The sequence below is a fragment of the Sinohyriopsis cumingii genome, unplaced genomic scaffold, assembly GCF_028554795.1.
Source record: "Sinohyriopsis cumingii isolate HCF-2022 unplaced genomic scaffold, ASM2855479v2 utg000160l, whole genome shotgun sequence".
Lineage (NCBI taxonomy): Eukaryota > Metazoa > Mollusca > Bivalvia > Unionida > Unionidae > Sinohyriopsis > Sinohyriopsis cumingii.
The window spans coordinates 12398670-12542848 of NW_028315873.1; the positions used below are offsets into that span (position 1 = coordinate 12398670).

At 35.8% G+C, this 144179-nt stretch overlaps 1 protein-coding gene across 5 annotated transcripts; it reads right to left on the minus strand.

Moving 5' to 3' along the window:
- Positions 1-459: 459 nt before the first annotated feature.
- On the minus strand, positions 460-119711 carry LOC149774801 (uncharacterized). 5 transcript variants are annotated; one of them, XM_089944907.1, is made up of 17 exons: positions 119375-119711; positions 115697-115838; positions 108556-108697; positions 97577-98356; positions 92234-92494; positions 84441-84974; positions 79753-79859; positions 72858-73118; positions 70755-70873; positions 68523-68689; positions 61662-61789; positions 52886-53461; positions 50169-50199; positions 47334-47396; positions 25486-25745; positions 24239-24515; positions 460-12564 (listed from the first exon to the last, which is right to left on the minus strand). In XM_089944907.1, the coding sequence occupies exons 3-17, from the start codon at positions 108626-108628 to the stop codon at positions 11051-11053; spliced, it is 5151 nt and encodes a 1716-aa protein (XP_089801033.1). In that variant the 5' UTR covers positions 108629-108697; positions 115697-115838; positions 119375-119711; the 3' UTR covers positions 460-11050. The 5 variants fall into 5 exon arrangements, with proteins under 5 accessions (XP_089801033.1, XP_089801030.1, XP_089801031.1 ...); XM_089944904.1 differs by having other exon boundaries at positions 460-12573; positions 119375-119708; XM_089944905.1 differs by lacking the exons at positions 115697-115838; positions 119375-119711 and adding an exon at positions 112281-112381 and having other exon boundaries at positions 460-12573.
- Positions 119712-144179: the final 24468 nt, after the last annotated feature.

The following is a 144179-nucleotide window of genomic DNA, read 5'->3' on the forward strand; positions in this document are numbered from 1 at the left end:
GATAGCCATATTGCACAATCTCTATCCATTAGAACAACAGCGCCATGCTGTGACTCAGTCTTTGTTCATTAAGGTTACAGGCAGAGCCATCTAGCATTTCTTTGTCCATTAGTATAACAGTGTATTACTGTGAACTGTACCTGAAGATCACAGCAGAGGCAGACATCACATGGCTCAGTAAATCTTTTCTCAGGTGACTTTGGTGCAAATTTAAATCATCTTAGAATGATTGAGAGATACAATGAATGGTATGTCACATGAAAGTTCTAGTACAGAACAGACTGAAAGAGTGATTGAAAGATAAATTGAATGGCAGGTCACATGAAAGGTCTAGTACAGAACAGACTGAAAGAGTGATTGAAAGATAAATTGAATGGCAGGTCACATGCGAGTTCAAGTACTGGATAATAAAAAGGATAATATGAATATCTACTTTAAAATGACACGGAACATTATAACTGGAAATAAAAAATTATTTATCCTGGTTCAACATCTTTTACATTTGAAAATCGCATGATCATTATTAATGTGAAGTGTTATAGATAATAAATATTAATAAAGGGTTACAAGAGACACTTAGATGTTGACAAATATGATGCAAAGTGGCATACAGCATATATAGTAATGGCATTAAATAAATACATATAGAATGTTCTATACTCACCATAAAAACTTATAATTATCAAAGTTATACACATATCAAAGCAGATCGTTAGAAATGCCTTCAAGTTGATATTGTTATTACTATATATGTATACAAGTTTGGTAAAAATGTACATAAGGACAATGAGGACGTGGTATCATTATTACTATATATGCATACAAGTCGCAATGTACATATAAACATTGAGAACTTGGTATCTATTATTGCTATATATGTATACAAGGCTGGTGAAAATGTACCGAAGGACAATTAGAACTTGGTATCAGTATTACTATAAGTGTATATTTATACAAGTTAGGTTAGAACGTATATAAGGATAATTAATACTCTGATGTTTCCTCTAAAAAGAATTCAATGAATCTGACCAACATACAATATAAATTTAAAGCATAAACTGTCAAGAACACAGATGCAAGAATATCACATTTTCACTGGTGTACAGTATAACAAGAGTCCATAGAAGGAACTGAGACTCTACTGGTTGACAATAATTTAGAGAAATAAAAAATAAAATCATTTCTTTTTTAAAACGATGAATATTAAATTATCTCTAATTCTAAGGTCAGTGGTCTGTAGGTGTTAAATTTACTGGCAGGTGCACATGATTGGCATAGGTTCCAGCCATTATGCAGGCCATGTGGTATATCAGATTCACATAATTTCCAGTCTTATTGGTGGAGGTTCCTGCCATTATAAAGGCCATCTGGTATATCAGATTGGCATAATTGCCAGTCTAATTGGCATAGGTTCCAGCCATTATGTAAGCCATATTATGTCAGATTGCAATAACTTAAAGCCATCATGCTGACGATACAGTACATCAGACTGGCATAATTTCCAGCCATCATTTAGGACATATTGTATGTCAGACTGGCATAATTTCCATTTAATATCAAGAATACATAGGGTATGTAGCTATGACAATCAATTTAAATTAAGTAGCAACAACAAAGATTTGGTTCCCAAGTTCTGATCAACACAACTTTCATTTATAGCTAACTAGATATAACAAGCTTTTTTAAAAAGTGAAAAGTCAATATAACCATCAATTCAGGAATTGTAGCAATGACATGATTTTTAAGATGGATGCCATGGTTGCCATATTGGGTGTCAGATAAATGCCATTTGAATCTAGATCGAACTAGACATCACATGAATATTAATGAAAATCACATGTTGATATGAACATCCATTCAGAAAAGGTAGTGATACCAATATTTGTAAGTTGGCCACCTTAGAGTCAAGATTAGTTGTAAGACAGACATCATTTTGAAATATTGTCCAGAAAATCTAATGTTGACATAATCACCCATTAAATAGGAATACAGATAACATTTTCATTATGGCCAATATTGCCATACTAGATGTCAGATGTAGAACCAATGTTTGCTTTGACCTACTATGTTTATTTTGATCTTATCCATTTTGTATTGGACCTACCAGTTTTATTTTGGGCCTAGCAGTCGTTTGGATGTGCCCAAACATTTTTATTGCAATCCTCCCTGTTTTTTAAGTTGGATCGGTTTCGATAATCCTTAAGAACACAAAAGATATAATTTAGTGCTGAAGCAATTTAGGTATGTTGCAATGTGAATTCAGTGTGCTAAACAATGAGCCACCACAGCTCACATCACCATCACAATATTTAACTTCTACATGACTTGTAAATAATGAATATTCAAGTTTAAATCCTCTTAAGTTTTGTCCAATGCTGCTTTCAGTCTGTGATAATGTCTACACTGATGAACCATTGGGTTGAGCTGTTATCATGGCGTTTGGAGCCAGTAATAAGGACTACATTGATTTAGAATTCTGGAGATCAGTTGTCTAATTAGTCCAATAATATTTCTGGCCAGAAATAATTTCTACATTCATTATAAAGTATGGAGGGTTCTTGTCCTGAACAGATTTTACAAGCAGAAATATAATCACTAGGTTGAACGAATATATGTAGAAACACTTAAAATTCATTTCACTAAAAAGTCCATTATTATGATTCAAATGTATACCATTGTATTTTAGATGGAAATTATTGGTTACAAGTTGATGGAACAGAAAATCGCTTTATACAGCCTTCATGATGTGTTTACAAGCATAGTAATTTATGTCTAATTGGAATCTCCCACACTGCCAATTTAACTTTTCCATTTGGAGGCTAGTTTTAAACTATCATCAACATGACTAAGATTAACTTCTATTCTTCTCACACCATGTTCTCTCTCTGCATCAACATGGTGATGTTTCCTCCACTGTAAAAAAAAAGTATGTTTTAATACTCTATTTGTCTACAAGCAATTCATCCAGTGTAAAACGTCGGTACAGACATCTGCATCGGTCCACAAGTAATTCAGTTCTAACAAGTCCTTTCAGAAATGTGTATTGGTCCACAAGTAATTTTCAGTTGTATTAAGTCTGTTCAGAAATCTGCACTGGAAAGCAAGTAATTCAACTGAAAAAATACTCTCTTTAGAAATTTGTTTGTCCGCATAATATTAAGCTGTTTAGTCTCTTCAGAATCTGTTAGTCCACAAGTAATTCAGTTTTAAGTGTGTTAGTCCAGAAGTAATTCAACTGTAAGAAATATGCTTAGAAATTTGTATTAGTCCACAAGCAATTCAACTGTGAGAAGTCTTTTCAAAAATCGGCATCAATCCACAAGTAATTCAATTGTAAGACGTCTTTTCAGAAATCAGCATCAATCCACAAGTAATTCAACTCTTGGAAATCTATTAAGAAATATGCATCAATCCACAAGTAATTCAACTGTAGGAAATCTATTCAGAAATCTACATCAATCCACAAGTAATTCAACTGCAGGATATCAATTCAGAAATATGTTGTTGTTGTTGTGGGCTTAATGCCATATTTAAGCACATAATATGCTATACATGGCAACCAGTTATCTGGTGGATGAAAAATGCATACAAATCTAAGGAAGAACCACTCAGCCACTGGAATCTACTGGCAGGCTTTCTCACATACCCTTGTTGGCCAAGCCTGAGACCTAAAAGCTATGCAGACAGTTGTTAAAAGCCAGTGATCTGTATAAGCGAGCACCTTTGACCAGTCAGCTACCTCGGGTGTGGATCCAGAAATTGGTTTAGTTCATAACTAATTCAACTTAAGCTTTCAGTGAAGCTGGAACAAATCTTGACTTTTGCTCAAATGGTTTTATATGCCTAAAACATGTGGTATATAATTTTTACAAATTACATTGGTATGCCCCCAATGTATTAGAAAATGGGAGCATATTATTTTGATGCAATCTGTTGAGAGGTCTGTCCTGAATTCATTTTACTACAGAAGTTCATATTTTTGTGTCTTCTAGACTTGATTCTTTCAACTTTCTTAACTGTGTTTTGTTCTAAAATATTTTCTATAGGTATATTGGAATTGATCTGTACATTTTCTGACATTATTTAGTGCATTTTAAATGTGCTGTCAATCACCCTTCTGAAGGTTTTTCCTGCACACTGCAATTCCAACCCCAAATCACAGATTTATATTAAAAGGTTGATTAGTCTGCTCATGTCCATGTTTTGCTGACCAATACAAGTGCAGACCAAGTGCTTTAAGTTGAAGCTACTGACCACTGTCCATACGGTTTATACACCTGCTCATTTTTATGATAAAAGTCAATGATATGGGCAAAGTACATGTTATTGTCAAGGGAGTTAATACATTATGAACAAACTAAAAACAATGGCAAGATTTTTCATGAAACTGTATTCTAATTACCATACCTACATGACATTATAGTATAATACTATAGTATTCAAATTACCATACCTACATCACATATTATAATACTATAGTATTCTAATTACCATACCTACATCACATAGTATAATACTATAGTATTCTAATTACCATACTTACATCACATTATAGTATAATACTATAGTATTCAAATTACCATACCTACATCACATATTATAATACTATAGTATTCTAATTACCATACCTACATCTCATTATAGTATAATACTATAGTATTCTAATTACCATACCTACATCACATAGTATAATACTATAGTATTCTAATTACCATACTTACATCACATTATAGTATAATACTATAGTATTCAAATTACCATACCTACATCACATATTATAATACTATAGTATTCTAATTACCATACCTACATCTCATTATAGTATAATACTATAGTATTCTAATTACCATACCTACATCACATATTATAATACTATAGTATTCTAATTACCATACCTACATCACATATTATAATAATATAGTATTCAAATTACCATACCTACATCACATATTATAATACTATAGTATTCTAATTACCATACTTACATCACATTATAGTATAATACTATAGTATTCAAATTACCATACCTACATCACATATTATAATACTATAGTATTCTAATTACCATACCTACATCTCATTATAGTATAATACTATAGTATTCTAATTACCATACCTACATCACATTATAGTATAATACTATAGTATTCTAATTACCATACCTACATCACATATTATAATACTATAGTATTCTAATTACCATACCTACATCACATTATAGTATAATACTATAGCATTCTAATTACCATACCTATATCACATTATAGTATAATACTATAGTCAGTATGCTGGTCACAAGATCACAAGCTCCAAGTTTTATGGTGAGTATGATACTGTAGTCATTAGACTCGTCAGTATTTTAGCACTATCACAAATCACATGCTCCATGTCTTACAGTGATATATATTGTAGAAACATATCCATAGCTTTACAACTTTTCACGTTGCTAATAAATGTTCAGAGAGCTGGGTCGTAGAGAGCAATCACAAACCCTAGGGTAAGAAACACATGTGCCTCTCCTGGTCTTGTTCAAGCAATTTCTCTTTTATAAAATTAAAAAGTGTTGTTCGGTCCGGTCCCTAGCATGAATTTCTATTGATATCATGCTTCATTTTTCCCATATAATAAATAATATCGAGTCCCTTAAAGGGACTGACACTCTATTGTCTGAATATTGTGGCAGACATGTTGGATGTAAGAATGTTACCATTTTTGTTTTGGACCAGCTAAATACAATATGTCTTTTGGTGAAAAACCCATGATGTTATGGCCATCAATTCATGAACAGTGATTACACAATTTTCAAGTTGGCTGTCACGGTGTTCTACTAGAGTGTAAGATGGGCATTGTTTTCATTTACAGCCAACCAAATGACATAAATCTTCTTAATAAAACTCCATGTAGATATAATCTTCCATTTCTATGCAGAAGTGAATACAAGAGTTTCAAGATGGCAGATTTAGTGGATGTCAGAGTGGACCATTTTCATTTAGAATAAACCGAAACATCTAGGCTATAAATCAACAGAGATAAAAGACAATACAATAATGTAATGGATAACCATACCATAAACTCTTCTGGCGATGAGCAACAGATATACAATACTATAGAACAACTGTAATGGACAATCATATCATAACCATAAGCAATAGAGGTAAAAGACTGTAAAACTACTGTAATGGACAACAATATCATATGCAATTGAGGTAAAAGACTATACAACAATTGTAATGGACAACAATATCATAAGCAATTGAGGTAAAAGACTATACAACAACTGTAATGGACAACTACATAATAAGCAATAGAGGTAAAAGACTATACAATAATTGTAATGGACAACTTATCATAAGCGATAGCGATAAGAGACTGTACAATAGTTATGATGGACAACTATCCCCTAAGCTATTTTGGCATATGAGCAGTAGAGACGAGATTGTACAGTAAACATTCTACAGCATTTGTCATTTTCTTAACTTCTGTAGATTAGTTTGTAATCAGCACATACATTTTTACAATAACTGTAATGGACAACTGTCTTTTAAGGTCTTCTGCCCTATGAGCAATATATATTAGTTTGCACAATAATTGTATATATTAAAGATCTACAGTCTTTCTCCTTTCCTTAACTTCTGTAGTTTAGTTTGTAATCAGCACATATATGCTGAGCTTGTAGAACTACTGCCATCAAACGAGTCTTGGCTTTAAAACACCATAGATAAAAAATAAATCTCTTGAACAAATTCACTTTCTATCAAAAAACTTCAAGGAAATAATTCAACCCATCCAACACCTAATAACAACTTTTACTCCATTTCTGTCAAAAAATGAAACAATCATTTTACATACAAAATACTTATAGAAGTAATGCAGTTCTCTGTCAGCTATTTTAAACATATCTCAGTCTAAATACTTTCCCTAACTTCAAATAAAACTGCCACTAAGCAATCTGCCATTTAATATTGAGAAGCGGGAGTCTGGTCCAGGATTTTTAATAAAAAAATAATGCTTCAAAATAGTTTAAATAAGAAAATCAGAAACATAACCCATTCTCCATATTAAATGGATGTTTCTTATATCAGTACAGCTGGTTAACAATGCAAACTGGAAAATTACTCAAACCTTACAATCTCACAAAATGTATATTTCCTACTGTAAAAGAACTACTATATGCAAATGAATTGGAAATAATTATCAAATCGTAACTATACTAAATGGGCAGAAACAAGAGTACCAAGGTAGCCTGACATCACTTACCTGGCCAACATAATGTAACCAAAGAGCAGGCATATGTAGTAGTGTAAGAACATAACAGTAACACTGTATATAAAACTAGGGCATACAGAGTACTAAAAAGCTCAATAAATAGGATGTAGACTGTCCCACTGGTTTATGCGGAACTTGCTCAATATCAAACCTGTGTGATAAAGACTTTTATCCCAAGTTGGAACAAATTCAAGCCAGAAAATTGTCCGAAAGCATGGTAACAAGTTCAGTCAATCAGATTCCAAATTACCTCAATTTTGCTCTTTATCAAACTCATTCATGATCTTAGTAATGTAAGTTTATATTCTAAGTTTTATCAAATTTCAATCAGGAATATGGCCTCAATTATGAGTGTATTTTGTTCTTTATCGAACTCATCCAAGATCTTAGTGAATAAGTTTATATTCTAAGTTTTATTTGAATTCAATCAGAAATATGGCTTCCAGAATGGAACAAGCAATTATGGTTTAATGAACTAAAAATGTATAAATGAGTTATTCTGCATTGAATAAAGCTCTGAACCATTCATGAACTGACACTCTTCTACACTCAATTAAAATTTCATTCCAAATTGAAAATGCCATCGTTTTTCCTATTGCTAACCATGTTAATATTAAAAAACCATATGCTTCTTATTGCTAAAATATTTAAAATATTTATGCATATCAACATCCAACAACACAAAAACAATCACTTACCAGTATATCAAAGCAAGTAAAAGAACAAATAACTGCAAGTATGGACCACTCCAGTGGCTTATTGGTTAGACTGCCCACCTTGGATGCAGAAGGTCTCGGGTTAAAACTCAAGCCGAGTCATACCAAAGACATAAAAATGGTACTAGCAGCTCCTTCGCTTGGTGCACAGCATTAAGAGATTAATATTCAATCAGGAATATGGCCTCAATTATGAGTGTATTTTGTTCTTTATCAAACTCCTCCAAGGTCTTGGTGAACAAGTTTATATTCTATGTTTTATTTAAATTCAATCAGAAATATGGCTTACAGAATGGAACAAGCAATTACTGATGGATTAATGACTGATTCAGGGACATGATACAATTTCAACTGGCCTTGCGGTTTAGTGAGCTAAAAATGTATAAATTTATGTTTATATTAAACAAACATATGTTTCTTATTGCTACAATATTTAAAATAGTGATGCATATCAACATCCAACAACATAAACAATCATTTACCAGTATATGAAAGCAAATAAAAGTACAAATAATTGCTAGTATCGACCGCTCCAGTGTCCTAGTGCCTGCCTTGGATGAGGAAGGTTGCGGGTTACAACCCCGGCCGAGTCATACCAAAATCTTGTAAAATAGGTACTAGCAGCTGCCTCGCATGGCGCTCAGCATTAAAAATTAGTATTAGGACTCGCTGGCCTAGTGTCAGGATAATGTGAGAGTGGGACAGATGATACATAACTGCGACATAATGCTCAAGTGCTAGACATGAATGTAGACTGACACATTGCAGACATCATAGCAATATGACCAAACTATTGTTAAAGCTATGTTAAAACTCCAAAAACACACACATTCACATAAACACACACACACACAGGTATCGTGAACAGGAGCAACATACAACACTTATAAATTCCCATTATGAGCAGTTATTCTGTCTTTCCTGCATGGCCAGATGACCACTAAATTTAATAAAATAAAAGATAAAATCAGAAAAGTACTTGACAGTTCATAGAGAACTCTAATTGTTTTCTCTCTGCATCACACGTGGATCATATCATAACAGATGATTTACTGGTATTACAAAGCAAATACAATATGAATGATATCACAGGGGCAGCACTGTAACCAGTAGTAACGCTCAATACAAACTAGTTTTTATCAAGTATCAATCTATAACTTTCTTATTTGCATGGCTACTCAGGTTAGTGAAATATTAAAGCTAAGAACAAAAATGTGAAAAATTTACTTGTTCTAATTGAATCCTAAATGCATCATGAAGGCAGCCATTTCATATTCTTGTAATATTTTTGATCAGCTGAGATGATCATGAGTGTTTCAAACCCGAATGGATGATTTGTCCCTAGAATGGAGTCATCTGATTGGTCAATTTAAGCAATCATATCTTTTGCATTAGGTTAGAAGATTAATGTTTATGTACTGCAGGTTCAAGTACATAACATATGTTGAGATTATAAGACTATGACTTTGATAATAGATAATTGTTTGATATCATGCATTTTGAATGTGATAAAATTCCTTCCTATTCAAACCTAGCAGAGTGAAATGACAAATTAATAGTTTATTCAAGAGGAAAACAAAACACCGCTGAACAGTTTGAATGGTAACCACATCAGCATAGTAAACAGCCATATGCCAGGTAACCACATCAGCATAGTAAACAGCCATATGCCAGGTAACCACATCAGCATAGTAAACAGCCATATACCAGGTAACCACATCAGCATAGTAAACAGCCATATACCAGGTAACCACATCAGCATAGTAAACAGCCATATGCCAGGTAACCACATCAGCATAGTAAACAGCCATATGCCAAGTAACCACATCAGCATAGTAAACAGCCATATGCCAGGTAACCACATCAGCATAGTAAACAGCCATATGCCAAATGTGATTATCATTAAATCTATCCAAGGATCCAGGGACTTAATTCTAGATTTAAGGTAATAGTCATGACATATCTGAACTCAGAATCCAGAGGTTTACAATCAAGTCTGTAGTCATCATCGTGATATATCTGAACTCAGAATCCAGAGGTTTACAATCACGTCTCTAGTCATCATCACGATATATCTGAACTCAGAATCCAGAGGTTTACAATCACGTCTCTAGTCATCATCATTATGACATATCTGAACTCAGAATCCAGAGGTTTACAATCACGTCTCTAGTCATCATCATTATGACATATCTGAACTCAGAATTCAGAGGTTTACAATCACGTCTCTAGTCATCATCATGATATATCTGAACTCAGAATCCAGAGGTTTACAATCACGTCTGTAGTCATCATCATGATATATCTGAACTCAGAATCCAGAGGTTTACAATCACGTATCTAGTCATCATCATCATGATATATCTGAACTCAGAATCCAGAGGTTTACAATCACGTTTGTATTCATCATCATGACATATATGAACTCAGAATCCAGAGGTTGAATATTAGGTTTAAAGTAAAAAATTATTGCACACCTGAACTAATGATCCTGGGGCTGATCATTAAAGTCTGAAATCACACTCATGTCATATGTGAACCCAGGATCCTGGAGCTGAAAATTAGGTCTTAACTTTAAAGTCATAATCACAGCATTGCATGATAGCTTATTGTAGCTATAAGAGTTGCCACTAAGAGATACTAATGCAGAATGCATACAGTTATATTTACAACTTATAATGATGTCTGTAATCAAGATTTGCAAAATCCTCTAGTTAAGAGGTTGACAATTAGGTCTGGAGATATATTTATTATTTATCTGGACTCAAGATCAAGGGGCTCAAGGTTAAATATGAACTCTTAATCGCATCATTGCATGATAACTTATTTATACTAATTACAACCAATAACAATGTCTGCAATCATGTATTGCAAAATCCTCAAATTAATCTAGTGGACTGGCTTACTATACGAATGCCACAGTGATGGAGCTTGATTTTGTGCAATCACATATCTGTACACTAACTCATGTTTGCATGACATAATCTGTTGGTTTTCCATACTGATTGGTTCTCCTGATTTCATGACATCAACTATAGCTTTTCCATACTGATTGCTTCTGACGAAGATTACGAATCACTGTCATCCGATTCTTTCTTGGATGCTTGAGATTGGCTTGAAATCAAAATCTGCACAAGTCTTTCAAGAGTTTCAATCCTTCTGGGGTGTGTCTGTAGTGTGTCAAGGAAAGATGTACCTTGAACTGTTGATAACTGGATGCATTGAATCTCTCGTAATATTTCATTTTCAAAATCTGGGTCTCCACACTGCTTACTCAGAGCCACCAGTGTTATGCATATGTCGTTCCAAAATGTCTGGTAATCATTTGAACCCACCGTAACTGATTTTGCATGAGCAAATATTTCATTTCTTTTGTCTCTCAAAACATGTATCATGTTCAATTGCTGCTGACTTACAGTAAGCACAATGTTTGTAAATAAGGCAGATAAAAGTGTAATATCATAATCACCCAGGTTGGTACTTCCGCCCTGTGGAAACAAGATGTTCATTTGTGATTTATTTAGTATTCTGCTCTTCCTTAGATCGTCAATATCTATTTTGTTGTTGGCAAGAAACTGGTCAAGAGTGCAGTTTGGAGTAACTGTATGATAAAGCAGGAGCCGTCTAAGGACCCTCGATCCAACATTTACCAAGAGACATGCAATGTGCATAAACCTGTCAGTATCATCAACTGATGGGGGTTGTGTGACATGAGTTGTTGTGGAACTGGATGTTGGGGTTTGCTTGACATTAGTTGTGGAACCAGATGCTGGGCACTGCATGACATCCGTTGTTGTTGATGCTGATGTTTGGGATTGCATGAGAATAGCTGTTGTGGGAGTGGATATTGGGCATGGTGTGGATCCAGTTGTTGTGGATGGTATGGAACCAGATGCTGGGGCTTGCATGACATCAGTTGTTGTTGATCCTGATGCTGGGGCTTGCATGATAAAAGCTGTTGTGGGAGTGGATGTTGGGCATGGTGAGGAACTTGTCTTTGTGGCTGGTATGGAAGCAGACATTGTGGCTGGCATTACATTAGTTGAAGTGGATCCAAATGCTGAGGCTTGCATGACATCAGTTGTGATGGAACTTGATGCTGCTGTTTGCATGACCTCAGCTGTTGTGGATGTTAGGGATGGTGCAGAACCAGTTGAGGCTTGCATGAAACCATTCATTGTGGATAGTGCGGAACCAGATGTTGGGACTGACATAACATCAGCTATTGTGGAAGCTGATGCTGGAATGTGTATGGCATCAGCAGTTGTGGATTCTGATGCTGGAATTTGCATGGTATTATCTGTTGTGGATTCTGATATTGGAGCTTGCATGACATCAATCATTGCAAAACTGGATATTGAAATTTGCATGATATCAGATGTTTTGGAACTGGATGTAATGGGTGAAGCAGATCCAGTTGTTGTGGATGGTGAGGCATTTGTTGTTGGGGCTTGAATAAGACCAACAGTCGTGGATGATGTGGAGCCAGATGCTGGGGCTTGCATGACATCTGCTGTTGGGGCTGGAGTGGGAACATCCATTTGGGCTGGTGTAAAACGGTTTGATATGTCTGGCAGAAGAACTACAGGGGCTGAAATAGAAAGAAAATGATTCTGATACTATATTTAAACTGCTTTCCAGGTAAGAAAATATTTTAATACAAGATGAGAGATGTAAACAACAAATCAAATTTTACAGTTCTACCATAATAAAAGAGATATCTATGAAATCTATCTATCTATCTATCTATCAGTTGTTATTTTAACCTATCCCATGAAATTTTAACTTTCGACATGCAGTGTGAAGATTGTGGAACCTCTCCTGGTCATTTGTGTCAGGGAGATTTATTCTTTTGCATGAAAAGTGAACTGAAAAGATTTCCTAGGGTGACGAGAAGCCCTGTAAATATGGTGGCAGATTACGAACGACTATGGTTCGTTGATAGCTCGTCAATAATGGTGAATGAACTTATTTTGTACAAAACAAAATGATCACATTGCCATACGATTTTATTGTGAAGCTGTGTGTGGACACATACTGTGACAGTGACACTGAGGCTGCAAAACGGACCTTGCTCTCAGTGGTACAAACAGTTGAGAGAATGATAAAGAGGAAGGGTACGGATAAATATATTAATAATATGAAAGATATATTGCATTTATTTCTGTCCACAGACCCAAATGACATACCATGTTTTTGTGCATTGGATCTTTCAAAGTTGCCACCTGTATCTTACAATTATGTGAGCATGTCAATTTTATTGAAGGACATGGAAAATGTGAAACATTCGGTGGACATACTTAAGTCAGTCCAGGTGGAGACGTTATGTGCAATGCAACGTTTATGTGAAAAACCCAGCCACGTTCGACAGTCAAAAGTACATTGCCTCCCCACGTTGACAATTAGAACACAGTTCAGTCTGACATTGTTCTCAATAAGACTTCATCTGCAATCGGAGGCTACAGTATAACAAATTATGAGCTGAAAAGTCAACCATGTAGGTCAACGTCGAATATCCCTGATCCCAGCCATTTAAAAGAAAGAACTGTTACTAGTAGCACACGCGAAGATGTGCAATGCATGGACTCAAACTGCAAAGAGACTCGGGTTAGTGCAAATAAGACCTGCTCTGCTTAATGGGATACAACAGCAGAAATTCATGATAATAATAAATCAGATGATGGCAAATTTAACCACAGCACAACCACATTAAAAATGGTCGCGTGTTCAGAAGACACCAACGCCCAAGAAAAGAATTTGGAAAACGATAAAACTTTTGCTAAAGTCACAAGCTCTCTGCAGAATAACGACCTCTGTCAGCATTTCCACATAAAACATTGCGCACAAATCTGCATCAAAGATGGCTTAATATGTTCATGAATGTCCAATCCACACACTAGTTTCTAAGAAGGTGTGGAAGTGTTATCATAGGAAAAGCAGCATCTTCAAATTTGTGTACAGTGCATCCAATGCGACAGCGATGCATATTCGTGACAAGACTTGCCCCTGAAACGAGGGAATATGACATTTCTTCGCATATTGAGCATTACTCTGGAGTTAAGCCCACCTAGGTGGAAAAACTACAACCGAAATTTATTACCTATGCCAGCTTCAAAATCACATGCAATAACCCTACGCGCAATGTGATGATGAACGTGGGTACATGGCCAAGAAACGCCTTAGTTAGAGACTAATATCAAAGTTGGAATTGAGCCATCATCTCCAAAAATTGGACTCAAATATACGTAATGGATACTTTACGTATTTCTTTTTATAACTGTCGTTCACAGATTGGGGGCCCCGAGTGGCCGAGTGGTCTAAAGGACTCGCCATTATGGATCACTGCCATCTCACCTCTGTCTGCGTGGGTTCGAGTCTAAGATTCGGCCAATGTGGGTATGTGAGAAAACTTGCCAGTAGCTTCTTGTGGGTCGGTGGTTCTTTCCGGGGTTTTCCCAGGTTCTTCCTCCACCATTTTTACTGGTCGCCATGCATAACCTATTGTGTGCTGAGAAATGGCATTAAACCCCACAATAACAATAACATTAACAAGAAATATACAAAATGTAAGAACTTTATGTGATATTTCCGATATTTGTTTTCTTACAAGAATTGTGGCTTCTCGACAGTGAGTTAGACTGTCTCTCATCTGTACACGATGAGTTCTATGGATCAGGGGAATCATCGATTAAATCTTCTAATGATATTCATCTCGATGATCCCAGACTAATAGGTATTACTATCCATATGGGGGATTCCTCCTTGCTTTTTGTCAATATCTATTTACCTTGTGATCTTGTGGAAAATTTTGGGGAATTTATAGATTATTTGGGCAAAATTAATTCTACCATAGAAAATGCTAATACTCTACATGCTTATGTAGTAGGAGATTGGAATGCAAATATGCTAGAATCAATACCCTTTGGAGATGAACTTCGCCTATTCTGTGACAAATATGGTTATATCATATCGGACTTAAAGCTAATAGTAGACCACACAACAAATTTTACTTACGTCAGTGATTCACACAATACAGTGTCTTGGCTGGATCACTGTGTCTCTACACAGTCTGCTCATTCCGTTATAAGTGATACGAGAATACATCACACCCTAGTAGGGTCCGACCATCATCCTACTTTATTTAATGACTATCAAGACTGATTTGCTTCCCAAATTTTTACCTTGCCCCAATTAACTCTTAAACTTGAAATACAACATCAACTGGTCAGACCTTACTTCTGACAAAAAACTGAATTATACTCAGACTTCTGCATTCTTATTAAACAAGACTGAGGTCCCACATTGTGTTGCGATCTGTAATGACCATGGCTACACTAACCAGGCGCATATGAAACAGATAAATGGTTTATACACTGATATAGTAAAAACTTTGTCAAACTCTGGTAATAGCTTGACTAGTAAATCCAAACGTGGTCACCGGGTTATTCCAGGCTGGAATGACTGTGTCAAAAAACTACACGATTTCGCATGAAATGCTTACCTTATGTGGCGTGATAACGGTAAACCTCGTCACGGCCATCTCAGTAACCAAATGCGCCAAACAAGAGCACAATACAAATATGCTCTTAGATTATGTAAGAAGGAGGAAGTAAAACATAGAGCAGACTCGCTAGCACAAAAATTTGAAAATGTCGACCAACGTGAATTCTGGAAGCAAGTTAAACAAAATACTATGACAACTTCAAATAAACTACCAATCTGAATTGGGAACCTTGGTCAGAATAATACATGCAACACGTGGAAAAATCATTTTGAAGACTTGCTCAATAGTGTTAACAATGAATCGAATAAGAAGCATGTGCTTTCAGCATTGAATGCACCTTCTGCTTGTACTGAAGTAATCACATTATCTGATCTGAAATCCAAAGTGCAATAACAAGGCAAAAAGGTGGTAAATGTCCAGGATCAGATTTTTTATATGTGGAACATTTTATATTTTCAGATACTAGACTTCATGTGCTTTTGATGATTTTATTTAATTGTATGTTTGTGCATAACATTGTACCAGATGATTTCACAAAAGTTACCATTATACCACTCCTAAAAATCAAAATGGGTAACCTGGCAGACAAAAATAACTAAAGACCAATAGCTCTTACGACTATTATTTCAAAAATATGTGAATGCATCATACTGCAAAGATGTGAAGTCACAATCTCTGATAATCAGTTTGGTTTTAAAAAGCAGCATTCAACAGATTTATGCATATATGTTTTTAAGGAAACTGTCAGCTATTATGTAGAACATGGCAGCCCAATGTTTGCATGTTTTTGTAGATGCTAGCAAGGCATTTGATAGGGTCAATCACTGGTCACTCTTTAAAAAGTTGATTGATATTAAAATACCTGTCTACATAGTTCATACGTTAGTTAACTGGTATGGGAAACAGTTGTGTGCAATGGGGAAGTGTAATATCCAGCGCTTTCCATGTAACCAATGGGGTGAGGCAGGGGGATATTCTATCCCCTTTGTTTAATATATATAAAGATGAATTAAATCGTAAGCTTGGTCATTGTTATTTATATGGGGTTCCATCGGCCACCAACGGTGTTGTTTCTTAACAATTTTAGTTTTGCTGATGATATGTCATTGATAAGTCCTTCTATTACAGGTTTAAGGAAATTATTAAAGATATGTGAACAATACGCATTTGAGAATGATATAATCTATAATACAAAAAAATCAGCATGCATGGTCTTTCAGCCAACTTCTTTCAAATTACCATCTCCTCCCCCTGTACATCTTAACGGCAATGATCTTAACTATGTCAACAGTTATGCATGTTTGGGTCATATTCTGAAATCCAATTGGTCAGATAATGAAGATATGATGAGACATTACCGATTTGTGTGTACTCTAACAAACATGCTTCTACGTAAATTCAAGAATTGTTCATTGAATATCATAATTAGATTATTCAAATCTTATTGCTGCACTATGTAATGTGATCCTCTGTGGACAAACTTTGGTGAATATATGAAAAGAAAACTAGTTATTGGTTATAATAATAGTCTTCATTTTCTATTAGGTCTTCCTAGGTGGAACAGTGCCTCCAACATGTTTGTAAATTATAATGTATTCAGTTTCGATGAAATAATGAGAAAGTATGTATTAGCAATGATGACAAGAATATCTAATAGTAAGAACTGTATCTTGAAATCTCTTTGGAACTATGACATTCATTTAAATTCTCATATTATTTGATGGAACAAATTACTATTTAATTTTGTTGTTTAATTTCATTCTCAATAATGCATGTCGCAGTTAATAGTTGTAGATGTATATGTATACTTGTAGGTATGATATATATGTTCTTTTATGTTTATAATGCTTTAATTTATATTTTATTTTAGAGATATGGACTTTGTAGTCTGAAATAAAGAATTCTTATCTTATCTTATCTTATCTCATCTTATCTTATCTTATCTTATCTTATCTATCTATCTATCTATGTGTGTGCTACTATAATAGGATTAAAGTCTATTAGTATATGCAGACAAGAGGCCCAAGTTGATTTTATATCACTTATCTGGCCTATGTAGTACTGTAATATATAAATATACCTTTGATGTATGTGCTAATAGCTTTGAACTCTACCATCAGCTGCAGGAATATCTTATTATTAGTGGCTGAAGCTCAGCAAATCAGATGCAGCATGACCATGTAAATATGCATAGGGTTTGCACAGCCAGTTAGATGCTGGATTATCATATAAAGATGCCCAGATTTCGCTCATAAAAAATGATCTAACATGTTCATTATTTAAGTCCATTAACATCATAGTTTGCTTACTCATACAGAGATATTTTGATCAAATAAACTTCTTTACTTCTTAATCTAAATTTGAGAGACCTGTTAAATTTATATTAAACCTTATTCTAGGGCTATATTGGTTTGTAGTACAAGATGCTGCATGGCTAAACTGCTTGAGAAAAGAAATGAAAATTGCACTCTACTGTTAATTTTCTGTATTTGAATTTGGCTTGTTATTTTGCCTTTCCTACATTATCTTTTTAAATACTGTTGAAATAGTGGGTGATCGGCATGCCACCTATTTTGTCCATCCACCGTGTACACTGCACTCCCACCTTGTACACTGCACTCCCACCTTGTACATTGCACTCACACTTAACACCATTTTCAGGTTTAAAGTCACTTGTATCTCCACTAACACTTTCCGAGCTCCAATAATCTGATCCATTTCCAGATGTTAAAAACAGACTGCCTTCATCATGTTTATTAAACAGTATCTGCAAAACAAAACTGTCATCTGAAGACGAACTATGCTGGGAATAAGACATTTTTGTTTTTTATTTGGGTAGCTGGTATTAAACACACATTTGTAAAACTTTCTTGAGGCAAGTTTCAAATAACAACAGGATGCTTGTTTCAGGGACCAATGTACCAATCAAACTTAGTTTTTTTTACATCCATTCATGTCAAGTCGAGGAACCCCGATGTGAAAAAAGTTTTGAAAAAAAGAAATGTGAGAAATGCTATGATACCTCTACCGATATATATATATATATATATATATATATATATATATATATATATATATATATATATATATATATATATATACTGATTTCACACACAATGACCAACTATGTCTGCATATTATATATATTTATATCCTGATTTTATACACACTAACCATGGTCAATATACTATATATATCTCTATTTTGATTTTATGCACATTGACCAACCATGGTCCACATGTTGCACATATCTCTACCATGATTTTATACACACACACCAACCATAGTCTACATGTTGCATATGCCTAACTTGATTTTATACACATTGACCAACCATGGTTCACTTGCTGCACATATGTCTACCTTGATTTTATACACATTGACCAACCATGGTCCACTTGTTGCACATATGTCTACCATGACTGCATAACATGGTCCACATGTTGCACATATCTCTATCTTGATTTTATACACACTGACCAACCATGGTCCACATATCTACCTTGATTCTATACACATTGACCAACCATGGTCCACTTGTTGCACATATGTCTACCTTGACTGCATAACATGGTCCAAATGTTGCAGATATCTCTATCTTGATTTTATACACCAACCAGTCATGATCCACATACCAGGTTATATATCTCCTGGTCTTTGTTAAAGTCACCACGAATAACATTATGATGATTATTTTCATTGTTTGATACTTATTCACACTTTTACAATCATTCCTATGACATTCTTATGCATTTGAATGTACACTTTTACAATCATTCCTATGACATTCTTATGCATTCGAATGTACACTTTTACAATCATTCCTATGACATTCTAATGCATTTGAATGTACACTTTTACAATCATTCCTATGACATTCTTATGCATTTGAATGTACACTTTTACAATCATTCCTATGACATTCTTATGCATTTGAATGTACACTTTTACAATCATTCCTATGATATTCTTATGCATTTGAATGTACACTTTTACAATCATTCCTATGACATTCTTATGCATTTGAATGTACACTTTTACAATCATTCCTATGACATTCTTATGCATTTGAATGTACACTTTTACAATCATTCCTATGACATTCTTATGCATTTGAATGTACACTTTTACAATCATTCCTATGACATTCTTATGCATTTGAATGTACACTTTTACAATCATTCCTATGACATTCTGATGCATTTTAATGTACACTTTTACAATCATTCCTATGACATTCTTATGCATTTGAATGTACACTTTTACAATCATTCCTATGACATTAAAATGCATTTGAATGTACACTTTTACAATCATTCCTATGACATTAAAATGCATTTGAATGTACACTTTTACAGTCATTCCTATGACATTCTTATGCATTTGAATGTACACTTTTACAATCATTCCTATGACATTCTTATCCATTTGAATGTACACTTTTGCAATCATTCCTATGACATTCTTATGCATTTGAATGTACACTTTTGCAATCATTCCTATGACATTCTTATGCATTTGAATGTACACTTTTGCAATCATTCCTATGACATTCTTATGCATTTGAATGTACACTTTTACAATCATTCCTATGACATTCTGATGCATTTGAATGTACACTTCTACAATCATTCCTATGATATTCTTATGCATTTGAATGTACACTTTTACAATCATTCCTATGACATTCTTATGCATTTGAATGTACACTTTTACAATCATTCCTATGATATTCTTATGCATTTGAATGTACACTTTTACAATCATTCCTATGACATTCTTATGCATTTGAATGTACACTTTTACAATCATTCCTATGACATTCTTATGCATTTGAATGTACACTTTTACAATCATTCCTATGACATTCTTATGCATTTGAATGTACACTTTTACAATCATTCCTATGACATTCTTATGCATTTGAATGTACACTTTTACAATCATTCCTATGACATTCTTATGCATTTGAATGTACACTTTTACAATCATTCCTATGACATTCTTATGCATTTGAATGTACACTTTTACAATCATTCCTATGACATTCTTATGCATTTGAATGTACACTTTTACAATCATTCCTATGATATTCTTATGCATTTGAATGTACACTTTTACAATCATTCCTATGACATTCTAATGCATTCGAATGTACACTTTTACAATCATTCCTATGATATTCTTATGCATTTGAATGTACACTTTTACAATCATTCCTATGACATTAAAATGCATTTGAATGTACACTTTTACAATCATTCCTATGACATTCTTATGCATTTGAATGTACACTTTTACAATCATTCCTATGACATTCTTATGCATTTGAATGTACACTTTTACAATCATTCCTATGACATTCTTATGCATTTGAATGTACACTTTTACAATCATTCCTATGACATTCTTATGCATTTGAATGTACACTTTTACAATCATTCCTATGACATTCTTAAGCATTTGAATGTACACTTTTACAATCATTCCTATGACATTCTTATGCATTTGAATGTACACTTTTACAATCATTCCTATGACATTCTGATGCATTTGAATGTACACTTCTAAAATCATTCCTATGACATTCTTATGCATTTGAATGTACACTTTTACAATCATTCCTATGACATTCTTATGCATTTGAATGTACACTTTTACAATCATTCCTATGACATTCTTATGCATTTGAATGTACACTTTTACAATCATTCCTATGACATTCTTATGCATTTGAATGTACACTTTTACAATCATTCCTATGATATTCTTATGCATTTGAATGTACACTTTTACAATCATTCCTATGACATTCTAATGCATTTGAATGTACACTTTTACAATCATTCCTATGATATTCTTATGCATTTGAATGTACACTTTTACAATCATTCCTATGACATTCTAATGCATTTGAACGTACACTTTTACAATCATTCCTATGACATTCTTATGCATTTGAATGTACACTTTTGCAATCATTCCTATGACATTCTTATGCATTTGAATGTACACTTTTACAATCATTCCTATGACATTCTGATGCATTTGAATGTACACTTTTACAATCATTCCTATGACATTCTGATGCATTTGAATGTACACTTTTACAATCATTCCTATGACATTCTGATGCATTTGAATGCACACTTTTACAATTATTCCTATGACATTCTGATGCATTTGAATGCACACTTTTACAATCATTCCTATGACATTCTGATGCATTTGAATGTACACTTTTACAATCATTCCTATGACATTCTGATGCATTTGAATGTACACTTTTACAATCATTCCTATGATATTCTGATGCATTTGAATGTACACTTTTACAATCATTCCTATGATATTCTTATGCATTTGAATGCACACTTTTACAATCATTCCTATGACATTCTAATGCATTTGAATGTACAACATGATGTTTTTATTCTCACAAAAGCATTCTTGATTTCTCTCTAAATACACACTCAGAAGACAATTTTATTTTTTAAATATTTCCCTTACATTGGTAGCCATGGATAGCTCCCCTACCCATCCCAGGAACTATCCTATATCTATCTCTCTATATATATATATATATATATATATATATATATATATATATATATATATATATATATATATATATACACACACACACATGCATACACACAAACACAAGTTTTGTTTCAGGGCACAAAATATATGTAACTTTTAGATATGAGAAATATAAAATTAATTGCAATGCCTGACTCTAACATAGCTACAATTATTCTCTTAAGATAAGGTATACAAGAAATTAGTCTTATTTCAAATTCACTGGCTTAAATCCTGGGTTCATAGCAGCAGCAAGGCACACAATTTAAGTATAATTTTGATGTTTCTTAATGGCATTAAGGCAATTTTTAAGGTCACCCTACCCACCCATAAATTACTAAAATGATCAAATGTACAACAGTAGAAGTAAAACTTCATGAACGAAAAGCACATATAATATGGCTCTAAATGAAGCTGCAATGCACAAAGGCATGTTTTAAAAATGTGTCTGACTCGCACTGTCAACAGCAATGCTAAAACGTAAGCATCCTCTATGCCGGAAACCATCATTTAACATTAGCAACCTTGCTATCAAATACTGCTTCATGCTTCAAATCACTAGATGTACATTATAGTCGCGTAACAAGACTCTAAGATAACAACTATAAGATACTTAAAAAACAACCAATGGTTGGTTTGTAAGTTTTTTTTTTAAGGCTAACATCAAGCGAAGTTAAATCTTGAGGCTAATGTAAGTTTGTTTTAGGCTAACGGTTAAATCTGAGGCCTTTTCCTATTTTTGAGGTCAGTTTTGAACCCTGTTAAATCCTTCAAAAGCTGTTGCACAATCCCCCAAAACTGAATTAATGTTCCATACAAAAAGAATATTTGTCATTATTTGCTATTTCCGATTGTTTCTAGAAGAGTGTTTCTGGCAAGAACTCTATGCAGTAATTTATACTCCAAATCAAATTAGATTAGAATCTTTTGTAATTATGGATGTTAAGGCAAAATGCCTTGTCCAGACCAATTGGTCTGATAGATTAAGTTGGTTTTCCATTCAGTTAGTTCATTTTCTGCAATCCTTTCTTAGTATCAGGAAGAAGTAAAGGGTTTTTCTTTAAGTGTTGTTTATCTGACCACCATGCATGATACTCAGGTCACATGCTTTTGTTTGCTGCTAAATATGATATACAAATATTATAGCTGGTAGCAGTTAATATCAGAATATTTACTGATGTACATTGTCCATTTAAAATGCTCTGTGTTACTCAGTTTTGTCCTTTCATAGATGGGTCAGCTATGTTATGTACAGTATGATATATGATCTCCATGACAGACTGCATGTTTTGAGTACAGTATGATATATGATCTATGACATACTGCATTTTTGAGTACAGTATTATATATGATCTCTATGACAGATTGCATGTTTTGAGTACAGTATGATATATGATCTCTATGACAGACTGCATTCTTGAGTACAGTATGAGATATGATCTCTATGACAGACTGCATGTTTTGCGAGACCACTTTCTGTTGGTAGATTTAGGTGGTCTTTCTTCATATGATCTCTATGATAGAAAGCATGTCTCAAGTACAGTATGATATACAATCTCTATGACACATCATTCTTGAATACAGTATGATGTATCATCTCTACGACAGACTGCATAATTTGAGTACAGTATGATATACAATCTCTATGTCAGACTGCATTCTTGAGTACAGTATGATATATGATCTCTTTGACAGAATGCATTCTTGAGTACAGTATGATAAATGATCTCTTTGACAGACTGCATCTTTTGCGAGACCACTTTCTGTTGGTATGATAGAACGCATGTCTCAAGTACAGTAATACACAATCTCTATGACACACATCATTCTTGAGTACAGTATGATGTATCATCTCTATGACAGACTGCATATTTTGAGTACAGTATGATATACAATCTCTCTATGTCAGACTGCATTCTTGAGTACAGTATGATAAATGATCTCTATGACAGACTGCATGTCCTCCGAGACAACTTGCTGTTGACAGATTTAGGTGGTCTTCCTTCAAAATGCCTTTGTTTGAATTTCAAAGGAATGTGACAATAAAATCATTATTATTCAAACCAAATAATAAGAAATTACCAATTTATTGCATTACTTAACTACTCTACTCCTTAACAACAGGATCTAAACAGAACTAAATATACATTCTAGTTACTTTGAATCTTACCTATGGGTTGTAATGATAGATAATGTGACTCCCAGATGTGCCCTAGGAGAATGGGCGTCCCCTGAAAACCTGTCTGTCCAACAACCCACACAATGATGTCATCAGGGCCTGATGATGGTGAGCTCGTTACAATGACAATATCCATTTGTAATTTCCTAGCCATTGCAACCACCACCACATGGTCTGCCCATTCTCCATCCTTCGCCATTCGTGTACAGTAGTCATCGTATGTTTCATTGTAAACGAAACCATCCAAATGAATGGTGCCTTCAGATGCCTGAGTAGGAGAGAAACATTCACTTAAGTACTAGGTTAGCTGATAAAAATTGGTATTAAATTCATCATAATAAGACAAGGATGATGGTGTTTTATTACACCATCTCTGATTAGTTTGTGTTCTCAGTGATTAATGTACATAAAATGCAAACATAATTCTGTCATAAAGTCATTAAATGTTTCTATATGTATTTCATCATGTACGTTATAGTAAACTACTATGAAAAGATTGTCATGGTCATTGATTGCATGGTGTGTTACCTGGGATATGATTGCTGAAAGTTCATTGCTCAGTAAGTTACAAACTCACACAATAAAAGTCGAAACTCACATGCAGATCTTGTATGGAGTGATACATTTCACTAGAATCAAGTGCCTGCCTGACCAAACGAGCTTCTTAATGACTCCATATCTTTCCACAATGGATCATTAACAAACCGTATGACTAATATAACTGAATTTTCTTTAATGTTTTCGACTCTTATACTTTAAGAACATGGCAGGTACTTAACAGACATAAATATTTTCTAAGTGTGTGCATGTATACATCCCGCTCTTTATATACGCAAACATTAGGATCCAGCTCTGCAGGTAAGTGGCATCCATCACCTTTCCTTTAAGCACATGCCCCTATACAGTCTTGATCATGCACAACACCACCAAAAATGATGCGATAGAATCAATGGTACATGCACTTGTGCATAGCGGTCACACCCACATGTCGACCAAGTAATTAATTCTTATCTGTACACAGTAATTCTGGATTCCTATGACAGAAATGTGTGTGTGCGTGTTATTTGATTGTAAGCTGAGAATGGATACATTTGTGATGCAATACAGCCATAAAAGAAGTGCCTTTCCCATATTGCTTACAGCTACTTTCCACTAAACCTTTAACGTGTTTCTCAAGAAAAGTAAAAAAGTTCTTCAAATTCCCCATTGTGAATCAGACAGCATACAGTTTTACTCACATGCAATACTCGATTAGTCCTCATGAAGGCAACTACCTCCTGGCGTAGCTGTTGTGGGGATTTTTGTACACCACAATTTAATCGTTGAAGCTGACTGGATACAGCCTCAAAAAAGCAGTTCCCATTAGCGGGTGTTTCATCATGAAGTTCCAGCCCCACTGATTGACAATTTACTTCCAATGTAGCTTGGCTGGAAGAAGCAGCTTGCTGTGATTTGTTTAGAATCTGCCACAACAATTTAGGGTCAGAACAAGGCACTCCTGTAAACAAAATTCCATATAAGCTTACACACTTAAATCTGGCGCTACAATTTAAGGTTTGAAGAAGGCACTCCTGCACACATAATTTCACATATGCATGCTCATTTGATCTTGATCAGACAGAAGCTCAAGTTCCTGTAGTTAAAATTTAAAATTAAATTCTGCTATATCATCACTCCAAACACCTATCATACTGTTGTATCCAATAGTAGCAAGAGGTTGAAAAGTTTAGTGACCATTACAAATTTAGGTCACTGAGGCATAATAATTTGGTTACTGCCTGGTACAAATGACAGTTGTTGTTGCTGTAGGGTTTAACGCCATTTTTCAGCACAAGATAGGCTATACATGGCAGCCAGTATAAATGGTGGAAGAAGAATGTGTGAAACTCCTGGAAAGAACCATCGACCCACGAGAAGCTACTGGCAAGCTTTCCCACATAACCACATTGGCCGAATCCGAGACTCGAACCCCCACAGACAGAGGTGAGATGGCAGTGATCTGTAATGGTTAGTGCTTTATATTACAGAAAAGGCAGAAGTTTATTTCAGTAACATTCAGATCTTTTTACCATAACAACTTTACATATTACCTGAAGATGGCTGAGTGTGTGACTTTACATATTACATGAAGATGGCTGAGTGTATGACTTGACATATTACATGAAGATGGCTGAGTATACGACTTTACATATTACCTGAAGATGGCTGAGTGTATGACTTTACATATTACCTGAAGATGGCTGAGTGTATGACTTTACATATTACATGAAGATGGCTGAGTGTATGACTATACATATTACCTGAAGATGGCTGAGTGTATGACTTTCTATATTACATGAAGATGGCTGAGCATATGACTTTACATATTACCTGAAGATGGCTGAGTGTATGACTTTACATATTACCTGAAGATGGCTGAGTGTATGACTTTACATATTACATGAAGATGGCTGAGTGTGTGACTTTACATATTACCTGAAGATGGCCGAGTGTATGACTTTATATACTACCTGAAGAAAGCTGTGTGTATGACTTTAAATATCACATGTACCTGGACTCAAACTGACTTAATAAATCACTATTTGAAGCCTGCTAAACCATGTCTTTATATATTGACTGGAATGAAATGGATTTACAGATTTGTAGCACACTAAACCATGTCTTTATATTTTAACTGGAATGAAACTGATTTTTAAATTTATGGTTTGTAGCAAGCTAAACCATGTCTTTATACATTTACTGGAATGAAACTAATTTTTAAATTCACGGATTGTAGCATGCTAAACCATGTCTTTATATACTGACTTGAATCAAACTGATTTTTAGATTCATGGTTTGCAGCATGCTAAACCATGTCTGTATACATTGACTGGAACGAAACTGATTTTTAGATTCATAATTTGTAGCATGCTAAACCATGTTTTGTTTCATACTGACAGGACAAAAATTTACTTATAGATTTAGTGTCTAACACATGATGAGCAATGTCTTTAAATTTAAAGTCAGTAACTTGTCGGATAAAGGATCTATACTGTCATTCCACTGACAGCTTTTAAATTAATAATACCTAAAACATACATGCATTTTTGATAGTTCCACTGACAGTTTTTACTGCAAACTAAATGTCCTATATCTGTTTGCATGTACACATTCTTCCAGTCACATACCATTAGTTGAGGTCAACTGTACATGTAATTTCTTACACTTGCTATTATAGGATGTCAGCCACACAAATCACATGTACAGGTAATATATAACACTTGTCTATTATAGTATGTCAGCTACACAGGTAGCAACTTAATACAGGAACCAGCAGTCATGCAATTATAAAAGGATTATGAATTAAACTGCATGTTCCAACTATCTGGTATGTGACAAATGGTGAACTAATGAAACATTAGAAAGTGCTGATGTCATTTTCAATTCTCAAATTACGATTTTTAAGTTGAACAGTTGAGAATTTTCAATCTGCATTCTGAGCATTTAGTTGTAAATGTGATTATTTTACTTGCAATGTGGAGTGCTCTTTATTTGTTATAAATAAATCAGTCTCAAACTTGATATAGTTTTAAAGTAATCACTGAACAGTAGAGAATTGAACCTGGGCTGCATGAGCAGCCATTTGTTTCCAAATAAAAACAATGACCTGCAACTTAATTAAAACATAATCAGATATACAGTTGATATATGCTGACAAACTCAACCAACAAGATGCTTTATTCATTGTTAACAAGCTCAGTCAATCATATGCCATCACATCAATCAGGTACTTGATATATTCTTAACAACCTCAGTCAATCAAATGCCATCACATCAAACAGGTACTTGATATCTTGTTAACAACCTCAGTCAATCATATGCCATCACATCAATCAGGTACTTGATATATTGTTCACAACCTCAGTCAATCATATGCCATCACATCAAGTACTTGATATATTGTTAACAACCTCAGTCAATTAGATGCCATCACATCAATCAGGTACTTGATATATTCTTAACAACCTCAGTCAATCAAATGCCATCACATCAATCAGGTACTTGATATATTGTTAATAACCTCAGTCAATCAAATGCCATCACATCAATCAGGTACTTGATATATTGTTAACAACCTCAGTCAATCAAATGCCATCACATCAATCAGGTACTTGATATATTGTTAATAACCTCAGTCAATTAGATGCCATCACATCAATCAGGTACTTGATATATTGTTAACAACCTCAGTCAATCAAATGACATCACATGAATCAGGTACTTGATATACTGTTAACAACCTCAGTCAATCAAATGCCATCACATCAATCAGGTACCTGATATACTGTTAACAACCTCAGTCAATTAGATGCCATCACATCAATCAGGTACTTGATATACTGTTAACAACCTCTGTCAATCAAATGCCATCACATCAATCAGGTACTCGATATATTGTTAACAACCTCAGTCAATTAGATGCCATCACATCAATCAGGTACTTGATATATTGTTAACAACATCAGTCAATCAAATGCCATCACATCAATCAGGTACTTGATATATTGTTAACAACCTCAGTCAATTAGATGCCATCAAATCAATCAGGTACTTGACATATTGTTAACAACCCCAGTCAGTCAAATGCCATCACATCAATCAGGTACTTGATATATTGTTAACAACCTCAGTCAATTAGATGCCATCACATCAATCAGGTACTTGATATATTAACAACCTCAGTCAATCAAATGCCATCACATCAATCAGGTACTTGATATATTGTTAATAACCTCAGTTAATTAGATGCCATCACATCAATCAGGTACTTGATACATTGTTAACAACCTCAATTAGATGCCATCACATCAATCAGGTACTTGATATATTGTTAATAACCTCAGTCAATTAGATGCCATCACATCAATCAGGTACTTGATATATTGTTAACAACTTCAGTCAATCAAATGTCATCACATCAATCAGGTACTTGATATATTGTTAATAACCTCAGTCAATTAGATGCCATCACATCAATCAGGTACTTGATATATTGTTAACAACCTCAGTCAATCAAATGCCATCACATCAATCAGGTACTTGATATACTGTTAACAACCTCAGTCAATCAAATGCCATCACATCAATCAGGTACTTGATATACTGTTAACAACCTCAGTCAATTAGATGCCATCACATCAATCAGGTACTTGATATACTGTTAACAACCTCTGTCAATCAAATGCCATCACATCAATCAGGTACTCGATATATTGTTAACAACCTCAGTCAATTAGATGCCATCACATCAATCAGGTACTTGATATATTGTTAACAACATCAGTCAATCAAATGCCATCACATCAATCAGGTACTTGATATATTGTTAACAACCTCAGTCAATTAGATGCCATCAAATCAATCAGGTACTTGACATATTGTTAACAACCCCAGTCAATCAAATGCCATCACATCAATCAGGTACTTGATATATTGTTAACAACCTCAGTCAATTAGATGCCATCACATCAATCAGGTACTTGATATATTAACAACCTCAGTCAATCAAATGTCATCACATCAATCAGGTACTTGATATATTGTTAATAACCTCAGTTAATTAGATGCCATCACATCAATCAGGTATTTGATACATTGTTAACAACCTCAGTCAATCAAATGCCATCACATCAATCAGGTACTTGATATATTGTTAACAACCTCAGTCAATTAGATGCTATCAAATCAATCAGGTACTTGATATATTGTTAACAACCTCAGTCAACCAAATGACATCCCATGAATCAGGTACTTGATATATTGTTAACAACCTCAGTCAATTAGATGCCATCACATCAATCAGGTACTTGATATACTGTTAACAACCTCAGTCAATCAAATGCCATCACATGAATCAGGTACTTGATATATTGTTAACAACCTCAGTCAATTAGATGCCATCACATCAATCAGGTACTTGATATATTCTTAACAACCTCAATTAGATGCCATCACATCAATCAGGTATTTGATATATTGTTAACAACCTCAGTCAATCAAATGCCATCACATCAATCAGGTACTTGATATATTGTTAACAACCTCAGTCAATCAAATGCCATCACATCAATCATGTGTCTGATATATTGTTAACAACCTCAGTCAATCAAATGCCATCACATGAATCAGGTACTTGATATATTGTTAACAACCTCAGTCAATTAGATGCCATCACATCAATCAGGTACTTGATATACTGTTAACAACCTCAGTCAATCAAATGCCATCACATCAATCAGGTACTCGATATATTGTTAACAACCTCAGTCAATTAGATGCCATCACATCAATCAGGTACTTGATATATTGTTAACAACCTCAATTAGATGCCATCACATCAATCAGGTACTTGATATATTGTTAACAACATCAGTCAATCAAATGCCATCACATCAATCAGGTACTTGATATAGTGTTAACAACCTCAGTCAATTAGATGCCATCAAATCAATCAGATTATTGACATATTGTTAACAACCTCAGTCAATCAAATGCCATCACATCAATCAGGTACTTGATATATTGTTAACAACCTCAGTCAATTAGATGCCATCCCATCAATCAGGTACTTGATATACTGTTAACAACTTCAGTCAATCAAATGCCATCACATCAATCAGGTACTCGATATATTGTTAACAACCTCTGTCAATTAGATGCCATCACATCAATCAGGTACTTGATATATTGTTAACAACCTCAATTAGATGCCATCACATCAATCAGGTACTTGATATATTAACAACCTCAGTCAATCAAATGCCATCACATCAATCAGGTACTTCATATAGTGTTAACAACCTCAGTCAATTAGATGCCATCACATCAATCAGGTACTTGATACATTGTTAACAACCTCAGTCAATCAAATGCCATCACATGAATCAGGTACTTGATATATTGTTAACAACCTCAGTCAATTAGATGCCATCACATCAATCAGGTACTTGATATATTGTTAACAACCTCAGTCAATCAAATGACATCACATGAATCAGGTACTTGATATACTGTTAACAACCTCAGTCAATTAGATGCTATCATATCATTCTGATGCTTGATATATTGTTAACAAGCACAGTCTATCAGATACAAGTTCACATCTTATCAAATAATGTGCTTGAGTTTCAGTCGCAATGATTCTGAACCAATAATGTGATGGCAAAGGCTTATTTAACAAATTTGAACAACAGTAAATTAGCAACAGTCTCAAAAGTGATTTAAAATCTCTATATCCAGCACAAGACCAACTCAAAGATATATGCATGTCTCGATCATAATTAAAGTCAGCCAACAGCTTGATGAGATTAATCTATTTACTATTGGTGAAATGATACAAAAGTCAGTATTGATATGATTCATGATACACATCCTACAATTTGACATATCATAGATACACATATCACCTAGATGGTCCTTTCATCTTTTTAAGGTCTATCAGTGGTAAGGTTTGAACACACAAAGTAGCCACCATCATAATTAAATTTATCATATTTCCCAGTGGGATAAACCGAAAGTTTAATAAAAGAAAAAGAAGACAAGAAATAAAGCAACATAAAACCTTCACATAAAAGTGATTATTAAATGATCAGTATTTAATTTATACAGAAGGAACAGTTTGAGAATATCTCCTTTATATTGACATATCAGAGTCTGAACATAGTTACGGCATACAATTATTAGCATGGAATTGCCAAGGAGGGGCAGATTTCAAACTTTGTGAATTTGTGACCTGATGCTAATTTATAGATGGAAAGTGGGTATTCATAATTTTGTTTTAATCTGACAGAAATAAGTCCATGGACGCAGGACCATACCATAATGCCAGATGTATGATGAACAGAACATAACCATATATGGATACAAAGCCATACCATAAAACCAGATGCATGATGGACAACAAGCAGCAGAGGGGGCGAATCCGACAACTTTTTAGACAAAATTTGATTGAGGCTTTAAAACGACAAATAGAGCCTTCCTTCGAAATCTCACTTTTCGAACAAAAAAAAAATAAAGTCTCCGTTTGGCAAATGGAGCCTTAGCGTTTTTTACTCGAAAACGCTATATTTCGCCACAACATCTCGTTGGTGTTTTCCCGTGGTAATCATCGGGCGTCCCGCGTCGATGTCATCGCCCCCTCTGCTGCTATGATCTTACAAACAGAGTGATCACTAACTCCTCCTCTTGCAGATCAATTAGGTTATTTGACTGATCGGTAATTCTAAAATTAATTCTCGTTAAAAACCGATCATGGCATCGCATATAGACCGGATTAATCGGACTCTCAACGATTAAAAATCCCGGAGGGGCTGTTGGTGAAAATGAATAAAGGATATATCCCTGTTGAGCCTGATTTGATTGCTTGGTATCCACCTGGTAACTCCCTTCGATAACATCACATACTAGATTGATCGCTATCACCGATGCAATATTTACGTTGTGTGGAGCAATATGCCTACCACCATCTCCGTTATCGTATCTGAGGATAGTTGATGGGGGGGCGTCCGCGGGTGGATTCTTAGGCCATCCTAGTATGGTTCTTATTGAACTGTTATAAATATCAACCATATACCCCGGTGTGCTTATTTCAATCGTCGACGATAACGTCGGTTCATGAACCGTAATAGCGATTTTTGATTCTTTTCCTGTGATCGATTTTATCCTGCGTTGAAATTCTTTATTGATTTGCTCTATTTGGTATGACCCAGTTGGTATTGTAACCTCCTCCCAGTTTGGGGTCCCATCGGGTTTATTTGTCCGTGCAAAAACCAGCGAGTTATTAGGTTGTTGTCCGTTAAATGCGTTCGCTCGAATATTAGGCCAACTGTGATATATTCGCAATTTTGCCAGCGCTATTTCCTTCACTGGAACCGGCGACGGGAAGTTCACACTGAATTCGGGTTTCGTTGACGTTATCGATATCATATTTGTTTGTACCGGAGTGGTGTTCTCCGCGATCCGTTGAAGCAACTGAAACCCTTCGGGGTTCAGCGACATTATTATTATTCGTTGTCTTTAGTGTCTAATTTCAGCAACCAGGTGGTTCCGGCTTCCAGTTAAAAATCCTCGATTTTTGACATCGCGGAGCTATACAACTGGACCATCGTGGAGAATTCAACATCGGATATGAACGAATTATCAATCGACAACGAGATCAACCCGGATAATTTTGAGTACGCGTCGGATACTATTTGATGTTTTACTGTATACTCGTTGAGTTTTTTCTGAGAACACGATGATATCTTTTTAGTGATTGCGTTGGCGACTCCAGCAATTGTTGTCATCGCGGAGATAGCGATTGGAACAGCGATCGGGGCTATCGTGGTCACCGTGGATAAAATAACACCGGCGCCAGCTACTATACCCGACACCGAGTACACGACCGCGTCGATGGCGGTTATTTTTCGGCGGTATTTTTTTATTTTTGCACGGTATTGTTCGGAAAGCGTTTTTAAGTTCGCGGAGAATTCTTTTGCGGTATCGAATCGATATTGATGTGACGTCGGTGATACCTCTGATTCAATTACCCTGGTGGTCATTTTATTCTAAAAGAGCTAGTGTTTTTAATTACTTAGATTCGCTACAAATTCCACATACCATGTGATGTTTGCCCGGGCTAAATTTCCATCAACGGCATAAATTGTAAACTGTTCAGTTGCGTTCTTGTCTATAATTGTTGATATTGTATTGTTAAACCCAGATGAACTCGACGATAATATATTAAACTGCATCATTGAAACCAGTGTCAATCGGTAAATGCCCTTAACAGTTGCGGTAGTATTTACTGTATTCTGTGTAGGAGTCCAATCGAATGATCCATGCCGAATTGTGTATACTGTGTTGATGATGTTCTCATGAGGGATTTTTATTTTTTCGAATTGCTCTGCTACTCTCGGTAGTCCGTCTTTAATCGCTTCAACATCAGTTCCGATTATTTCTATTCTCCGCAAATTCGCGTCTATATTATTCTTGTTCGCTGCAACCCTAGTAATGAGTATATCTATTTCCTGTATATGCGCGTCCACATTTTTTTTGTTCGCTGCAACCTTAGTAATGAGTGTATCTATTTCCCGTGTATGCGCGTCCACATCTTTTTTGTTCGCTGCAACCTTAGTAATGAGTGTATCTATTTCCCGTGTATGCGCGTCCACATCTTTTTTGTTCGCTGCAACCTTAGTAATGAGTGTATCTATTTCCCGTGTATGCACGTCCACATCTTTTTTGTTCGCTGCAACATCAGTTTTGACTGTTTCTATTCTCCATTCATGCGCGTCTATATTATTCTTGTTCGCCACAATATCAGTTTTGATCGTTCCTATTCTCTGTTCATGCACGTCTATACTTTTTTTATTCGCTACAATATCAGTTTTGATCGTTTCTATTTCCCCTGTATGCGCGTCTATATTTCTTTTGTTCGCTGCAACATCAAGTTCGATTGTTTCTATTTCCCCTGTATGCGCGTCTATATTCCTTTTGTTCGATGCAACATCAGTTTTGATTGTTTTTATTTCCTGTCCATACACGTCTATATTTCTTTTGCTCGTTGCAACATCAGTTTTGATCGTTCCTATTTCCCCTCTATACACGTCTACACCCTTTTTGTTCGCTTCAATATCAGTTTTGATTGTTCCTATTTCCTGTGTATGCGCGCTCATATTATTTATGATCATTGTAACATCAGTTTTGATTGTTTCTATTTTCCGTCCATGCGAGTCTACATTATTTATGATCGTTGCAACATTAGCGCCGATTATTTCTATTTCCCGTTCATGCGCGTCTACACTCTTTTTGTTTGTTGCAACATCAGTTTTGATTGTTTTTATTTCCTGTCCATACGCAGTGATATCATTTATAGTTGTTGTAATCTCATCCAGCTTGGTATTTTTTTTACCAAAGAATTTATCAAAGTTGTCATCGATCCTGTTAACATTTTTTCGTAACGTGTAAAATTGGCCCGACAGCGTTGTAAACTCCGAAATAGTATTTTTTATTGTTGCAAGATTCGGTTCGGTTACCGTCGGGGTCCCGAAAAAACTAGCGGTAGTGAGCTGTATATCGGTGATAGATTTTTTCACCTCGGTGGCAGATTTTTTCACCTGCGCGTCGAGTTCGGTCACCGATCTATCCAACCTTATAAAACCGTCTTTGACTAATGTTACCGCCGATATATGTTCACCCGGTTTGAGTCGTCCGTCGCCGGTATACAACGCGATAGTGTCCTCGGCGGCATCACGCTGTCGTGTTAAAACATCATCCAGCGACACATTACTGGATTTCAATTTACCCTGGCGGTCTTGAAATACGACTATTTCACCTGGGTCAACACTGGTTAAATTCAACATATCGGCGATTTCATCCTCGATTAGTTTTTTTATGTCATCGGTGGCGAGCGTTTCCGTGGATTCCTTCAGCGCCGAAACCGGTCGTCCCCAAATATCAATCATCGTTATTGTAAAAAAAAACGGCGTTTCTAATTAACCCGCCGGGCCTCTACGACCCCACTAGTGTATTCGTTTACAACTACATGAGGTGGTTTTCGCGATGATGAAATCGCCGCAAGTACGTTTAATACCTCACGGCCACATATCGGTGGGTCACTTAATCGCTGTGTTGGCAACGTGGAATAAAACGCCCGGGCTGAACACGCCCGGATATACCGCATGAACTCGTTCGGCGGGGCTAACCCGTATGAATCAAAATAGACGATCGCACGCGGATCAATCGCGTATGCAACCCAATGAGTTCCCGCTCCGGAGGACCCATCGAGGTTAATTATGCCGGTTTCAATATTCCTTGGTGCCGCCGGTAATTGATCCCTCATAAAAACACCTCTGAAGTTTTTTATCGCTAGCGCGTTTGCGGCGTCTATTAAATCAAAATTAGACATTGGAGTCATTGACTCAGGAGTCATTGACTCCCGAGTCAATAAACGGTTCCCGGTAGTCTCAGACCCTTTCCCGAATACCATGAATACGGGGTTCCCGGTAGTCTTAGACCCTTTCCGGCCACGGGTCGTTTTTTTTTGTAGCCTTTCCCGGTTGCCTTCTTCAATGCCATTCCCGCCGCGGTACCAACGGCCCCCAACGCAGCCGCCTTAGCCACTGCTGGTGCGGCCGCGGCAATCAACGCTGGAATCGCAGCTAACAGCGGAAATATCCCACCGGTCTTTTCCATGTTTTTAATTGCTGCGGCCGAGAAATCTACCTGAACACCCTTTCTGTTCTTCATCGCATCATTGAAATGTTTTATTTGACGCGCCGTCAACGATATCTTATGATTACCGCCCGCCATCTGCGACGGCTTCAGCGTTATTGTGGTTCCGCATTGTTTAGCCGACTTTGATCGTAATTTCTTGACTTGACCATCAGTCAACTCTACACTGACGACACTATACGACATTTTATTGTAAACGCGTTTATGTTTTCAATTACATGTTTTCCACTGGTGCATCAACGATTCTCATTCGTCCACCAACGCCTTCTAGCAGCATTGATTTATCGCTGAGAATGACAGCAACCGCTCTATAATTAACACCAGCCGGGTCTATACGAGCTCGGAAGTGTATATCAACGACGGATTGTCTCGTTAAATCAAGATGTTCCAACGAAAAATAATAAATCGGATACAGCTTTTTAAAATCAAGTTGTGATATTTGCAAACCGGTGTCGACGTTTTGATCACGACCGATGTATGACAGCAATCGATGATACACACGTGCGACATGGTTGTCGCCGTAATTAAGCTGTATATCCTCGGATGGTTCCTGTTGTCCGTTTATTCTCAGCGAAACCTCCCTGACTCCTAATTTATCAAATATCATATGGCTGCGTTCTTGACTGCCCAATCGTTCCCTATTCTGTAGCGCTATAAAAATATGACGCGGGGCTGAAACACCCTGTTTTGATGCCAGGTGCCATGTAAACGTATCGGCGACGTTATCCTCTTTAGCATCAGTTGTTACCGCTAGCCAACTCAACAACGATTTTCCTCCCTGTTCCATAAATGCTAACAATCGTGCTTCCGTGGTAACTGATTGAGTCAGCACCGGCATCCACAATGCCATTTTAGTTAAAATGACTTTACCGGCAGCGACGCCAGCAGCATGCCATATTGCATTGTTATCATCGCCCCTTCGCGTCAGCGCGATTGTATGCTTAGCCCCATAGATAACCCTCCTGACATTTCTGCAGAATCCAAATATGTGATGGAGTGGAATCGCGCATGAAAACTGTCGGCGTGGTCTTTGCAACATTGTTACTCGTGCTGCGAATCCCATATTGTAATTATCGTTAAGACTTTTTATAACAGTGAAATTAGCGTCTGGTCTTGCTCTGCGGTCTGGGTTATTTGCTTCAGCCTGTGGGTCAACTGCGGTATCTCTTTCCACCAGCACGTTAACGTATTGAAGATGATCAGCGTTATCGGTGGTGTCCTTCGCAAACATCATAGATGGGCCAGCCGATCTCGTATAATCGTCCGAGTATCTCGCTAACCCAATTATCGTCGTTGCAACATCAACCTCGCGTTCTATTGATTCAATTTCTCGCCCGTCAATAAGATATCTGGCGCTCTCAAATAACGCCATGATACCGTTGTTAACGAAGCCAACTCGAACACGATCGTTATCTGCGTATGGTGCATTATCGGCGGCATTTGTCACGAGTTCTCCCTCAATTTCGATAAACGCTTCACATGGCAGAAAGTATCTACTGGTATCTTGGACTTGAAGTTCAATTCGCGATCGTAGGTCGGGTTGCGCTGCATAATAAGAATAATATTGATAATCACGGACAGAATCATCCCTGCGCACTGGGGCATCCATATCAAACGCGGGATCAGCGGTTCGCGCAAACATTTTATTATTTATCATGTTGATGTTTTCAATTGCGATTTTCTTTGAATTCTGTTTAAGACCACTCCCCCGCTGTTGTGTTCATGGGCGCGTTGGTGGATGACTGAGCCGCCAACGACTCTAGTTTTTCTTCCACGGCGTTATTTATTACTTTACTGACATTTGCAGGCATCACCGTCGTTGATGGCATCACCGGTGGTTTCTGTTTTTTTCTCCTGGATTTCACCAACGACATTAGTTTGTCCTTTGCTGCAGAAAGCGCCCTTCCGGCAACATCTCCAATGGCACTAATACCCTTATCACGAATAACATCAATAGCCTTCATTCCTAATTGTTTGGCTAACGGCGCTACTTTTGGAGCCATTCTTGTAAATAACCCCGCAATGGTGCTACCGAGACCATCTCCATAGTACGCGCGGTAAACAGGCAATCGCGAGTTTACCACGTAGACGAGTACTGGTTTATCATGGTTGTAGTGTATGATCATCCTTATTAAAAACACCAGTTTTCCAATTAATCATCCACGAGTTCGTCTATGAGCGTTCGATATGAATTAATGTCTATGATACCACCTGCAAATAACCGCTTGCAAATATCAGCAGCCTCATTGATTATTTCCGTAGAGTTATTTCCGGCTCGTTTTCCTCCGATTAGTACCTCTAGCCGTGATATATCACTGAGAACACTACCAGGACAGGTAACACTAGCGTTTTCAACTAGACCACTACCACTTGGATACCCCTCTCCGCTTGTTTTTTTAGAACCAGCTTTTTTTTGACGTTTTTCTCGGACTTCTCCTTTTTGTTGTTGTAGTAGTATATCATAATCATCAATTCCCCTTCTAAATTCTTTATATCCCAATTCTTTTGTATCCAAGCGATCAACCCTTTTATTCGTTTTATACAACCAATTAACCCAGTCATCTCGTTTTATATTACTGTTTTTATACTCGTCTTTTAAAAAGTCTTTTCTTGAATGATAGCTTTGAGCGGCAAAATTACCAAAAACCCTATACTCGTCGAATTTCAGTAATTGAAATCGTTTTATTTGTGTTATAGCCTCTTCAGTGAGTTTATCTATAAAGGGGATCCCTTTTTGAGTGGAAATTTTTTGAAGTTCACCAACATCACCCTGTTCAGAATCATCAATATCAGCTAATCGTTCATACTCTCGTTGGGTTTTTATATCACTGGAAAGTTGTTTTATCCGTTGCTGTGTTTGTTCTGTCTCTGCTGCTATCTTTTCAAGCACAGGAAGAAGAGGTGCCTCTTTCCGTTCGCCTTCCTTAGGAATATCCCCATATATTGCTCGTTCTGTTGCAGCTGTAACATCCTTAGTCGCTTTAGTTACCGGGGCAAAGAGTTGTTCGCTTCCAACAGTAAAATCGGTTTGTAGTTGCTGTCGCGTTTGAAGTTGTTCTCGGACCCTGTCTCGTAACGGTATGAACTTTTTAAGCGCTGCTAGCCGCTCTCTGGCTAGCCGAGTAGTAAGTGATTCACCTACCATTATTGTAAATTGATCCGCAATTTTCTAATTTTCCGCCGAGTGTACCATCGGGGGCTCCACGGAGTTTTCGTCTATAATCCTTCTAATGTTTTTGATCTTACTAGAAATCTCCCGGCGTCGTTCATAAACACGTCCGAGTTTTTTTCGTATTATTTCAACGGCAGTAAATAGTCCAATGAATGCATTTGCGTCATTGTGGTACAAGTTTTCATTAATCGTATGTTGTAATCGTTTTACAAAAAAATACTCGCGGGCCAGGGTAAAACGCCCCCGTTTCGATTGTTCGTTAATAATCTCATAATCGGATAATATTTTTTCACTGTCGAGACCATCAGATAATTCAATTCCTTGATTTTTTAATTTTGAAATCTCGGCTAATATATTATTGATGTCTTCGATATTCATTATTCTTATAGAACATCTTGTTTTTAAATAAAAAAAAATGAAAAACCCGTGTATCAATCCCGAGGTGTTTAATAATTCGTTTTCTTCCGGAATGGACAATTTATTGTCAGCGCCATAGGCGCCGGCGACTTCGTCAGCGCCATAGGCGCCGGTGACTTCGTATCTACATATGAAAATCGAATTATATGCCCGGTCTTTTTTGAGATTGCTGTTTGATATACTCGTTCTGCTACTTTTCGTATTGAGGCGATACAAATGTCAAAGTATCTACTGGCTTCATTCATCGACTGAAATATTTTTTCCTCGTGAGTTGTTGTATCAAATGACTTTACGGATTTTGCTTTCTTTGGGTATTTACCGGTTTGGCCTTTTTTGGTATTTTGACTCTGAGAGATGGCTTGCAAGTTTATAAGAGAATTATCAGTCTTATTATTATTAATATGATCAATCACAAGTCCATTTTCGATTAATCCGTTAAATGCTTCAAATACCACCCTGTGAACATGGTACTTCTTCTTTCCGGCACCAAACATCAGATACCCCTGATTACTTACGGTACCAACCGGCTTCTTCAGTTTGCGGTTTCTAACAATGCCGTCGCGAGATGCCTCGTAATTGACGAGCACAGGATGCGGCTGAAATTCTTGGTCCATTTGTATAATAATACTACTTGTCTAATTTATTATTTGGTTTAATTATGAATCTTTCAACGTAGTCTTGGGGGGTTTTGATGACGAAGTCAGCGGTGGGGTCAATGACGGCGTTTTTAATTCGCTTGTCATAATAGCGTTTTAGTTCCCTGTATCGCTTTCCGCCACAATTAATACACAACTGCGATTTTCCTCTTACACCGACGTGGCAAACCAAGCACGGGAGGGGGCCAAGAGAACCATTACGAACGCTTTGTAAATGATATCCGCAGAATTCACCTCTACATGATTTATTGCACGGGGTTGTCGACCCAATCATCAACCATTTGCAGTGATTCATTATACTATATTCTTTCATTTAAATACTTGTTTTAATTATATGGATGAGTTCGAGAGATTGGCAGCAATTAAGCCCCGGAAAAATATTAAGTTCAATCTCGATAGAGTCCTCAAGGACACACCAAAAGCGTTAATAAACGATAGAACCCTGTTGAGTAAAGTACGCGATTGTATCGATGAATTCAAGCGTGATGGCGCATCTCATAGTTGGTCAACATTTCGAATTGATGGCGTTGTTGATGCTACCATGAACGACAACCGCGCAGCAACGATAATATCACAACTTGACGGTAAAAGGTATTTCTTCAGAGTAAAATTCATTGTCCGGGTGGAATCAGGTAATTGGATCATACGTGATAAATTTGAACCAGTTCTCAGCGACAAGAAAACAGTCATTGTCAGCCGCGACTCCAAGCCGGGGTTGTTAACCGGAATTGACAGACCATACTATGAACGAGCGTATCCTGAAACAGCAGTTGTTTATGGAATATACCCGTTAAATAAGAAACCTGATATCGGAAAACTGAAACCAATGAAACAGTCAACGGGGATAAATTGTGTAGCAGAACGAGTAATAGAGCATTTTACAAATGCGTGTCAAGGAAACAAATTGACTGATTTACGACGTAGCAAAATCAACCAGTGGGAACTAACCGTAAAAGAGCGTGGAGCAACCATCAGCGACATAGCGAGATTAGAAACGTCGTTGAGATTTCCAATAACCGTTACAACGATAACCGGTGAAGTATTATACGAATCAAAGTACAAATCAAATGGGGCTCCAATCAAAATTATTGATCATAACGAACACGCATGGACGCCCGCGATCACAATATTTCCACGGGATAGAACAGTAAAGTATATACCCGAAGAATTCCTGGGAGAACAATTCCTGGGAGAAGAATTCTCCCGGGATGGTTTTCTCGCGGAGAGGAAACTATTTGATGCTATTGCTTACTTGTGTAAAAATGACCCTGTATCAGTGTGGTTACTTCGCAGCGCTGAAAACGATGCGGATACCTTTGATCAGTTTGTAAGACCAAACGGTGAATTATATCGCACTGAAGCATTTCACAACAGGATGAAACAAACCGCCATGGAATTTGAGGAGCATGATGAACAACTGCTAACAAATTGTTTTACGATTCCATCGGTTGTAGCTCATGTTGCAGCAAGGAAAAATGCGTGGAGACCAACGCGCAAGGAATTTCTGCCGGATGTACAATCCAGTTGTTTGGAGTATTATCACGGTGGATTATGGAACACTGAATACAACCGCGACGCTATGATCTCGGTTGATATGGTTGCCTGTTATCCAGCGAGTTTTCTCGGGTATGGATCCGCCGCTAAGTACTTTAGACGATTTGGACACCCCAGACATGAAATGACTCGTGTTGCTATTAATGGACCACTGCCTGATTTTGATTTAACCGGATTCGCTCGCATAGTATCATTTGAATTCGCGGCAGGACTCCATCGCTGTTGTTATATTTGGATCGGTAGACACATGGCTGAAAAGAAGTGGCTGCCAATAGCGCTGCTACGGTATATGATTGATTGTAGCATGCTTGTATCGTTGATTGTCAGTGACGCGATTATATCATACCGGGCGCAGACTGAAGTCTGGTTACCAGAACCGGAGCGTCTAGATAGCATAATTGACGAGTCCAGAAAACACATTGATGCCGACGAGGAATATATCATCGAATGGTCCAGGAGGATATTCAACCAACGAAACCGCGAGGCAAAAGATCTCGGTAGAAGAATAATTGGTAAGTTCACACAAGGTGGAAAAAACCACGACTACAAACGATATTGCTCACGGCTGATTATAGATGACGCAGAATATGATTTCGTAATCAAGGACGCAGTGGCCAAAAATAGATACGTGAACTGCAAAACAGCTTTCTTGTCCAATGGAACAAAGTTGGGCACAGTTGTTACTTACAGCGATGGAGACAGCCCGGCATATCCACATTTGAGGGCGTCTATGCTGGGTTACGCCGCTATCAATTTATTCTCGATGATAAATAGATTTCCCGACACCGCGGTTAGAGTAGCCGTTGATTCGTTTTATATAGACGTAGCGTATAAGGGAAACTTAGCCGAGTTTACTAGTCCGGACGAGAGTTGGGGTACATGGAGAATTAAAAATGAAATACGACGCGATTATTCCCCGTCAGCAGATGTCACCGTTGAGAACGACTACTTACGCGGTGATAAATTGTCAGAATGGTCTAATGCACCACCGTGTTCTGATCCAATTTGTAGACACAAAACAGTTTATTTAAGCGGCTGTGGCGGGTCAGGAAAGACGACTCGGGCAATTGAATTATTTCGAACGCGGGCAAGTATAATCGTGCTTACACCGACCCATAGACTAGCGCGAGAAATAAAACAACGAAATGTTGACGCCGTTACTTATCACAGCTTTTTTCGATACAGCGGTGGTGAGTGGACTCCTGATCGAATGGGTGAAAAATTTATTCCTGGGGTTATCATTTGGGATGAGATATGTACTGTTTCGTTAGATGTTTTACAAATGTTTCTTGATTGGTTGCTGCTCGCGAATACAGCGGTGATCATGTGTGGCGACCATGGTCAACCACCACCATTTGTCGGCGAGGGTCCACATGATTGGTTAAAGGGTTTTGTGGACTATTATGAAGAAACCGATACTGATTACCGAGCACTTGATGAACAACTGCGCGGGGTTAAAAAATTAATCAGATTACAGCCGGATAGAATTCAGTGTGAAATAATCCGCGAGGTGATTCCGGAAACGCCGTTAAATGAATTCTGGGAAACATGGAGACCAAACGATTTGATTGTAGCGAGTAGAAAGATAGTCAGAGACACACTTCAGCGGAAGTTGTTTACGTTGCATAAGGAAAAGTTTCCAACGCGTCCAGTGCCATTATGTTATAGACCCGCGGACACACGGCGGCAGAACATTGAAGTTGAAATTCCAGGCCTGACAGCGTCAGGGACAGAAAAACAAATTCTCGTGCTGAATGATATCGTGCTCGTTGATATCAGCGTCGTCGAGGACGCGCTACGTGCTGATAAATCCCCGTGGACGCTAGGATACGCAACAACAATACATTCCTCGCAGGGACTAACCATCACGGACACAATTGTTTGGATGGTTGATAATCGCATCGAATGGTCGAATCTAGTCTATCTTGCAGTGTCCAGAGTACGAAGGATAAATCAGCTTCGAAGAATTGTTATTGACGGAGTCACTGACGAAGCCGGCGACAAAGTCACCATCGATGCAAGCGTCATTGATAGAAAACTCTCGGGTTACCGCCAACAGGATAAAAAAAAACAGCGGCGTTTTGATATTGATGCCGAATTAATAATCTCGCTACGACAACAACAGAATAATCACTGCGCGAGTTGCAATTGTATAATGAGTTGGCGTTATTCGGATAAAGACACTCGCCAATTTACCGTGGATAGGATCGATAACAGTCTCGGTCATGTCAAAAACAATGTGAGGTTGACCTGTCTTGAGTGCAATAGACGCAACGGCGCTAGTTAAGACCACGTGGTGGCAATTGAGTATCGTTAGGTATCACTTGTAGTTGCTCGCGTGTAAATCCACGCTGAGGAGCAGTTGAATCCAGTCTATAGATCGGTGGTCTACCAGTTGATCGTGTTATCGTTGATATGTTATGTGTGGTAACACTCCAAATAGGATCAGTAGCTCTTTTTTTACCGCCTTCAAGCTCTCCTGGTTCATACAGATATCTAACAGTGACATCGCCGAGAATCGGCTTGGAAACGCTATTTATTTTTGATTTTCCGGGTATATACTCGTATTTAATCGCGTCGCTGGGCTTCATGTTGATTGCTCGGGTAATCTCATTATTTAACGCGGCAATTACACCTGGCAACCTTTTAACCCATTCACGAGATCGTTTTTCTTGGATGAATTCCTTCGCGTATTGATATCCAAATAACCGTTCAGAAAGAGTCCGATTGAATCGTTCAACAATTGCCTGATCACGATGTAGCGCAGTATGACCTCGTCGTATCGCGACGCTATGATGTTTCAGCGTTGATAAAACAGCGCCGCGAAATTCACTACCGGGATCAACTTGTAATAGATTTGGCCAGCGCAGAGGGCCTCTTCGATAAATTCTTTCAAACGCAGCGGCTACTTCAGTTGCCGACTTTGTTTTTAACGGCTCCGCTTGTTTGTATCGACTCGCAACATCAACTACGGTTAGCGCGTATTTGTAACCGTTGTCATGCGGCAGAAATAGTATATCAGCCTGATGAACTTCATTAGGTACGCTGACATCAAAGCGCGAGAAGTTGATTTGTTTAGGCGGTGGTAGATAGATTTGCCATATAGCCTGTTTGGATAACCAATTAGCCGCAGTGGTCTTTGTTACCTTTGCAGCGCTTGCAAGCTTACCAATTGCGGCCTTCCCCTTCCAGTATCCTCTCGGAGAATAATAGATGGAATCCATGTTGTTATTATAAACGCTATCGTTTTCAATTACCAGCGCGAGAAGCTCCGCTTCCAATCATTAATTTACCTTTCATAGCCGATTTTACCAACCATGAGGCCAATTTTTCTTTGAAGGATTTATCAGGAATAGCATTTAGCGCGTGAATTAATTTTACATCCGCGATATGACGCTGTTGCAGATCGCTACTTTTGTAGTAAGCAACATCATGAGCATGACACGCCTTATCGATAGCGTTTATTGGATACTCACCGGGTTTGGGCTGATTTTGATCATCGAGTCTAATATCTAATCGTGTTCCGGGGCCACAGTAGCTATATCCTGGGAGGTGTTTTTCTCCTGGATACTTTGCCCACGGTGTTCCGGGGAGTTTTGCCAATTTGGCTGCAATATCACCTCCTCGCTTTTTTTTAAAACATCCCCGGGTTTAATAGAAATAAATCTAAATTTCTTTGTACCGCATTGTACACACTTACCAGTAAGCGCCGATCTGTTATTTCTTGTTGTAGCGGTTGTCATATCATTTGTGCCAGTACGCACTCTACACTTCACACAATATAGATCCATAATTTATGTATAAAAATATGAATATAATTGATTTTTCGGCGACTAAAACAAGAGAACCAGTTAAGCATGTTGCAGCGTTACCAAACTCGATCCGGATGATTATCATCGGACCATCTGGATCCGGCAAGACGCAATTGTTACTCAATTTAATAATGAGATGGATGAAGTGGGATAAGTTGTATTTGGTTGCTCCTAGCGTGGATGATCAACGATGCTACGAGGTGTTGAAAGATTTCAACGAGAATGCATCAGCGATCGCTAAAAAAAATGTCATCGAGTTTATTACAGATATCAATGATGCACCGGGTATTGATGATATTGATGGCGACGTTAACAATCTAGTCGTGTACGATGATGTTATGTTAGATAATCAAAAAAACCCAGCTAGGATATTTTCCAGAGGCAGGCATAAAAACACTGACGTGATATATGTCACTCAACGATACACTCAGATTCCAAAAGTAATTAGAGACAACTGTAATATTCATGCTGTGTTCAACGGCGTTGATACACACACGCTACGAAATATTTGGCAGACATGGTGCGGCGGTGACATGGACTTTAATGTTTTTCGAAACTTTTTTAGTCATGCTCAGTCGACCCCACATGGATTCGTAACGATAAATTTACATGATCCTCGGACACGATATCGTATCGGACTTGACCAAATATTCGGTTAGTTGTAAATAATTTTCATTGTAAATAACTTCTTAGCAGCAGAGGGGGCGATGACATCGACGCGGGACGCCCGATGATTACCACGGGAAAACACCAACGAGATGTTGTGGCGAAATATAGCGTTTTCGAGTAAAAAACGCTAAGGCTCCATTTGCCAAACGGAGACTTTATTTTTTTTTTGTTCGAAAAGTGAGATTTCGAAGGAAGGCTCTATTTGTCGTTTTAAAGCCTCAATCAAATTTTGTCTAAAAAGTTGTCGGATTCGCCCCCTCTGCTGCTCAACATATAACCATATATGGATACAAAACCATACCATAAAACCAGATGCATGATGGACAGCACATAACCATATATGGATACAAAACCATACCATAAAACCAGATGCATGATGGACAGCACATAACCATATATGGATACAGAACAATACCATAAAGCCAGATGCATGATGGACAGCACATGACCATATATGGATACAGAACCATAAAGCCATATATGCTAACTATCAGTACAGTATTTAATTCATACAGGAAGAAGACAATTGATACTTTTTGACTGATAAGGTTTACCTGGAATTTTCAATGTTCTAGCTCTCACATCTTGGACTTGAGGCAGGATCAGGTCTTGTTTAGCTGAATAAGAAAATGGTGTCTTAAAGAAAAATAGATTTATTTATTGCTACAACAAGCTAGTCATCTATTACCTTAAGAAAGCAATGTCTTAAACAATGAGATATATCTATCCATGCATGCTAGTCAACTATTGATGAATGTGCTGCATTAATACACACAAAGAGATATCTATCAATAAAACAAGCTAGTCAGCTATAACTTAAAGAAACATATATCTTACACACGAAAAGATCTCACATTACAACAGGCTACTCAGTTATCTATTGAGCTTAAAAGTGCAACTTATATTGAAGATTTAACAAACAAATTTAGAGACATTTTGTAAAATGGCTACTGTGATGAGGTCATCAAAAGTATACAATGGTGAAATTGGCTTCGGCTCTTGTGATAGAAATGTAGAGTTACTACTCAGACATTAAAGAGTGGAAAGGACAGTTTGATGGAAAACTTAAAATATTGACACTTCACCAAGCTGATGAATATGAAACCCCCAATAAAGTACACAAGTCATGTTTGAACAATAATACATAAATATACTAAGTTTCTTCACTAAAGCTGAAGGAGAGTGTTTGACACTATAGAATGGAAATAAAAGGGTGATGGAAAACAAATTACTAAAATCACCATAAAGATAGGACACTAATGTAGGGTACAACACTAAATGACAACATAGAAATATACAAACCTTAACTACATAATCTTTAACAGACTGACCAGTCCTAACAATAACCTCTTAATGCTGAGCACATAGCAAAGGCAGCTGTTAGTACCATTTTTGGAAGTCTTTGGTATGACTTGGCCAGGGCTCATTTGGTCTAGAAATTCTCTGTCAGTAGCATGTTTTCTATTGAAATTTCATCTGCTGATTGCAATTGTTATACCAATAACTATTTCAAAGTTAGTCTCTTAGTTTAATAACATATACTTAAAAGCCCCTTATGATATAATAAATTTAGTAAAATTTGCACAAATTGTGTTGGGTGATTATGAGAAGCTTTTTAAAGCGTTGTTCAATTTTAATAACGATGGCCATATTTGACAGCTCTGTATACGTAATTTATGCATAAAGCTGTTGATACTAGATTATTTTCTGACAAACATAGTCAATTTCTGTTGAACAGTTTCTGAGAACAAATCCTTTTAAGCTGTTACTTCTGTTTAGCAACAATGACTTGTGATCATTTCTAGAAATGTGAAAACCCTTAATGTTGGGGTGCTTTCTGCAAGAGTTAGCGTAATTATGTTGCTCAGTTCTTCAAATGTCATTTACATGTTTTTCTATTGAATTAAATGTGGTCATATCGTATGGATGGACATCACGAGCACAAAATTCAAGCCCATTACACAAGGGTCTTACGACAGATTTGTAAAATTCTCTTGAGAAATAATTGTGAATCAACTGATTAAAGTTTTTGGGCTGTTTTTGTTTTCAGTCATATTGTTGTTGTTGTTGTTGGGTTTAATGCCATTTTTCAGCACAAGATCGGTTATACATGGCAGCCAGTATTAATGTTGGAGAAAGAACCAGGGAAAACCCCGGAAAGAAAAACCGAGCCACAAGAAGCTACTGGCAAGCTTTCTTACATACCCACATTGGCCGAACCTGAGATTCGAACCCACACAGACAGAGGTGAGATGGGAGTGATCTGTAACGGTCAGCACTTTAGACCACTTGGCCGCTCGGGGCCCCATTTTCAGTCATGTGGTTTAATTTTAGTGCTATTTAATGTCAGTTGTACACACTGAAAGTCCTCTGTTCCTGGATCCCTGAGTTATATTTAGTATGTCCAATTGTATTTGGTAGCTTTCTGATAAAATCTTACTTAATGGTCTTCTTAATTTTAATAAATGCCATACTGTTTGAAGGTATAAGGTCTTCCTGCCAGGATGCTTTGTATTAAGGATGAGCAAACTATGTCAAGAACTCCAATGTTACAAACTGTAATTCCAAGTCTGATATAAATTGGATCAGAAGTATTACTTCTAGGGTTCTAAATGACTTTAAGCCTAATTATCTCCCTGGCACATTTTTATCACGCAGATTAAGCAATAAGGAAGATACAATATAATATGACACAAAATAAATCTGGGAACCACAGCTCTGATAATTACCCTATTGGAAACATTTATAAATGGTCGTTACCAGTTTGAATCATAACAAAAGTGAGTTACATTTATCTATCAGAAGGTAAGGAAATAATCATTGGAGGAAACATTAATTTCTAATGATAAATTCCATTTTATTTATCTAATATGGCTATCACAAGAAATATTTTTATTAGAGAGAACAATGCTACAATGAGAAAATATTATTCTCTACTAACCCCTAAAAGTCATTGTTCCTTCTGTGCTTTCATAAGTTTTCCTCTTTGATAAAAGCAAAAGCTTTTCTTAAGGACACTTAGGCTTAATGCTTCAACATCCATAAATTTAGAGGTCTCTTTCAATTTCCTAATCTACACTGCATCGTCTTGCTTGTCTATCTAATGTGCAAGGTACAGAGATGGCTCTTTCAATTTCCTCATCTACACTGCATCCTCTTACTTGTCTATCTAATGTGCAACGTATGGAGAATGCTCTCTTTCAAAACCACCGAGAATTATATATATATATATATATACTGAAGACCTACCAAATGAATATTAATTTATCTATTCCTGGGACAAGAAGACCTGCCTAAAGAATACTGCCTTATCCATTCCTGGGACACTAAAATACAGAGTAAGACTTCTGCTAAGGAGACTGAAACATCTTACACTTTCTTTTGCTTACCTGTATTTCCTCCTTTTCCTCCTGGATTCCCCTGCAGCACAGAAAGTGTATCATGAGAAAAAATTAACTAATAAAAAGATTAGATGCATCTTTCATATTTGTTGCCAATGGACTATATGTTAATTTAGTATGTGATTGCTTAATTTTGTGAATTCTATGCTTAGTATGTGATGATTATTTGTGTAGACTGTATTCCGATTTATCATGTAATGCGTATTTATGTGGACTGTATTCTGATTTATCATGTAATGCATATTTATGTGGACTGTATTATGATTTATTATGTAATGCGTATTTATGTGGACTGTATTCTGATTTATTATGTACTGCTTACTTATGTGGACTGTATTCTGATTATTATATAATTCTTATTTATGTTGACCGTATTCTGATTTATTATGTAATGCTTATTTATATGGAATACAAGACATTGATAGTTATGGGGATGAAACCACTAATTTATTTCCATAGACATCTTTTTCTGGGAAAACAAAACTATTTTCTGAACTACCTGTCCCAGTACAAATTGTTATAACCATATGTTCTGAAACTAAGTAAAAATAAGAGCACAAACCATGAAGATGAATGAAATCCTGAATAGTCCTAAAATGTTATATCAAGTCAAAATGTATTGAGTTTTCCAAATGAGTTCCAGTAGTATTCTAAATAGTGTGCACTACTGTAATGATGTACCAATATATGTACTGATGCATCACAGCGATATAATCCTAAAATGTCTTTAAATGAATTAAATTAATTCTAAAATAACCTTAATTCCAAGTGATCTGAGCACTATGTAATTCCTATAAATGATTGATTTAATGAAATGAATCCCTCAAGCAAACACATCTAAACATTTTCTAAGACTGATACTAATACTAGGCATGCTTAAAGTTTAAGCAGGCAACACAAATGGACAATACACATTCATCCTAGAATGGCAAGAAGCTGTAAACAATGTCACATGCTTTACACTAACCAATCAGGAATTAAGTCACCTTGACATTTCAGGAACTCATGTCCTGAAGTTAGATCACATGATGTTTACTTAATAAGGGTACAAATCAACCCTGAGTCAATGAATGAATCCACATATTATGATCACAATAATAACCACTCATAACAGTCTCTGAAAATTAAGCAAAAGTTTGTTTATATGAATGAACTTCCAAAAACATGGTAGTGGATGTTTGCAATGCCCCACGTAATGAGAGACATAATAACTGACATATTCATGTGGTTTGGTGCCAATCCCTGTACCAAGGGTACATCACTCTGCCCGACCTTTGGCTAAATGTTTTTAGCCTGGGAGGGCTGGAGGTAGCAGTAGTTCTCCTAAAGTATTGGGTAATGTATTTAAAGAAGTGGCAGTGGTCTTGGAAACAATCATGCGTATTTGGATGCAATTTATTTTACATGGGACGCAGAAAGTCACTTATACAGGAGTCCTCCGTGCGCATACATTTGCCAGATGACAAATTCAAGGGCTTGCCAGTCCTGCTTCAACCATCTGCTGAGGTTGAAAATGTGTTAATCAAATGATCATTTTATCTGTGATTATATTTACAATGAGAGAATTCAGTAACTGGAAGATCCCCAGATGTACGTTGTCAGAGTACTAGAAGTTGCTAGAACTGATATTTCATATAGAACACTATGTGTGATGTTTAGCTTTGAGAATGGAGTAAGACGTTTCCTTTGCCTGACATAATTCACTCTAACTTTAATGGACAAACAAGATTTATATGTCACTGGTGTAAAGAAGTTAGAAAATTAAACTCAAAGGCAACCACTGGTTCTACTCATCTGGAAATTTAGCCACTTCAGGTATGCCCAATACGCTTCTGGGAAGGAAATGCAACTTTTGCTGGAGGGATTCCTGTTTTTTTTCCAAAGTAGGAGTCCTGCACTCCTAGTTTTAAAATCCTAGCGAGACCTCCAAGTCTATGTTTTTATATAATGTGGTTGTGATCATGTGAGCATTTGCACATAGGTGTATGTGTATGGCAGTGATGATTGACAATATTAACTCTACCAACTATTCATTTTTGTATGTGTATTAAATGTTTAAACGAGACAGAAAAAATACTTTAAGATTTGAATTTCCATTCATTTTCTGAGGGTTTAAATAATAATGGCTTTATTGTCAGTTGGACGACATCACCATTTTGGTCACTGGCACCTCATGGGACCACAGAACACATTTTGAGTATGAAAAAAAAAACCAACATATTTTGGTATGGGATTAAGGCAAGTATGTGTCAAAACAGTTATCCATTCAAGAAGATTAGTGACAACAAGCTTTTGTAAGCTCACTGTATTAACACAAGTCAAATCATAACCAGGTTCATTATCTCACCAGCCAGGATATCACAAGAAGTCTTTAGATAATACTTCATATTAATATTGTTTAAAATATGGCAATATGACGAGTTTAATGTTGCTTTTTCTCCCATTTTTAAAAATCTATTATGATATCCAGTTATGAAGTGATTAATGTCTGTAAAAGTTTGGATTTTACAAGGGTATATGTTTCTCTTTAAGCAGACATAAACTCTCTTTGTGTAATTCATATTCTTATCATCTACAATGTGGTACAGCAAAACACATATATCCTACATGTCTAATATCTATTTCAACATGTATCTCTGTTTCAGTTTTAACATTTTTATACTTTTGCATTGAGGAGATCTCTAAAGGACTTCACTTGTACTCACCATATCCTCAAACCAAAACTTCAACAGTTTGCATGACTCAATCATATTGTCATGGAGTTCACAACATACTTCTGCATTCTCACTGAGCAGGGACACAGGAATCAGACTGTTGATACTTTCTCCATTGTATTCAGGACACTGTATGAAGTACTCAAACTTCAGACTCTGGCCCAGATAACCAATGATCTTGATGAGAGTGTTAGTGACAAACTCTCTGACCCCAATGCACAATTTTGAAGATGGCGTTCTGTCTTTGATGCCCATTCTTGTGACCCTCATAAATATGATGTAGTCCTTAACATGAAGGGTCAGTTTGTGATAATGGTCCAGCTGAAAAACACCACACCCACAGAAGATCAGATTCTCTAGTGTCTCCTCTTTCTTCTTTGTGGCTATTGGCCAGTGTGCAACGCAGGCAGCAAGAAGTCTATGGAAAATGGGAGACGGCAAATATTTTCCCACGAACAGAAAACATAGGACTGAGGAGCTTTCCATCTGAGGGTGTGGTAATGGGCAGATGACCTCTCTCGGAGTTTTCTGACGGAGCATGCATGGAGCAAGAAAGTAATTCTCCTCCTAAAAAGTAAAAGGATTCATTTTAATGTGAAAATTGTCAGGGAGATAAATGTTTCATTTTTAATAATAAAGCCCCATATGAGGAAACATAAATGAATCCTTTATCTCCATGAGGGCCGCAGCAGAAAACTGAAAAGCAACAACTATATAGCTATGCTAGTTCTGGTGGGTCATTCAAAATCAGCCTGTGGGCCGCATGTGGCCCACGGGTTTGACAGCACTGCTTTAGAAGGTGTGAATAGATTATTAGATCTTTTCAGTGTCTTTATAAGGTGTGTTTAGATTATTAGATCTTTTCAGCGTCTTTATAAGGGGTGTATAGATTATTTGATCTTTTCAGTGTCTTTATAAGGATTGTACATTTATTAGATCTTTTCAGTGTCTTTATATGGTGTGTATATATTATTAGATCATACCAGTGTCTTAGAAGGTGTGTATATATTATTAGATCTTTTCAGTGTCTTTAGAAGGTGTGAATAGATTATTTGATTTTTTCAATGTCTTTATAAGGATTGTACATTTATTAGATCTTTTCTTTTGTCTTTATAAGGTGTGTATAGATTATTTGATCTTTTCAGTGTCTTCAGAAGGTGTGTATAGATTATTAGATCCTTTCAATGTCTTTATAAGGTGTGTACATATTATTAGATCTTTTCAGTATCTTTAGAACAGTGCTGTCCAAACTTTTTGACACCATGGGCCACTGAAAAATGTTTTTTCTTGAAGTTGAGGGCTGCAGCAGAAAACTGAAAAGCAAGAACTATATAGCTACGCAAGTTCTGGTGGGTCATTCAAAATCAGCCTGCGGGCCGCATGTGGCCCACGGGTTGGACAGCACTGCTTTAGAAGGTGTGTATAGATTATTAGATCTTTTCAGTGTCTTAATAAAGTGTGTATAGATTATTAGATCTTTTCAGTGTCTTTAGAAGGTGTGTATAGATTATTAGCTTATTTCAATGTCTTTATAACGTGTGCACATATTATTAGATCTTGCCAGTGTCTTTAGAAGGTGTTTACATGTTATTAGATCTTTTCAGTGTCTTTATAAGGTGTGCACAGATTATTAGATCTTTTCAGTGTCTTTAGAAGGCATCTATAGATTTTCTGATCTTTTCAGTGTCATTATAAGGCTTGTTCATTTATTAGATCTTTGCATGTGTCTTTAAAAGGTGTGTATTGATTATTAATTCTTTTCAGTATCTTTATAAGGTGTGTACATATTATTAGATCATATCAGTATCTTTAGAAGTTGTGTATAGATTATTAGATCTTTTCAGTGTCCTTAGAAGGTGTCTATAGATTATTTGATTCTATCAATGTCTTTAGAAGGTGTGTATAGATTACTGGATATATTCCAAGTATGACTGAAATTAGATCATAACTGTGGGTTCCAGATTTAGTGGTAGCAAGCAGCTGTTGACAACCAGATGACACAATGAATGACAGGTGTAGACCAATATTATGAACTGAAGGTGTACAAATGATATTCATAACAAGCAAATTTTGACAGGCAGATGACACACAATGAGTGAAAGATGTAGAGTCATAATATAAAGTCACACGGGTACAAAGTAAAAATTATAATTTAATTGATTAAATGTAGTTTAAGTAATACACAGTGCATCCTTCTCTGGCCCCTTGCTGGGACTATCTTTGTCTACTATGGTTTCTCTGCCCAGACATGATGTCATTGCAGCTAATATATGTTAACAATCTAGTAACTAAACTTAGATACGTTGTCATGTTGAACCAATCAGATGATTGTGTCAGGGCATCAGTCATACAGCCTGTAGAGATAAATTCCTTCATTAAGACAGCCGTTACAGTAGAGTCGACCCTCTTGTTCGCCATTAATGGCTAAATATGACTTGACACTAATGGAGAATTAGTCTCTGCCCAATATAAGACAAATATTTTCTAGACAAAGCATTCATTTCAGCTGGGGATAAAGGAAATGCTTAATTCGTTTTTTTGGGGGGGTGGGGGAATGTAGCAGCAACATTGATATAATCAGCCAATTCTCAGAACAGACAAATTCCCCCATGTGCAACCGGAACTACCTTCAATAAAGCCTAATGGATTGACAGTTATGTGGTGGTGGCATTGCAAAATATCATGGCTATGTTGGCCGAAAGTATTCACTCCTTGATTGACTCTAGGAATATTGGCACGAGGGAAGCACGGATCCATCGGACATGCTATTCTTTAGACATCCAGAGTTATTGCTGACGGATGACCGTTTTGACAACAAAGCAACACTAGGGGAAGGCAACTGCCACCCCTTCTGTCACAGTTCCAACATAATCTCAGACCCATTTGGCGTTTGAGCTAACTTCAACCAAGTTTGTTAAAAGAATAAATGGATATGCAGTGGAGTCCTTGCCGTTCATGGAGATAGTGCATCTGAATCATCGCTAACAAATTAAAGAAGGTTCACAGATTCCTCTAGCTCTCATCTTCTAGGTTTGGTCAGCATGATATCATTGTCTTTTCTACTTCTTTCTGCCATATTGTACAGTCACCTAGAATAATGGAGGCTGTTTTCACCTTGGTGGTCATAACTATGCATTGATACTGCCCGGATATGAAAAAGTGCAGGGATCTGCAACCCACCTTAAGCAGAAGAAATCACAGAACAGGTTCCGGAACTACCAATATTACAAACAGAGTGTAATTTTGTTTAATTTTACCACAAAGTGCTCTTTCCATGTTCGATGGAGGTTTCAAGTGCAGTTGAATATACTACATCAATTTAACGATAAAACTCCACAGCACGTTCCATGTTTCAAGCACCAATTTGGCACTTTTCATTTTGTATCTTTTCGCAAAACACTATGCTCTGTCTATCAAACCTTCCTATGTCATGGCTATTGGCTATGTGCACAGACTGAACATTATATCTCCCTGATCCAACCAACTCCTTTCTTATTCCAAACTTCTGCAATTGCTTCATAAACTTTTACAGCACACAGATGCCAGACTACCAACTGATAATGTATACAAAACGCCAATTCCTGTCCTGCTATGACTCAATCACAATGCCTTCCATGTGGCTCTATTTAAGTCCATATTTCAACTTGCATTTTGGGCATTCCTGTGGGTAGGGGAAATGACAACCTCCAAACTTAACTTCAGTTCTCTCAGGTTCAGATCAGTGACAATTGTTTAGTTGTCGAGTTTACTACAACACTCCAAGAGTGCCCTTTATTGCCATACGTGTCATGGCCACCCTTAAAAATAATGACAGGACCAGTGCACTATCCATGCACTATGTCAATGTTTACAACTGCTGGGTTGTCATTTGGACCCACGCTTCCTTACCAAGGAAAGGGTTTCACATAACTAAGCAGTGGAACCAATCCTTGCCCACACTGCTCTTGCTATGTGATTGTAATCCTCAATTATTCAAGACTCATAGTTTTAGGATTGGAGCAAAAATGGAGGATACTAAGCTGGCTTTATCGGACAGTCTTGTTCGGATCTTAGATAGGTGGCAGTGAGATGTTTTTAATACATCTGCCTGAGCGATAGAATTTCTAGTTTGTAATTCAGTGCTGACTTCGGTATTTCTACACGTTTTCATAGCACTTTCTACTGCCTGGTTCTGCTTTCCAATTATTCTGCTTTCAGGTTTCATGGGTGCACAGACCGATACAGCCATCCACATCATTGAGGATGTGACCATCTTACAACACATTCTTCCACTGGTGTTCTGTGACATGGAATAAACACGTTTATGGATATCGTGCGGACAGTTCAGAAGTCTCATGGGTGCACAGACCGACAGAGCCGTCCATATCATATGGCACAGAACTTCATACGGGTTCATTGCAGAGCACATCATATGGGTTCATTGAAGACGTGACTATCTTACAACACTTCGGTTTCACACTGGCATTCTGTGATATGGAGTTCAAATGTTTTTGGATCTTGTGTGCCCCTTGAATTCAGAATTCATTCTATTTTGACACAACATGTGCAGGAGTTTGAGTTTTTCTGTGTCCGATAATATTAGGTCAGTGTACAGAACTGGCTTCAAGCATTTTTTGAATTTTGGCACTTTCAGATGTTGTTTGTTCGTACTCTTTACATGAACTCTCAAATGTTTTGATTTATTTTGTCACATGCTGTCACACCCTGCGATGTGATGAGAAAATTCCACCGTATTTGGATATTAGCTGGAACTCTCCTTTGTGATCAACTGTTACTCATGGACAATGGTTGCACCTTAAGTAGAACTATCTTTATTGCTACCATTAAGGCTGTTTTGTTCAGGTTAGGTTATGATTCATATCACTATAATGGATACACCTTCCACATGGGGGCAGCTACCAGTTACCAGTGCTGCAAAGGCTGGAATTCCAGACCATCTGATCCAATCTTGGGTCGATGGTCTTCTAATATATGTTGTAGATATATTCAGGTGCACCCCAATAGTGTTATCTTTGTGTATAGGCAGATGTCACAGCATGTGCGTCATTTGTCAGCTGTGTATAGGCAGATGTCACAGCATGTGCGTCATTTGTCAGCTCACACTTGTGTTGATCAATGCACTATTCTGCTTCAATACTTGCTGATACCATCATTCAGTTTTGGAACACTTCAGAGATGTTGTATAGCTGTACATGCCAATCATTTATTTTCTCATCTTAAGCAACATTGTCTTTTCAGCTGTATCTTCAATGAGTGGACATGTGACTTCCTAACTGGTTATCTAATACATATATCTAATAATGATACATTTAGGCACATAAGGATGATCATGTGTTTCAAAACCTAGTTTATGTGCTTTCCACATTATTGCATTCAAAATCATTATTATCTTTACTTATCCTTACATTTCCTTAAACTGTGGGTCTTCGTTACCGTCACACTGTTTGATAATCACAGGGCTTCATTCACTTTGGGCCATTGCCAAGTTTCATGCATTCACAACTTTGCTTCTGACCCACAATTTGCATCAGTACTTAAATGTACTCAACTATTATGACCATATACTTCATACCCTCTTCCTACGGTGCATGTATCGGCTAATGTTTGTTATCATAACAATTCTCAGGATCAAACTTATTGATTTTTCATTATCAGTGTCCCTATATACTTCGTATCAGCCCTTTGCGGCACCACATACAGGTGTCGGACAATTTTCACAAACCTACAAACACCCCCAAGTCTGTCTTCCTGAGGTATTCTTACAGAAACAATTCAGAGCAATGTGACAGGGTATGCCCCATTATGCCAAAGATTATTAATATTTACAATAATGTTTACACTGAACCTATTTAGTGTGTATTATTTAAACTTCAATATCCATCCTTATGAAAATGTGATTTAGAGAAATTCCCCTGTAAAAACAAATCCTGTAGAAATCATTGTCCCCTATGTGATATTTCATAGTAAAAGTGGCATTGTAAAATCGGCGGGGGGGTTGGGTGGGGTGGGGGTGTGGCGGGGGGCAGTATTCATACCTTGAGTACAGTTTTGTCATAAAAGTAAAATGCATTTTTGAGTTTGAAACTATTAGCAAGAGTAATAAGAAATTCACACTGAATATCTACTCCATATTTCATAACCATCTGCATAGGTACTTATACTGTAGTGTTAAAGTTGCATTAAACACATGTCCCACAAATTAATAATCCTGTTAAACACTCATACAATAGTGTGAATGTCACATTAAACACCTGTCCCATAATGCAATAATCCTGTTAGACACTCATATAGTAGTGTGAATGTCACATTAAACACATGTCCCACAAATTAATAATCCTGTTAAACACTCATACAATAGTGTGAATGTCACATTAAACACATCCCATAAGGTAATAATCCTGTTAAACACTCATACAATAGTGTGAATGTCACATTAAACACATGTCCCACAAATTAATAATCCTGTTAAATACTCATACAATAGTGTGAATGTCACAATAAACACCTGTCCCATAAAGTAATAATCCTGTTAGACACTCATATAGTAGTGTGAATGTCACATTAAACACATGTCCCACAAATTAATAATCCTGTTAAACACTCATACAATAGTGTGAATGTCACATTAAACACATCCCATAAGGTAATAATCCTGTTAAACACTCATACAATAGTGTGAATGTCACATTAAACACATGTCCCACAAATTAATAATCCTGTTAAATACTCATACAATAGTGTGAATGTCACATTAAACACCTGTCCCATAAAGTAATAATCCTGTTAAATACTCATACAATAGTGTGAATGTCACATTAAACACCTGTCCCATAAAGTAATAATCCTGTTAGACACTCATACAGTAGTGTGAATGTCACAATAAACACCTGTCCCATAAAGTAATAATCCTGTTAAATACTCATACAGTAGTGTGAATGTCACATTAAACACGTCCCATAAGGTAATAATCCTGTTAAATACTCATACAATAGTGTGAATGTCACATTAAACACATGTCCCACAAATTAATAATCCTGTTAAATACTCATACAATAGTGTGAATGTCACAATAAACACCTGTCCCATAAAGTAATAATCCTGTTAGACACTCATACAGTAGTGTGAATGTCACATTAAACACATGTCCCACAAATTAATAATCCTGTTAAATACTCATACAATAGTGTGAATGTCACATTAAACACATGTCCCACAAATTAATAATCCTGTTAAATACTCATACAATAGTGTGAATGTCACATTAAACACGTCCCATAAGGTAATAATCCTGTTAGACACTCATACAGTAGTGTGAATGTCACAATAAACACCTGTCCCATAAAGTAATAATCCTGTTAGACACTCATACAGTAGTGTGAATGTCACAATAAACACCTGTCCCATAAAGTAATAATCCTGTTAGACACTCATACAGTAGTGTGAATGTCACATTAAACACATGTCCCATAAAGTAATAATCCTGTTAAATACTCATACAATAGTGTGAATGTCACAATAAACACCTGTCCCATAAAGTAATAATCCTGTTAGACACTCATACAGTAGTGTGAATGTCACATGGGTGGATGGAAGTATATATGTATGTAAGTATGTAGTAGGTAGGTGGGTAGGTAGGTAGGTATGTGTGCCAGGCCTGAAAATTTGGTTTTTAACTCACTAGTCCAGGACCAGTTAGACCCAAGATTGTCAGGTCCACAAAAGCCAAGTACCAGTCTAGCAGCTATGTCTGACAAGTAAATATTTACTACAGTTTCTTAACATAAATGACAGGCAAAAAGAAAACATGATTACAAGCTCAAAATGCGGACAAATACTTTACAGCTCATTCAAAAACATAATTATCAATCTTGACATTTTAGAATTTTAAAATGGCTTGATCATGTCTTTGTGTGACATATCACATGTGTAGCTATTTTTAGGATTAGGTAATCACTCAAAATTTGAAGTTCATGATCAGCCTTAATCTTCTGTTCTATAACCTTAAATCTGAACAAGTTTATGATATTTGTTACATTTAAATATCAACAGAAGGTATAGTGGGAACAACACTGGAGGGTCCTATCTTCAAGATCAAGTGTAGGATCATGACTAAGTATTTAACATTTGCATCACACTTTCCCATTAGCATCCTAACCCTTAAGCCATTTGAGATAAGGGATGAATCTTTATCTAATTATGCACTATCACTAGATAATGTGTTGCACTACTTATGCACTATCACTAGACAATGTGTTGCACTAATTATGCACTATCACTAGACAATGTGTCGCACACCACAATATGCTTCCTAGATATGTCACACACTTTTCAATTACGTAAAAGCAAACCAGGTTCACATCTAAGACACAAACAGCTTTAAAGTTATGAAGCAGAAACAAAAGAATGACAGATGGAAGGAGGAATACTATGTCCCCAAAGTTTCTTGAACTCAGGGAAGACAATAGTTATTGATGCCAAAAGAAACTTATTTGTCATGTAAGGACCAGAATACAGTTACAGTTCAATTTGGAAATGTGAAAACTGAACTTCAGTAAGCCTTTATTAATATTCTGTTCTTTCATACCAAATCTGATTTGACATAATAAAGTACAGACAAGTTTTCCTTTAGTCTCCATCAGTTTTATGATATATGGAGAGAGGGAATGGAACAGCCACTGTCCATAAACATGCTATATGTCTACTCAACAGAACGTGTTTTATGCAAAACCAAATGCAATACTAAAATTTCAGCTTTGTATTAACAGACCTTGAACTCCTTTCCATCTTCATTGTAGGATCTTGTCTTGGCAATTATGTTCAATTGTTCCATGATAAGCAACAGGTGATCCTTATTGTCATGGAAGTCTGGATTTTTCTCCTTCATCCAGATGGCATCTAAAATAACAATCAGGAAATATATAATATTTACAGTCAAACTTCATTAACTCAAACAACAATCACTCAATCACAAGTCATCACATCAAATACTCACTCTGACCTGTGTGAAAGAGCCACAGATTCTAGCTAACATGCTGGACTGAAATCAGAGTCTTTAAATTTCTCTGTGATTTTAAACTTATTTATGAGTGAAAAGTACACTGAGACTTTATCTACCAACCACAATGGCACAAGTGCAAGACTTCAACCCATGTGCTCACATGCTGGACATGTGCTCCATGGATAAAATAAGGAGAGGAAATATTCAACATTGTGTATTATAAACATGAACATGCATGGTTGAAGTGACTTTGTTTCACCTTTTTCCCCCGAACATCTGACCACCACTAAACTGTCCCACATTTTCAGGACATCACTAAATGAAGATGGTCCTGCCAAGGATGGAATGTGATGAGGCTTTCATTTCCAAGAATTTGATATGATGGGTTCACTTTTGTTGTGTCTACTTGGCACTGACCATCTTGAAATCTGATAGAAATTGGGCTCTCTAACCTGATGAGCATGCCTGTAGGCTTGAGACCTTTGGTTGTAAGGCTTCAAAGGAAATCCACATTGTTAACCATTCTCTATTTAGTAACAGAATTAGGACACGCCTGATTTTCATTGAGATATTACTCTGCTGATCTAATCAACAAGAAATTGGACACCCTGAGAAAAGTGCCAACTGCATGATTTGCTACCATACTGAAGAGACCAAAGGGTTTTAGGAATTCCCTCACCACAATATTGGTTAAGAAGCTCTCTCTAATGCTCAAACAATATTTTTGATTCATCTGGGAGGAAAACAGATTAGACTGATACTGGTTAGCAACTCAATACCAGATGAATGAAATGTTGTGAAGGAACAATCGCTGACTTGTCCACATTGATTATCCACCACAAATGTTGAATGGGACAGAGAATGTTGTACAATCGTGAAATGAAAATTCAACTTACAAAATGTCAAGTTCTTCAAGAAATGTAAAATACAAAACACATTACCAAATCATAAAGTTCCTTCATATGTTGAACACTGTAGTAACGATTGCATGTAGGTTGGAGATCGAAAAAACTTATCATAAAGTGCGTCATAGTGAAGGGTTAATTGTAAGAAATGCACCCTTTTAATATGCAAGAGTGGGTTATCACAAATTCTTTTTATAGCAATGACTACTTTGTCCCTGTGGGTATTTCTGTAGGAAGGTGGCTATTTGCCTAAGGAAGGTTGGAAAACATAGAGCTTGTTATTAACAGCATCATTCCATTATTCGTGCCACTTTCTAAAGCAATAAGCATCCTTTATACCAGGTTTTATGTCAGTGTATGATATTTTAAAATCAGATTGTTGTACAGATAGGGCTATTGTAGCCATGCAGTGTGCTTTTTCATTACCTTTACCACCATAGGTAAGCAGCTATGTCTGTTTGATGAAAATGTTGGTCAGTAGTGGGTTTCCCAACTTCTTATTATGTTGTGAATTAAGCAATGATAGTGAATTGGGAAAAATGACAGCATTTAAAATATGTCTGCGTTTGATATATTTTGGGGGCAAGTTATACTTCCCTGATTTATGCTGATAATAGTGATGATCCCCTGATATCCTCTAATTATGTCTGCAGCAATCTTTTCCTTCAAGCTGTTGATGAAATTTCTTGAGAAGTTCTTAAATTTACAGAGAAGTTCCTTATGAGATTTATGACAATTGAAGGAATCTGACTTTTCCCATTCATGACGTGTAATGGAAGGCAGGGAGGTGTTACAGAAAGAAACAACTTCTGGATTTTTGAAAGGTCAAATTTTGTGCTGTTAAGACAGAAGATATTCTATTGCCAAAGATAGGTAGGACATTTGGTTTATTTTCTTTCATAAAATGTTTTGCATTTGGGTTGGAAAACATGTGCAAAAGCTGAGTTTAAATGTCTGGCATACCTTAAAATGAATGTGTCACTGAGCAAGTCATATTACTTGATTGTAAATTGAATCGAGGATCTTGAAGTATCATTTTCTGGGTGAACTGTAAACAATACAACCATAATCCAGCTTGATCTAAAAATGGTTCTATCCAGGTTAACAACAGCCTTTCTATCAGCACCACAGATAGAGTGTGCTATTACTTTGGGTTGGACAAAAACGTTCAAGCAATTATCTGTCAGTTCTCAAAGTGTGGAATGATGATGATTTTTCTATCAAGGACAATGCTGAACAACTATATTTTTACAGCTACTGATACAGGTGTTGTGACCAGTATTAGTTTAGGATCATCCTACCATTTTCATAGCTGACAGAAATGCGCACATATTGATTTTCATTTTGAGAATTTTAATCGAGGATTTTGAAGTATCATTTTATGGGTGAACCATAAACAATACAACCATAATCCAGCTTGATGTAAAAACGGTTCTATTCAGGTTAAGAACAGCTTTCTATCAGCACCACAGACAGAGTGTGCTATTACATTGGTTTCAACAAAAACGTTCAAGCATTTAGCTGTCAGTTCTCAAAGTGTGGAATGACGAGGAGTTTTCTGTCATGTACAATACTGAACAACTACATTTCTAAAACTACTGATACTGGTGTTGCGACTAGTATTAGTTTAGGATCATCCTACCGTCTTCATGGCTAACAAAAATGCACACATATTGTTTTTCATTTTGAGAATTTGAAGCCTTTGACAGTGGCACTATCCTAAGTCTTGTTTATAATCTGTTGAAATTGTCTTCTAATTGTATGCAAGTGATAACATATTAGGAAATCATCAAAATATTGCTAGCAATCCACACCAGGTGCCAAATACTCAGTAATGTTAATCAATTTTTATGTTAAATTGTGTAATAGATAAAATACTAACAGGGGCACATTCATCTCTCGCTTGAATATATTAAAAGGTGTTGGTCCCACCCATACCATGAATTCCCTATTTGAAAAGATGTTTGATATAAAAGTGGGTGGATGACCTTTCATACACAGTTCATGCAAGCCATTCACTATTCTGTACTAATGGTGATCAAATCATTGGACATTCTAAAGGAGAAATTCGGGAGCGTTCCAGAAGGTGCTTCAGAAATGGTATTTCTTCAGCACCAGCTGCTGTATTACAGGTCTTTTTTACTGCATCCATAAGTTCCAAAAGTGAAAAGGGTTGATTATATTGGTCTGAATTATTTGATGTGAATTTTAAATGTTTCTTCTCTCTTTGACCTTCCTGACTTTGACACCTGATGAATATGTATGATGAAAAGTTAGAAAAGTTATCTGCAAGTACAGCTTCTATGTCATGATTGCAGTTGAATACTGTATTGTTAAAACTTATATGTTAGAAAGATTTATTTTGTTTCCTCTACCATTTATTTTATGGATTATGTCCCATACTTTATTTTAGAGGAACAAGACATTAAAGCAGAAGATAGATTTTTTCTGATGCTCTTTTACAGTTTTAACTGTGTGGCATATGCCATGAATATTAAGTACCTACATAAATTTTCGGGCATCTGATGAGTATAAAATTTTCTCAATGCTTCTTGGCACCATCTAATGGTTTCTTTAGTCAATAGTGAACCATTACTTCTGGCTTCTTTTAACGTTAGATACAGACTTAGGAATGGATTCGGTTGCAATATCAGGTAAAAGATGTAAAATGCTGAACAGGATGAACAATTAATAAGCTATATTTTTTCAATCTAGTTATGACATGTTTTGCACACCCCCGACATGTTTGCCGTCATTAATTTCCACCATGGAATTGGTGCATTGATGGTAGAGCTAATGTTATTTAGACAGACTGGGAAGTGATCACAGCTGTGAAGGTCAACATTGACCTTCAAATTATAATCAAAATGAAGAGATGGGAAACAAATTCTCATATGCTTGTATTGAAATCCCAAGTAGAACAAAATGGCATAGGCAGCTATTGAATGAGGTGGTCAAATTCACTTGGTTGTAACTTGGTACCTGGTGGTATATAGGTGGAATAAAATTTCATCACTCCATAACGAGTATCACCTAAAATAATGGTTTGTAAATGTATAGTCAAAGGAAGGACATTAAGATAAGCAATGTTGTTCACAACAAAGAAAGCTCCTCCTGAGGCTCGGTCAGCATTTTCTGCAAAGGTGTTTCGAAAAGGGGTAATTTTAAGTCAACTTGAGAGCAGGTTGCGTTTTTATTCTGCATCCATGTCCTGAAAGTTGCAAAAATATTATGCAGGTTTATAAGGTCATCAGACCCCTTGTGCTGCCTGTTAGGGTTCCATTTCTTTTTCTTATTTGGTAATTTGGGCATTGGGGCATCAATGAATGCTGCCTGTGCAGAGATTGTGTTTTTTTCTCAAGCCCATGATGATAAATACTTGAAGATTCGGTTTCATCTGGTAGACTTCTCTGAGTGTGTGCACCCTTTGTTATCTTTAGACTTGTCTCTGCAACAGTTGAGGAAAACGTGCCATGACACTGGGAGTTATACATTCTACCATCTTTCTAGCCTCTGGAAAATGGATATTTGAGCATATTTCACCATTTAAATATTCTCACGTTTCCAGGTGAGTAAGATGGAGTCAGTGTCCAGCAAATTTCTGACAAATTTCATAGGGTTTGGGCAAATGATAGTGACACATTGGTTCTTCAGGCCTTCACTTATTTCCGTGTCATTGACTCAATCCAGTTTACAATGAAGAATCACATCCTTGGATGAGTTAGATGAGTTCAGTGAAGTGTGTGCAAAAGATACTACTGGAAGATCATGGAAAGTCTCAATTTCCTGGATATTTTCATATTTTCAGTATGTACTCTTTGCTCACACTCTACAAGCAAACCTGATTTCACTTTTTCACTATTTTCTGTGTGCTGACTAACCTAAGTACAGTCTTTTCGACTATAAATGAAGCTAGTACAACAAGCACCCTATATGCATATTTTGACTGAATCATAATGAATCACGAACATGATTCCAAACTACTTGGTTCACTGTCTGTGTATGACAGCGGTTTGGATGTTTTTAGTCGATTTTTCTTTTGATATTTATTATGTATTTATTATGTTTTTGTTCTGCATGCTCACCTACCAGCAAGAGTACATTTATCTAGTATCAGAAAAAAACAAGTGATAGGACTTTAGAATTAGTGTGATGTGCCACCCTATTTATGACGTTGGAGATGTGACTGACCGCATCCCAATCATGATTGTACTTGGTCTTCTCTACCAACTGGTACGCCATGTGAGAGGCCAGATCCAGAGAGAGAATATAAACTAAATAATACACAAATTTTAAAGTAGTTAAAAACCTACCTGGAAACATTGTACCATTGAGTGGGTTACATATTGATGCAGTGAATCTTTGACAAGGCTAGGCACTTCCATACAATAGGTGTTACTGTGCAATTGTGCAACCTGTACCAATAAAGCGAAAAGGTGGCCCGTGCTTCAACAAAATGGCTACCAGCCATAACTCAAAGACTGGTGAAAAGCTCTGAAGGATGTACATATGTCATCTTCAACCTTATTAACTGGCTGCATTGAATATATTATGCATGGGGGCATTGGTGGACTTGTAACAAATGGGTAGCCTAGATTTGCATAATGCAACTTTGTTGTATTGGCTTGTCGATGTTCTTTTTGACAAAGCTTTATGAATCATATTCAACACCCTTTATTCTGGATCTCTATCGGTGTTACCAGCAATGTGTCTTCTGTATCATGCAGTTTAACATTTGGAGTGGGAGTCATTCCTGCTTCTTCAATAAAACTGATAAAGAGCCAAAGGAAAGGTGTACACTTTACATGTCTTGTTCACTACTTTTGGACTGACCCTATTTTCTTGCCCATTAGAAAACTTGACCATGTCTTCTGTCTATTTAGTGCAGGCAAGTCACGATTCATAATGTCTACTGTCACCAAAAAAGTTTCTGAAACACCTGCATTTCTTTGCATATAGAATCCATTTTGTCCTAGACCATGCCAGAATATTATGAGCAAAACATATCAGGCGTAAATACAATGTGCTGATTGTATGTGTCCATGAGAGGTCATACATAAACGATAGTCGACTAATGGAAAGTGAAAATAGGTATCAATGAACTTAGCAAGAACAAAAGGGTAATTAAATACATACTGACAATATCTTATAAGTGTATCATAATAATGAGATAATGTGTGCGAATAGTCAAAGGTATGAACAAGAACAGCTCGATTGTGGTGCATAGCTGGTATTATGATGCTATTGATATAAAGAAATTTCAAATGAAATAGTAACAAATTTATTTGCACAAAATATCGGATTCTATCGACAAAAATACAAAAAATGAATTCTGCATTATATGCGATGATTGTTTGACTTACTGTGCCCCAAAAAGACTTTTGGAGTTAATACTAATGATACATAATATAAGGAACAGAGCCTAGTTGGGTAAGAGGAAGTAATATGCAAGAGTTACTTCCTTTTGTTTATATGAGGTAATAGCATTGTTTTCAAGTCAAATGGGAGGGCTTAATTCTGGTGAAAGCAAAAGTAATTTTTAATGTTAATATGATTGGGTACTATAATGGATGGATAAATGTTAAAATGCTAAGTTTTTGTAAATAGTAAATTTCTACACAGTTAATGTTAAATAAAATACATCTGTCACAATCAGTTTAGAATAGGCTTAGAGTGAATGTAATATTTTACAAAATAGTTTAAACAAAATAAGAAATTTACAAACCAATTAATTCCTGAGAAAGCTTTCCCTTCATCTTAAATTCAATCCACTTGTCTGAGACAGCTTTGTTGTTTCTCAGGATGAACATGTCATCAGCAGTGATGAGAGATTTAAGGGCATCAATCAACCACTTTGGGTCCAATATAATCTTATTCCTCAGTACATCCATGCTGCAGATGGAAGGTAAAGATTATGTAACAAAATAATCTATATACAGCACCTGGTTCTAAAATGTATCTACTACTGTTTCTGTTGCTGATTTATATATTTTCATCATAACTAAATCACTAGCAACTCATCAATCTGACCTTAGGAGAGAGTGATCTTGATGCTTTGTATCACATAATAATAAAGGTCAACTGCATATTCCAAGCAAATATTTACAATACAGTCCAACATAAGTATGTATAGGTGTATCTGTATGTATGCAAATAAATCCCAACTTTACAGAGCTAAATTAAAGGCAGGAAACTGATAAAGTCAGAAATACTCAAAATCCTCAGGAAAATTAACCTTTAGAGCAGATAATAAAGAGCTTTTCATGCAAGATGAGCAACAAAGAAATAATTATTTACAATGCAAATAAACAAATTGTTAAGAGTGAGAATTCATAAATCACATTGATAGAATGCATTTTATATAAACAACATTTTGTTCCATGATTTCCTCTAGTAGCATATTTATCAAAATATTTAAGCTGAAAAACAGTAGTCCAATGACACGGCATGCACTGTGGTCAATGTTCACCAATTTTGGTGTGTGTGTGTGATTTGGATTTTTAATGTAGCTTTAACAAGTTTTTAGTCATATCGTTACAATGTCTGCACTGTGACAGTTTACACTGATGTCTAGCACTGGGGCATCATGCTGCAGACATGTAGCATGATGTTCCACCCAGTCACATTATCCTGACACCAAGCTGACCAGTCCTAACACTAGGATCTTAATGCTAAATACCAAGCAAGGCAGCTGTTAGTACTATTTTTGTAAGTCTCTGGTATGAGTTGGCCAGGGATCGAACCCATGACCTCCTGCATCTGAGGTGGATGCTATAACCACAAGGCCACTGAACGGTCCCTTTCTGATGTAAGCAAGTGCAAGATATGTGTGTCTCATACTCAAGCAACATTAGGTCCAAGTGTGTGCTGAATCTGCAAAATAGGCTGCATTGGGAATATTCCTATTTTCACATGTCAATAACTTGCAAAGTATTCCAGTAATACATTTCATCACAATTTAGACGTGTTATTGTATTTAATAATATCAATCTTCCAGTAATAGATTTCAAGCCGATATAGAAAGTGAACTGTTGTATTTAATAGTCTGCAGTGTTCCACTAATACATTTTATGTCAGTGCAGACTTGGCTTTGTATTTAATAGTATGCAGTGTTCCACTAATATATTTCATGTCAATGTGTAAGTGCTGTGTTGTATTTAATAGTCTGCAGTGTTCCAATAAGACATATGATGTCAATGTTTACATACTATTTTGTATTTAATAGGATGCAGTGTCCCATAATACTAAATGTGTAAGTGACGTTTTGTATTTAATAGTCTGCAGTGTATTAACAGGGAATCCTTATAAAAATGTTTATTGGAGAGCTTCTTTAAAATCTGAACCAACTGGAATAATTTGTTGAAGTATTTAAGAAAAAGTCTAAGATGCTCAGACAATAGAATCAGCCAGAATAAACAGCTACATCTTTGGAAAACTGAATCAAAACATTATTTACAGAAAACCTAGATGCAAATGTAAACTCTGATGTCATGTATCAATGAAATTTATGTAATAGCTTGAAATCACCAAGCTTTCATGTCAAAGAAGCTCTATTTATATTCGGTGACAAAAAGACATTGCCAGAATGTCAGAGGCAATTGGCATGCTCATGACCAAAAATAGTGAGACCGATTACCTTTCCAAGGAACTGATCTAAAACACATCCCCCAAAAGCAATCTGACTGATTAATTTTTCATGGAATTTTGATAAATGTCAAACATGCACCAAAATTAAGTTCTTCCTAAATGAAAACAAGGAAGAATAAAACAGACCAGTCCTGAATTGTCAGAGACATAAATAATTACATGCATCCAGCCTTTCACTCATAGTAGAAATTGATATGTCTTGTCTGCATAAAGCTAAATCACTATCATCTCCATTCTCACACAGTTATCTCCCTTTAATACGAAAATAATACTTTTATTTCTTCAGAGAGGAAAACAATTCCATTCTCACCTGAAATAAAGGACTGTCCCAATATCATGCTGGAACCTAAGAAATAAATCCAGCTCATCTATGGATATTGGAATACCACCTGTCTGGTTCAATTCTGTCAGTAAGCTTAGAGGAATCACCTGCAGACACAAAGAAAGACAATCATGTATAGGATCGTATTCTACATTAATTTGATGCTGTTTTCGTTGTAGAAATATATGTTTCTGTCATGATCTTCATATTTGTATGTGAATGATATCGCAAGATCTACACTCATATAACATTATTTTCTTTTACAATTAACTGAACAGTAACTCAAATATATAGTATTACCAATACATAAATTTAATGTAACACAATTCAGTTACATGGAAGCTGTACAAATGCATCATCGTATATGCATATTTTAAATATAAGTCAGTTACATATGATTATGATGTAGAATCATTTTCAGATTTCTCACATATTACATGCATGTGGAAAAACAAGCATTCCCAGCTAGAAAAAAAAAAACACTCTACATTGTCACTGACTTGAAATTTGCTTTCAGTGATGCTCACATGATACCAACTCAACATGCATTTGTGCCTCATGATAACTGCAATTTAAGCTGTCAATTTTCATCATATTAAATACTCTCTCTCTCTCTCTCTCTCTCTGTATGGCTACCATAGGTACTGTTGATACATTTCAAAATCATTGTGTAAATCAGTGAATCATTAAAATTAAGTCATAATGATATAATTGTAAGAAAGACCACAAGCTAGACATGTTGAGGAAAATAACCATTGTATGAAGGAAAACTTTACAAAACACAATGTGCATAAAACCAATTTTAAAACCTGAGCTGAACATATACTAATCTGGAATGACTTTATTGAAACCCTGCAAAACCTACATTTTGGAAGAAAAGGGTTTATGGTCATGTGTCATGTCAGATGCTTCAAGATGAGATACGACGCTTTTCCAGACAAAATGTTTTTAGCAATGTTACTATCTGGGAACATGCTAGCAAAGACTTTTAAAGGAATAACTTGTATGCTTTGAAACATTTTGCAAAGTACAAATAACTTCAAACCAAGCTATGTCATGAACTAATAGGATGACTTAATGGTCGTTGTCAAGTTCACAGAGATTGTTATGTTGATAGCCTGTTGAGAATCCAAGTTGGCTTTGGGATGTGGAACACGAAAAAACAAATACAGCATCTACTACTTCGAATCACTTTTTGCATTAGTTTTCAGTTGCATGGGGTTCCTGAAAGAATTCTAGAATAATATTAAAATTTAAGCCTTTTTCTAGTTTTCATGGAATTAAAGAGTTCTGATGGTTCTGAAGGATCACTATGGACCTGAATAGATGATATAACCTATTTTCGTTTCCTACTTTAATAACGATATATTTCAAAGTGATAATTTGACAAATGGCAAAGCCACTAGTGAAAGTTTATCCTTTTTAGTAAATTTGCAAACTCACTTCACTTTCATCATACAATGTGACATAAAAAAGTAGCAGGATTAAGTTGTCTTAATCTGACACAGTAAATTACACTTTTGTCTTTTTGTAAACTATCTGACTCGGTCTGAAATAAATGCAAGTCCTATTCAGCAAATTCTCACAGTGGTTTTATCGTTGATGTCAAAGGAAGTAATGGGGCATAACTTCAGAGACTGGAAGGGTGTCTCATCAAATTTCTTTCTAGAATATTAATTTCCATGCCTGAAATGCATGACATGTTCTATTTAGTTCGTCTAGCTTAATGACTACTAGTCTTCCTGCAAGTAAAACTTTTGTAGGCACACAATCAATTGTTGCATGGCATGATCAGGTATGTTACATTTTCAGATGTGAAAATATAAGGATATATTTTTCACATGTGAAAATATATGAATGAAAAATATTAAAATTGTTTTGCCAATAAGTCTCTCTATTTCACACATGAAGTATGTAAAAACTGTTGATAAATCTCTTTATATTAAAAACCCATGAAAAGTTGTTTTGAATAAAGAGTGGGCTTCTTTACCCTTGTAAATCTATCACAGATGACTGAATATGAATTATTCCTCTAACACAAAACAAAGTATTTTCAAATAATGTTTTAAATCATGTATGTAAAATGTGTACCTTCACTCCAGCTGCTCTCAGCTTCATCAACTCCTGTTCCAGAGGAATCCACCTTGCAGGTATTTTCTCACCCCAGTATGGCTGTTGTGATGCCACCTCTACAATTTTCCTCTTCAAATTCTCCAATTTGCTGTCTGCAACAGTGTTGTCAATGGCAAAGTCCTCATCAACCAAGTGAAACCTGGTCGGTTTGTCACCAAGATAAATGCGGATGGCTTTGAAGTATCTCTCACAGATCGCATGTACCTCAGCCTGGTTGCTCTGGAATTATAGGGAGTAAATTGGCACAAAGTGTGAAATGGCAAAATCACATAGTTTATGAATAAAAGCAATATTTATAAAGCTTCCATGTTCATTCATCCGAATTTCTGTATTTTCAATCATTGGCACAATGAACTGATATTAGTTTTAGTAATACAGTTGATAACATGATCTGTACCATAAATTATATTTTTGTCATAATCTACTTTAAAATTTCTCTTCAATACAAAACATTATTAAATAACATACTCCTATGATTCTATCCAACATATAATTTATATTAAGCCATCAGGTCTTTGTGATAGTAGGAACATTTTATTCAATGATTTTAATACATATCTTTAAAGTTCTTTTTTTTTTCTTTTACTTCCTGTATCATCTACCCAGTCATTTTATGAACCTCAAGTTAGATTACTGTAAGCTAATTAAAATAGTTTTAAATTTGTATATGGTAAAACTTCCCTGATTGATACATCTGTAAATCCTGAAGACTGGCTATATCTTTTGTATACAGTGAAACGACCCAAGACAAACTCTTCTGTAACCCCTGCAGAGTGGCTGTTTGGTTCTGCTACTTTGATAGTAATCAAATATATGTAACTATGCAAAATTATGATAAGGACGAAATGTTGGAGAATGGAGTGACCTGTCTTTAAATATGAAGATCTAATATCAACCTCTTTGTCTGTTTGTCTGGACTAACTGTTAAATGCAATATGTTTTCCTCTACTTTATCCCTTGCTCTTTACAGTTGCATCACGCAGAAATAAATGTCACTGTCCCTTTCAAAACATGACTACACAAACCTCGCAACCTTCATGCCCATGACATAAGAGATCGCAATAGTTACATTATATCAACAATAAACCCTTTCTAATGTTGTTATACATGAATTCAAAAATATTAAATGAATGTTACATACTGTTTGTTGAAACCTAAAAGGACACGATTCTCATCATATTTATTCCAAGAACAATTACCCAAAATTTGTCACTATTGAATCAATCTGGACATAGCCAGACATCATATGTAAATGCAGTAGTGATGTAAGACATTAAAGATATCAAAATATTGTTTCAAAATGCCACATTCTTGGTAAAGCTGACATTCTCCAAGTTGTTCACTCAATAGATATATTGAAAATTATGCATCCTTTGTTTCTGTTACAGACTGTGACTGGCATGTCATATTTTTGACTTCATGCAGGTGTGACTTGATGTAACATTGTTTAAGTTTGCTTGGCCCAATGGTTAAGTGGCTACCCCATCTGGCTACTGGGCAGTGGCAGCAAATTCCAACTTTTTGCAGTCAATAGACTCTGACCTCACACCCTAACACAAATATAGTGTGCATAATGTTACAAGTCTATGCTCTTAAAATAAGTAACAGAAAAGATTGAAGACAACAAGCTTTGTAAAATTTAACAAATAATTTATTACTCTAGAATACAAAGTGAAAAAATGGGAAGAATGACATTATGGTACTGCAGATTAAATCCAAAAATAATCCAAGAATTATAGTCACAAGTAATAAAAAGTCCTGAATAAAACTCAGTTCAAGTCCCGAAGAGATCCGAAATTGAAGGAGATGATGTCTGTAATAACCTATGAAGTGCAGATGTGTCAAAAGTCTCTTGTTGAATCACAGAAAATATTATTCCAGTTTTGAATTCAGAATAAATTCCAGTGAATGTCTTTGTCCAAGAATTCTATCAGTTATGTGATGTGATGTGATTTTGATTTTCAACATAGCTTTAACAATTTTTCAGTCATATCGCTACGATGTCTGCAATGTGGCAGTTTATAGTGATGTCTAGCACTGGGGCATCATGCCAAAGACATGTAGCATGATGTCCCACCCAGTCACATTATCTTGACACCGGGCCGACCAGTCCTAACACTAACCTCTTAATGCTGAGCGCCATGCGAGGCAGCTGTTAGTACCTTTTTTGTAAGTCTTTGGTATGACTCGGTCGGGGATCGAACCCATGACCTCCTGTATCCGAGGCAGATGCTCTAACCACTAGGCCACCGGAGCGGTAGAATTTTATCAGAGCTCTTTTGTATTTCACACTGGGATTTACTGTTTACTACTCCTACAAATAGGGCTTCATCATCTCAAAATAGTGGTTTTGTTATGCATTAATTTTAGCACATCGGCATGAACCAGCATCTGCCTCTATGTTAACACAGAAAATCTGCTGATCCTACAATGCTTTGCAAAGACCAAACTGAACAAACTGAAGTTTGCTTTTGTTGCTTATTTGACCAGTGGGGTGGATCTAACTTTAACTATGTAATAAGTTAACGCATACCTGACATCATTGCATTGCATTATATCTTTCCACGGTCCTAGTCCCAGTCGAAAAACATCATTCCCTTCACCAATTAGTAATTACAGGCCTTGAAATATAAAGTAACACAATCCTAGCCTGATGCCTTGGCCTATTCCAACATCTGGAATATAACCCTTCTCTTACTTGGGTTGAAACTGAAGACATGAATAAGGTTGAAGTCATGAATGTCTCATCATTAGCTGGTAAGTATTGCCAAATTAGTGTTATTCCCCATATATGTACACTTGTATCAGAATAACAAAAGTCTCTAATTTTCCAATCTGGTGAGAGGATAGTGGGTGAAGATAAACTGTAAGGTGTAACATTAATCAAAGATATATATGGGTCTGATAAAAATGGAATATCAACTTACATAGAAATTTGTACTCTGTGGACCTGGGTTTGAATCTCAGTAGAGTACGAATTAAAAATTCTCTAACCTGTATGATAGTGTTATTTGTATTAAGATATTAATTCTGCCTGCTATTATGAAGCACTCTTCTATAGAATCCAGAGATAGCACTTTCCGTTAATCTTGTGTATATTTATAATTTTCAATAAATAATTCTATATACTTTTATTTCTTTCATAGGAATCTGGAATGACTGTGTAGATACATGAGAATCAATTACTAAGCCATCATGAGAATGTGTCTGCTACACACGAGTGCATATAACACTGACTGAGTAACATCATTTTTTTGGTGATGTGTGCTTCGTCGTGAAGGAATATGGGCTTATGTGTGCAGGCAAGGTGATGGGTGCTGTTTACCCATAGACGTGGGTTCATATCTCCATAGAGTACAAATTAAAAACTCTCTAACCTGTATGATAGTATTATATATATATATATATATATATATATATATATACACACACACACACACACAGGAGTACAGATATATACTGTCCGTGTTGTCTAGTCATTAATTTGTTCTTACAGACACGCGACTATAGCAAAGCAGGCAAATAAATTTAAGTCTATAACTTGAAACGGCAGCAGTTATTTTGTCTGAGTACCTTACAGGCACATAGTATATTTAGATACATGTAATGCATGCTGAAATTTTTCAATTAAGACTGAAACCAGCAGCATCTTTTATGGATACAATCAATGGAAGCAATCAATACTAGTTTAACTGACATTTTTTTATCGTTACATAAGAATGATTTTCATTGGTTGGATGTAGGGCTTCCCCAAAATATCTTTTTTTTTTTAAAATGCGTTATGTGCAACCTGTACAATTCAGGTAGCAACGTTTAATACATTCTGCATGTTGCCTTTAAACTGGTCCTGGCTGAACCTTTAATGTGCCAAACATAATTACAATGTATTGGCAAGTTCTATCTCAGCAGCAAAATATAATTTAAATGTGTCATGGTTCAACAGAACCCAAAATCAGTGAATTTTAAAATGGCCCTTGTAAAAATACTGGAAAGATATATTTTCAATATAGTCACTTTATTCATTCTTTCTTATAAGATAACTCTAAAATAAGCATTGTGAAGAAAACCATTTTCACTTAGGCCCTATTGGATGCAAGTCTTTTTCTGATAACTCAATGTGTATGTGACCGTACACACAGAAGGAGTAGTGATACTATTTTCAAGATGGTCACAGTTATGGCCATATTGGACTTCAGATCAATATCTTTTTTATTTATGTCCAACTACTCCAATCCCTTGATAACTCACACCCTGTTAACTCCGGAACCCGCTTATAGCATGGGATCAGGCGTACATCCCATTTTTTAAACCAGAAAATACCAAAACATCTATTCCTATTTGTTGAACTTGAACAAAATCATGATCAAAATTGGTAATGGAAACTGATATATTGCTCGTTTTATCATTGAATATGGTAGAGAGGACCTGGAAATTTTCATCAACAATATGAAATATCAGCTTTAAAAAGAAGTCACACAATTTGTCACACTTTTTTCTAAATGACATTCTTTCTACACTGTAATTATCGATACTCAAGGAAATTTTTATGAATGAAAATGTCACTTATGCCTAGTGGAGACAGTCCTTTGATAAATAAATGCAAATTAAATAATTGTTTGCATCAATTGAAATTTGTGTTCTAGTTCATCATAAATTAAATGTGTCCTGCTGTAATTAAATATAAAATGTTTCAATCTAAGCATTTCTATGAGAACCTAGTTAAGTGCCAACCGTGTTTTTATATCAGAATAGCGAAAACATTTGTTGCATTTTTGCAATAAATAAAAAGCTGCCCTCCTTTTCTATTATCATTTGATTACGTCTTTGGAATCTAATAAAGGATGTGGAATAAACAACAAATTTAAAAGGCATACAAATCCTACATGCTTAAGAACCAGCGCCTTCGGTCGTATGACAAGAAACTTAATTCAGTTGATCATTTGAACACTGTTATAAAAGTTATTGTGTACATAATCTAATTAAACTACCTTACATTAACCTACTCAATTATAACTGTGATCAAAGATAGCAAGGCAACCAAGCGAAATGAGTACTTAGTAAAAAAGTGCATTGTTTTAATGATATGGACCATTGTGGAGAAAACAAGCTTCAGAGAATTCCTGAACTCACACAAAGAGATATGCAAAAGGATGATAAGAAGTTTCGCTGTTACTTGTAATAAATTCACAGCATCAATATTAAACTAACTGAACAATTAAAAAGTTCAGTTTCAACCTCGACAGTTGTCTCACAAAATATTGCATTTATTTTATAAAAAAAAGGATTTTTTTTATTAGTGTATTAACTGATTCACCAATTAGTCTGGTTCCTGGCTTCGAAAACTACTTGTTTCAAAAAAGGTATCATAAACCACTCCGTGAACCAGACTAAAAATAAAATCAAAAAGTCATGACGTAACTCATGAATGTTTTCACATACCATGTTGGTTGTTGAAACCAGTTGGAAATGTTATCAATCTTTAAGATGTTGGACATTTTGAAAATAAATGTGATTTATAAAGAATAACAAAGAACATCAGAAAAAAGCGATTTATCGACAATTATTCTCGACAAGATTTTAAAATGAGAATTCAAACAGCAAACAGTCCAGTTCCCCCCTCAACCCCATGGTTCTCCAGATGTCTTTGTCTAGCTGAATTCTGGGAGGTCTCTCAGTAACTTGCACCCTTGCTTCTAGTGCGGTCTATGTTTTTGGACCCCGTTGTGCGTGAGTTATCGAGGGAGAGGTGTATACACCAAGTCTTCTAGTGAAAACCCCATACTGAAAAGACTTCCCAATTAAACAGATTTGTAACAACATTTGAGTCAGATTGGATACATGTGCGCTAAAAAGAAATATAAACAACCCCATGTCAATATGACCTTCGTTTCAAAGTGGGGGCACCAAGTGGCCTGAAGTGCTCAGTGTTATGGATCACTGCCATCTCACCTTTGTCTGCATATGCTCGAGTCTCAGGTTCTGCAAATGTGGGTATGTGAGAAGGCTTGCTAGCAGCTTCTCGTGGGTCAGTGGTTCTTTCCAGGGTCTTCCCAGGTTCTTCCTCAACCATTTATACTGGCATCCATGTATAGCCTATGTTGTGTTGAAAAATGGCATTAAACCCTACAACAACAACAACAAGCTACTACTTTTCAAGGGGAGTAGAGAGAACAAGATTTTAAAGATAGCTCCCAAAACAGTCACAGTGGATATCAGATGGGCACCAGTTTTACATGAGATCGACTAGACACGATAATAAATCTTAAAATGAAAACCTTATGTCTGGATACTATCCATTCTGAACGAATAGTGAAAGCAAGATCTTGCAGATGGCCACCATGGCAGCAATACTGACTTTCAGACTGGCATCATTTCCATTAAGTGCCATTTTTCATTAATATTCCATGTTGATCATGACTTTCCATTTAGAATGGTGACAGCAATTTTCAAGCTGATTGCTATTGCTGCCATAATGGCCATAAGATCGGCACTATTTTTAATTTTTTACCAACATGATAAGAAACTGATTATTGAAAAGCCCATTATGATATTAACATCCATTCAGTAGAAATAGTAATAGCTAGATTTTCAAACGGCCATGCTGTATGTCCAACAGGCATCATTTCCATTTAGGATCAACCAGACCATGAGATAAATGCATGTGTAAAATTTTATAGCAATCCTCCAAGCAGTTTAAATGAGTCATGATAACAACTGTATGCTAATGGACAGACGAACTTTTGACAACAGGCCATACCAGTTGATCTTCTGGTCTATGACCAATAGAGCTAAACAGGCAGAGGAGGAAAAATCTAACACATCTGACATTAATGTCCATAACCATAATTTGTACCTGTGAAATTTTATCCACATGTGTTCCCACCAAAATCACAGGGGGGATGCTGACTTCTGATGCTGTTGCACAGGAGTGTATAGAGTTTAGCCAAACTTCATTCAGTTCTGAAAATAAATTATAAACAAGAGTAGTGTCAATGGCACATTATGCACCCACCCCAAGTCATTTAACTGCTGATATATATATATATATATATATATGATTTCCATGATTTTCTAAAGCTATATTTCCAGGGTTTTTACAGGATGAGATACATTTTTTCAAGGTTTGCATATGACCATAAGTGATTGGAATTAAATAAATTTTAGACTATAAAACATGCATTTTCTAAATCTAAAGATGTTTCTCTTTCAAGACTCTTCAAAGCATCTAAGTCGGAACAGACGATCATGTACAAAACCACAAAAGGTATCGTACGAAACAAGTTTGATTATATTCCTATAAATTGTCATATAAAGCCAATTCAATCTACAGAATAAAAATTCTAACTTTATCTCGCTCACCTGCATCATGCTGCTATGTGGGAACAACATAATGAACATAAAATTAGTTTTGTTTCCTATCAAACCTTAAATTCTAAAGAATTCTATAGCAATATATATATTTGCATTTTATAGCAAGTAAACATTTCCTACTATAGTATAAAAAACAATACATGCAAATAATTAGAATCTTGTCTTGCAACGAAAACAGTTTAACCATGAATTTATCTGTGCCAATAAAACCCCAAACAAGATTTTTCAAACAACCTAATCTCTTTAAGACGATCTGGTTAACAATCCATCATTTAAGAGACATTCAAAAGGATTGATTTAAATTTTGACAAAAGACCTTAAAAATTATGCACTTTTGAATAAACAAGGACTGAATTTTCTGTCAAATCAATTTGTCTTGTAATTCATTAAAGCAGTCCCCAAACCTGTGTTGATACAGGGGCCAATAAAATATTGTTTCTGATATATAATACAAGGGATGACAATTCCTCATTTCAGCTCTGAGAGTCAACAATCTGGACAAAAAATTTCACTTAAAACAAATGGCAGTCCATTTTCTAATCCGGGTTTTCTCCAAATATTACCATCCAATTTTCATATTTGGGCATTTAGGTTGGGGCATTGGATCATTGCAATTGCATATAGAAATTTTGAATTTGCTGCCACCGTGCCATAGTGACATATGGTAGTAGCTTACCAGAGAGCCTAGAACATTTAAACTTATGTTACATCAACTTATACCTGCACGAAATGAATGGGAAAATAATGTATTTTCTCAGAAATAGCAAGTATTATAATCGTTATGTCTTTAATCCGCTGAAAGACAAGACTATGGCATAAATAAAACCTGACCCAGTACTCACCATTTACGTTACTAGTCATAAAACTTGACAAATCTCAAATGACAACATCGGAAGTCCAATAATCATGTGATATCAATAACAAACTCCTTTCTAATGTTGCTGTACAGAAATTCAATTACATTAAATGAAAGTCAGATACCTTTTGTAAAAACCAGCAATACAGCCAGTCTGATTTATCAAGCAGAAAGCAGATGTCAACGTGGTAGTCACGTGATACAACAAAACTCCAGAAGTTGTTCTTGGTATACATAAACATGGAAAATTTTGTGTTCTTTCATTTTTGTATTTTTATTACAACCAGTATACAACTTTCTTTTAATATTTTCCAACAAGATTTAAAATTTGCTAGGCCATCTGGTAAGCGGCTATGCTTTGCCACCACCACGTTGGCCTCTTGTGATGCTAGACTGGTATTCATACCTTCCATGTAAGGGAAGATATGGAAATCAAGCTGACTTTGAAAATAAAAGTCTAATCCACTCAGCATTAGGACTGACTGAGCATATATGTTTATTGCAAGCAACCAAACGATCCATACCGCACACTCCGAATATTCAGGCTAGAACTCGATAAATTAACTCGCGATCAGTTTAGTTGCAACTCAAATACATGATTGTTTCAGGCATCAAGCGATGGCAGAAAATTCCCATGTTTTCCCCAAACTTTCGTTAATATTTGTGCAATTCAAAAACTTTTCATGCTGAGGAAAAAAATTATAATTTCTCCCGACTTTTTCCCGATTTCCTGGTAGCGTGGGAACCCTGTGCGTGTGTGTGTATGTATACTTTAGTGCAAAATCTATTCACTTTTTTCAGTAACAATAGCTCTGACCTTTGATCTTTAGACCCCAGTATCAATTAACTTTTTCCTTACCCTAATGAGTTTGGTCCATGTTATTACTTGACACCCAGTGCATGCCATCTACAGCTGTTGTTTGAAGGATGTGATGTAAAGTTTATGCCAAAGTGCAAAATAACATTTTTATTCTTTCAGTCTCAGTGATTTTGACCTTTGATCTATTGGGTTCAAATCAGTAGCAGGGTTTTCCCACTCCAAGTATAAACCATCTACATAACGTGGTCACAGAAAATCAGAAAGAACACAAATTATTGAGAGGAAACTATTATTTTCTAGTTTTTTCTTGAAGCACTTGGGCTTAAAATTGATGCCGTATATGGTAGCAAACTCAAGTTATTGCGTGGAAACCATTATTGTACTTTAATAACACTGACCTTTTAATTTCAATATTAATAAAAGTCCTTTTTTATCCTTCATGCAAGCTATCCACAATATTTTATAACTATATATTTCAGAAAACCTGAGTTATTTTAAGGAGACAGCTGTCTTCCCTGAATCAGTGACCTTGACCTTTAAGCCAAAATTCAAGATGCAGAAGGTGATGGACTCGATATTTAATGTGATATATGTGAACTTGGAACAAAAAGATGCTCTGACAGATGGACAGTGTGATAATAAATTGCTCTCCACTTTACAGTGGGCATACAAAGGGCCATGTTTTAAGTTTCAAATTTCCGTAATAGTCAAATATAATACTGCTCTTTCAACAAAATATATCCCCTTTAAATATTTCAATTCTATATTTCAGAGGCTATATTGCAATAAGTTCAAATATTGTAGTGTAAAAATTAGTTATACAAAGAGACTGTATACAAGGTTTACACAATACTTGAAATAAAAATTTACTGGTGTTTTCCTGGATGCAATTCATTTCTTCTAATGTTAAAATCATTTTGGTTGATAAAGCATGCCTTGGGGGCAAATGAGTCTCCATAGATACTTGTCGAAGTCAGTTTATCACTTTACTCAACACAGTAGATTTGTCACAATACTAATTACACTGTTACTAAAATAAACACTGGCACTCAATACAAGCTTGATACTAGAAGAGATCTTCATATACTGTCATCACTCTGAATACAATACGTTCATGACCAGAAACCAATATTGGTGACAAGTCTGCAACACATGCATGTGTAAAATGCAACTTTCTTTGTGACCTGTTCTGGACTGACAAATTGGCATAATTTATATATGCCATATGTTAAGTAACACTAAGCTTCAAAGCTTGCTTAAGGTTTAAAATTCACAGCTATTCTCAACATTCCTATTTGCATCTACTTGATTCAGGGATAAGTAGTCAAATTTCCTTGGCACTGGACAATGAGTAGGAGAAGTGGTTTTGATGAACCCTGCCTGTGTCTGGTTGGTGTCCAAACATCGACTTTCAATATAATCTGATGATGGACAGGTATGCTTGATACATTTTCAAACCCACTTATAAGATGGGATTCTACGTTGAAAATTCATAGATTTCTAAATATTTAGCAAGGACTGACAGTAACAATCACTTCAAAGATGGGGTGGGTAAGGGTTGCTATTGATAATAATGCTTAACAACATGTTCCTAGTGTCAACTACCTTATAATAGCAGTGACCTTTTGCAATAAATTTTCATTAAATTAACAAACTCGGGAAGATTAAATTTATTACCTTCCTCCAATATTTACAAAGATCTTCTTATCTTCCACATAGGAAAGGACACTGATATAGAGTTGGACCAAGATGTAACTACTACTTTACTATTCAAATTGCCTGAGCACATGAACTGACTGTACAAATATATTTAGGGCTATCAACCAAATGATTCATGCTGTATCTGAACTGAATGGAGAGTCCTACAACCCTGAAAATTCCAGTAAAAATTCACTAAATTATAATCAGCTTCCTATGGGTCAGTGTTTCTTACTGGGACTTTACTGGGTTCTTCTGCCACCATTTATACTGGCCACCATGTTTATCTCATGCACTAAACAATGGTATTAAACCTGAAACAAGATATTCAATTAGGACCCAATTATGTATTTTTTTTTCTGTCATCAAGTGTTGGCTTAAAATGTCCAGCAGTGCCCCTCATCCCACCACAACCTTTTCTCAGAATTTCATGGCTTTTCCTGGATAGGAACAAATCTAATTTGTCTCCCAAATTGTTTCCAATAGCTCAATTAATACTTGTTATGTATAATTTACATTTTTTATCTAGATAAAGATAAATGCAAAATGAAGTTAAATTCCATATACAAAGAAGGTGGAACAATTTCATGGAATTAAAAGGAAAGCACATGGATGCCAAAGCAACTGCCATGCCAAGGTTCAACTAAGCCTGGATTGACAAGTTTTTCTTTACTTTCTATTGTCTCTTCTTTCCTCTTGGGAAATAAAACTGTGCTGACTTTGCATTATTGTATAAAATAACTAAGAACATAAAAGTTTTATTATTTAAGTCAGGCAGAGTAGTAGTAGAACTCACCATGAACTTTGCACTTCATTATTCCAACACTATCAAAGTAACACTCATCAGCTACAAAATCAGTGAGCTCTTTGCTTATATCTGAAACCAAGAGGTAGATGGCTCGTCTTGTCAGGAATGTCTGGTGTGTCGTGTAAAAGGCGAACTGGCCTGCAAAGTCCCACATTGTCAGTGGTGAAGTTGTGTCTGTATCTTGTTTCAGTTTATAAACATTTTCCTGCAACAATTTTAGCATGGCTATCATGTTTGTTTCTGGCTGAATGGGTGCCATCTGAGCTAATGCTGGGGGGGATTCTTCTTGCTGACTAGCAGTAGATGAAAGATCTAGGCCAACATCATGCTGAGGAGAACGGATGTATAGTACTTCTGATTCCTCGCCTTCAACAGCAATATGAGCCACTTCATGGCTCATATGAGTTGTCTCTCCTTGAGGAGGAATTGTCACCTGTTCCTCACGAGTGGCCTTGTCCTTCATTGATTGCTGCTCATTCAAGACTCTCGCAAGGCGCAGTAATCGATAATCCTGTTCAGAATCTGAATAAATAAGCAAATAAAGCTGAATTTTAAGTTGCATCAAGCAATGAAGTTATCAATGAAATTTAAACAGCAAACTGGGCACATGTACCATCCCAGTAGGATTTTTTAATGATCTTTTATTCAAATGAAAGACACCAATGCTGCATATTTCTAGAAAATAACAATAAAATCTAAGACAAAACAATGGCCCACAGAATGCATATATCCCTGGATTTCATTATTACTTTGTAACAGTTAAAAAAAAAAATATTTCTCCACCTTTTCAATGAAATAGTTTTGATGATTTCTCCATTGTTTTTCCTGTGCTTTAAGGTATCACAACACAAACTGAGTCATTAAGCTGTTATTGCAGCTCACTGTCCCTAAGTAAATAGTATCTTTTTTTCCGAAAGTTACTTGTAATAAACAGAAAGCAGCATCGTTACAATCTAAGCAGAAAATAATGTTATTATTTATTCCCTGATTTTTACTGTAGATTTTCTAACCAGTGAAGAAAGTTACTCGCATTCCACAGAGATCAAGAATAAAGTTTATAAAGAAAAACAAGGTCATTATTAGGTTCGTCATGTTGACTTTAACCTTCGAATGCCTAAATTCCATGAAGATGGTGCAGCCACTGTCTCCAATAATTTAGTACAAATTTTAGGATACACAAATTACACTATGCGACCTCTGCGTTACATCAATATTCACTTTAATAACAGAACAGGATATTAAAATGTCAAAAGTATATGAAAAGTCCAGTATTGTTAAAATTCTGGACACATTCAAATCTTACCCAAGCAAAATTCCATCCAAAACATGACCAAATCTATCAAAAAGAAGGACGATTGCAAGAATGATGCTTGCTACATGTTAACATGTGATGCACATACGTTTTATCATAAGATACTCAACATAAATAAAAATTAATTCTTCTGTCATAATTAAAACTTCTTTAATCTGGAATAAAAAAAAATATTGCTTTACTCTTCCTGTATATGAAATAATACTGCTTTACAGAAATAATGTTTTATGCATAATTCTGGGGTATATTTAGCATATAATCTTCATGTAATCATTCACAGAGGCAGGAGGAAAACGTTTTGTACCATATCAAATTCTTGATGGCCTTGTTTAAAATGTATGACCATTACAGATCACCATGGTAGCGTAGTCCTCCAATGTAAGACACATCACGCAATATTTTTCATCGGGGGGGTGGGTGGGTATGGGTCTTACAGACTAACTAACGGCACTGTGTAGCATGTTTTGATGTCGACTAAGAGTATAACAAAAGTCAAATGCTTAGGAATATTACACACAACTGGCAACCAATAATGATTATTCACAGAGTCAGGAGGACCATATCAAATTCTTGTTGGCTTTGTTCAAAAATTATGATTAATATAATAATGATTATTCACAGAGTCAGGAGGACCATATCAAATTCTTGTTGGCTTTGTTTAAAAATTATGATCATTACAAATCACCAGGGTAGGGTAAAATGCTTTTTAATACTGCAACATGAAGTATCTAGTGATTTGAGCCTTCCCTCACATCTGTACATAGTTCACCACAGTGCGACAATGTCTGTATAGAAGCCAAGCACTTAATTGGAAGAAGAGTGCTTGTGTATAAACACACGCACACATTAGAAATTGTCAAACCTAGTCTCGATCTTATTTAATGAAACCATTCATAATGAATTTCTCATAGGATTCAAAATTAAGATTCTCCTCTTTTTATGTTCTTATTTGCTTCAAATTTTACCTTCAGCTGATATAGTCTACAGGTGGCAGGGTCCAGTTTTGTAAATTGGCCCCTGGCAAATTTCTGAACTTAAGGCTATGGTGTGACTTTTTCAGCTATTATTGTTTAGTATTTACAGATATGGATATATTTGTGAACAAGGTGTTTTGGGCTTGTGTTGTTCTTGAAATTGATGTCAGGCATGTACACCTTCCATAGTTGCTCTGCAGTATGTTGATAGTGAAATACCAATAGTTGGCCAGGAAGAAGAGCTAGCCTCCCATAGCAGTAAACACGTGGGTTCAAGGCAACTAGAGTATCTAAAAAACGGCTTGGATAACAACTATTCTGAATTGCATCAAACTATTTAGTAGACTTTTTTTTTCAAAATTTTCATCCAGGGAAAGGCTTGTGTTTGCACTGTGAGCACCACATGCTGTCAAAATTGGCATTTGGATGTGAAAAATGCAGGTATAAAATAGGGGTCGGGGTGCATAAACCTCTTCTGCTGTGAACTGCCATTGACTTCTCTCGTCAAGTGAATACTATTCTTATGCTTTGTTTTATTTTTGTATCTAAAAATATGGACGTTTTTGACCTCACTTGTGTATTTGATTTTTTATGATTTTTTATACTAGGTCACTGATTGCGGCATTAAATTTGTACATAAAAACTGGACCCTGCCCCCTTAAGGAAAATTCATAATTTTTGGATGGTGCAGTCAGCCACATCTATTATACTTTTTTGTTTCTTTGTGTTTATTTAAATAATGTGTATGCATTAACTTTATTATATCTCCTTCCTTTTTCCATATATCACTTAGTGTTGTATGTAATGCTCTTTGGAGAGGGAGGTAACTGTGTTTTGTACCTCCATGTGAGAACTGTTTACATCATGACAAAGTAGCATATTTTGGACTTAACTTACTAAATATGGGAACAAAATGGTAACCATAATGTATTGTCTTGCATTTTCTGTAGCTGTCAAGGTTTTGCACCCCTATTTTTATGAATAATATTCACATTTCAATACAGACACACCTAAACAATTGCATAGCATGCCAACATGTATTCTTTAAAGTAATTTAACTCCACAGGAGCAGATAGAATTCAGATGAATCATACGTAAACATACTGTTGTGAACATTGAATGTCACCAGTTGAACAATCTTAGAAATAATGATGCATATGGCATATTACTTGCTATATTTTGGTGAAAAGAATGAAAGTTTTAGCACACCGACATAGTTTCTACCTTCATGACCCCACTCTGAAGTTGACATAAGAGATTCATATCTCACACTTAGGTGATAATAGAAATGTTTCAGTGTTATGTATGTATCTTGAAATTTCTAGGTTCAGTTAACAAAGGGGGAAAAGCTTAAAATTAAGTGGCAGCTTCATGCATTTGACAATACACATACAGATTCTCCTCTGAAAGTCTTATGTTTTCACTGAATGTTAAAAGTACATCAATATCACTGGTTTCTTTTCTTTTTGCAGGTCTCAGTTTGCATGGTAGGAGATTAGGATTAATCGGTTAGTCATGCTGAAAGAAACAATAGCTTCAATCTCATCCAGATACTCATTCTGATCTAAGTGCACAAGAGAGTGACTTTGACAGACAGATTTAGCTTCTGCAGGAGTTGTTTTATGGTACGTGCTTATCAAAAGCCAAGCCGGTGAAATGATTTTTACCTTGAACTGAAATTTCCACTTTAAATATTTGTTCTATACCTTATCTTATTATTTACTATGATTTTGTAAACTCCAGAAAACATTAAAATCAGTTGTAAGTAAATTGGTGTCTGAGAAGAAATTTCTCTGTTAAATTGTATTGAGTAATTTGTATATGTATGGTCAATTTCATTGGCTATGTATCAATTAATTTATTTGATATGTCACTTTGTAAGTTTTAGGGTCCCACACATCAGTATATCAATATTCCAGCATTGTCTAATGTTAACTGATTAAACTTTGACTTATCCAGACTAGCTAGACTTGTGTTGCGATTACCCCCCCCCCCCACAACACACACTGACACAACACTGATGCTACTATTAGCATCTCCAGAATGATAATGAAAAGTTAGGAACCACTTCTTTTATATTAGTCTAAGAGTACTTCTAAAGCACATGATTTACTTAAATGTGTGATTTCTTTAAGTTTGCTAGAAGAGTTTATAGAAACTTTTCACTTCTGTCACCGACACCTAACATAGCATTTCTGTCATTCCCTCCTAAAATTTATAACTTCCAGATCTCTTCTTGACATTCATGAAACATTGTAAAGGAATTTTGATTTTGTACTGACGCTATGGTGGTAAACAAAGACCAAAAGCATTGTAGGTTGCAAACAATTTGAAATCTTTCAAGAAATGCAGTCAGTCATAATTCACAATGTAAATAATGCAGTGCTTTTTGCCACAAAGAGGTAACTTTTTCAAAAGCATAATACCATTTTTAGTTTTGTGCACAAAAAGTTTTCATTTATACCATTGTACTAGATCATGTCTAAATATGTGATATGTACACAACGTTTGACATAAACCATTTTTAGCCAAATTCTTAAGGTGGCAGGGTCCAGTTTCGTAAATTGGCCCCTGGCAAATTTCTGAACTTAAGGCTATGGTGTGACTTTTTCAGCTATTATTGTTTAGTATTTATATATATGGATATATTTGTGAACTAGGTGTTTTGGGCTTGTGTTGTTCTTGAAATTGATGTCAGGCATGTACACCTTCCATAGTTGCTCTGCAGTATGTTGATAATATAGGTATCTATTGTTTTAATATAGGTATCTAAAAATATGGACCTTTTTGACCTCACTTGTGTATTTGATTTTTTATGATTTTTTATACTAGGTCACTGATTGCAGCATTAAATTTGTACATAAAAACTGGACCCTGCCAAATTTCGACGGTTATCGAAAATAGGGGGTAAAGTGTCCGCTGCCTTGAACATGTTTGATTTGACCAAGTACCAATTTTTAGTTAACCATTTCAGACCACACGATACCCAATGAAAGTGGTTAAATTATCCGTTCCTCAGTTTTGCTATATCATTGCGTTTAACTTGTGATTTTCTCTTAATTTTTTCTCTCGCTCCGAACACATGTTCACTTCCTTGTCATGCGGTCTTCTTCGGTAACGTTCGCGACTTAATACGTGTCCCAAACTGTCATTTTTAGCAATTTCAGTAAACACATTATTTCGGTGTAAAAATCTTTGTAGAAATTATCTAAATGTACACTTGGGAAATTAAAATAGATTTCGGGCGTTTCATTGGAGGAATATTATGACGTGGTTGGTTGCTTGTCGTGATTCAGCTCCGAGGCTTCCTATTAGATTGTAACATTTTTAACTCATGTTCATTATTATTATTATTATTATTATTAAGCACCAGAAAATATTTATTCAGCCAAGGCTATTCACACAGATTCTATGCTGGGCTCCAACCTGGAATAAAACTACAATTCGGAATCCCGAGTCGTTGCGCTCATTCTCAAGAAACTGTACGACTGTGTCAAGCAAGATAAAAAGACAGAGCGGCTGGTTTTTGTAACAAAACCTACGAATACGAGGAAATAGATGACACCATACCCATGCTCTATGTGGAAAACATGACCACAAACTCCCCCCAATTAGACCAAAACATAAACATCAATACAACTCCAGCATAGAACAAACAACTCAGCAGGCCCCAGAGAAATAAATTGTTAATGGATATCAACTAACCCTCAAGAAAATCAGCATTAAATTTCTGTATAACAAATAGAAGTTTATGTGGAGAGAGTCAATTTGGTCATGAAGCAGTACTGATTTCACCATATCCTTGTAGCAAGTTTAGGTAATGAACAATAAACTCCAACAAGCAATGGGCAGATTCACCTCCCATGTAATTTCTGTAAATGAATCCTGATTTCATGGCTCAAGCCATTTTATGAAAATACTGGATAAGAAATTTGTAACAAAACATGTCTTGAATGTAAGGTCATCAAATCTTGGTAGATCCATTACCCTGAAAGAGTGTACGGATTCTTTCGAGGTATACTGTCTGGTATACTGACTTATATTTCCTTCTTCCAATGAGATCTTTGTTCATCATGAGATACACAAATATATCAGAGTAACTGTCATGATATTACTGATGAAAAATTAAACAAATAAAAACTATTGACTTTTTAATGAGTTGTCCTTTTTTCCAAAGTAAGCACTTCTTCTGGTCTTACTATGATTTAATACAAAGTAAGCATACTTCCGATTTGTAAGGACTGGTATGAAGCATGCGATTAGCGCTCCAGCATGACACTAGAATGAAGTTATCAAAGCCATTTTAACCGCCTTTGATACAGACTGCAGCAGTATTAGATGAAATGAGTATGTGAAAAGTGCACACCAATCCTTCATGACTGGCAGTGTCTTGAATACAAAATTTCTGACATTTGAAATGGACTGTCTGTGAAGACATCCAATACTACCAAAAATTATAACAGTGGACAGTTTGTTCTTGACATTGATAGTCATCACAAATTGCCAGCCCTTGCGACATGCACAATTCAACATAAAAATAAGTCTTCATACGTTATTTGTATTTAAAACTCAGAGTGCATGGGACACTTCCAGTGTGATTGGATCCAAAGTACTTTTTCATATTAATCTCATGGATCTCTAACTTTTTGTATCAAAGGATGTCATCTCTATTATTTTACACTCCATAATAAAAGTTATATAATAATATATGCATAAATATAGCATGCTTTAAATGTTTTACCTATTTAATTGGGTGGTTCTCTTTTAGCTAGGAAACTTTTCCCTGATAGCCCAAGATAATTGTTTTATTCTAATATAATGACAGATTCATGAAATTCAATTTGAAGTATATAAAAACATTTTTGGGGTAAATGTTTTACTTATTTAATATTAAAATGAGTTTTTTAACAATATTTTCATTTTCAACCTTTATTTTACAATTTATGCTATTTTTCTGCATCTTGTGTCCTTTCCGACTGAATTCTAAAGCATAAAATGAAACTTGGAAATATACCATGTCTAATCCATTTTGATACTTGTAGAGTTAGTTTAAGAGTACTCAAGAAAGCTTTCGTTTACACATCTAGATAATAATCATGGCTGAGCAGCCAGTTGGTATATTTATAAATTAATAAACTGAATCAGGAAGGCATCAAACATAATCAAACATGGCTTGTAGCTTTTGTGAAAGGCATTTACTCTTATATGCTACTATAAGCACACTGTCATACACTCTTAAGATTTCCTAACAAGGATAATCCTTAAAAGTATGAAACAATGCAGTGTTATACTGTAAGCCAATTGTAATTAAAAGCAAATATGTAACTTGTGCACACACAGCTTCATATACATGAGTTAGCATGATGTAAAATCACACAACACATAATTTTGACACTAGAATGGACAGACAAGAGTATAATATGATAAATTTCACTTCATAACCTACTTATAAATACATAACAGAGGATCTTTTATGCTTGTGTATACGCAAATACCTTGTGTTCGTCTTGTCCATTCCCAGGTCGATAAAGAAACATCACAGCAGTTGACATAGACATCTATGCCCTCTGTACTACATCTGTCAGAAATGTTTACTTCTTCCCCAAGAAGTCGTTTGACCAGGGTGGTCTTGCCTACACCAACATGTCCAACAACCATAATTCGTATGCTGTATACTGCCTCCCTTCCATCTTTTAGAGCCTCTTCAAAAAGTTGGATGGATCTGTCATCCATGTTTAAAATTTCTACTGGAATACCTGGGCAAATGATTGATAAGTTACATATATAGTACCAACATTGTAGCAGTAGCTTCAGTTAGTCCAAAATTTACAAACTTAAGTTATTTTAAAATAGGAGAATTGATTTTTACCGGAGTAGGCAGTACATGCTTCTAAAAGTACAATGAAAAATAAGGTTATATAAACTGTTTTAAAAGCAAAGTTATGATCTTTTTATTTCCAAGTTAACTTTGAAGTTTGGGAAATCAAAAAAGCAAAACAGAGCTAGCAGTTGTTTGAAAGGACACGTGTGAAGCAAGGCAAATCTTATCTTGTCAAACCCAAATTATACCCATCACACTCACACACCAAAAAATAAAGAGAATTTCAATTTATTTTAACAATTCCTACAAATACCTAGTGTCTTGTTTTCAACATCAATGATTATTTTTTTCTTGACAAATTAAATCCAAAACTTCATAGCCAACCTAAAGGTTCCTGTTTCTGCCAACTTTGGTATTCCAGGTCCATTGATATATTTTTTGTAACCTGAGAGGCACCAACAAAGGTTCCTGGTCTGCCAGACATTTAGTTTTATTTTCATTAGTTAATAGTAATCAATCACTGTATATTATATTAAGGAAAATTTTTACCATTCCATGTGAAGTTTTTCACTTCAATATATGGAAAAGCACTAATCTGATTGGCTAATCAAAATGTCACTAGAATATGGCCTCATATCAATGTCATTTAGATCGGTACAAAAAAAAAAAACTTGAGCTGTAACAATGAGCTAAAGCAACTCATAAAATATTCTATCCATTCACATGATTAGAAACTTTACATTTCTTTCTGAAGCACAGAGTTAAGAAGATTGCATTACTGAAATAGGCCTAGTTTTATCATGGGCTAGAAAAAAAATTACATTTTTGAGAATTCAACTGTTAAATTAAAGTCAAAAAATGTGGATATTCTCCAGCTATTTCTGACCTCTGTATTCCCAACTGATCAACCGTTATATTTATATTAAACGTTTATAAAATGATTTATGTCGAGGTACCACGGGAACTCATATTATTGCTTACAATATATCTATAAATCATACATGTACTATACTACTATTATAGTAGTACAGTATATAGTGCAGGTATAATTTATGGGTTAATTGTAAGCAATTATACAAGCCCATGTGGTGACCATCACTGATATTAGTGCCAAAGTTCCGCTGGGGCTCTTATCATTGTCCTTGAAGGAAAACACTATTTTTATAACCATTACATCTCAAGTGATGTGATGTGATTTTGATTTTTAACATAGCTTTAACAATGTTTCAGTCATATCGCTACGATGTCTGCAATGTGGGAGTTTATAGCGATGTCTAGCACTGGGGCATCATGCCGCAGACATGTAGCATGATGTCCCACCCAGTCACATTATCCTGACACCGGGCTGACCAGTCCTAACACTAACCTCTTAATGCTGAGGGCCAAGCAAGGCAGCTGTTAGTACCATTTTTTTAAGTCTTTGGTATGACTCGGCCAGGATCGAACCCAAGACCTCCTGCATCTGAGGCGGATGCTCTAACCACTAGGCCACCGGAGCAGTACATCACAAGTACATGACCATGTAGGCTAAGACCACACACCTATATAGATAACTGAATGAAGTCCACAAATCATCCATCAGTACCAATACAGATTTGGCGGTTTCATTTATGGAATGAAGGACTGTGGGGCTGATGTATTCAACGTGCAATATACCAGCTGTTATAACAAGCATTATCAAAATAGTGTATGAAACTTTAATCACAGTAAGAAAAATCTCTAAATCATAAAAATGAAATCTTAAATAAAATACTTTATTTGTTAAATTACATACTAAATAATCCAAAATAATGCTTGCTGAATAAGAATAGATGCATAATATTATTGTAAAATTCATAATTACACATTTCAAATGTTTGTACATTAAGCACATCTGAAGTAATTGCATTTTTTGCATGCCATTAACGAGTTTCTTTTTCCAAAGTTTAAAACAAAATTGCAGAGGGTAACATGGTTATAAAGTTTCCAGAGATCAAACAATCATCATTTTGTTGGTAACTATGCCATGTAAATACTTATGAAGACTGGTGGTGGGGCATAATACATAATAGTATTGCCGAATTTTAGTGCAGAGACACGAACATGTAGCGTATATATTCATGATATGACATTTTCTATTTTAATTATCCACCATATTCACTCTTCTAAAATGCACATACAATTACAGACTTGTCTTTTCAGTGTGCCATATAAGGTCATTGCATCCTCTGGAAATGTAAACAGATCCTAGTAAATATGGCGCGCATTAAACACTGTGGTGGCGCTCACCAGATAATATGTACTTTTGAGATAGTGACGTATGTAAGGTGAAGTAGTTCGCATTTAAAACATGCACAGTGGAGAGAATGTTTGCATACCTCTATGCTACATTAATGTAATGTGGATGATATTTCTTTTGGATATTGTACTTTTGGAAATTTTACATGATTTAAGCACACTGCTAACTAAAATGACTGCTCCCTTGTGTTAAAAAATCAGTCTGAATTAGTCTAAAGTACACTATACATAGCAGCTATTAAAATAGGGAAAATGAATTTTGCCAGACTAGACAATACCAGCTTCTGAAAGTGCAATGAATGAATTACCAAATATATAAAATGTAAAAAAAGTTATCGGCTCTTTTTTATACAATTGACCTCTGAAGTTCAGGAAGTGAAAATGACCAAGTAGAGCTAGCACTTTTTTGAAAGGTGCACATTTGAAGTAAGGCCAAGCTGTATACTCTATAACCCATAGTACACCCATCAATCATACACCAAAATAAAGGGAATTAAAGGTTCTTTGCATTATACCTAAGATATACAAGGTCTTTTTTAAATAGCCAGTATAACCAGTGAGGAAAGCCGGGGACATTCTTTTTCTTTAAATTCCTAACCCTATGCAAAATGCGAAACTGTATAGTGCCACCTTAAAGAAAATAAAAAAATGTTTGCAATTATTTTTTTTTATTTTCATATAATTATGTATGATGTTCTGAATAAAATGGTACATTCATATTGCATTTAAGCATGAAAATAAGCTAATTATGATCGTTTTTCTCTTGCTTACATAATTTGCCATGAGGTATGTTTGTGTGAGTAGTGACCTTAATTATGGGGAAATTAGAAGACTTAGAATATAGGAATAGAGTCAACTTAAATTTAAAACTGTTGCAATAAGTGACAGAAATATATGGTGAAAATGTTTCTTTTCATTTATTTGCAATGAAATAAAAAAATAAATGATGAGAAAGTGAATTCGCCTTTTCCATATTAAACAATAGGCAAATATTTTACACTTTGACCTTTGACCTTTATGAAGCTGATGAGTTACCTCCCTTTTCTAATTGTAAAATTCATTGCTGATATCTCAGAAATAATTCTGGCTAGTTTCATGTTCCTATCATTCAGCATAACATTGGTTGCTATGTTTACAAAATGTAATGTGCATTCTTAAAATAGCTCACTTTTATCATGGGGGGGGGGGGTAGGCTGGACTTGTTAGAGACTCTGACACTCATAAATACTGTTCTGTGGGGAAAAAGGCAGGAGAATTATTCATAAGGATTGTTTTGATGCTTGCGACTTAAATGTTTCAGCCATAAAAACATAATTAAATCATAAAAAAATAATACCTACATCTTCTTTATGGTGGTGCTCACCAGATAATATGTACTTTTGAGAGAGTGACGTATGTAAGGTGAAGTAGTTCGCATTTAAAACATGCACAGTGGAGAGAATGTTTGCATACCTCTATGCTACATTAATGTAATGTGGATGATATTTCTTTTGGATATTGTACTTTTGGAAATTTTACATGATTTAAGCACACTGCTAACTAAAATGACTGCTCCCTTGTGTTAAAAAATCAGTCTGAATTAGTCTAAAGTACACTATACATAGCAGCTATTAAAATAGGGAAAATGAATTTTGCCAGACTAGACAATACCAGCTTCTGAAAGTGCAATGAATGAATTACCAAATATATAAAATGTAAAAAAAGTTATCGGCTCTTTTTTATACAATTGACCTCTGAAGTTCAGGAAGTGAAAATGACCAAGTAGAGCTAGCACTTTTTTGAAAGGTGCACATTTGAAGTAAGGCCAAGCTGTATACTCTATAACCCATAGTACACCCATCAATCATACACCAAAATAAAGGGAATCAAAGGTTCTTTGCATTATACTTAAGATATACAAGGTCTTTTTTTAAATAGCCAGTATAACCAGTGAGGAAAGCCGGGGACATTCTTTTTCTTTAAATTCCTAACCCTATGCAAAATGCGAAACTGTATAGCGCCACCTGTATTGTAAAGCATCCAAATATGGTACAGCAAACATTAGACTGGTCCCCTGTTATACTCTCATATCACCATAACATTGAAGAATTTGATTAAACCTACTTCCATTTCGATTAATCATCTTGTTTTTCTTTCTTTTGTGTTTTTTTTTTCTTTTCTTTTTTTTATCTAGTTGATAAATGTCCGCATAGAATCGCTCCATAAACACAAATGACAAATGCTATATTTAAAAATAAAATGTCAGAATACGTGGGAATTTTGAACGCTACAACTCTATATGGTGACCCGGTCTAAACCGGTTTCAAGGTCGCGTGCCAGGAGATATCAAAGAAAGCGCCACCTCGTGGGAGAAACGTTTATTACTCTAGAATGACAGAGATACGACTGTACTAGCCAGCCGCCATTGTTACAACCAGTAGATATTTAAAATGTTTATATTAAAATTTTGTGATGACAAACAAGGTGCATATCATTTAATATTCAGGACTGAATGGACTTATTACACTTATATAGTATTAAATTTTAAATGGGCGAATAATATTTTATTTATACTTAAATTCAATAAAGATTCCTAAAAATCATGACTGACGTACGTTGGAATCATGACAATAAAAATTAATTTATTTCATTTTTAATTTATTTGACATCTTTTAAACATGTTTGTCTTATAATAAAGTTAAATTGTTTTATTTATAATTCATACATATTGTTTTTAGAGGTAAATTGAAATCATTCATACCTGGTTGATGTGAATACTCCAGTCTGTACACTGTTATCACATTACTGTTCCAGCTTGTGGTGTACATAACTCCATGCTGGTCATCATAGAATATTACATAGGGAATTGATGACACTGTGTGTATGGTCACTAGTTGACCGCTGTCTGTCAGCTGATGAATGTTGTTAGAGTTCAAGTCACACACGTAAATGAAATTCCTCCTATCAACCATTATTGAGTACGGTGTAAATCCATCATGTTGATACAGAAACTTTGGTGTGTGTGGATTAAAAATATCATATGCATACACACCATTAGTATTAGTGAAGTATTCAGTCCCACACGAGATGTAGACAGTGTTGTCTTTTACGGCCAAGTGACTATCAAAGCTCCCTTGACAGACCATGTGAGTTGAGTCTACACGTCCATCTGTAAGGTTTACAACATACCAGTACAACATGAAGTCGTCCCTTTTCCAACCGCTGACAACGAGTTTGTCTGAATTCAATTTTGCCACTGAATGACAGTAATCAAATCCTGTCCTTACATTTAATGTTTTGACCCGTTTTACGTCATGTATAGATTTCAATGACATGATTACAATCCTACTGTCATACAGACACACAGCAACTTCCGTCTTGCTAATAAGACAGACACCCGTGGGATACCACTCTAGTTCGTGTGATGTAAACAGTTTCCCGTCATGGAGTCTGTAAAGACGGAGATTCCTCGCACTCCAGTCTATGACCAGCAACTTGTCTTCTGTCACCACAACGCCATTGTAGACGGGTTCACGGCCGGCTGTGGATAAACATTTCAGACGTAAGGAAGCGGAATACACAAAATACAGACATATATACTTTTAGTAAACAATGCAAAATACACGTGTAAATATCTATACACTCATTTCTGACCTAAAACAATAGTCAACTGTCATAAATTTAGCCACCACCACCATTATCGTAATAGTCGTATTATTTGCATTATTATTACTGTTAGCATAATTGCTATTTCATATTGTTTTGCAACTACAACAACTATTGCTACTACTACTACTACTGAATAATAATAATAATAATAATAATAATAATGTTCGTATCTGCAAGGAATACACTTAATAGATTTTTTCAGTCAATAACTTTAATAAGTCATTACTAAATAGAGTGAAATAAGTATTGGTTTTGTTTTTACTTTCAGTCAGTAGATAGAGAATATTTCCTTCAAACGAGTGAATAACGGATATCTTTCGTAAGGTGGGTGAAAAACTTATTTTCACCAGTGGCGAATCTAAAAAATAACAAGTTTTTCGTAAACGAGATGAAATAAATCCGTTATTCATTTGCAGCAGGCAAACATTTATATCTGATGCTCAAACCTATTGACTTAATTAAGAAAGAAAACCAGTAGTAAATAAACGGTAATAGGGTAAGATATCTGCTACTTCAGTCTGATATAAATATCACATGACAATATGCTTGAATATAAAATAAACTGAAAAAAAACATCGGTCAAAGTAAAGTAGGGATAAACAGGTGGCAAGTAACGCATGAGAAGTTGACATGTGATTTATGGCCCAAGTATCAGCACGAAACCCCATGATGTGATAGCCCAGGGTCTATCCCCACCCTAAAAAATCATCCCCTGGGTCATATCATAAAAACTATTGAGAAACCCACCCTATACGCATAATACACACTTATTTGGCACGAAAAGACAAATTTACACGTACAACCGGCATTTACAACGATGGCCAATCCCTACTTATAAAGAGACTTCATCCTTGGGTAATTAATTGGGAAATATTCAGAACCTAGCGTTCAAGAAAAAAAGAGATTCATGTTTGTAATTATTTCGACCACACAGACCGCCCATACTATAATGGATTTATTTTGTGTGACCCTGCATGACAACTTGGAAACCATTGAAATCCACACCATATACCTTCAGTATGCATGAAAACTCAAATTAAAATTTGTAACCGAAATGGCCCTTACTCCAGTAGACTTAGCACTAGGTATTTCCCACCTTATAACCACATACAAATTGCATAACGTTACTTGCTGGCTAGAAAAGACACATGTAAAGACAAACACAACTATTGTTTGCATATAGATTAGTTCTTATCCACGGGATCGAGACCTGCACAATATTAGGTTTAATTCTCAGGCTTTCGGTGAAAACTGGAACAAGCTAAGATTATGACAGATGTTTATCATATACAAATTTCAACCTGTTCATTGTTGTTAGGTAAAATTACCAAATAAAATCATGCACAAAATATGAAGTAAATTGAAACTATATTTTCTATTTTAAAAAACCAGGGAAAAATTACATGAAGGATAGAATGTCAGGCGAATGATGAAAAAGTTATACGTAAAATTTATTTTCAAAAACCCGTAAACTTTTTCTTTCGAAAATATAAAGAATCTGCATTCATTTAGGGCACTAGTTAATGTCAGTGAAAAGAGAAAAGTTAATGAAAACACCCGTTTCCTTCTAAATATTAATAGAATGGAAATGGGTGTAGCCCATATATTTCATTTTACTGACGGAAACACGCAACCCTAATATTACCCGTGGAACTTAAAACAATAGTTTGTAAAAATAATAATAATAATAATAATATTAATCGATAAATATGAAGGATATATCATCCTCCAATATTTGCCAATGATGTTCAGCATTACATGTATATACTACCCTGACTACTTCAAAGAAAAGTCCTGTCTGCATGTAAACTTCTGCACTCTCCATGATTCATGTCGTCTGCTACAAAATCCAGTTACGCGTTCCTCATTGCTCGCGCTTCTTTAACATTGGGCGTCTCTCAGCGCATTAATACATAACCACGTTCATTGGAACCTCAGGGCCATATTGCATCAAGGTTAATAATCAAGAACCCGACTATTTGGCGGTTTAGCCTCGCTCCCAGACGCTCGGTAGTTACCGACGCTCTTTCAAAATGGTGGTCGTCTTTCGTAGCACACTTCGAGCACAGGTTTGTTCATACAATCTCAATAAAAACAATTAATTTCAATTGTCCATTATTTATATTATAAATTATAAAACTGCACATTTATTTCATGTATAGAATGCTTATGTTGCACAAAGAGCATAAAGTGGTGAGCAGCGTATGTGAATGTTGTCATCGATTTCAAATTTGCTTACTGTAAAGACGGGTTAGATTCCTATACCCTTTAGACGTTTTTGCATGTGTTAAATGCCTTTAGCGTTTTAGTGACTAGGATGAGCGTTGCTACGAAAATATCTTAAAACCAAGTACTCTGTTCTAATAATAACTGGAGTCCATGTGGCTAATTGGTACCTTTTTACAAAGGCTTTTGATTCCGGGTAAACAAATGTGTACACTCACCAATTAACAGTTAATTGGCGAGTGTACACATTAGTTTACACGGGAATCACGTGACTGTGCATTTTTACAAGCCTTACCATTTTTGTACTTTGACTTAGTTAAGTTTTATTCCAAAGAAATTATTCAGTCTTCCACAAATTAAATCACTTAAAGTATTTTATTATTTATTGAAGTTCACGTGCACATTGTATCAATTTTAATCATGGGAGACCATGGGAATGGCCCCAGGTGGCTGAGTCACCTACATAGCTCTCCATTATCGATCATTGCCATCTCATCTCTGTCCATTTAGGTGTGAATCTCAGACTCGACTAATATGGGTATGTGAGAAATCGTGCCAGTAGCTTTTGGTTGGTTAGTGGGGTTTACCAGAGTTTACCCAAGTTCTTCCTTCACTAGTTATAATGGTCAACACATATTGTCTATCTTGTACTGAAAAATGGCTTTCGAGCCACAACATCTCATGAAAGAGAAGTTAATAGTCTGTGTATTTTATTTACTGTTTGAGAATGAATTTCAACACATTGTAGCAAAGAAGGACACATTCTGAAGAATATATCCTCCCCAATCTCCACTCCAAACTGTTCTGAAAATACCTTACAGTGTCAGATGCTATGTTTTAAATACAATTCAATTGCCAGTTCTAATCAAAACATAGGTACATAATACTTTGATACAAGTTTTTTTTGTATTATTCTTGGACTAGTTAATAAAATGTTTTCCACTCTTTTTACAATCCAATTAAAGAAGTTCATTTAACATACTGTCATTTATCATCACCACCCTTCCATTCCAGTAAATATGTAACATGCTTGTTATATGAAGTGATGAAGGGAGATAACTTTTTCCAATACAATACATTGACATGGAGGAATTGAGAAACTGTATATGTACTTTTTGATGATAAATTTGTCTTCACCATCAAATAAAATGATATTTAAACTTGAAATCAACTCGGTAGTACAGAAGTCTTATTAGTACCAATCAGGTTATCAATTAACACTTGTGGAGACCATATGGTCTGTTAGAGAACTTGATTGTTACTAAATATTTTATTACCTAATCAAACAATACAAAATAATTCACACAATATTTTTATCATATATATTAATTGCAGTCATACTTACCATTAAGAAAATAAAAGTAAGCTGAGAGAACCATCTTTGTTGTGGTCATTTTATTGGTGTGATATACATTTTTTACTTTAACTAATAATAGGAACCTCAGAGAAATTTGGCCCTAATAAACCCTTGCTATGAAGAAACAAAGAACATTAATTAATGTAGCTATGTCCAAGGAAGCTGTTTTACTCCATCATTTTTCCCAAACCACTGTTCTCATTGGGGATGTTTGGAAGACATTTCATTCTGTTAACATACGTAATTCACAATGACTCAATCTGGTATTTATCTCTAGCAATACACAATAGTTACTAATACCACAAAAGCATCAACAGTAATTAATTGTAGGATTGAAATATTTATGTTTCAATGTAAACGTACTAAGCATTACATAAATTGCACTCATAATTTAGGTCTCTACCCAAGGAAGAGTCAAATTGGTTTGGGGCTGTCCCTTTTTGATTCTGGTTATAACTTGTAAGCATCCTATTAACAACCATTTAGTCAGACAAAACCAGCCTGGATATTTATATATTTTGAGTGGGTTCAAAGACTTGATTTGTTTCCAGTAACTGACCTTATTTTTAAATTATTTGTATACACTTTATCATTTTTATGTGTTTGGAAAAGCCTCATAATCAACATTAATAAAATTCATTTCTGGTTGACAAATGGCATTTGATGGGCATATTAACCTTAAAGGAAATAACCTGATTACACTTGCATGCCCTGTTGGTAAATTTTCATCTTTTACCCATTTTTAAACTGTTGAGCCTTAGAACTGTTGCACACAACCTTGAAATGAAGATTAAGTCAAAATCATTTGAAGCAGAAAATTGAAATTATTAGGCATATTTATAACATACAGATAATCTGATTAGAAATTGAAGTCATTATAGCTATTCATTTCATTTTTTTTTAAAAATATTATTGGACATTTTTTTTTATACCAAAAACTTGTTTTCCATTTACATGTAATCAATCTATCAACAAAAAATAACAAAATAAAAACCAAAAACAAAAAATAAATTTAATCAAACCAGGCAATATCAGATACTTTAGATATATTCAGTAAGCAGTAATATCTACTTAAGTCCTGGTGACTCTTTTCCTGTCATTTAATTTGCACACCTATTTAAAACTTTTAATGAGGTTTATTTCAAGAAAACATGCTTACATGGTTAATCAGCAATCACTTATGTCAGACAAATAACATGTATGAACATATTTTGCTATAATATATGAATGACCTGAATAGGTTTCCATGCCATTCAAATTTGTATACATTTAGTAAAATATTTAATTTGACTGTTTTGACAATAACTGTTGGCTCCATTTCGAACCATTTACTTGATGCAGGTAAGGTATATATGTTGGTTTACATAGGTGGATTAATTCAATAGATTTTATGTTATCGTACCAAATTTCATATATTTTACTTTCTAGGAACAAAAATGTTTGCCTTTGGGCTGCAAAATCAGCATATGTATGCTACACTATTAATAACATTCCCTTAACCTCACCTTGGTAAATGTTTCCTTTGCATGTATTAAGTACCAATAAAGCAGAATGACATTATTATGTGGCTAGCATGGAAATATACTTTTTTGTTCCAAAACAACTCGCTTCAATTTCACCAAATTGTAAGGCTATAATATCATTGCTCTGCTAGATGAATGCGTTCTAAAACATCCCATGATATGGGTCATTTAAAAATCTCTGTTATATATATATATATATATATATGCACCACATGCATTATAAATAATATGGCATTTAATATGGTACACAATTTCATCTTTCTCTTTTCTGTTACCCCCCACCCCCCACCCTCCACTCTAATGCATAACAGAAAAACTACGCAGTAACCTTGGGTAGGAGAAAAAGGTTTTGAGTTGGATGAAAACCGTGAAACTGAACTTACACCAAGTATTCTACAAGAATATGGTTCATCATAATGGTATGTATGCACTTTCCTAGGGATTTATCTCAAGTGTTTATATAATCAATGATACAAAGTTACAAACCTGTCGACATTGTATGGTAAATACCTTGGTTACATGGACCACATACTGTGGTATATTTAATGTCTTCTTCTTGTTGCTGTTGTTTCTTAAACCTATTATATTACATTTGAACAGAGTGCTGATTCATTGTAATGCATGCCACCCTCTTGGGGTAAATAGTTGTAACATCACTAGAGTCTATGATGCGACCATCCCAGGCAGTACAACTGTACCATCACTAGGGTCTAAGACTGTTACTCCATATTCCCAGGAAATACAACTGTACAATCACTAGAGTATATGACTATGACTCCACCTTCCCAGGAAATACAACTGTACCAGCATTAGGGTGGGTGACTCCATAGGGAATACAAATGTACCATCACTAGGGTATATGACTCCACAGGGAATACAACTGTTCAATCACTAGGGTCTATGACTATGACTCCACCTTCCCAGGAAATACAACTGTACCATCACTAGAGTATATCCTCCATAGAGAATACAAATGTACCATCACTAGGGTCTATGACTATGACTCCTAAACTGAAGCTTGCAGTAACTTGTGCCCCTGTGACTGGTTAAGGTTTGAACAGAGTGCTGTTACATTGTAATATGCTTCCCCCTCTTTACAGGGAATACAACTGCACCATCATTATGGTCTATATTTCCGGTGCCATGCTTGTCTATATATTGGTGATAGCTGCATCTCATTAAGGTAGACCAAAGTCTAAAGTTGGAGACATCTATAAAAACAAGTTAATGATGTGGACTTCCTTTTCTTAATTTTTGTTATTTAACATTTCCACTTTTTGTTGCTTTATTTTGCAGATAATTTTTCTACTTGGGTATGAATTTAAATGTTTAAGTCTTCAACTTGAAATCAGCATCACAATAATTCATGAAAATTACTTTTAATAACTTGCACAGGTAAAACTTTTCATTTTAGACCACTGAAGTTTGGATATTGAGGAAACTTGATAAATGGATAATCTAATGGAACACATATCATCCTGTTTAGCATAGGTCACACAACAACATGGTTTGCACAATTGCTGGTACTTTTATTAATATCTGTTTTCACATATTTCGTTGGCATCAGGGCATAGAAATTGCGTGATCATCTACGCATCGTCCATTTTGTTTACATTAGATACAGTGTTCGTGACCATGTGTTAGGAAAGGTCAAGGCTGACCAGTGCTCCTACCAGTTGTTAAAGTACGACAGGGATCCAGTCTACCTCTTGACTCAGAGGCTGTTCATTGTGACGTCATCAGGATATAGTGACGTATGGCCTTCAACCGTTTAACACAGTCAGACCTGTGTTCCATCGCCGCAAGAAAATAATTACGCGCTGATTCAACTGAAGAATTCTGAAAAATCTACCATTCTGCATCATAATCACTATAGGAACCATATGCAATCCCAACTAAGTGTGCTGCATTTTTCAAAGGGTGTGATTTTCTCCATTGGCGTTTTACTGCATAATTCATAGTACCTCTGTACTGTGATAAGTGTACTCAATGGAACTGAATGCCAGGTCAATGGGGTGATCAAGTGTGACGTACTAGACTGGATTCTAAACTATAACAAGAACAATAAACTGGAACTTTAGATTTACGGGTTGGGTATGGAAATATCTGAGGAAGAACATTTTTAAGAAATGTTATCATCCTCGTCATTGTCATCATTGTCAAATTATTCATCAAAATAATTGTCACAAGTTTAACAGTACCTGCATCATTGCCACCAAATTTGTATAATCATTATCATTGTTAATATGGTCACGTACATGATCGTTAATTGTATTATTTATGTAATGTTGTTGTTGTTGTTAATCGTATCCTTCCTGTGTTTTCTTTATGTTTGAGGGATGGGGATGGGGGCTTTCAACGGCTAACCGACGCTTTCTATGTTATGCAGTTTTAAAGTGTTTCAGGGATGTTTTATGATAAAATACATGATTTGTGCACCATTGTTTCAAATATAAAAAAACAATGTGCTAAAAAAATGCCCCACTTCTCTTTCGTCTTCATTATAATCATATTTGTTTGCCACCAGAAAATGATATTATGTAGCAAATTAAAGGTTAGTGAACTTTATGTTTTCAAAACCATCTGCACGGTTGGCCAGATATTTAGTTTAGTATGATTTGGTGTTTTTACGCACAGCAACACAAGTAGCTTATGTAATGCTCAAACAATTGGGTTAAAGTGACTTCGCAAAGATTGATTTTCGTTTCCGTCTGTCCGTCATTCCCCTGTTCTGGTATCCTGAATTGTTGCACTGATTAAGAGAGAATTATCATACTGGGTATCATGTTTCAAGAGGATGAGTATATAACAGGGAAAGTTTCGGATATTGAAGTTCCGAGAAAGGGGGGAGGGATGGGGGTGGAGAGTTCGTGTAGGTAATCGGAATGCCATCTACAGTGACAGATGTAATACGGAGACAAATGTAGTAAAGTCTCTTTTCCAAGAACATGATATCAGTCATATTATGATTGAAGGTGGCCGGGTATTTCCCTATTCTAAAAATAAATCCATACGTATAGTCATTCCCATAGCCTTCACACGAAAGAAGGGGTTACCCAGATTCTTTTCTTAAACGTACGAAATTTTCTGAAGAAATATGTTTGTGAAAAGTGAAAGATTTTCTTATGCTTCAAACTTAAGACCATTTGTGCGTACACCTGTGTTAGTTTGTGAAATAGAGGAGGACGGTCTAATCTATCTGGCTACAGAATCTTCTATAATTTACCATCTCGGTTCTGAAATTGGGTTCCTTTTTCCAATTTTTTCATTTCCATGAGAATGTAGTTTTTCCTTATTTTTATTTCAGAAATAAAATCTTCAAATTTTCCGGATAATTATTAAGATTTGTGGTATGCACGACTTTGCTAATAACTGGAGAAGTTTTAAAGTTGTATGCAATAGACCTTTTTAACATTAGAACTGTGACAAATTGATTTGGGTTTTGTAGTGTGTCTTATTTTACATGTATCAGTATTTCTTATTTTTGTCCTTGGAAGCGTGATTTTTTCCTCTACTCAGTGCTACACACACACACACACACACACACACACACATATATATATATATAGTAATTTATTTATGCTAGTTGCAGTTTATCTACCAATGATCTCGTACACTTGAACTTGTTTTTTTAGTTACTTTCGCTTTCCAAGAGAATACTTGAGGCCACAAAATAAACTTTGATATAAGTGAAGAATAAATAAATAAATTCAAGATTTTCTTTTATTTAATTCCGAGTTTTAGACTTTAAAGAATATCATGCTGGTAACATAAGTTTATAGTCTAAATTTTCTTGTTTAAATGCAGTTGATTTTGTTTATTATATCAATTAATCGAAGTTATGATATATTATTTTACGATATCAAAAAATGATTGTATGACATTTAGTTAAATGTATAATATCACACATTGAAAATATTTCTGATAACCCAAACGTGAATATGTGTTCTCGTAAATTGATTTATATCATAAATTGTATATATAATATTTGAACATAAGGTATTTTAAATTCATCAACATTTTTTGTATCAAATATTTTCGCTAATATTGATAGGTGAACTTTCTTAACTATGCTTAACCTGGCAATGATAGGTACACTTATTTATTTTCTAACATATGTAACCATGGCGTTGTTTATATATAAAGAGCACAGAGTCTCGTTTTACTTTGATTTAAAAGTGCCAAGCACAATCATTTACAATTTGATAATTAACGGATTGTCCATTGAAGCTCCGTGGAGATTGCAGTTCCCAAAATATATTCATCTCACATCTTTGTCCTCAGCCAGCACCACACATGATATTAAGCATGGACACGGAAGGAATAGGTATAAAATGTACAGTCTCTGCCCGTCATTGATCATTGATTTTGTTGAAAGTGTTACACTGCATTTACTAGACCTAAATAATATTCTTCATTTTACATTTAGAAGATCAAAAAATGAATGGAAAAATATATATATTATCAAAATGACTCATTACAATATTGTGAAAATTCAAATTTTTTTTTGGGGGGGGAGCTGATGAAAATATTTTACGAGTTAACATAAAAACAACAATGTGAGTATTAAGTGATAATGTGTATTTGTTTACAAGTTTCGATGGGATAAGCGTGTGGTCAAAGATAAATGTGCTACAATATAACATTCAGGAGAATAAAATGTTCATTTGTCAATGTAAACCAAAAATATATCAAACAATATTGTAGAAAACATGAACATTTATATAGTACATCAAGTGATGATAACATTGAAATAAGCTGCGTCAAACCTGATAATAAAATTGATACAATTTTTCGGTATAAAAAGGACTAAATTACGTTCATGTGCAGGTTAATAGACATAATTGACATTATACTGGTGAATTTCAAAGGATACTTCTAAATGCTACTTTTCTGTGTTTAACGATTAGGGTGGATCGTGTTATAAGTGTCCAAGTTGTTATATTCTATTTATCTACCACATACCTGTCCTTTCTAGTTCCATAGTCCTATCTTTGACCAACCTGCAAGCAGCATATTGTGATCTTGATGCGGCCATCGTGACGTTTTAATTTACTGTGAATCTAGGTGAAATGAATTGTCAACCTAACGCACTGCTAGGACTCGGCTGCAAAAGAAAGGGAACGAACTTCCAGCCAAAATCCATTATATAACAAGTATTTAATTTAGAAATACTTATTGAGATATCACCTTGTGTATAAAAGAACAAAGTCTTAGGAATCAATTATATATGTACTGCTTAAAACCAAGTCTAGACTATATGCATGTGCGCATTGAAACACCATGTATAATTGGTGTGCAAACAAAGAGAGAAAGCCACTGAATTCACAATCTCCAGCATGAATCACTATTTAGCTGTAAGTGGATTCTACGTACAGGCCACTGAATTAATAATATCCAGCGCGAATCGTTAAGTAGATATAAGATATGAATTGTTTTCGAGTCTGTACACTTCCACCCTATAAGACAGAATTATTATGATGTGAACGCGATGAAGAGACTGTATTATGGTGTAGCATCCGACATCATCTTGGACAATTTGAGCAGGTTAACAGCACTTGAGTTCAATTTATCTATGGGTTCAGTTCCTTAATATTTCCTTCCCCCAGCTGGAGTCCTTTGACATATTCTATCCCGTGTTTGATAATATTAGTTTTTACATTTATTGTGGGGTGTGTCAACCATAGTCATTTGCCAACATTTAGATCCAACATGGGATGGAATCTACTTCGTAAGTCAAGGTTCAGATATGTTTGCCTATCTACACCTTGGCGGATCAATCAGATATTTCATTGCTTCGAGTCTGTTAACTTCAGTGGATGCGATAACAAGCCACCGCATCCAGATAAAATAAAGTTTTTCAAATCTGAATACTGTTCCTCCATTATCAAGACAAGGGATGCACACTACTGGAATGGATTCATAAATAAACGATTTTCCACTGCTGGTCTATGATTGGACAAATACATCCTTTTCATCAAATACACCTGCAATGGCTTCTTTCTGGTATTTAGTCAGCCGTTCGATATTAAAACCGACAAAGTATCCATTTGAAGTCATTTGCCTACACCATATGCTGCCGCCGCTTTTACACGCTACTGGTGAGTTGGCATTGCATACTAAGGGAAGAAACACGCAATGCTAATAGATGGTATAACGGTATAAATTGCGTAAGCCCAGATGGGTGGAGCTTAAGGGTAGGGAACATTGCATTTAAAAATAAAGAACAGCACTTGCTGTGATTGGTGCATTATGTAAGAGTTGTACTTTCTGTTAGGCTTTAAAAAAGTTAAACCTCTTGGCAACATGTGAGATTATTTATGTTAATTCCTATCTAGATCATATTTTGTATTTTTTTATAATTTTTTTTTAAAAATGTGGTACACATGGCTGAAAATGTGATTGTTGTGACTAGATAACGCTTACCCCTGCCTAGTTCCAGCAGAGCTATCTCTCTTAAATGCAGTGGATACCTCGTTTTGTCCTTGTCAAATTGACAATCTAACATTGTTCTCTATGACAGTGTGTGACATGTATATTGAGGTAGGCTACTAAGTATACTTATTTCACAAAACATTAGCATTGAGGTGTACAGAAAAACAATTGGGACTGTGATACCAGATGTCTCTATCATGTCTATTGCAGTGCACTTAAATATTTAATCTATCTGCTAAAATATCGGAAATTTGGTTTCCGAAGGTGGGGGTGACAGCGGTCAGAGGAAACTAAATTTATATACAAACGACAAGCCTACAAAGAGAGTATGATGTATGTACATTTTCATACACAATCTTCTCTCATACCCGGGGCATTATTTATGAATAATGACAGCAAGCCGTTGTATATCTTCAGCTGCTTCTAGTCGCCAGAAGTCGTACATGATAGTCACTCGAAACTGTACCATAGTACTGCCGATGAAATGTGTCGTACACGATAGTGACTAGAAACTGTACCACATTGCTATCATTGAAATGTGTCGTACACGATAGTCACTAGAAACTGTACCACATTGTCACCAATGAAATCTGTGGTACACGATATTCACTAGAAACTCTACCACACTGCTGCGAAAAAAATGTGTCGTACGTCAGAATTTCAATTCAGTTCGTATATTTGAAAACAATAACCATTATAATTTAAGGAAAACTTCTAGTTAAACACAGGCATAATGATTGTGATGGATCATAGTCTTTATTGCTCAGTTATTTATGTTTTTCTTGTATCTATTGTAATACCAATTAATAGTATCTAGCGATTTCAAACTAGAAGAAACGTATAAAACTACCTAGCCATACTCTGTTACTCTTTTTCGTTTCCACAATATCAAATCTTACATGATTAATGGCATTTCAAAACTGCATACACCAGAGTACTTATTAGGATCACTACCGTCCTGCACTCAAATCTGTAAAATCGATTGGAAGTTTATTGATTGTTGTCTGAACTCAACCATGATATTTATGTCAAAACTGGATAACAAATACCTACGAAAATAATATTCCATTAACAGTTGATATATTTCTTTAATTGTAAACACTGGCTATATGAATGCGTATCTGTGTAGTCAGGCTTATATTAGTTTCTGTTGTTGTTATGGGGTTTAACGCATTTCGGTATAAGATGGGACATACATGGCGGAAATTATTACTGGTGGACCTAGAACCCAGGAAAAGTCCGGAAAGAACTACCGACCCCACGAGAATCTACAGGCAAACTTGATCACGTACCCTCTAGAAAACACGCAGAGGTGAGATGGTAGTGATCTGGAACAGTGAACACTTGAGACCACTAGGCCACTCGGGGCCCCCGACTGATACTTGCAAAATAACATTGACTAGACAGAAGTTACCATAAATATGAATACGAGTAATATGACTGAGTTTGTATACATTTAGACTGATACTGACAGGTAACTGCCCCACACCCACTGTGAACATAGGTAAGATGAATCTACATTTGTGTAGTTTGGTAATCAGACAAAGAAGACTGATACTTACAAAATTTATATAAATCCCTTAAAATGTAAAGTTCCTAAAATAGCTGGCATGTCAATTCGGCAACGTGTCTTTTCTACCTTCCCAGGCAAAGTTGTGACGTTTTAAACGAACACGCCAATCACTGCAGTGAACTTTTGTAACATGTATGAACAAGCTAGATAACGAACAGATTACACCATACCTGGCTGATTGTGTTGCAAACTTCTATTTCAAAGATGTTTCAGTCTCCAAAATATTTGTCTCCAGAATATAAAATATGTCATTTAAAAAAGTGAATACACCAGAGAGCTTCTTAGAATCCCCACCCTCCTCCACAAAAATCTCTAACAAATCGATTATAAGTCGATAGATCTGTTTAAAGTCTGAACTCGGCCATGATATGTGTACATGTAAATAGAGGATAATAAGTACCCTCGAAAGTAATGTCATTCCAATATCATTTTATACACTGACTGGGCATGAGATTCCGTAATTGTGTACACGGGTAGTAGGAATGTATATTTATGCAGTCATACTAATAGTTGCAAAATACATTGACTAAATGGAAATTACTGTAATTGTGAATACGGGTAACATGGCTAAGTTTGTACGTAGACTTACCCTGGCTGATAACTGGCCAACACCCATTATGAACACGTATAATATGAATGCGCATTTGTGTAGTATAACAATCACAAACAACATGATACTTACAAAATTTGTACAAATCCCTCAAACTGTAAGCTTCCTGAATTGTCTGGAAGTTGACATTTGGGCATGTATTTTTGGTACCCTCCCAGGCAAAGTTGTGACGCTATAAACAAACCCGCCAGTCAATGCATACAATTTCTGAAGCATGCAGCAACAAGCTAGCTAGGTACTGAATAGATAACTCCGTACCTGGCTAAGTTATGCTGTTGGGAATTATTAGTTCAAGGACATTTGAAGAATAAAAATGAAATGTATCGCTCTGTCACGTGCTTTATTCAAACTAAGAAAGGCAGGTAAAATAAAATAGCATGAATAATGAACAAGGATCAAATTATGATAAGAAAACCTCGACCTTTGCATACAAGTCTTTCTGATTATTTGAATTTAGTAACTCGAATATTTGCATCTATCTATCTATCTATCTATCTATCTTTATTTCTTTCTTTCTATTTGTCCCTCTGCCAGATACAGCTACTGTATATTAAAATCATCCTCATCCTTTTCCTTTTCTATTAATGTTACCACCAACACCACCAAGACCATGACTACAACAATACCAAATACTACTGCAACTACCACTACTACTAGTGCCGCTGTTGCTACCAGAACAATCGGCACTCAGCATCTCACCAAATATTATCAGAACTACTGTCAGGACACCAATCTGGTCGAAAAACTAACACTGCTAATGATGCGATTATAGCTTTACTCTCTCACTACAAAGAAATCAGCACTTATCACATCATCACAAAATATTACTGGAATCATTGCTACTGTTAAAGATGTATTTATTGTATTTGCTCCTAAATTAACAGCATGCAATGTTTTACACAACATGTCTGCCTGCTGTCGCTATTAACACCTCGATGATACTCATATAAACGCCACCGTTTCAATTTTTTTCTCTTACGTTATTGCTCTTCTTTTGTGTTGTTGATACAATCAAAGCTGCTGCAGATTTTAACTGACAGATAAAATAAAATCCACCAATAAAATCACCAGAGTTGCTTCATCTGCTTTATTTATTTCATCATATTTGAAAATACCACCAGCATCATATGTACAATAAATAGATGGTGCTCATATGACATATTGGGTTGAATATATTAGTTAGTCAACTTGAAATTACGGCGTTCAGGACGGTCTTACAGCAAAGTAGTATGAAACAAAATCATACGATATAGCCACCCGCCTAGTGTATAAGCCTCAAGTCTGGCTGTGCTTGACAACACGAGCCATGACAGCGTTATCGACATTGTCCCCTTTATGCTAACAAACGTGGGCCATTATACCGTTCGCGATATTAACCTCGATACCTTTGCTAACTTTGCGACATTGACCCCCTTGTGTTTCTTAACGAGGGCCATTATATCATTGTCGACAATGACCTCGATTGGTTAGCTGGTGTTACCATTACAGCTCTGAAGACATTACGCCAATGTGTTTGCTAACGTGGGCCGTTACAGAGTTGTAGAGCTTGACCCAATGTGTCTGCTAATGTGGGCCAACGTTGTAGACATTGATCCCGTTGTGTTTTCTAACGAGCATTATTACAACTTTGCCAATTTAGACGTTCACGCGATCTTGGTGACGATGATTGTGGTGGTGATGTAATAAGAGAGATTATATTACTATTGTTAATCCAACTCCGCTATTTCTACATTTCTGTACCTATTTAGCACAATATATCTGATATCGTCTGATTTTTAATCACTTGTGTATTGATTAGTCTTCAAGCAAAATGATAATTACATTCCAATAATTTAATACGGTTACAATGCCGTTATCTATTGCGCGTAAATTACAATATCAAATTGCCTATTTTAGCTCAATGAAATATATGTTCCATAAAACAGATTGTCCATGAACATTTAAATGACAGATTTTGGGGTTCATAATATATAACTTTACTCTCATTTCGTTCGATACGTGATATTTGACTATACCACACCCACCTACCCATTAAGTGTACTCGAATTATCTATAGCCAAGGTCAGAAAGAGGCGGGGCAACCGGGAATATATCCTCTGGCCCGTAAGGGGGCCGGACCGAACAACACTTTTTAATTTTATAAAAGAAAATAATGATCATATATGAGAGAGAGAGAGAGAGAGAGAGAGTGTGTCAGTCGGCTTGACAGATATACCTAAGTTTCCTCTTGGACAACTTTTCTATTAGGCTGTTTATTTGGCGGAGGATTATGTGTAAGCGTGATATCGATTTTTAACGTAGCTTTAAAAAAAGATTTCTAGCATATCGCTACGATGTTGGCAGTGTGGCAGTTTATGGTGATGTCTAGCACCGAGGCATCATGCCGTAGACATGTAGCATGCTGTGCCACCCAGTCACATTATCTGACATCAGGCCGACCAGTCCTAGCACTAATCTCTTAATGCTGATGGCATAGTCGGGCAACTGTTACTACCATTTTTAAAAGCCTTTGCTATGACTCGGCCGGGATTAGAACAAACGGCCTCCAGAATCCATGGCGCACGCTCTGACCACTCGGCCACCGGAGCGGTTTGGTATGTGGATTAGTTATTGTAGCCATAACCTTGTGAGGTTATATAACCATATATATAACCATATATATTAACAGTCACGTTTTACTTTGATTTAAAGGTGCCAAGCACAATCATTTACATTTGTATAATTAACGGATTGTTCATTCAAGCTCCGTGGAGATTGCAGTTCCCAAAATATATTCATCTCACATCTTTGTCCTCAGCCAGCACCACACATGATATTAAGCATGGACACGGAAGGAATATGTATAAAATGTACAGTCTCTGCCCGTCATTGATCATTGATTTTGTTGAAAATGTTACACTGCATTTACTATACCTAAATAATATTCTTCATTTTACATTTAGAAGATCAAAAAAAAAAAAATGAATGGAAAAAATATACATAGTATAATAATGACTCATTACACTATTGTGAAAATTCAAATATTTTTTTTGAGGGGGGGGCTGATGAAAATATTTTACGAGTCAATATAAAAACAACAATGTTAGTATTAAGCGATAATGTGTATTTGTTTACAAGTTTCGATGGGATAAGCGTGTGGTCAAAGATAAATGTGCTACAATATAACATTCAGGAGAATAAAATGTTGGTTTATCAATTTTAAACCAGAAATATATCAAACAATATTGTAGAAAACATGAACATTTATATAGTACATCAAGTGACGATAACATTGAAATAAGCTGCGTCAAACCTGATAATAAAATTGATACAATTTTTCGGGTTAAAAAGGAATAAATTACGTTCATGTGAAGGTTAATAGACATAATTGACATTATACTGGTGAATTTCAAAGGATACTTCTAAATGCTACTTTTCTGTGTTTAACGATTTGTGTGGATCATGTTATCTGTGTCCAAGTTGTTATATTCTATTTATCTATCACATACCATTCCATTTTAGTTCCACAGTCCTATCTTCGACCAATCTGCAAGCACCATATTGTGATCTTGATGCGGCCATCGTGACGTTTTAATTTACTGTGAATCTAGGTGAAATGAATTGTCAACCTAACGCACTGCTAGGACTCGGCTGCAAAAGAAAGGGAACGAACTTCCAGCCAAAATCCATTATATAACAACTATTTAATTTAGAAATACTTATTGAGATATCACCTTGTGTATAAAAGAACAAAGTCTTAGGAATCAATTAAATATGTGCTGCTTAAAACTAAGTCTAGGCTATATGCATGTGCGCATTGAAACACCATGTATTAATGGTTTGCAAACAAAGTGAAAAGGCCACTGAATTAACAATCTCCAGTATGAATCACTATTTAACTGTAAGTGGATTCTACGTACAGGCCACTGAATTAATAATATCCAGCTCGAATCGTTATGTAGATATAAGATATGAATTGTTTTCGAGTCTGTACACTTCCACCCTATAAGACAGAATTATTATGATGTGAACGCGATGAAGAGACTGTATTATGATGTAGCATCCGACATCATCTTGGACATTTTGAGCAGGTTAACAGCACTTGAGTTCAATTTATCTATGGGTTCAGTTCCTCTGATATTTCCTTCCCAGAGCTGGAGTCCTTTGACATATCCTATCCCGTGTTTGATAATATTAGTTTTTACAGTTATTATGGGGTGTGTCAACCATAGTAATTTGCCATTTAGATCCAACATGGGATGGGATCTACTTCGTAAGTCAAGGTTCAGATATGTTAGCCTATCTACACCTTGGCGGATCAATCAGATATTTCATTGCTTCGAGTCTGTTAACTTCAGTGGATGCGATAACAAGCCACCGCATCCAGTTAAAATGAAGTTTTTCTAAATCTGAATACTGTTCCTCCATTATCAAGACAAGGGATGCACACTACTGGAATGGATTCATAAATAAACGATTTTCCACTGCTGGTCTATGATTGGACAAATACATCCTTTTCATCAAATACACCTGCAATGGCATCTTTCTGGTATTTAGTCAGCTGTTCGATATTAAAACCGACAAAGTATCCATTTGAAGTGGTGAGTTGGCATTGCATACTAAGGGAAGAAACTCGCAATGCTAATAGATGGCATAACGGTACCAATTGTGCAAGTCCAGGTGGGTGGAGCTTAAGGGTAGGGAACATTGCATTCAGAAATAAAGAACAACACTTGCTGTGATTGGTGCATTATGTAAGAGTTGTACTTTCTGTTAGGCTTTAAAAAAGTTAAGCCTCTTGGCAACATGTGAGATTACTTATGTTAATTCCTATCTAGATATATTTTAAATTTGTTTTAAAATGTGGTACACGTGGCTGAAAATGTGACTGTTGTGAGTAGATAACGCTTACCCCTGCCTAGTTCCAGCAGAGCTATCTCTCTTAAATGCAGTGGAGTGCCTGGTTTTGTCCTTGGCAAACTGACAATCTAACATTGTTCTCTATGACAGTGTGTGACATGTATATTGAGGTAGGATACTAAGTATACTTATTTCACAAAACATTAGCATTGAGGTGTATAGAAAAACAATTGGGACCGTGATACCAGATGTCTCTATCATGTCTATTGCAGTGCACTTAAATATTTAATCTATCCGCCTAGGTGTAGATCTGCTATAATATCGGAAATTTGGTTTCCGAAGATGGGGGTGACAGCGGTCAGAGGAAACTAAATTTATATGCAAACGACAAGCCTACAAAGAGATTATGATGTATGTACATTTTCATACACAATCTTCTCTCATACCCGGGGCATTATTTATGAATAATGACAGCAAGCCGTTGTATATCTTCAGCTGCTTCTAGTCGCCAGAAGTCGTACATGATAGTCACTCGAAACTGTACCATAGTACTGCCGATGAAATGTGTCGTACACGATAGTGACTAGAAACTGTACCACATTGCTATCATTGAAATGTGTCGTACACGATAGTCACTAGAAACTGTACCACATTGTCACCAATGAAATCTGTCGTACACGATATTCACTAGAAATTCGACCACACTGCTACGAATGAAATGTGTCGTGCGTCAGAATTTCAATTCGTATATTTGAAAACAATAACCATTATAATTTAAGAAAAACTTCTAGTTAAACACACACGTAATGAATGTAATGGATCATACTCTTTAATGCTTAGTTATTTATGTACTTCTTGTATCTGTTGTAATACCAATTAATAGTATCTAGCGATTTCAAACTAGACTAAATGTATAAAACTACCTATCCATACTCTGTTACTCCTTTTAGTTTCCACAATATCAAATCTTACAAGATTAATGGCATTTCAAAACTGCTTTCACCAGAGTACTTATTAGGATCACTACCGTCCTGCACTCAAATCTGTAAAATCGATTGGAAGTTTATTGATTGTTGTCTGAACTCAACCATGATATTATGTCAAAACTGGATAACAAATACCTACGAAAATAATATTCCATTAACAGTTGATATATTTCTTTAATTGTAAACACTGGCTATATGAATGCGTATCTGTGTAGTCAGGCTTATATTAGTTTCTGTTGTTGTTATGGGGTTTAACGCATTTCGGTATAAGATGGGACATACATGGAGGAAATTTATACTGGTGGACCTAGAACCCAGGAAAAGTCCGGACAGAACTACCGACCCCACGAGAATCTACAGGCAAACTTGATCACGTACCCTCTAGAAAACACGCAGAGGTGAGATGGTAGTGATCTGGAACAGTGAACACTTGAGACCACTAGGCCACTCGGGGCCCCCGACTGATACTTGCAAAATAACATTGACTAGACAGAAGTTACCATAAATATGAATACGAGTAATATGACTGAGTTTGTATATATTTAGACTGATACTGACAGGTAACTGCCCCACACCCACTGTGAACATAGGTAAGATGAATTTACATTTGTGTAGTTTGGTAATCAGACAAAGAAGACTGATACTTACAAAATTTATATAAATCCCTTAAAATGTAAAGTTCCTGAAATAGCTGGCATGTCAATTCGGCAACATGTCTTTTCTACCTTCCCAGGCAAAGTTGTGACGTTTTAAACGAACACGCCAATCACTGCAGTGATCTTTTGTAACATGTATGAACAAGCTAGATAACGAACAGATTACACCATACCTGGCTGATTGTGTTGCAAACTTCTATTTCAAAGATGTTTCAGTCTCCAAAATATTTGTCTCCAGAATATAAAATATGTCATTTAAAAAAGTGAATACACCAGAGAGCTTCTTAGAATCCCCACCCTCCTCCACAAAAATCTCTAACAAATCGATTATAAGTCGATAGATCTGTTTAAAGTCTGAACTCGGCCATGATATGTGTACATGTAAATAGAGGATAATAAGTACCCTCGAAAGTAATGTCATTCTAATATAATTTTATACACTGACTGGACATGAGATTCCATAATTGTGTACACGGGTAGTAGGAATGTCTATTTATGCAGTCATACTAATAGTTGCAAAATACATTGACTAAATGGAAGTTACCGTAATTGTGAATACGGGTAACATGGCTAAGTTTGTACGTAGACTTACCCTGGCTGATAACTGGCCAACACCCATTATGAACACGTATAATATGAATGCGCATTTGTGTAGTATAACAATCACAAACAACATGATACTTACAAAATTTGTACAAATCCCTCAAACTGTAAGCTTCCTGAATTGTCTGGAAGTTGACATTTGGACATGTATTTTTGGTACCCTCCCAGGCAAAGTTGTGACGCTATAAACAAACCCGCCAGTCAATGCATACAATTTCTGAAGCATGCAGCAACAAGCTAGCTAGGTACTGAATAGATAACTCCGTACCTGGCTAAGTTATGCTGTTGGGAATTATTAGTTCAAGGACATTTGAAGAATAAAAATGAAATGTATCGCTCTGTCACGTGCTTTATTCAAACTAAGAAAGGCAGGTAAAATAAAATAGCATGAATAATGAACAAGGATCAAATTATGATAAGAAAACCTCGACCTTTGCATACAAGTCTTTCTGATTATTTGAATTTAGTAACTCGAATATTTGCATCTATCTATCTATCTATCTATCTATCTTTATTTCTTTCTTTCTATTTGTCCCTTTGCCAGATACAGCTACTGTATATTAAAATCATCCTCATCCTTTTCCTTTTCTATTAATGTTACCACCAACACCACCAAGACCATGACTACAACAATACCAAATACTACTGCAGCTACCACTACTACTAGTGCCGCTGTTGCTACCAGAACAATCGGCACTCAGCATCTCACCAAATATTATCAGAACTACTGTCAGGACACCAATCTGGTCGAAAAACTAACACTGCTAATGATGCGATTATAGCTTTACTCTCTCACTACAAAGAAATCAGCACTTATCACATCATCACAAAATATTATTGGAATCATTGCTACTGTTAAAGATGTATTTATTGTATTTGCTCCTAAATTAACAGCATGCAATGTTTTACACAACATGTCTGCCTGCTGTCGCTATTAACACCTCGATGATATTCATATAAACGCCACCGTTTCAATTTTTTTCTCTTACGTTATTGCTCTTCTTTTGTGGTGTTGATACCATCAAAGCTGCTGCAGATTTTAACTGACAGATAAAATAAAATCCACCAATAAAATCACCAGAGTTGCTTCATCTGCTTTATTTATTTCATCATATTTGAAAATACCACCAGCATCATATCTACAATAAATAGATGGTGTTCATATGACATATTGGGTTGAATATATTAGTTAGTCCACTTGAAATTACGGCGTTCAGGACGGTCTTACAGCAAAGTAGTATGAAACAAAATCATACGATATAGCCACCCGCCTAGTGTATAAGCCTCAAGTCTGGCTGTGCTTGACAACACGAGCCATGACAGCGTTATCGACATTGTCCCCTTTATGCTAACAAACGTGGGCCATTATACCGTTCGCGATATTAACCTCGATACCTTTGCTAACGTTGGCGACATTGACCCCCTTGTGTTTCTTAACGAGGGCCATTATATCGTTGTCGACAATGACCTCGATTGGTTAGCTGGTGTTACCATTACAGCTCTGAAGACATTACGCCAATGTGTTTGCTAACGTGGGCCGTTACAGAGTTGTAGAGCTTGACCCAATGTGTCTGCTAATGTGGGCCAACGTTGTAGACATTGATCCCGTTGTGTTTTCTAACGAGGATTATTACAACTTTGCCAATTTAGACGTTCACGCGATCTTGGTGACGATGATTGTGGTGGTGATGTAATAAGAGAGATTATATTACTATTGTTAATCCAACTCCGCTATTTCTACATTTCTGTACCTATTTAGCACAATATATATGATATCGTCTGATTTTTAATCACTTGTATATTGATTAGTCTTCAAGCAAAATGATAAGTACATTCCAATATTTCAATACGGTTACAATGCCGTTATCTATTGCGCGTAAATTACAATATCAAATTGCCTATTTTAGCTCAATGAAATATATGTTCCATAAAACAGATTGTCCATGAATATTTAAATGACAGATTTTGGGGTTCATACTATATAACTTTACTGTCATTTCGTTCGATACGTGATATTTGACTATACCACACCCACCTACCCATTAAGTGTACTCGAATTATCAATAGACAAGACCAGAAAGAGGCGGGGCAACCGGGAATATATCCCCGGGACCGTAAAGGGGCCGGACCGAACAACACTTTTTAATTTTATAAAAGAAAAAAAAAATGATCATATGAGAGAGAGAGAGAGAGAGAGAGAGAGAGAGAGAGAGAGAGTCAGTCGGCTTGACATATATACTAAGTTTCCTCTTCGACAACTTCTCTATTAGGCTGTTTATTTGGTGGAGGATTATGTGTGAGCGTGATATCGATTTTTAACGTAGCTTTAAAGAAAGATTTCTAGCATATCGCTACGATGTTGGCAGTGTGGCAGTTTATGGTGATGTCTAGCACCGAGGCATCATGCCGCTGACATGTAGCATGCTGTGCCACCCAGTCACATTATCTGACATCAGGCCGACCAATCCTAACACTAACCTCTTAATGCTGATCGCCTAGTGGGGCAACTGTAAGTACCATTTTTAAAAGCCTTTGCTATGACTCGGCCGGGATTAGAACCAGCGGCCTCCAGAATCCATGGCACACGCTGTGACCACTGGGCCACCGGAGCGGTTTGGTATGTGGATTAGTTATTGTAGCCATAACCTTGCGAATTTAGGAGTATATATGTATGTATGTATATGTATGTGTGTCTATATATATATATATATATATATATATATATATATATATATATATATATATATATATATATATATATATATATATATATATATATATAATGCTGAGCAGCAGAGAGGGCGAACAGACCAATAGTCGAAATGGTCGAGAAACTAAAAATAACCCTTCCTACGAACAAAGAAAAAAACGGCATCGACACAAATTTAACCAAACGCGTCGACACAAATTGTAGCAAAAATAAACCTTCCGAAAGATTCTCAAATTCGTGTTACTTTACCGTCGTTGTCTTTTTTTTTTTTTTTTTTTTGTTCGTAGAATGGTTTATTTTACCACATAAACACTTTATTGAGGTCGAGCCCTCTCTGCTGCTAATAATTTATCCAAATATTTTATCAAGACCCGCACAATATCTTGTTCTTGGATCATGTAAATTTATCGTTATAAATCCGTGTGCAACTTGAGCTCGTGAAAAGAAATTTCTGAATTTATTATAATCCATGTCACCACCACACCAAGTTTGATAAATATTTCGCAGCGTATACGTATCAACTCCGTTAAACACAAGTAAAATATTACAGTTATCTCTGTTCACTTTCGGAATTTGTGTATATCGCTGAGTAACATAGATCACATCTGTATTTTTATGTCTTCCTCGAGAAAATATCCTGGCTAGATTTTGATTGTTTGTCTAGCATCACATCATCATACACAACTAAATTATTAATAAACCTATCAAGATCATCTACGGACGGTGCTTCATTAATATCTGTTATAAAATCAATAATATCATTTTTTTTCATTTATAAATCTTACATTTTCGTTAAAGTCTTTTAATACTTCATAACACCTCTGATCATCAACGGATGGTGCTACCAGATATAATTTATCCCATTTCAACCATCTCATTGTCAAAATTAAGTAATAATTGCGTCTTACCCGATCCAGATGGTCCTATGATAATCATTCTGATGGAATTTGGTAACGCTGGGTGGTGTTTAACTGGCTCTCATCGCCGAGTTGCTGAGAAATCAATTGTATCCATATATTTTATAACATGAATCTATATTGTTTACGCTGTAAAGTTAAAACTCCAACTACTGATTTAGCTACGGTTATCACGAAAAAAAAAATAGCGTATGGTGGAAAATGTTCTGTATGCGGTAAAAAGAAATTTTCGTTTTTACCTAATAAGCGCGGTGGTGATATTGCTAAATCGATGTCAAAGTTTCCGGGCACTCCATGGGCTAAATACCCAGGAGAAAAACATCTACCTGGATATAATTATTGTGGTCCTGGTACCAGACTTGATATCAGACTTGATAATCAGGATCAATCAAAGCCAGGTGAGTATCCTATAAACGATATTGATCGAGCTTGTCATGTTCATTATGTAGCGTATAAAAGTGAAAATCTACAAGACATGCATATTGCAGATGTGAAACTAAATCATGCGTTAAATTCTATAAAAAATAAAAATATAAGAGAAAAATTAGCTAACTGGTTAGTAAGATTGCGATGAAAGGTAAATTAGCACTAGGTGCTGGTAATATATAAATGGAGTCTATTTATTATAGTCCAAGGGGATCCTGGAGAGGCAGAGCAGCAATTATCAAACTCGCTGATGCAGCAAATGTTACGCGTTCTACTGCTGAAGCGTGGTTACCCAGGCAAGCGATATGGCAAATTTACCTACCACCACCGAAACGAATTCAGTACGCGTATTTTGATGTTTGTGTTCTAATGAAGTTCATCAAGCAGATATTTTATTTTTACCACATGATACTGTACGTAGAAAAGCATACAAGTACGCGCTAACTGTCGTTGATGTTGCAAGTAGATATAAAGAGGCAGAGCCGCTATCAACAAAAACATCTTCTAAAGTAGCTGATGCATTTGAAAGGATTTATCAACGAGGTGGTCTGCGATGGCCACAGCTGCTACAGGTTGATCCTGGCAAAGAATTTCTTGGCCCGGTATCATCGTTGATGAAACGACATGATATAAAAATACGACGAGGGCATACTGCGATTCACCGTGATCAGGCAATTGTTGAACGATTTAATCGAACACTTGCTGAGCGGTTATTTGGATATCAATACGAGAAGGAATTTATTCAAGATAAAAGATCTCGCGAATGGGTCGCAAGATTACCAAGCGTGATAACTGCGTTAAATAATGGGATTACACGAACAACCAACATGAAATTCATTAATGCAATTCCAAAAAAAATATACCAATACAACGAAAGTATACTGAAAAAGAAAAAATACTGGGTGATGTTACAGTTAGATATTTATATGAACCGGGTGAACTTGAAGGTGGTAAAGCGAGAGCAACTGATCCTATTTGGAGTGTTACCACACACAAAATATCCACCGTGACAAGATCCTCAGGTAGACCTGCAATCTACAGATTAGATTTAACTGCTCCTCAACGTGGATTTAAACGTGAACAACTACTGGTGTTTCCCGAGGATACACAACTACCACCGCGATCACTTAACTAGCATCCCGACGCCGATTACACTCGAACCAGGTCAACATAACGTTTTCTCGTGTATGACCGCCATTATTATTTTTTCTGTCTACGGTAAATTGTCTTGAATCATTATTCAAATACCGCCATAACATTACACAATTACAACTTGCGCAATGATTATTCTGTTGCTGTTTTAACTCAATAATAAATTCAACATCAAGATCAAAATCGCGTTTATTTTTTTAATCAGATTATTTATAACCAGTTAATTTTTTTCTTATTGTGCTATCGTCGGTTACATCATCAATAATTTCTGTAGCGTCCAAGATAATTCTCCATAACTATGATATTTTTCTAACCCTTGATACCGCTAAATAAACTAAATTTGACCATTCGATACGATCGTCTACAATCCAGACTCGTGTATCAAAAATAGTTAAGCCCTGAGACGAGTGGATCGTCATAGCGTATCCCAACACACATGGAGATTTGTCAGCGCGTAATGCATCTTCGACAACACTGATATCAACAGCGACAATATCATTGAATACGAGATTTTCTTTCTCAGTCTGCCCTGGAATATCAACATTAATATTCTGTTTTCGTGTATCTGATGGTCTATAACGTAACGGTACGGGCAATTCTGAGTATTTTTCTTTATGCAGCTGAAATAACTGCCGTTGTAAAGCGTCTCTGATTATTTTTCTGCTTGCTACTATCAAATCGTCGGGTCTCCATAAATTCAAAAATTCGTTCATTGAGGTCTCTGAGATCACTCCTCGTATTATTGTAATCTGATTAATTTTTTAAACTCCTTTAAATTTTCATCAAGAGCTCTATGATCATCATTTATTTCTTCCTAATAATCAACGAAATTTTTTAACCAATCATGTGGAGACGGTCCAACAAAAGGCGGCGGCTGACCATGATCGCCACACATTATTATAGCGGTATTTTTCGTCAACAACCAATCAAGAAACGTTTTTAATATATCCAAAGACACCGTACATATCGCGTCCCAAATAATTATTTTAGGTATATATTTTTCTCCCATTCGTTCAGGAGTCCATGTATCTCCGTGCCACCAAAAGAAACTATGATACGTGCACGATTGTACTTGCCGTTGTTTCATCTCTCTTGCAAGTCTATGTGTGGATTTCAGCACGATCATATCTGAATTTCTAAAAACATTAATTGCTCGAGTCGTCTTGCCGCATTCTCCAGGTCCATTGAGATATACTGTCTTATATCTAGTTATTGGATCACTCACCGACGGCGCTTTCGACATTTCTGATATTTTATTACCTTTACGATAAAAATCTCTCATCGGAACATCTGCTGATTCTGTATAATTGTGTAATATTTCCTTTTTTATTCTCCACGAACTCCATCGTTCATCACTACTTATAAATTCCATAACAGATTCTAAATATTTACTCGAAATATAAAACGAATCCGTTGCGACTCTGACTGCGGTCTCAGGAAATCTATTTAATCATCGATAATAAATTTATAGAAACATAAGCCAACATAGGAGATCTTAGATGAGTAAACTGTGGGGAGATATCATTTATGTAACTAACGATCGTACCAAATTTTGTTCCGTCGGATAAATAAGCACTTTCTCGATTTACAAATATATCTCTCGCTGTTGTATTAGCGATTATAAAATCGTATTCGGCATCATCTAGAATTAATCGTGCGTAATGTCTTTTATGATCATATGCACCACCCTGAATAAATTTACCTATAATTCTTCTACCGAGATCTTTTGCGGTTTTTTCGTTATTTTTAAGTTTAAGCTCGAGTATTTTAGGAGCTTCTTTGATAATATCATCTTCAGAAACACCAGGACATTTTTCCTTAAACTCGCTAATAACTTCATCAAGACTGATAGAATCTGGCACGGGCAACCAATTTTCGGTCTGCGCTTGATATGATATAATTGCCTCACTGACAAACAAAGATGTCAGTACCGCGCAATCTAGCATATATCGTAATAAAACTATAGGCGCCCAACGTTTTTCACAAAGATGTCTACCAAACCAAACATAACAAATTTGGTGGAGATTTTCGTTAAACTCAATGATTCAACACAAGCGAATACAGTCAGATCAAAATCACGCAATGGTCCATTAATTGCAACTCGTGTCATCTCGTTTGTAGGGTGACCAAATCTAGCAAAATATCCAGAACAATCTCCGTATCCTAGAAAACGTCCCGGATAACATGCATCCATATCAACTGAAATAACATCATTGTAATTATACTTGGTATTCCATAATCCACCGTGTCCGTATTCGACGCAACTTGCGTGTACTTCCTCGAGTAAATTAAATCGTGTTGGTTTCCATGAATTTTTTTTCTCTTGCAGCGTGGGCTGCAACAGATGGAACGGTAAAACAATTAGTAATTTGTCAGTATTTTCCGCGTGCTTGTACTTGGAAAACTTCTCCGCGAGATTTTTCATCTCGTTGTGGAGAGATTCTGTTCGACATATTTCACCGTTTGGTTTAACAAACTGATCAAATCCACCTTCCTCGTCAATTTTAAATAACCATACCGATACAGGATCGTTTTTACTTATTTCGTTAATGAAACCAAACATGTCTCCGCGGTAAAATCTAACAGTTCGATCACGTGGAAATATTGTTACTGCGTTAGTCCATGCGTGCGCGTTATGATCAATAATATTTATTGGAGCTCCTTTCGATTTATATTTCGATTCGTATAATATTTCTCCGGTTATCGTTAATACTGTTATTGGAAATTTTAATATTTTTCCTAATTCAGCAACATCTTTTATTGTAGCACCGGTATCCTTAACTGAATCAGCCCACGAGTTTATTTTTTCATGTCTTAAATCAGTTAATCCGTTTCCACGCATCGCGTTTGTAAAGTGTTCTATTACTCGTTCGGCCACACAATTTAACCTTGAAAATTTCATGGGGCCAGTTTATCAATGCTTTTTTTTATTTATCTCATAGATTCCATAAATAACTGCTGTTACAGGGTACGCTCGCTCATAGTACGGTTTATCGATACCAGTCAATAGACCCGGTCTGGAATTTCTACTTAATATGGCAATTTTATTATTACCAAGGACAGGATCATATTTGCCACGGATAATCCAACTATATGTTTCTGTTAACACAATAAACTTTACTCTGAAGAAATATTTTTGATCACCCTCGTACTCAGCGATGTAGTTAATGATAGTTGCCGCTCGTTGGTCATTCATTGTAGCATCAACAACTTTTTCCTTGACAGAGTCGACACTAACTTCGTCAGCGTTCCGTATAATCTTGAACGTTGACTATACATGAGATGCACCATCCGTGTAAAATTCTTTCTTGGCATCATGAATTTTCGAGATCAAACTTTTATTTTTCGGATCAACCAGATCTCGTACTGGTAAGTCAGGAGATAATCTGTCGAGATTAAATTTATATTTAGAAGGCCTAGTTTGGGATGATCTCTCGCATTCGTTCGTATAATTAAAACAAATATTTAAATAAAAAAAAAATATATATATATATATATATATATATATATATATATATATATATATATATATATATATATATATATATATATATATATATATGAAGAATCAGTGCAGGTGGTTCATGATCGGCTCAGTAACTCGCTGCAACAAATCCTGTAGAGGTGAATTTTGTTGGATGCACTTACAAAGTATACGTCGAGGGAGTCTAGGACCATTACCGTGTCTGCGATGTGGTGTTGGAGTACGACGAAAAACAGGGTTATGTGCAAAAGCTGTGAAAAACGGTTCAGAGAACTTAAGAGATATTATGACAAAAAAAATAATAACAGTGAAAATGCTATAAAATCCGTGGAGGATTATATATCAAGATTTCAGACAAACAATGATTTAAACAAATAATTATTATATAATGGAGCAAGAATTTGTGAGACATCCTATCATAACAAACTACGAGGTAAATCGTGATGGTGTTAGCAGAAATTGTCTGTTGAAGAAACCAGTTAGTACTGTTACTAATACTTGTTATCTTAGATTTATTGTTGGGAAGAAAAGATATCTCTGTCCTCGATTCACGTACGAGTGTTTCTTCGGAGTGATCAAAGATGGTCTTGTGATCGATCGTATTGATTCAAATCCTCAGAACAACTCCTTATCCAATTTACAAGCTATCTCACTGAGTGAGAATAATACACGTGGTAATACTGGTAAATACTCAAAAATTGCAAGATCAGTTAAGTCTACAAATCCAGAAACTGGTGAAGAAATAATATTTCAGTCGATGCGTGCTGCTGCGAGATATTTTGATATATGCATGCCTTCAGTACAAAAAGTCGCAGAAAATATAACCAGATCTGCTTTCTCCAAAAATATAAACAGAGAATCACCTTCGGATATCAATAACTATCAAGTAATTACGTAGAATTATATTTATTAACTATTTATTTAATTATTTATCTTTTGTCAGAAATTCTCATTATTATACTACTTATTTTTTCGACTTGAGCGAAGAGATGCAATTTTATGATATATTGCTTTTCTCGGTAGATCATGATTTTTTATGGCCATAATTAGTTCGTTAATCATCTACGTAGTAACTGTACCCGTAGAAAGATATTTGTGGTTTTGTAGCATGCAACCCGGTCTAGATCTTACAATGGACTCTCTTATACTAACTTAGCTGCTAGATTTTCTCAGATTTTTCCATCCTCCCTATAACTGTTCCTGACAGTGACATATTACAATCTTTTCCAAGATCACAAGGTCATTTACCTTATATCTGAAGCCTATAACAATATCACTGCCTAGAGAACACGCACCAGCCAGCCTCTGTCCTTATCAGATCGTTTCTCCATTTTACGGCACCATTAGACAAACACACTGACCTAGTGTGACCTCTATCACTTAACAGGCTAGCTTTGGGAACTATTTACAAAGTCAGCAAAGATGCCTTGCTACAGTTTCTAACTTACAAAATAAACGGTCTATGTAATACATTATTTTAGATCTGCTACGGTATATCCGTGTATTTTCTGCTCTATTCGTGAAACATTAAAATTTTTTTAGAACAGCGCACATTTATATATATAAATACTGAAGACAGCACATAAAATGCATGTATCTTTCAACTAAAATACAAAAAACCGAGCGTAGTATGACACATATATTTCAGCTTACCTTGCAGAAACCAGAGTGTAACTACATGTATTCACCGTCTAGTATGTATCGATCGAGACGGGTTAATTTTAGATCCACAGTGCAGGGATCCTGCATATAATTCTTTTATTGACTCGATTACAGAAATACGTGCATAATAGTGTTTGGAATTAAAAATCATTTGCATTTTCCTTGTTCAGTGCAGAAATATATATAATATGTGTTTGTGTACGTATGTGTGCTAATTTATTTTTCTTTTTTTATCGAGTAATATTTACAACTAAATACTCCCTTTGACTGTGTTTTTCACGGATACAGATTTACGAGTGGGAAATCTCGTAATTTCCTATGATATATATTTCTGATACTTTCTCCATTCATGATATAAGTCTCAGATTGTTCTATCATAGATGGCGAATCTCGTAATTTGCGAGTTTCGCTATTGTTCTGGATCATAAGCGGCATAGTAAATAGGGAATTTAACAGAACACCCCCTACAATGTCAAACGTGGTAGATACATGTTTTTGTATTTCACGGGTTGATTTATTGTGGGTGGGTGTTTCTGTTGCGCGTAGAGAATGGCCCCGTATATGTTTGTACTGTCCTTTATTAAGTTATATGTTTGTACTGTCCTTAATTAAGATTATCATTCATTATACATATAATCTGAGCTCGCTAAAACACTCGATTAGGGGCTTGTCATTCATTCATAATATATGTTGTGTTGTCCTTAATTAAGATTATCATTCATTATGCATATAGTCTGAGCTCGCTAAAACACTCGATATGGGGATTGTCATTCATTCATAATATATGTTGTGTTTACCTTAATTAAGATTATCATTCATTATGCATATAATCTGAGCTCGCTAAAACACTCGATTAGGGGCTCGTCATTCATTCATAATATACGTTGTGCTGTCCTTGAAACATCCCTCCGAACTCGCTTAAAGACTCAATTATTGGTTCCATAGGGATATATTTTTTTATTTTAAAGATTTATATATTATATAATGAACCATGAAAATATCAAAGACATTATTTTTGCTATTAAAAAAACTAGAAGAAAACGGAATTAATATATCTGATGAACTAAATCCTGAAAAAATAATATCTGATTTTGAAACGTTAGAGGAACTTAAAAATGAAAATGAGTATGTTCTATCATCTCAGTACAAGTTCATAAGGCGGATTCAGGCAGCTATGTTTCAGTCACTATCTATGGTGAATGATGATAAAGTAAATGAAATTGTTCCTCTTTCTGTTGCAGTCGAAAAAGTCAGATGGGGATTATCCAACGAGTACGAAACGAAAAAAACAATCAGTACTCGCATACGACACTAAAGAAAAATTATGTCCGCAGGTAACGAAGTTACAAGTTACCAAAGCAACCTTGAGTAACAATATTCTGAAATATTTTTATTTTTTTATTTCTGAAATATTATTTTTATCATAAAATCTGATTGATTGGCATAATTTTGAGTACCAATCACCCTATCAGAATACCAAATTTGATTGAATGGCATAATTCTGAGTACTAATCACCCTATGAGAATTACAAATCTGATTGATTGGCATAATTTTGAGTACCAATCACCCTATCAGAATACCAAATTTGATTGAATGGCATAATTCTGAGTACTAATCACCCTATCAGAATTACAAATCTGATTGATTGGCATAATTTTGAGTACCAATCACCCTATCAATAATTTCACAAAACAAAATATTTCTGAATAAATAAAATAAAATATTTCTGAATAAATAAAAATATTTCTGAATAAATAAAATATTTCTGAATAAATAAAATATTTCAGAATAAATAAAATATTTTTTGTAGTATTTTTTGGAAAATTGATTGATTTGTATAATTTTGAATACCAACCACCCATCAAAATTGCAAAACTGATTGATTTACACGAATTTGAGTACCAATCACCCCACTGGAATTAACAAACTTATCGATTTGCATAAAAAATAAAATATTTCTGAATAAAAGCTTATTTCAGAATAATAATAAGATATTTCTGAATTAAAAAAATATTTCAGAATAATCATAAGATATTTTTTTGTAGTATTTTTTGCAAAGCTGATAAATTTGAGTACTAAACTACCCATCAGAGACACAAACTGATCGAATTCATAAAAATAAAATATTTCAGAATAATAATAAAATATTTTAAAATAAATGAAATGATTAATTTACACGATTTTAAGCACCAATCACCCTATCAGACACACAATCTGATTAATTTGCATAATTCTGAGTACCAATCACCATATCAGAATCAACAATGTCATTAATTTGTATAATTATGAGTACCAATCACCATATCAATAATAAAAAAATATTTTATTTATTCTGAAATATTTTATTTATTTTGAAATATTTTATTTATTCTGAAATATTATTTTTTTTAACTTGATCGAGTTTAACACAAGAGTGTGCATAATTTAGAATCTGATCTCTGTTACACGTGATCGCGACAATATATTCTCCACGGAGCTCATCTAACTGTTCTTGTGTTAATAAGAAATCCTCGTTCCCGTATTCATCGATAACTAAATTAACGTTAAATTGCTCTGTGTCAGGAGGTCGTGAAAACGCTGTTCTGATGGCGTTTTCAAGTACTTCTTTGTCATGTACAAAAACCCTCACGTGTTGGTACATTATATAATATTTACTTGATTAATTCATGGATCTTTAAGATCTTCATCTTAAGATCAAAGATCTACGATAAAAGTCCTTAAGATTTCACATACAGATTTATTACAAGCTCTTCTCCACGTAGGTCAATTAAGCGATTAAGGTGGTCTGTGATCTTAAAATTTATTCGTGTTAACATATTATTGTGACACAGCAGATACACAGGATTAGTTGGTTCTTACATGATTGAACTTCCGGGGGATACTTGTGGTGTAAATGTATATAAAATTTATCCCTGTTGAGTCTGATTTGATTTTTCAAGATTTATTTGATGGCTGCCATCGCTTACGTCACAAACGAGATTGACCGCGATCGTGCTGGTTATATTAACGATTCCAGGTGATACATGTCTACCGCTACCGTGTAGATCATTATTATGTCTGAGAACAAGCGGAGGTGGGGCAATTTTTCTCCATGCATCGAGTATTTCAAAAAAGTTCTTATCAATGACATCATTGAGGGATTTTCTTAATTTATCTGGATTATAATCAGGGAACTGAAACGTTTCAATATCAGTTTCTGGTATTTTGTATTTGGCTGCGAAGGCTTTTTTGTAATCGCTTGATGACTTAAGAACCATATCTCTAATTCTATTAGTTCTATGTAATCTAACCAGTCTGAATTCATTTTAATATCGTGACGAAAACTATTCTTCGACGTAAAATCACCCTCGTTGGTTCTGGTGGTCCTTCATGCACTAGGGGAACATCCGGCCAACCTAGTACGGATCTTATCGTGGACTGATAAATATCAACGACGTAATCAGGAGAATGTATATCAACCGTAGAAGATAGCGTCGGTTCATGAACGTTAATTGATATTTTTGCTTCATTTCCCGTTATTGATTTTATTCTACGTTGAAATTCCTCATTGATCTCTTCAATCTCATAACTACCTGTGGGTATCCCAACAACAATCCAGTCAGGTGTTCCATCCGGTTTATTCTTGTTAGCAAATACGTATGTATTGTTTGCTGGTGTACCATTAAATGATTTTGATCTGATATTTGGTCAGTTGTAAATATACCCGTAATTGAGCCAGTGCGATTTCCTTTACTGGAATTGCAGAAAGTTAATACTAAATTCAGGATTAGTTGAACTTACCGAGATCATCGTTGTCTTTGGCGGAGTTGTGTTAGTCACGATCTGCTGGAGTAGATCCATTGACGTCATTATTAGTACTTGTATCTTTAATACCGATACCATCGTGATATATTTTAGTCATCGTTGAAAACTCAGAATCAGATATAATTCCATCACTGAGACTCGCTGATAACAACGAAGACAATTTCGAGTATGCGACCATCGATGTGTGTAATTTTATCATGTAATCGGATAATTTTTCATTCGTGCAAGTACAATTTTTTTTTGCAATAATATTGAGAACACCTGCAATTGTTGTTGCTGCTGAAATACATATTGTTACGGATACTGGTGCCATCATTGTCATTGCTGGCAATATAACACCTGTTCCAGCAACAACAGCGGATACTGAATAAACAATCACATCAACGATAACTAATCGTCGTCGATATTTTTTTTATTTTTACCGTATATTGTTCGACTCGATCTTTTAAGTTTGTTTGCCATTCACGTGCTTGATTGTACCTGTATTGTGCACCGTCCATATATTTTTTATGCAGTAAATAATTGAGGTATTTCAGCTACAAATTCCAAACACCACCAGTAAGATGTTGCGTTTCATGTTTTATCGGCTGCTTCCAGCATAAATTCTTCTTCGGTTCCGCTATTTAATACAACAGACAACGCCGGAAAACCTATCGGTGGAATGTCGAAATAGATACTTTGCAAATATCTCAAATCGCGCAGCACTAAACACAGATAGCCTGTACATGCCAGTAATTGTTGCGGTATATTTAGTAGTTTTATTTTTCTGTGACCATGTTGCGAATCCAGATGATACTGTATACACGATGTTGGTAATATGCCCTGGAGTTACTCCGGCTGGAATTTTAATCAGACTAATTTTATTAACGATCTCAGGAATCCCCGCTACGACGTCTTCGAGTGTTTTTTTTTTTTTTGATCGTGTCTAATGTTTTTTCGGTGTCAGAAAAGTTCACGTTGATCGTATCAAAGTTCGTCCTGATATCAGAGAGTTTTACATCAACAGTCAACGGATCACCAAAGAACTCATTTGCGATATTGTTGAGTGTTCTAAAATTTCTATGGAGGTTTGAAAACGCGTTTGCGTGAACATCATACTCGGCCCGCAACGTAGATAATTTACCATCAACGAAGTCAGCGTATTTTGTCGTTTCAGCATCTTCGTCGGAAGTTGGATCTCTAAGTACTACTATCTTATTCCCGTTCATGCTGAGTTCGCCCGTCATTGTGTCTCCGGCGTTTTTCAAACGTCCAGCGACACTTCTTGCAATTTCATTTCTGGTGGTTGCAGACGAAACATCAACTCTTCTTGCAATTTCATTTATGATGGTTGCAATCGATATACTCGAGTCTCTGATTCTTCTGCTGTCAGCAAATTCTGGAATGTTGCCCGCGACCGCACCAAGTACTCGTCTAATTATATCATTCCATCTGATGTTGCTCGTTTTTAGTTTTCCGTATCGATCCTGAAAAATAACAACCTCATCTGGGTCAACTCCAGCAAGATTCATGACATCAGCGAGTTCATCTTTAGTCGCGTACTTTGACAGATCAACGTCGCCGGGTTTTTTCTTAACGCGTGCAGAAGATCTTCTTCCGTAAATATCAACCATTATATTTTAAGATCTGTTTAAAACGAATCGGTTGCCTGTATAATCATGCACGACTTTATGTGGCGGTTTGGATGATTTTGATATAGCGTTAAGTACATTAATTGCCTCACGGCCACATATTGGCGGATCTGTCATTGTTTGTGTGGGTAGCGTTGAATACCAAACGTGCGCGTAAAGTGGTGCAACATACTTGATAAATTCAATGGGTGGAGCTAACCCGTATGAATGAACATAAACGATTCCGCGTGGATCAACCGCGTATGATACCCAATGAGTACCGCGTCCTGAATTCGAGTCGAGATTAATAATGCCTGTTTCGAGTTTGTTTGGTTGTTTCGGTAATTGATCTCGCATAAAACACCTCTAAAGTTTTTTTTTAATCGTTTAGCAGCATCAAGTAAATCAAAATTTGATGCTGGAGCATCTAACGAAGTGATCCTGGAAGCCCCAAACCTCTTCCCCAACGAGATCCCGGTAATCTTAGGCCGCGTCCCTTTTTTGTATCCCTTTCCTGTTGCTTTCTTTAGAGCCATTTCAGCAGCTGTTCCAACAGCACCTAATGCGACTGCTTTTGCTACGACTGGAGCAGCAGCAGCTATTAACGCTGGAATAGCCGCAAGAAGTGGAAATATACCACCTGTGTTAACCATGTCCTTGATGGCGCTCGGAGAAAGATGAAATTGAACTCCGGTTTTTGATTCCAGCGCTTTATTGAAATGTTTAATCTGATTATTTGTCAACGATAATTTGTTTGGACCACCACAAATCTGATCTCGTTTTAGTGATATTTTAGTTCCACATTTGTTGGAGTTTTTTGACTGAAGCTTGTTGACCTGACCTGGGGTCAGAGCAACATTAACATGACTATACGACATTTTTATATAAATATATTTTTCTAAATAACACGATTAAAGATTTTCCACTGGTGCATCAACGACTCTCATTCGACCACTACCACCTTCAAGTAACATGGCTTTATTGCTGAGTATAACCGCGATTGCTTTATAATCAACACCACCACCTGTATTTGTGTTAGCTTTAAGATGTGTATCAACGACAGATTGTCTTGATAGATCAAGATGCTCCAGTGAAAAATAATAAATCGGATACAAAGTTCTGAAATCATGCTGTGATATTTGCAACCCAGTATCTACATTTTGATCACGTCCCATGAATGACATCAATCGATGACATACACGTCCTATACTATTTTGTTCATAATTTAGTTGTACGTTCTCTGTTGGTTCTTGTTGTCCGTTTATCCGTAAAGAAATATCTGTGATACCTAGTTTATCAAATATCATATGAGTACGTTCTCGATTACCTAAACGATCATAGTTCTGAAACGGAAAAAAAATATGCCGTGGTGCAGAAACTGTGATGCTATATGCCATGTAAACTGACCGTTAACGTTAGTTTGTGTACTATCTGTGCTTGTTGTTAACCATGACAACAAGGATTTACCACCTGTGTCCATGAAAGAAATCAACTTTTGTTCTTCTGCGATCGTTGGAGTCATTACCGGCATCCACATCGATAGTTTTTTAGTATTACTTTACCAGCATCACCAACAGGTCTCCACGGAACATCGTTATCATTACCTTTTCTCACAAGAACAACCGTAAGTCCAGCTCCAAAAATAACCTTTCTAACATTTCTACAAAATCAAAAAATATGCGATAGTGGAATTGTACATGAAAAACTTCTATTGGCTCCTAGCAACATATTTTTACGCGTTGCAAATCCCAAGTTGAAATCTACGTTAGCACCATGAACCACCGGCCACACATCAGCGTCGTTGTTGTTGGCGAAGTTTCTTGGTCGTCTTATATTATACGGATTATCATTGAGGTGACCAGAATTATCTTTCACAAACATCATTGTGGGACCTGCTGATCTTGTATAATCATCAGAATATCTTGCCAACCCTATTATTGTTGTAGCAACGTCATCATCTTTCTGAATTGATTCAATATTTTTCCATCGATCATATATGTGGCGCTATCAAATAATGCCATGATACTGTTGTTGACAAAACCAACTTTTACTGCATCCGCGTAATTAGCATTAGTTCTTACAATTGTACCTTCTACCTCAATAAAAGCCTCAGCGGGTAAAAAGTATCTACTTGTGTCATGAACTTGTAGTTCAATTCTTCCACGTTGATCTGGTGTTCGTGCGTCATAAGAATAAAACTGATAATTACCTACAGACTCATCTTTAAGCACAGGTGCTTCCATGTCAAATGCTGTGTCTGATATACGCTTGAACATTTATTATAATTATTTTCGTCTAACACGAAGAGTATCGCGTTTGGAAACTCCGATTCCTGATATTATGCTTGAAATATTATTCCCTGATTCACCGAGTCCTTGATCTGCTAACGCCGCTAGTTTTTGATTTGCGGCCTGATTTATTATTCTACTAACATCTGCGGGCACCACTTCAGTACTTGGTAATTTTACTGGTGGCTGTGATTTTCGTCCCAATAATCTTGCTAGTCTTTCTTTGATTGCCGAGAATCCCCTACTAGTAACATTGATAATTGCACCTGGAGCTTTTTCACGAACAACATCAATAGCCTTCATCGATAATTGTTTTGCAACAGGCGCTACATTTGGGGCTAACCGTCTAAACAACCCCTGAACACCATCACCAAGCCCATCTCCGTAAATTGGTCTATAGGCTGGTAATCGCGAGTTTACTGCTCTGACCGGTATGGATTTACGATGATTATTATGTATGATCATCTTATTTAATTTGTTATTTATCTAATCACAGTGACTAATCATCAACAAGTTCATCGATAAGTTCTAGGTAAACGCCGATATCCATAATACCACCTTGGAATAATCGTTGGCAGATATAAGCTGCTTCATTAATTATTTCTGGTGACTTATTTCCGGCACGTTTTCCTCCTATAAGAACTTCTAACCGCGATACATCATTAATGATATTATCAGGACAAATATGATTATTTCCTAAACCACTACCAGTAGCACCTTCACCAACGGGACCAGATGGTGAATCCTCAGGACATCCACCTATTCCTGTCAAATCCTGTGTTTTTTCCACTAGATTTTTTAATTAACTCCCTCAACCCGGAACGTCGTTCTTCTTCCTTTTGTCTCAGATATAAAGAAAGTTCCTGTGCTCGCTGTGGTGAAGGAGGTGTTAGTTGTGAAGATGAAGGTCCCTGCTGGGAAAGTTGTTCTTGTTCTATCTGTTGCAGAGGTGGAGGAGGTTGATATGAAAGTTTATGCTGGGAGAGTTGTTGTTCTTGTTCTAGTTGTTTTATTTTCTCTCTATAAAGTCTTTTTACTTCTTCATCAAGATTTTTATATTCTAGATCTCTAGCTTGTTTTTTGTTACTATATACACGATATATCCATTTAATAAGATTATCATCACTTACTTTTTCATGACGGGGTTTTAAAATATCAGATTTATTAAATATATAAAATAATATTGTTCGGGTAATTTTTCTATTATGATATTTCTAATTTCTTCGACAAACCCTTTCCTAAATTTTGCTATAAATTCTACGTTTTTTCTACTAGTTCGGGTTCAGGTGCAAATTCTTTTCTCACGTCGGCGACTTCAGTATGAAGTTTTCCAATACCTTCAAGTATTTCTTCACCAACGGGTGGAGGTTGAGCCGCAGCTATATCAGTTGGAAGATCTCGTAAAATCTTCTTTGTCTGTTTAGTTCTTCTTACTATTTTTTCAGTTTGTTCTGCTGTTTGTTTTGATACCGGAAGATCTTCTTTGATGACAGTTGTAACTTTCTCAGTAGCTGCAGTAACGGGTTTAAATAACTTTTTAGTATCTTCTTCGTATATCAACTTGTGCTTCATGCTGTGCCTTAAGTTTTTTCTAAATGAATCTCTAACAGGAAGAAATTTCTTAATTGCTTCTAGTCGTTCTCGAGATATTCTTGCAGTATGAGATTCTCGATGAACCATTATTTTGATATAACAATTTTTTTTAATTGATAGCAGCAGAGAGGGCGCGACCTCAATAAAGTGTTCAGGTGGTAAAATAAACCATTCTACGACAAAAAAGAAAAAAGACAACGACGGTAAAGTAACACGAATTTGAGAAATCTTTTGGAAGGTTTATTTTTGCTTCAATTTGTGTCGACGCTTTTGGTTAAATTTGTGTCGACGCTTTTTTTTCCTTGTTCGTAGGAAGGGTTAGTTTTAGTTTTTCGACCATTTCGACTATTGATCTGTTCGCCCTCTCTGCTGCTTGCTGTCGGGCATTTCTGCTGTCCAACAGTGAAGCAAAACGCATACCGAATTCGACGGATTCACGAAATAAAATACAGCAATGCTTTCCAGAGGCAATTGTTACCAGAATATTACATTCAAAATAATGTTAGTTTTGGACACAGGAGATACAACCCTCGTGTTTTCTTCACTCGCCATATGTCTGCTTATTCTGCACACAGCGTTGAAAAGATGTAATATTTATTAATTGGGCAATATAAATGAAATGCATTACTTTGGACTGTTTCTGTCAACGTTTCAGTCGAGTGTTCAGGTCACATTTATAGCTAGTTCGACAAAATTCAACGTAATAATTCCAATGAATGGCAAAATATATTATGCAAACAAAACCGATCTTTTAAAAAAGTTAGTAGAGTTCAACACACAAAAAAGCTATTACGTGGAAGAGAAACAATAATGAATAGGATGTAATGTGTTTACAACGTCTTGTTCATGGGGAAGAATCACTAAAGAATTTAGAAGAAGACTATGCATGGGTGAATTTCCTTTATATATATATATATATATATATATATATATATATATATATATATATATATATATACGACTATTTGCTACGGTTTGTTTTCAGTCATAACATATTCTGTTACTTTCTTGAGGTGTAATATATTTGGAATTTTGATTGTGGTGTTGGTATTGACATTTCCGTCCAATCAAACGCTAGAACGACAGAGGAGATTTTAGAGAACGAAGAAATGTTTGCTATTTATGATGTAAATAAATACAAAATAAATAAGTTTACTTTTTCTAATACTCACTAGATCACAATTACACTGACATATGCAATAATAATTTTACTTCATGACCATGCATTTACTATACAACAAAAGCAAACAAAATTGTTTTGTAGACACATTTTTGTATACTTTAAGAAACAACAATTTTAGCATAAATGTTTTAGAAACTAATTTTGATAAAATGAAGATTTTGTTTTTATAACATCAAAGGATAATCCTATTGGTGGAGACTTGTACTAATCCTATTTATAGAAACTCCCTATAAAATGAAACCTTCAAATGAAAATCTGGGCAGTTCAAAATTTAGACAAACCCGAAATTTGTATAAATTAAAATCTGGGCAAATCCAAAGTTTTGCATTGTGATAACATAACAATATCAGACATTGTTTTTACCTGAAGAAAATCAGTCAAGACTGATACAAATTTGGATTTAGAATTTGCACATTTTGGTCTCAAAGGAGACGGGGACACTCGAGATTATCCGATTTAGGTTAGAAAGGGGAACGCTACCACCTCGCGCTCAGGTCTCACTGGATAGTTTCGTATTTTGACACCTCCCTAATTTTAAAGGTAGAAGGCATAAACCTAATTTTCACAAGCCTAGCATTTATAAATTCACACAGAAGCTAAATCTGTAATGTGGTTTAGACTTACTTTGAGTTAGGCTTGGAAATGGGTTGGCTTGTTGCTGACTATCCGTCACAGATGAGCATGGGAGATCAAATGCGTAACTTTGGCTGCAAATGAGCAGCCGACTTGTGTCTGCTATAGAGGTAAATATCTAAAAATCTAGATAGTTAAGGGGTGATGAAAAGTATGCTAATTTGTTATTGTACTAGTAACCTTTATTCATGCATAAGGCACATACTGATTCTTTTAGCTGCCTTGTCACAGGAAAATATTCAAAATAGCTCTTTGCTGTCAAAAATGAATGTATAAAAGAGGGGTTGGTGGCATTGTTGATTCAGTATCAAAGCCACGACTTGTATAAGGAATAAACCTGATTGCCTCAGTCAAAATCTCACAAGCATGCTTTCTACAAAAATCATTAGTTAGTTTTTATTTATACCTTCAAATAAAAAAATTCTCATTTTTTCTGCCATAGGTCATAGTCAGATGAAAATTCAGCAAACAAACTGTCCAGTGAGACATAATGGTAAAAAAAAACCGCTGCCTGGGAGACTGAGACAACTAAACATTAACGCCAGGCGACCCTTTTTTCCAGTGTGAACATATTGCTAAAAATGATTGTTAAAATTATAATGGAATGTTGTATACCTTCCCGAGACAAACATGATCACTGAATTGATGCTGGGAATACCTAAAGCTGAATACCTGCTGGGTGACTGTTCTTGGTAAGAAGTCTTCCACGTGGGTCTACTACTACTTATCTGATTAAATAATCACAGTCCATACTACCAGCCCCCAAGACACAGCCCATACTACCATCCCCTCATGGCACAGTCCATACTACCAGCCCCTTAAGGCACAGTCCATACTACCAGCCCCTCAAGACACAGCCCATACTACCATCCCCTCATGGCACAGTCCATACTACCAGCCCCTTAAGGCACAGTCCATACTACTAGCCCCTCAAGGCACAGTTCATGGTACAAGCCCCCCAAGACACAGCCCATACTACCAGCCCCTCAGTACACAGCCCATATTATCAGCCCCTCAATTCACAGTCCATACTACCATCCCCTTAGGGCACAGTCCATACCACCAGCCTCTCAGGGCACAACAGATACTACCAGCCCTCAGAACACAGCCCATACTACCAGCACCTCAGGACACAATCTATACTACCAGCCCCTCAGGGCTCAGTCCATACCACTACCCCCTCAGGACACAGCCCATACTACCAGCCCCTCAGACGAATTACGGTAATGACAGATGAACAACGTCATTCTATTTCACACAATTGTTTCCTTAAAAGAAAAAATAATGCTTAAGAAGGACACGCAGCTGTCCGAGTGATAACTCGATTTCATTTTAGGAGTGGGTTAGAAATCAACGTTGAGTTTTGATAACAGACAATTCTACCATAAGGTCATAATTTCACCCGAGTTTGTGTGCATGTGTGAGTGTGTGATTTGGATTTTTAACGTAGCTTTAACAATTTTTCAGTCATATCGCTACGATATCTGTAGGGTTGCGGTATATAGTGAATCGTGCCGCAGACATGTAGCATGGTGTCTCATCCAGTCATATTAGATGGCCACCTGGCCGACCAGTCCTAACACTAGCCGCTTAATGCTGAGCGGCTATCGAGGCAGCTGTTAGTGCCATTCTTATAAGTCCTACGACTTCCCGCATCCGCGGCGGACTCTGTACCCACTAGGCTAGTCCTATAATGTAAGACGTACCACATATTACATATGTTTTAGTAGACGCCACAAACATAAATATCAGCGTCGAGGTCTTACATGTAGGACTAACCATTAGGCCAACGGAGGGTTAATTTCACCTAAAGGGGTTATTATTTACCAGGACATTAGGAAACAGGGTCAGTTGTTAACGTGAAACTTTGATCACAGCCGGTGAAAAATGACTCGACTGGTTCAAAATTCAACGAGGGTCAAAATTTAATACTATACCTGTACAATTATTTGATATCCGAAGCAGGTAATCATACTACCGGCTACACGTATACAGGTGTCGATTCAAAAAGTAAAGAAATATATTCAGAACGACTAGTTGTTGTAGTGGAAGCAAACAAAAAGGAGCGGATATAAATAACCTAATACAATAAAGAGATCTCTTGTAGTGCTACGAAAGGGAACATGGCAACACCAAGAGCTGATTTTGAAACCAATGAGAAGCAAAACTGTCCCATATGTCTATACAAATATATATATATATATATATATATATATATATATATATATATATATATATATATATATATGCCGTAATATAGATGTTATCTGTTACATTGACATCAGTTGTCTTTATCACGACATAAACACAGCAAAGATTTACAATACTTCTGAGAGCTGTAACCTGTTCGCATTTCTTAGTTGAAAACTCGTGAATTTTAAACTTTTGTGTACACTAGACAAACAGTGACGATGATGTAAATTTATAAAGCCAGTGTAAAGATCACGCGCCTACATGTACATATCAGCCTTCACTCGACCAGGTCGAAATATTCTCAAAGCGAGTTATGTTTGCAGTACCAGGAAAGGAAAACGAATCACAAGAAAACAAATAATAATACATCAAATATTCGAACGATATATCTTCTAACAGGGCGAAGGTGACCATGGCAACTTCAAGAGCTGATTTTCAAACCGAGGAGAAACAAAGTTGCCCCATCTGTCTGGGTGATTTCAAGATTCCAAGACAGTTACCTTCCATGCACTCTTTCTGTGAAAAATGCTTACAGGGCTACTTATCGTCTCAAGAGGAAAACTTAAAGAAACTGGAACAAATCAAGTGTCCGATTTGTAGGCAAGATGTTCGTATTTCTCAACAAGGTAAACCCGTATCTTGCTTGGCATCCCAATTTCCTATTAATGTGATTTTACAGTCGATTATAGGTGATAGTGAAGTGAAAGTAGTCCAGTCCTGCGATGCTTGTCATAATGCTGGAATTTCAAGCCAGGCACACGACATCTGTGTTGTTTGTGAGGAAACAATGAGTAAAACTTGTTCACCAGTTCATCGAAATCAGAAGTTTTCTAGAAATCATGTAATAATTTCCGTAGACGAAATTTTGAGCAATCCACAACATGTAATGAAGATTGCAAAAGGGTTCAGCTGCACAGAACACGATGGGGAGGCTATTGATTTTTATTGCCAGGAACACAAGGCTGCTTGTTGTAGCAAATGTTTTATTGTGAGTCACAGAAACTGTGCCAGATGTTTCTGACTTAAATAAAGAATTGCCGAATCTACTGCAGGAAATGAATGCAGACAGTATAAATGAACAAATGAAGCAAATAGAGACTCATCTGATAACGTTTACCGAAGTCTAACATCAATTAACTTGAGTTGCAGTTGAATGACTTCACCAGTCAAATCAGACACCTAAGAAAATAAACGATGTCCTAGATAAACTAGAGAGCGAAATTAAGATGGA

Coding starts and splice junctions, on each gene's coding strand:
- LOC149774801 (XM_089944904.1), bottom strand. CDS start 108,628: ATGGCCGCATCAAGATCACAATATGCTGCTTGCAGGTTGGTCAAAGAT. Junction 47,397..50,168: donor AGGAAAAGGAGGAAATACAG/GTAAGCAAAAGA, acceptor TTTCTTATTCAG/CTAAACAAGACCTGATCCTG. Junction 12,574..24,238: donor TCTATCATTACAACCCATAG/GTAAGATTCAAA, acceptor TTTCTATTTCAG/CCCCTGTAGTTCTTCTGCCA.